The 144,179-nt window shown below is 42.6% G+C and overlaps 2 protein-coding genes across 6 annotated transcripts; one reads left to right on the top strand and one right to left on the bottom strand.

Moving 5' to 3' along the window:
• Positions 1–34,959: 34,959 nt before the first annotated feature.
• On the bottom strand, positions 34,960–109,823 carry DCAF5 (DDB1 and CUL4 associated factor 5). The gene is made up of 9 exons (XM_065839981.2): positions 109,592–109,823; positions 98,304–98,447; positions 94,074–94,110; positions 91,408–91,547; positions 87,187–87,316; positions 67,969–68,182; positions 53,976–54,042; positions 42,850–42,977; positions 34,960–37,026 (listed from the first exon to the last, which is right to left on the bottom strand). The coding sequence occupies exons 1-9, from the start codon at positions 109,803–109,805 to the stop codon at positions 35,215–35,217; spliced, it is 2,886 nt and encodes a 961-aa protein (XP_065696053.1). The 5' UTR covers positions 109,806–109,823; the 3' UTR covers positions 34,960–35,214.
• Positions 109,824–113,957: 4,134 nt separating this feature from the next.
• Positions 113,958–133,279, top strand: EXD2 (exonuclease 3'-5' domain containing 2). Of its 5 annotated transcripts, XM_065839382.2 has the most exons (11): positions 113,958–114,051; positions 116,220–116,336; positions 117,325–117,736; positions 119,062–119,472; positions 121,206–121,462; positions 122,494–122,620; positions 123,391–123,713; positions 125,950–126,056; positions 126,262–126,397; positions 127,152–127,508; positions 128,660–133,279. In XM_065839382.2, exons 4-11 carry the CDS (start codon positions 119,134–119,136, stop codon positions 128,874–128,876), a joined length of 1,863 nt encoding a protein of 620 aa, XP_065695454.1. In that variant the 5' UTR covers positions 113,958–114,051; positions 116,220–116,336; positions 117,325–117,736; positions 119,062–119,133; the 3' UTR covers positions 128,877–133,279. The 5 variants fall into 5 exon arrangements, 4 of the variants coding, with proteins under 4 accessions (XP_065695454.1, XP_071665388.1, XP_065695456.1 ...); XR_010651431.2 differs by lacking the exons at positions 113,958–114,051; positions 116,220–116,336; positions 117,325–117,736 and adding an exon at positions 117,821–118,275 and having other exon boundaries at positions 128,660–129,220; positions 131,123–133,279; XM_065839384.2 differs by lacking the exons at positions 113,958–114,051; positions 116,220–116,336; positions 117,325–117,736 and adding an exon at positions 117,821–118,275 and having other exon boundaries at positions 127,152–127,358.
• The last annotated feature ends 10,900 nt before the right edge of the window (positions 133,280–144,179 follow it).

The following is a 144,179-nucleotide window of genomic DNA, read 5'->3' as shown; positions in this document are numbered from 1 at the left end:
GTTCTGTATGGTATTCTGTCTTCATGTGTCATGTGATGCTCCTTGTGTATGCTTTCAGACATCGTAAACACAAATATAATGATCAAAGCCGCACTGCACTGTTCAGAGACTGTTGTGTTTATACTGCCATGAGTTGCTCAGGGTAAAAAGATTCTTTAAATATGTAGGAGCAGTAATATCCCTGACCTTCAAAAGCAATGCAAGAGGTTTCCCTTTCAAGAACATTTGGGAAATGGGGCCACTCAGGGAATCCTGGGTCAGGGAACCCAGATCTGAGAAATCCAGGTCTACCAGGCACTTCGGAAAACCTCCTGGATGCACTTCATGATGAAAAGTGTTGGGGAATGCAAAATAGTGTTATCACTCTGGAGATATGGCAATGGACGTGAAAGAAACTTGACTGATTGGCACTGCAGAGAGGTACAGACAATGATGGTTGGGTTTTTGAGAAGCAGAGTGGAGTAATTTACATTGGGGAAATGTAAATCATTAGCGTTTGAAGAGAAAAGCCAATTTTTATTTCTTATAACAATTTGATGAACACCCAGCAACAGAAATTGTGAATCAACAGCCTGATCACACCATAGTTTAGAGACAACATGCCTGAAGGTTTTCATACCTTCTAGTTTTTCTTATTTATCAGGACACTTCAAACTTGGGGAATCTGGAATAATGTGGGAACTGGGAAGACCTGAGTAAACATAGGGAGGAGGGAAGCAAGGACATTCCTTGTGAGAAGTCCTGAGCTTTGTATTTCAAGGCAGGAGGTCCTATTCAGCCTGCTAGTTTAAGAGCCCATTACTGAAATCTACTTTTCACACGTTCCCAAATGTGGTGAGAGCTCTCAGCTGCCATTCAGTGAGTGAGGATTTTCAACATTTTTCAGGAGATGCTCAGCACCGTGGAGATCCAAGCCCTAAAACATGCCCATGGATTTCTGTGAGGCTGAATCATCTGGATGCTACCTCTTTGGTTCTCATTTCCATTGTGGTCAATGGGGCACAGTCTAGTTGGAAGCCTGTATCTAGTGGAGTCCCTCAAGGGTCAGTACTGGGACCAGTACTATTCAATATATTAATCAACGACTTGGATGAGGGAATAGAGTGCCCTGTCAGCAGGTTTGCTGATGACACCAAGCTGGGAGGAGTGGCTGACACACCAGAAGGCTGTGCTGCCATCCAGCGAGACCTGGACAGGCTGGAGAGTTGGGCGGGGAAAAATGTAATGAAATATAACAAGGACAAATGTAGAGTTTTGCATCTGGGCAGAAACAACCCCAGGTTCCAGTGTAAGTTGGGGAATGACCTGTTGGAGAGCAGCATAGGGGAAAGGGACCTAGGGGTCCTGATGGACAGCAGGATGACCATGAGCCAGCACTGTGCCCTTGTGGCCAAGAAGGCCAAGGGCATCCTGGGGTGTATTAGAAGGGGGGTGGTTAGTAGGTCAAGAGAGGTTCTCCTCCCCCTCTACACTGCCCTGGCAAGACTGCACCTGGAATATTGTGTCCAGTTCTGGGCCCCTCAGTTCAAGAAGGACACAGAGCTGCTGGAGAGAGTCCAGTGCAGAGCCACGAAGATGATGAAGGAAGTGGAGCATCTCCCTTATGAGGAAAGGCTGAGGGAGCTGGGTCTCTTTAGCTTGGAGAAGAGGAGATGGAGGGGTGACCTCATTTATGTTTACAAATATGTAAAGGGTGAGTGTCACAAGGATGGAGCCAGGCTGTTCTCTGTGACAACCAATGATAGGACAAGGGGCAATAGGTACAAACTGGAACACAAGAGGTTCCGCTTAAATATGAGAAGAAAGTTCTTCTCAGTGAGGGTGACAGAACACTGGAACAGGCTGCCCAGGGAGGTTGTGGAGTCTCCTACTCTGGAGACATTCAAAACCCGCCTGGACATCTTCCTGTGTAACCTCATCTAGGTGTTCCTGCTCCAGTGGGGGGATTGGACTAGATGATCTTTTGAGGTCCCTTCCAATCCCTAACATTCTGTGATTCCCTGGAGTTGAGCTACAAAGCAACTATCCCCATAATCATAATGTTATTTTTAGCTGTGTAAAATACACCCAGTGATCCCACTTACAGAGGTTTGTGGTACTATACATAGAAAATGTTATTAACTGCCAATATCAGCAATCTCATTCATTTACCTGTCTCTTCAGGGGTATCTCTGCATGGTGCAGAGGGTGGATTAGGTGATTAAATATACATTATCAGTGCAGTAAATTGCAATAAAATCACCTGTGAGCTTTCTAGTGTATTAGAGCCTCTCTGCTAATTGTCCCTCCCTTTTGTATTTCTAGCTTCATGATCCTCACTTCTCAAAATTCTTGCCTGTATTTCTGGGAAATACCTTAATTTTTCACTCCACACCAGTTCTTAGCTTTTCATGGACTCCTTAACAAAAGCGAGAGAGTGTTCTCGGCCAGAGTTTTGTGAACTTACGGGCAATAGCAAGGGGGGAAAAAAAAGATTGTTTCTAAACTTGGGATAGTTCCCAGATCCACTTGACCCTGACCTTGCAAAGAATTGTACCAGCATCACGAAGGGGAAGAGATGAGCTCGCAACGGGAGAGGGAAGCACAGCAGCAACAGGAGCTACAGAAGCCTGTGCTGCTGATGAGAGATGCCTGTAACCACAGCAGTACTCTGGTTTTCCTTATTTAGCCTTCCAGCGTTCTCTTCTCCCCTGTACGAGATTGCTGCTGATTTTCTTGGGCACTATTCAAACCTCACCAGACCAAGTGGATCTCCAAGAAGATCTTTCTGATGCAATGAAGGGAAAGCGGGTTTTTTAGGGTAGCGGGTAGAGCCGCTGTGGGAATGGTTGGATCTACGTCTCACTTCTTCAGCCTGCAAAAGATAAAAAGAGGAAGGAGCCCAAGGGCATTGGAGTATTTCTGGTTACTGCTTGTTGCTCTTTCTCTTTGTGCTTAGCATATTAGCTACAGGTCACGAGCTTCCCTGGGGAGATATCTGTTTTCTTGCCAAGAACATCCACAAGCTTCTGTAATGAGGCCCAGCAGGTAAGCTCGGTCACCGTACAGCGCTAAACAGGGCTGTGTTGAAGTGGCCCTTGACTTTTGTTTTGGGAAGTCTCACAGCCAAGTTTCAGTGCTTATATTCTACAGATACACAAAAACTTTGTAGCTCTGGGATTTAGCACTTAAATTTGAACTGCCTGTTGGGCTTTTATGGTAAAGAATTCAACAAGTTAAACTCTTTTTTCATAATTTCCACTTCCCCAGTCCAGGACACATTACCAGTAAAAACTCAGCACCTCTGAAATGCAGACATTAATTTGGTGTTCAGTGGGATACACTGTGCTCCATGGGAGACTAAGGAGGCGGGTGTCTCGTGCCCAGAGACTAGTTAAAATCTGTGCTTTTAAGAAGTTCCACAGAATAAGTGCCATGGTCATTCAGGCTGGAAGTGAGGTGAAAAAAAGTACAACCAAGGCAGGGATGCTATGTTTGAAGGAGAGGGAAAAAAGGGCCTGAATAAAGCCTCCAAGTAGAAAACATCTTCTGTCTCCTTGAAGGCCTTTTCACCTGAGTTGTGTTTCTCTTTTACCCCACCTCACCATCTTAAGTCCTCTTTCTCTTTACTCCCCTTCTCATTTACCTGAACTTCCAAAATTTTCTCCCCAGCCTGGCACCCTGGAACTAATGTGAATTCTAGGAATTCACAAGTAACTCAAGAAGGTGTTGTCTTCTCCTTATGCTGACAAAGAGTCAGCTGTGCTTGTTCAGAGCACAAGTGTTAAGGCCAGAGTGACTTACAGAGCTGTCTTCACACAGTAAGCATTTGCTAATATTGTTTGACATGTGCTATTTTGAGAAAATTATTATTTCTTTTTCTTCCTGTAAAAACAGTGATTTTACTTCCCTACCAGAATATACCCTAGATTTCTCCCTGTGATTTCACAGTGTCAGTTGAACAACAAATAGGACCAAGTATTACACATCCAGTCCCATATCCCTGTTATCATGTACCCACTGTATCTACTTTCATCCTGCAAGGCAAATTGAGTACTTGACCAACATTGCCCATATAAGTCCCTTCGCTTCCTCCCTTCTTCCCTGAAGAGGAAGGTGTTTGCTGCTGGGCAGTGCACAGGAGGAGCACGCATGGATGAGGCAGGCTCAGCTCAGGCAGCTGCTGAGCTCATTCTGCAGAGGGACACAGAGGGTAACATCATCTGATGATACCTGACCTACACAGTCACATTAGATGCTCATGGAACACCCTATACAGTGGACTGGCCACTGCAGTGGGGTTAGCATCCTCAGTCTATGGTATGAGCACAGAGCCCTTCAGTCACTCATGGTTAGGGCTTCTTGTTTTCCTGTTTTACCTGCTGGTTGCCCTGTACTGAGGGGCAGGGGTTTGTGGGCTTGTTTTCTCAGCCTTTTTGGTTTTCTGTGTCAGTCTTTAAAGGACATCACATTTCACAGCCCTGGCACAGTACCTCTGTTAGGTCCAAACAATAAAGAGGTTCAGGGACCAGAGATGCTAAAGACAGCGGTATTTTTCAAGTTCCTACAAGAGATAGGGAATGGATTAAAGTGTAGAAGAGAGCACACTTCAAATTCGAGACACTAAGCACACAAATCCCTGACAACTGGTACATCTATGTACCAAAGGCTTGATCCAGCACAGTCAGTTCTGTTGGAGGCACCTGAAGGGGCAAAGGCTTCCTCGAGGCACAGGGGACCCCATGGTGCAGTAGGAGCTGCTGCAGGAACCCACTTCCATGAGCAGAGCTCTGAAAGGCAGATCCATCCTTCCACATGGCCAAGGTAGCAAGAAAGCAGGACAACCTGCTTTTACTTCTGGAGACTGTGGATTAAATCCAGGCTGGCTTGTTCCTTGTGCCGCCAAGGGGGAGACTCAAATTTGAGTCTCTTGTTCTCACTCTGGCTGAGCAGAGCTAGCCAGATGATGTGCCTGTAGCTTGTAGATGCACAATCCAGAATTTGTTGCTTCTCTTGCTTCCCAGGCACCAAAACTGGCCTTGGAGCAAGTGTGACAGGCTTTGGAGGCAAGTATTGTGAAGTCTTTCTGGAAAGTGAACAGCAGCAAGATGGTAGTGGGAAGGCAAGCACAGGATTAATCTCTTTCCAGCTCCACCCTTGCCCTCACAGAAAATCTTTTCTTATGAGAGAGTCACTGAACTCTCAGACCTATCATTATTTAGCCCCAGCTTAAAAACTTTTCTTAAAAACCCCTTCCTTCACTTTGATGTTCTCCATAATTGCAGGTCTGTGATTTTCTAACACAAAGTTTGGGAAAAATAGCCCTCTCCCATCTCCAAGTATCACTTGCACAGTGGGTATCCTCAGGCTGTTTCCAAGCAGAACCCCTTTCTGCCCATGGCTTGGAATGACTTTCCCAAGACTGAGCCAACAAACTAGTTTCTTCTGAGGAGGGCTGCTCGTCGTACTTCAGCAGCAGCACACTGCACCAGCTTCCTTCTTGCGTGGCTCTGATACTGACCAGAGCAGCTGTAGTTGTTGCTGTGCCATCTGTCCCTGCTCTGGGACACGCTGGGTCTGTCACAGTTACAGCTAGCACAGTTAGGGCATGCAATAGTAAGTTATAGTCCTTACGATAATGCATCAGCAATCCGTGCCTGACCCAAACCACCACCATGTTCAGGTATGTGTAGAGCAAACCACTTTGGAGGCGTTTGCTCAAGCTTTCACACGCTGTCTCAGTGGTCTGTAGCTGGCTGGAGACCCCATGCTCCATCCATCCATCCATCCATGGTGCAGCTTTGCATAAGAAGAAGAATCCCTCGGGTGGGATCTGCGGGGTATGTGAAGCAGTCATGGGTCTGCTCCAGCATACACTGGGCAAGTCATGGATAATGCCTTGGAAACGGATTACCAGGGAGCCCAGTGCTCTGGTCACGCGGCCTCTCCATCCCTGACAGGCTGCTTTGGCAGCAGCTGCACAGAGCTGGTGTGAGGCCTGATCATGCCTGAAGTTCATTTGCTCACAATATTTGCTCCCTGCATGATGCAGACCTGGCATGGTACCACAGGGGGAACCACAGAGGGTGATGGATGGTAAAAATCTGATACAACACAAAATCTGATACGAGCAGGCCAGGCAGCTACTGCAGGCTTTGATTCTGGGTGGAAAAGCTCACGGTGTGAGATGGCGTAACTTTGCATTGCATTGCTTTTGAGGCTATGTTAGTTATATGTGCATAGCAAACACAGAAGAACAGATACCAATAGATCTGGAGTAAGCTGTACTGTGAGCAGCCAGGGAATGCTGCACAGTGCCAGCACCATGTCAAGGTATGTGGGCTATGCAGGCAAACGCAACACCAGAGCTGCAGCTCTCTCAGGCCTTCCCCAGGAAATCCATGGCCAGAAGAGCACATATACAGCAGTGTCATTTCTAGGACACGAGAACAAAACCTTCTGTTCCCCTCAGCATGATGGAGTGCTCTGTCTGGCTCTGGGTTCCAGTTTTTAAGAAAGATACACATCAGTTGGAGAGAATCCAAAGGAGAAGTAACAAGAAGGCTCAGAGGTCTAGAAAACCTGACCTTTGAGGGGAGACTGAAAGAAGCAGGCTTGTTTAGTCTAGGGAAGAAAAAACTGAAGTGAGCAGACCTCAAATATGTAAAAGTTTACTGCAAAGCGGAAGACAGTAAACCATTTACTGAAGCTGCTGGAGAATCTGTGAATGGTCAGGATAGCAAAGCGCTTGTGTAGGCCAAAAGAAGCTGCTGAATTTCCGCTGCTGGAGGCTTCGAAGAACAGGTAGGACAGCTATAAGAAGCACTGACCTTCAAGGACAACTGATCCCACCATGGGTCTGGAGGATGAACTGTGTGTCATCTTTTGGAATCCCCTCCAGCACTGTTTCATAGCCCTACAACACAACTTCAGAGGGCAAGATAGTACTGTGAAACAATGCCACATGGTTGTAAAGAGACTAATAATGGAAGAAAAGTATTTACAGCTGCAGGGAAAATGTAAGATGTAAAATCGGACATATGGAAGCTGACGTAGACTGTCCATCAGATGCCCATGTGTAAAGCACATTGCAGCAGAACTGCAGCAGGAACTTGAGTCAGCTGAGAGATGTGACTAAGGTAAAAGGATCTGTGGGAAAAAATACAGCCATACATTTATGTACACTTACATGGAAGAAAACTTCTTTAAGTTCACTTGCAGCTCTCTCATAAAGGAAGTGGCAGTTCTCTTTTGTGTTACAGCTTCCAGCAAAATTTACCAATCGCTGCTCCAGATGCTGAGAGGAGCTGTTTTATTCCTAGTTTTGACTTTCACATGTATCTCTCATGGCCTCTCCATCTCCTCTTGCTTTTAGCATTAATTGTGTATTTCAGCAGCAAGACAGGTCACAGACATCAGACTGCAAGCTACACTCACAATCAGTGCTTGGCTATAAGCCACGACAGATAATTCATAAAAGGCTGAGAAAAGGCAGATCCATATGACTGAAGTGAGGCAGACCCTCATCATCAATGCAACAGGATATGAGTGCTCTTAAAACTGGAGAAGGTGGTTGATGGGTGTGGGTTAATTCTTACCTGTTAGCCACAGTCTTCAGGATGCTAATCAAGGCTCCTGTAATATCACCCAATTCTCCAAATGCTGCCCTGGGATATCGAAATAGCTGAGCTCTGGGGTTTTTGGTGCTTTCTATACCATGCCAAGCCACCCACCTTCACCAGCAGCAGAGGTAGCAGAGATTAGCATAGCACAGTGCAGAGGAAGAGGTCACCCCTCTTACAAAAATAATGGATACAGCTGGAAAACACACCACCAGCTTTCCAGGCATGCCAGCTTCTTCTTGGCACATAGTAGCCTGACAGTGAGTGGGGAACACGAGGTTGAGTTAGTGAGGCTGGGACCCAGATTCAGACTTGTCTCAGAAGTGGAACAGGACACATACACTGAGCCTAAAGCCACCACTCTAGTAACTTGCCTTCCCAAAGTACACTTGCTGGAGCTCGAAGTTGTCCATTGCACAAGGAGGGACAACAAAAGGCTTTGCTTGAAGCAGCTCATCATTTCACTTCTCTAGCTGGTGCAGGGAGCACCTGAGTGGTTGGCAGCCTGCCTGCCTCCCCAAAGCAGGTTAAGCTTTCATACTCTATGAGCAAAAACTGCAGCAGCAGCTATGGGTTCTGCATGCTTTTGCACAGAAAATAATTTTGTGTTCATTATGCTTTTCTCCTAACTGGTTCATTTCCCTTCTTGTTTCTTCTCTGTACAGTGGGAGCAACTGTGCACAGCTACCTCAAATCAAACTCTGCAAGTTGCCTCCTACATCAGAAAACTTCTTATTTGGGGAACAGAAGTAAACCTTATATTTGCAGAAGCTCCACTGTCGGAAAGGTGATGCTTGTGAAGCAATACATCCAGTGCTGCAAAATGGAGCTTGGAGAAGACACAAAAGTGAGGAGGTGCTGGTGAACAGCACTGACAGCACACAACAAGGGTAGTCACTCAGCAAGCAAACTAGATAAGCTGCTCTCCCCAGCTTCCTTTAATCTCTTCTCTAGTAGGATTTCCCCCTCCCCGCCATCTTCTCACATAACATACACCTGTGGTTTTGCTGGGAAGAGGAGTCTCCAAAGCAGCAGTGCTAGCCCTGGGCTTTGTCTCTGTTGTTTTTTCTGAGCAATGGTTACCTGCTCATGCCTTCCTTCAAGTTTGCCATAAAACACAGCAAGTAAAGAGGGATATGAGAAACACTGGCAGTGGCACTTTCAGACTGAGGGAAGGATGCTCTTGGGGTAGCCTGGCCTCTACCACCTTCAGGCTGGGCTGCTGAGTGTAGGCATACCAGAGCCAGGGCTCAGAAGTCATCTTCACTGTTTTGAGAGAGTTTGTCTCCTAGGCATGTCCTCCTTCTTCCCCAAGAACTCCCCCCAGGGCATCCTGCTCACCATTTACATATTCTGTTTGGTGTGTTTGTTTGTTTCCCCTGAGAAAGCCTCAGCTATTTCCTCAATAGGCAAGAGGGAGATGAAAGGGCTAAGGAATAATAAATAATTATGAAGTGGTAGAGCAGACCTGAAGTCCACCTGTCAAGACATCATTCTCTCATGTCTTTCGTTGGACCAACCAATTAACCCCTGTGGTTACATGTTCATCTCCTGAGCTTTAGAAGACCAGCAAGAAATCCAGAAAATGCTGCTTTTGCTTCTTTTTGGCATGGCAGGCATCCAGCAGACATCTTCCCTACAGCATTCCTCCTGTCACAGGACAGACAGATGTACTTCCATAAGGGGTGCCTGGGAATAAAACTGTAAGCTTTTACATGACATCATTTGAAGATTCAAATAGGGGTTTGGTGCAATTGCTGTCCAGCCCAGTGCAGTCGGCGACCTGGCCAGGTCCCCTGGGACAAGATCCACACAAGCCAGATCACTGCAGCGCTTGTGGGCTGTGCTCGCCGTTACCTGTTCCCTCTCTCCATGGCTCCAGCGGTGGCCTGGCCCTGGGGTGAGGACAAGAGCTGAGCGCTCCGCTTCATGCTGATGGGTCTCACTGCCCCCCGCCCCGAGCTTCCCCCGCCCGGGCTATGCCTGTCCCTCGGGCGCTGGCCGGGAGCCGGCAGGTTTTCGCAGCCATCTAGGGTAAGGCTGGCTCCCGGGCCGGGCCGGCTCCCCCCGCAGCGCGGCGGCGGGGAAGGACAGGCGGAAACCTTCCAGCTCCGGCCGCAGCGCGGCGGCGGCCGAGCGGCAGCGGGGGCCATGCGGGGGCCCGGGGCTGCACCGCCCGCTCGGCGCTGGCTGCCAGCGGCAGCTCCTCTCGCCCCCAAGGCCCCTCTTGCGCCCGGACTCCTTCCCGCAGAACCCATCTCCTCCGCGGCCGCTGCCGGGCTCTCTCCCCAGCCGGAGCAGGAGTCTCTTAGGACCAAAGCTGAGAATTGGAGAGCCAGACTTCAGCCGGAGGCAAGAAGAAGAAATATTAAGTGGAGAGGTTGGGTGTGGGCTGGCTGCTCCAGACATCTGTGCTGTTTAAATAACTGTCTGTGTAGAGATGCGCTACTTTTATTGCCCTCTGGCATAGAGGCAGAGAGTAGTGGTGCTTTCCTCTTGGGAAAGCTAAAGCTGCCCTTCCAGCTCCCCTGGGTCTTCCACTGCTGAAAAAGGAGAGCCACTTGTCAATATAAAGGAAGATGCCGTTTTCCTTTATGTTATGGCCAACAGCAAACTCACCATCACTATTCCTGGCCAAAAATATCATGAACATTCCTACCCCATCCTCTTCACAGGGATGGGGTTTCAGAACTTGCACTTCCAGTTGCCTGGGAGGCAGCGTGTGCAGGCTACGTGCTCTGGAAAGCACAGAGTACTTGGGCATTCAAAAAGGAGAACAACCCTGACGTGGCCACCAGCAAACTCATAGCCATTCATGCTACTAGAGATGCGAAATGCAGGTTTTTAGGCAGAAGAGCTGCTGCACCTTGGGTTTGTATCACCTGTGTGCTGAAGGCCCATGGCAGCAGGCCTCTGACCCCATGTATTCAGTGAGAGCAGTGCTGTAGGAGAGCTTGGCAGCTTTGGGGGTGTGATGGGAGGCCCATCACAGGCAGAAGGGTTCTGGCCGTGGGGCTGACCCAGTGGAACCAACTCTCCCCTCAACCAGGGCAAAGGAGAGACTTGGGAAGAGGTTGTTGCAGCCTTGGTCCATGCCTAACACAGCTCCTCTATCACTGAATCACCAGCCGCGTCTCATCTGTCCTACACAAGCCTTAGCCCAAAACACGCTGGATAGCAAACATCTGCTTTTCTTCCATTTGCAGGGATGAATTAGAACCCACCTCTACAAAAAGTGTCTGGGAAAGGCTACAGGTATGAAGCCCAGGCTCTCCAAAGCATATCCCCAGCATCGTCTCCCCATCCCCAAACAGCAATGGGCTACCTCACGGGAGTCACATCTTCCAGATGAAGGAACCTTACAAAGACAGAGAGACAGAGCAAAAAGCCCTGTTTTCCCTCAGTCCCACAGTGGCCCTGTGGCTGTTTTGTATCCTGATGCCTGACCACAGCATTTTTCCAGTCAGTTGAGGTCAGTTCTCCAGACAAGATGCTTGTTACCTTGGTCTCCTCCTCCATCTTAGCATTTTGGTAAATATGCACCCTTATATGTCTTGCTTTTAACCCATAGCTCTAAGAAGATGACCCCAACGAGGCAACACTGCCTCAAAGTTGTTGGACAAGAAGTGAGGACATCTGCATCCCAGAAGGGAAGAGAAGATGAGAATGAGCCACAAGGTCAGTGTGCTGGCCTCTTTCTCATAATCACTCGTCTCTATATATTTTTTTTTTAAATGACCTAATCTCATAGGATATTTTTACTGCAGTAATTCCTGTGATAGTGGAGCTTGCAGGTATTTAGAAACAGAGTTATAGATGGGGCCAGCAGAAGGTTTCCTATGTTTGATGGCAGTGCACAGACCTCAGGGCAGAAAAAGGCATCAAGGATTTTTCTCTCTTAGTAATCATTGTGTAGGTTATGTATGTTGTACCTGAAGTGTTATGGCTGGAGAAGCTGAGCTAATGAAGCATGAGCCTTGTAAAGGTTCCTTGTACTGTTGTGGTAAAGAGCCACAGGCACTCTCTACCCTTCCTCATAAGGGTGAGCTAAAAATAACATCTTTCAGGTACTGCATCAGCCAGGATTTTGGAAAGTAGTAATGAAAATAGAATCCTGGGAAGAAAAATAAAGTGGCCTGGTCTTATTGTAAGACTCAGCAGCTGTGGGGCTGAGGTGGGTCTGTGGCACTATCCTGTTCTTCTGAATACCCCTCTGACACCTGAGGTCTCTGGGAACGCTGTTCACAGAGCTGCAGTCTGGCAGAGAGGAATGGAAATGCCAAGATACTGAGACTTTGTGAAATATCCTGATTATTTCTTACGAGGCCCTGGTCCAGGTTCTCTGCTATCATAGCTGAACTTACATGGTTCTCCAGATATCCCACAGGCTGTAGCCCTAGATTGTAATCTGTCTTTCTCTATAGCAACACCCACATAAAAGAAAAACCCTTTTGGCATTGTCTGCCTGTCTGTTTATAAAGGCAGTTCATTCCTTTTTGAATGGTAAGTAGTTTCTGAAGGGGAAAATGTGAAAAAATTCAGAGGGCTGCCACTTTTGTAAAATGAATTGACAATATTTGTTTGTGAAATATATAATTTTCTACTGCAAATCATTACAACTATTAATAGGCACAGTTCTGTGTTTCCTAATGCTCATGGTCATCTCAGGTCCAGAGCCAGAAATATGGTCTCAGAGAAACAATTCTAGTTCTCCACTGACAGACCTCCACCAACAGCCGATGAAGCATATTTTAATCCCTCTTTCTTTCTTTCAGATCCAAGTGTACCTAAGTGCACCTAAAGTACCTCAAGTACCTGAAGAATAATGGAAATTGAAAACTAAAAAGTGCAAATATTTGACTGTGAACCTAAGGGAACTTACATGCAAATTACCCATTTGCAAACTGCTGCCAAGGTAGTGCCAAATTCTGCCCTAGCTCCTCACACATACGAACTTGGTTGACGAAGGGTTTTTGCTTGGAAGTTCTGGTTAAGTTCTGACCTGACAGCACCTCACTGGGGTGCCTAAGGATTCTTAGCAGACAAAATTGTGAAACAATTTCCATTGTAGGTCCGTGCATAGACTTTGTTCCACACACTCATAATTTCTAAAACATTCAGTTTTGGGATTAATCATGTTTCCAGGCTCTTTACTCAAGGATGATTTTCTGCTAAGGCAAAAAAGAAACCAAACATCATCCTCCCTCTCTCTGGATTCCTAAATCGCCATTCTTTGAATGACAAGCAATGCAAAAAGTACACAACTGACATGGTAGGAAATAAAAGAAAATACTTCTCTATCATTTGACTCGAGAAAAGCTCCCTTTTGGATTTTGAAAGGTACCCAGGTCTCCCTTGTGCTGAGCTCAGCTTAGCATCATTGCTTGACTTGAGTGAAAGCAGACAATATATGAGTTAAAGGTTATTGGAATATCACTTTTTAACATGCTCAAATAGCATCTGTTAATAGTAGGGCTGAGTGCAGCCCCCTGCATAGTGGCATCTACATGCACATCCCCTCCAGCCAGGGGCTTAGGCTGGGGCTGTAGAGCTGCTGGAACAGGCTGTGTGGGTCTCCCTGAAACACATAAAAAATCTCACTCCTCTCTGATCCTGTTTTCTTAAACCAGCAAACTAGCCACAAGTTACATTGCTTTACCTAAAAAGAAAATGTAAATTGTCTGCAGACGTCTGGTCTTTTTGTTCCTGACACCTGAAATCCCCACAAGTGAAAAACAGAGCGGAAGGCACAAGGCTCCCCATTTATTCCATGCTTTCAAGGGTTGTTGTCTCTGGACATTTGTCAGCACCATGCAATTGCTGAGTTTCCTCTCCAGGGCTAGTTTCCTTGTTTGTCCAGACTTTCAAATAGCTCCAGGGAGAGAAAGCCCAGCCCCTTCTGCAGGGCCACCACAGAGGAGAGGCGAGTCCCAGCCCAACTATGCAGGTTCTGCTGGGGCATGATCAAGGCTGATGGTGCTTGCCCTTTTTTTGCGGTGCAGCGGTGGCACAACATCTTTGCCGATGCCAGCTGGCCTGGAACTAGTCCACTGACCCTTCTTATTTTGCAGCAAGACCCACCTCAGCTCAGTTGCACCCCAGCCTTTGGGCGCTCTCTGGGAGTGACTCTCATCTGCATCATCGCTTTTGCACTCAAGTAATGAAAGCTTTCACAGGGGAATAAAAAACAAACAAACAAACAAACAAAAACCAAACCCTACACACAACAATAGTTGTAATTATGGAAAGAACAATTTAAAAAAAGAGAGAGGGAGAAAGAGGGTCTGGGCCCAGTCCAAATTGTGTATGCCCAATAGCAAAACCACCATTACCCTGAACAGGACTGAGTGCTGGCGTCTTCCCAATTCCCAAATAAAGCTACAGAAGAGGTGCACCTTGGATCTACAGCAGCACTTTCTCTTGTACCTGCTTATCTGCTTTTTTCATTTATCTATGACTTAGCATTTATATTTACAAAATTCAGCTCATCCAACAGGTTTCTGGGAGCATAGCCGCAGCGTACTGCATACATCTAGAACACCCTGAGAGAAGAAAGCAGATCCAAGAGCTTCTTAAACATAATCGACTTCAGCTCTGCCAGAGTGTTGGTGGGAGAAACTAGAGATGGGTGCAAACGGCTGAAAAATTCCTGCCACTGTTCTCCGGCCTTGTTCAGTAGAAGCACCAGCCTCCTTGCAACAAACTTCTCCTTCCTGACACCAAATCTGTTTCCTCTGGTCTCTGCCCACACAATCAGCCCAGAGACCCCCAGCCCACCATGGCCACTGTTGATATGGATGAATTAAAGCGTGGACTGTTGCATCCCCTGAGTACAGCCCCACACTGCATGTGGTAGCATGCTCTCACATTTGCACCATCCCTTTTATTAAGCACAAGGTAACATTCAGACCAGCTGGATCTCAGTGTGGATCTCTATTTTCAGATAAGCCTGGGATGGATGCCCTGAAGACGGAAGGTGTCTTCCACCACCTCCCCTGCAAGAGCAGAGGCAGCACTCACTCTACAGTTGGTCCTGCTGAGAAAAATTCAGGTCTTTCATTTTAATCTCTGGCTACAGACATGCCTCTCGCTCCTTCCAGCTCCAACGGGGAGGCTTGGAAAGAGCTGCCACTGCAGGGTGTTGCCCTCAGGGAGGGTGGGCACATGCCTGGACCACCGGCCGGGCGGGAGGAACTGGCTGAGCCGCGGGGCTGGAGGGTTGGCTGGTGGGCAGCTCTGCACCAGGGGAGGCCCAGGGTGCTTCCACATGCTTTGCTTAAAAACAAAACCGGAAAACCGCATGCAATCCTGGGCTTATAATGTAAAAAGGCATGAGGAGCTTGAATCTCAATCTGTTTTAATGTCTGTGAAAGTTCAGGACAATTTTTTCAGTAGGACTCTGTCATTCTTGAGTATCATGAGATAATTCAGGTTGGAAAGGACATCCATAGGACATCTGGTCTAACTGCTGGCTCAGAGCAGGGCCGGTTTTGTTCAGGTTAGTCCAAAAAAGCATGATTCTGCTAACACTTTCTTACTCATCCTATCTTTTGGCTTGAGAGACTGGATTGTGTTTTTACCACATTTTAGTCACACTAGCAATTTGGAAAGCACTGCAGCTCTGCCCAGCTAAAGAGCCAGGCTCTGTTTTTTTTCCCTCTGGTTTACATAAAAATGGCAATTGCTAAGAGCCCAAACTGTCCTCAGCTTCACAAGAACAATGGCCATTGTTCTGGAAAAAAGCAAGTCAAGCTGAGCCCGATTATGCTACTTCTAGTGGCCACTTTGATAAAAATAATCCAAGGCTATTCTTTAAAAAACATTCTCTGAGAAGGACAAGGTCTTTTGATAAAAAAACATGTCTGAAAAACAGTATCTGCAATAGCACAGCCTCATAGCACCACAACTAAAACAGTACTGATGACCTCATCTTGTGGTACCTGGGTTTTGCCTTGGAGATCTCCTAGCCAGAGTGTACTGGGTTTGTGCTGCCCGGAGACCAGGTGAGCTTATGCTCCTTCCCTCACAGCCCTCTAGTTTCAACAGAAGTCCTGTGTCTCATAACTGCATTTGCTGGAGTCCATGGACCAGGTGAGGGAAGATGTGATGTCTGGCTTTCCATCGTACAGTTCTGGGTAGGGTAAGCAGCATTTTGGCCAAGCACTGAGAACAGGCAAGAGGAAACGTGAAGAAGGAGAGGCTGTAAAGAAACAGAGAAAGAGAAGGAGGAAGAATGTACCAGAGCCATCAGGCCGTGTGCTCCTAATGGGAAACTTAGTGGTGTTCAGGTCTGTCTGGTTTTAGGAATCAAGTCCTGCCTCCTCCATGGAAACTTATGACTATGTGGGAAACATCTGCTCTCTTTGAAAGGAAGTTTCTTGCCCTCAGTGTCATAAGTAAGATCTGAATCTCTCCCTTGAACACCCAAAAAGTGAGCATCATCTCCCGCCAGTGTGTGACTGATGGCAGATCAGGCAGGGAAAGGGGCTGGTGGCAGGTGGGGCTGCCCAATGCCCCTGTCCCGCATCATGGGAGGGGGGACCCAGGATATACGCAGAAAGAGTGGCGTGAGGGGAAGATCAACCAGGGAGCACACAGAGAGACAGTGTCCAAAGTGATGTGTTGAGAGAAGCTGAGGACCACACAGGCTTCTTGCAACTGTGCAAGATGTTTCTAGCCAGACTTTGAAAAGGGTATGGAGGAAATGGCTGGAATTTAATACTTGACGTGCCTACGTTTGATACCAACAAGTAGAATTTTCTTCTTTGCTTGTGAAGGAAACAAACCACCTTAAAACAAATGTTTAAATGATTGAAAAATCTCTTCCGGGCAAAGTTTGTGGGTGTCTAGTAAGAGGCAAATGAGGCATTTTGATATTGCAGTGTCTTTCCCACTGTATTTTAAGAGGCATAGAGGCTGCTACTTCCAGGAAAAATTGCCTGAGGGAAGTGACAAGTAACTGATAGATTGGAAGGCTTATGTCAAAATCCTCCTTCACTTTCTCTCAATTCAGTCTCAAAGAGAGGTCAAAAATAGGGCTGGCACATTCAAGGGTCCCTAAAGACTTTGGTTTTTGTCACTTTGCCCTACAGCCAGCAGATTCAAGATTCCAATCAAGTGTTTCTAAAATAGATGTAGTATTGATGTCAATACAATCCTCCAAAGCACAAACTAGGACACACTCGAGCAAGCAGGCAGGTTTCCAAACTGTCTGGCCTCTTTACATCATTTCCTCCTCATAACTCATCCTGCGTGTTGTACCTCTGACTTGCACATCTCTGGCTTCCTTTAGATAACAGAGAAATTCTTCTCATGTCACGTGAACTTCTTCAGTTTTATCACCAGTCTCTCAGATAAGGGGCTCACATGAAGCCATCCTTGCCGTGCTTGCATTCCAGTCTCCTGACAGCAGGACATGGAGCTTTCCCACCTTATAAGGATGACTTTCGCTGCTCATGCAAAAGGTGCTGCAACTGCTTTAAAAGATTTCCCAGCCTGAGTATTGCAGAGGGAAATGCACCAGGTACCTGCTCTTCTGGATTAGCCAGCCCCTGTCATTCCTGGGATGCTGGTTTTTGTGCACGAGCAAAAAGCATTTGGGAGGCTATATTGTATACTTTTATTTTTTTATTGACAGAGTTTCGTTCCTTTTCTAGCCTATGCCAGTTCTGGCTGCAGTTAATGCAGCAAGTAAGAACATTTCTGCAGGGAATCAGAAATTAGTTTCATAGATGGGAATTCGCTTTCCCCAAAGTCTGCCCTCCCAACTGATGGTTGAACTCCAGGCTCTGACTGCGTGTTTGCTGCTATTGCCGCCTGAAAAACAACCAAGCTGATGTGCTTTGATCTAGAAGAACCTCAAAGCGTTCCTTTTTTTACTACGTATGAGGAAAATTGGAATGTAAATGTATTAACAAAATAAGCATTGGCATTTAAAATGAAGAAGAGAAACCAGATGCTCTGTCTCCCTCTTTATGCAAAGCAAGAAGTAAGTGTCCCAAGAAGCACCGAATGGTCCCTGTTGTCTGGAGACCAAGCTGCCTGTTCAGACTTTTATGCAATAAAATGGACACTTTAAACTGAACACACAGTTCAGCTGAGCAGCCTTTTAATTTATTTCATTTTTGCTTTGTTTCCAGTTTTCAGGTTAGAAGTCCTTGCTCCACTTGTAGAAAAAATATCTGTTCTGGAAACCAAGGACTGAGAAGGATGGGAAAGGCTCCCTTTTGGCAGCTAATTTACACATCCGGACTGCAACAATGAGTGATGCACTATAGACCATTTCATCACGGGCCATAGTGTTCTCACGAGGCTTTCTATTTCTCACAAGCGTCCCTGCGCACAGCAAGGAGAGCTCAAGGGCTGAGCCCTGGAGGGCATCAGGCTCCTCTTCCACTGCTGGGTGGACATCAGGCTGCACAGTGTGATCGTGCGAGAGCTCAGCCCGTCCCTCCTTTCCTCCTCCTCTTTGTGTCTTCCTTCCAGACACACCTGTGTGAGGTTTCTCAGTAGGGCAGGTCAGGAAGGGACAAGGACAGAGCTCAGGGGTTACACCGAGCTGCAGGGAGGCAGGAGGGTCACCTCTGGGTGGGAGCAAGGGAGGACTGGAGATGCTGGAGGCTAGCGTCCAACAGCTTCAGCCAAGACCAATGCCAAGAGACAAGTAGGTTATTTCTAATTAAATCAACAACAGAGAAGGACCCATGGTATTGTTCTTGAATGGGAACTATTTAAAGAAGTAAAGCATTTCCATGGAAACAGGGAGCTTTGCCAGAGCAAGACAGGAAATGAAGTTCAGTGAGCAATACCAAGGAATTTTCAGCCATGATAATAGCAGTAACTGCTCATTTTGTGGTTGCACCTTTGGGCCAGGGGACCTCAGGTCACCTTCCTGAGCTCATGGAACATGAGGGAGTCGATCCACCCAGCTGTTTGCGGTGGGAGGCAGCACCTCTACAAGGTTACACACCAGCACCATCTATGTCTGAGGTGGGACGTGAGGGAGAACAGAGCCTGCAACAGAGCCTGCCAAGGGTTTTGGGAAGTAAAATTAACTACAGAAGGATTAGACAAAAATCAATCCAGAGGGCTTGAAAGCCTTGAAACATGTTATCAGCCTGGCTGCTTCTCGAAGTCCTGATTATATCTGAAGGCCTGTTCTTTGTCTTGAAGTCCTAAGAGGCAAGGACAAGAGCTTTGCTGAAAGGCAACAATCCCTTCACCCCATTCAGGAGTACCTTACATCCCCCGCACTCATCCTACTGCTATAGGGAAGATATGGACACCTCACTCTTGGCTGCTGCAATTACTCATCAAAAATAAGTCTGCTACTTGCATAGGTGGGCTTATCCAGCCATCGCAAACCTATCAGCACTGAGCCTTCCTCCCTGCTTTGTTGGAAAGGCTGACTCCTAAGTAGATCTTTTCACTCAACGCAGTTTTGTCCTTTTCTGGGCCATTTCTATAATGGACAGTCCAACCTGAGCAGCTTTCATCTCCTCTACTGCCCTTGAAGCCAAGGAGTATATAGGGGCAGCTGCTCTGTCTTGTTCTTTTTTGGGGTGCTTCCTCAATGCAATTCTAACCATGATCAAGTGTGCAGGCAGAACCAAAGTTGAAAGCATAGAAAAACCAGAAAAAACATCCAATTGCATAAAACAAGCTGGATAAGTGATAGCAGCAATGATATGGTGGCAAGAAGGCTTAGGGAAGGCTGAAGGAACAGCACCACCATCGCGAGAGAAATCATTAGCCCCCATCGTCGCCTTAGACCAAGTGCATTACTTATCTGGCCTCCTTGACATTTATCTCAATATTTCATTTTGTGACAAGAAACTCCATCACTCCTGCATGAAAGCCAGTCTGCAGCGAGGGTGCTGGCGACCTCGGAAGCGATCTCTTGTGAAGCAGCAGTCATCTGCCTGCAACTCAGCCTCGGGGCTTGCTGTCATGAATATGTGTCCGTAGGCCCTTTGAAATCCACCCTGAGCAACAGCTCTTGGGTGTGATGGAAAAATGTTCTCTGTGGTCAACATTTTCAGGGGAGCCAATGCCAGCTGCAGACCCCAGGATTAGCCCTCAGTACATTAGTCCTCCAGATGGACTGAAGTGGAACTGGGGAATCTGCTGCAGCTGAGGGGCAGCCAGTGTGTTAGGTGCCTACATGCAAAGGGGGTTCTCGACTTCAGTGATTTCATCATGAATCTCCCCTCCTTTCCTGGGAGCAGCAGCTCCACCAGCTCCCTGGAGACACCGGTCCTGGGGGCAGCTGGGCTGCAGTCACCAGATCCAAGCCAAGAAGGCAGCAGACCAGACGGAGGCTAATATTACTCTTCCCAGAGGTTCAGTAGGTCACTGCTTCATCCTGTGAGCAACTCCAAATTTCAGGGCAGTGAGAGAATTGTTTATATTGGCTACTTGTACGAATGCTGGGAAAAAAAAAAAAAAAAGGGTATTATGGGACTTCTGTTCTTTAATTCCAAGAAGAAATCAAACATGTCTAGACTGTTGCATGCATGTGGCTTTCTTCCAGGCTTCTCCCACCTGGAGCAATAAGCAGGCTGGAAACTCTCCACAAAAGAGTTTTCAACACCCATTTAAAAATGCTCTCACTCTGTGCACACTAGCCAGTACCGACCAGCCAAATCCGATTCGGAGGCAACGTCAGATAGGGAAGGTGCTTTCAGGCGCAGGTTGCAGAAAGCCTTGGTGGTTTCCGTGCTCTGTTTCCACAGGGGTAGACTGAGGAACTGGCTGGCAGCTCGCCCAGGGCCGGGGCACAGGCACCGCGCAGGGACGTGGCTGCCCACTCTCCTGCAGGGAGGCTGTGAGAGCAGCACCCACAAACCCACCCCACAGCAGCACATGCTGCCCCCCAGCCACAGATCCATCCCCAGGGACTCACCCCTGCATCAGGCCACGGGAAACAGGGCTGCAGTTCAGGCCGGGGGTGGTGGGGAGGGTTTGTTGTTGTTGTTATCTGGTGAACTTGAAATTGCTGCTGACAAGAGATGTCAGAGGTAGTTGTGAAGAAGATATTTTCCCTGTATCTAGGAAATCTCCCCAGTTCAGGCTTAATTCACATCAGCTCACTGAGGAGCCGTAATGGCAGAGGTGGGGAAGGACCAGCAGCCAAGGAACTGGTGTCCTGCCTTGGCAACCTCTCCAGTCCATCCTCTTTGGTAAGAGTTTCAGACTTTGGTGAGTCTAAAAGCTGGGAGGGTTGTGGGAAACAAGTAGCAGAAGGGACAAGGGAATTGCCATGCTGATTGAAGCCTGAGGACTACATCATCTGGCAGCAGCCCCAGCAAGGCGGTTCAGAGGGAAGAGGAGAACCACGTGGTCAGGCAGACATGAGACTGTCATGTAACTTCAGTCAGTCCTGACCTTTTGTGAGGTTTCCTGCATCTCATGACAATGAAGCTCAATCTACCATGACCTATGTTGTGTTCAGTCTTCTTGCCAAGGTTACCAATCCCAGACTTTTCATTGTTCCCTCCTGTACTGAAGGCAAGATCCTTCTTAACCCAGCGCTGTAGACATTTGTCCAGCAGAGGCTGAGGTGAGACACCAAAGTACCTGCATAATCAGTCAGAGATGGAAACAGCCATAGCAGCTGGCTCTGGAAAACCCCAGGGCCCCTTTCCCTCCCTTTTCTTAGCAGATATACAGAGCTACCTTTAACTGGTTTCCCTGTATGTCCTCTCTCACAAAGCTTTGATGCTTTGCCATCATCACCATCATCCAGCCTTTCCAGAACTATCAGGGACATGGTTAGTGTGTTTAGCCTGATGTGGAGAAGAGGGCTAGGGAAAGAGGCAGTGGCCTTCCTACTTCTCTAGTCCAAAAACATCCAGATCATGTAACTTTTTGGACATGATGCCAAAGACAAATATTTGAGAGAGGTTTTGAGAGACCTGCTCCCACAATGGTGAAGAGCTTCTGAACTCAGACAGCAAGTTTGGTCCCTGTTTGAAATATTGCTTAGCGCTAATGGAATTTTACTACATAGCCGTGGGGTGTAAGTAAAGTCTAGATCATCATATGGGAATCCTTCTGAAGCTGTAAAACTTGAAATAAACAGAGAGTTGAGGTCAGACTAGGTCAGTTCCCCAGGCCTGGGGACTACAAAATAAGACCCTCCTGCTCAGGAAGGGGGTGCTGAGCCCATCTGCTGGCAGCGTGCCCTGCCTGACCCTGTGGGGAGCTGGGGTTGGTCTGCACAGCAGAGGGCCCTGGCCCTGCAGGTAGGTCGGGCAGCCCTAGTCCTGCACATACACTTTACAGAATCACAGAATCATAGAATCATTTTGGTTGGAAGAGACCCTCAAGATTATCAAGTCCAACCATTAACCTAACACTGTCACTAAAACATGTCCGTAAGAACCTCATCTACACGTAATTTAAACATCTCCAGGAATGAATTATGGACCTGCTAGCAGCTTTTCACAAGGAATGAAGGTAGATGAGATCTCTGTTTGCTGGGTTTTGGATCTCTCTTCTTGACTGCATCCACTTCAGACGGGTGAGAGAGGGGCTTGGACCATGCCCATGTTCTGTGTCCAGAGTCCACCTCCATGAGACAAGGACCACCCCTGCCTGCTTCACCACAAATCCTGTTTTAATGTCCCCAGGCTCAACCCTTGGCCAGCAAGGTTTTATTTCCGAAGAGAGTCTGTATGCTCCAGCCTGAGCGCAGAGCCCTCCACCCCTCGGCTGGCTGCGGTGGGTGCTGTGGGGTGCGGGCTGCACAGTGCCGGGGGTGAGAGGGGCTGCCGACACACAGGTCAGCAGCTGCCCAAACGCTGACATAATGGTCAGGGAACAAGAGCTGCTGCTGCCAGACTGCCAAGGGAAGGAAAGGACCATCACTGCTCACCCGGCATCGTGCAGGGGCTGGTGTAGCGCATGCTGGCTCCACTCCTCCTGCCATCGATCTGCCACGCTGCTGGTCTGCATCCTCCCACCCTTTAATTCTGGAGCTGCTTAAAAGCACAAGCAGCCACCTCTCTGCAGGCCCCAGCCAGATCCCTACAGTGGGGCAGCCAGGAGCCATCCTCCCCAGCTACCTGTGACCACAGTGGTGCAAGAGCTGCTCTGCCACAGGTCCCTGCTGCTCTGGGGGTGCCGCCTACCCCCAGGGCCGCTGTCTTCCTAAACACCAGGCAAGGCTGGCCAGGGCAGGAGGGAGGGGAGCCCTTTCTCCCCCATGGGCTGCTCATGCCTGAGCTTTTCCTTCTACAGCAGGGCCAGCTCTCTGCTGGGACAGAGACCAACCCAGTTTAGCAGCAATGGGGATCTCTGACACAGGAGGAAGACACAGGCCACAGATGGGCTGTGCGGGACCAGACGTTTTCCATCTGGTGGAGCCGACAGCTCTTAGGCGGATGGATAACACTGTGGTTATACAGACACGCTATGTCCAATCAGCTAGTCATACATAATTCAAGATGTATGTGGTGACATGCTTCAAGCCCTACAGAAGAATCCAAGACATGTATGAGATTACCAAGTATTTACTTTGACTAGTTATCCCAGCCCATTGCCTCGGGGGATCCTCGTGCTCAGCACCAGCCACATCCCTCCATCCAGCATCACCCCTCCACCACTGTGATTTTCCACAGCTAAGCAACAACCTGGACAGAACAAGGCAAGGAGCAAGTAATTATCATCATAATCTCAAAATTATTTCTTTGGGAAGCTGAGTAATTTAATCAGATACTTCTCTCTTCATCTACCAGCTACCCAGGACCAAGCACACTGCTTTCTTCACCAGCAGGACATTGTCTTGTTAACATTACATGAGTTATAAAAGGATGATGAGTGATACCTATAATTTTATTCCATTTCCTGCATGGAAAAAAAATAATTAGATTTAGTTAAGAAACAAAGAACAACTGAGATAGATATTATTCATCATTGAGTGCTCCACTGGGAAATGTTACAGAGCTAAGGAGAGAAAGTTGGGCCCCAGAGTCAGCTCTTTCAGTTTAAAGTAATAAAATTTCTCCGGGAACATTCATAGATCTCTCACTAATGCTAATTCAGCCTCTTCCTCTGTTTATGCAATGAAGAATTCTCTGACTGATTAAATCAGCTCCCCCATTATACTTTTCATGAGAAGGGAACTTAAATCAGTTCGATTTGCTGAAGGTAGTGAAGTATCACCTTAAACGCAATCCAAGTTTTTGGAGAAAAATCCTCACTTTTCACAGATGAATTGATAACAGAGGACTGTTCAGTGAATTAGGTTACTGTATCTCAAAGAGCTTGTATACTACTGTGCAAGTATAACACAGAACAGATTCTGCAGTCAAAATATCTATATATCCCATCCTTCCTCAGCCTGTCACCATATAGAACTGCATGCCTCCACGGGTTATTCTCCAAAGAGCTGAGCTGACAGATTTGAAAACACCAATTAAAGATTGGACTAACAAGGAACGGCATGGTCTCAGTACAGTGCTCCAAGGGGGCCCCCAGAGACAGGATTTGATGATAAGATCCAATTTGCAATATTACCCCTCTGTTTCCCATCTCCTCGTCTGGTCATCGTTTAGCACTGGTGAAACTCTCCTTGCCCCCCAGCAGGGTGCTGGGTGCTGCCAGCATAGCTGGCTCCAGCTGCCCGCTCTGCAGAGCAGGGGCTGAGCAGCACAAGGGGTGGGGGAACAGCGGGGAAACACTGCAAAAGAGAAGAGGCATAACCTCCCTTAGTAAGGAAATGGGCTGAGAGGGGCTGTTGTCTTTGTAATGCAAGGCAAACACGGCTTTCTTATTCACCTGGGAAGCATCCAACAGGACCAGCCAGCTGCAGTGCCTTAGGAATGGCTCATGTGGGTTTAACGTGGCTTCTGCTGGATGCATGCAGCCTTTTTACCTGAAACGACATGTGAAATGCTTTTTCAGGAGTTCCTCTCTCTGCTTGACTCACCAGCACCTCAGGCAGGTGCAGGTTCACCTCTGCAGAGCGTTATGCGTAGCACCATTAACTTTCAGCAGGAAATTGGGCTGTTTAATACAAGATTTACAGGGACGAATGTCTGTACTGCTAATGCCTCTGTGGTACAGATGCAGAAGAGTCAGCATCACACAGCCACTCAGCCACAGCGCTGCAAGGAAACTCTTCCTTTTGTGAGAAACCCCCAGGTTTGACTTGTGCCACAGCAGACAAGGTGATCAACAGCATGCCAATTAGACATACTAATTGCTGAAACTGCTCAGAGTCCAGTTTTATCTGATTATCCCAAAAGATATTAGGAAAAGGTAACATCAAGTTGCTTGTTTTGTACCCCTAAGTCATAAAAAGTCCTGCTTTTCTGGCTCTGTCCTTCCCACACCCAAGTCCCCAAGGTCTGCCTTTCCCCTTCCCATGCTTATTCCAGTCATGACTTGAGATCCGTATTTTATGTCTCCCACTTCCCACACCACCTTGTCCCCAGCCCCACACCACTTTGCTAAGGGGAGGAGACCCCTGTGGGCTGTCTGCACAGTGAGGCAGGTGCATTTGTCTCTGCAAAGTCAGAAGATGGGGTGAAGTGAGGCATAGTGTTCCCATATCCAGCTCCCAGCAGCTGGGGCTGTCTCAGGACTCGCACATTTCCTCTTGCAGACACCTGCTAAGAAGCCAGCACAAGTGGTAGGTGAGCACAAAGAGAAAAAGCCTCGTGATTTATCTTTTGTCTAACAGCTATTCTTTTGTTGAGAAATAGGCCCAGGTTTGGCCTAAATGAGCACTTATCTGGTCCATGATTAACAAGCAACATTAAGGTTCTTCAGCATCAAAGATGCTTTCTTTTGCCTGCATCAGCCCTATTTTTGCTTCATTGGTCCTGCCCAACCTACCGGGAGGCTGCTCCCATTTATGCTGCCTTGAGAGTCACCACCACATTGTACAAACCAGCTATTTAACCTTCGACAGGCCAAGTCTTCCAAATATAGGATCCTTTTATTAGGTCCAGGATGTAAAGGATCAGGTCTCCTGCACCCTGTGAGACAGCTTGCAAGCACAGTAGTAAAGCTTTTCCATATGCTTCAGTTTAGCGTGTGAGGACAGCTCTGCTCTCATTGCTGCAAACAGGCAGCAGCTTTGGGGTTTCATCAATGCTGTCAGAGCAGGCAAGTTTAAACCGCGTGTGTGCATAAATATATAGCTATATATCTTCATAAAATATAAACATATGCAGGCAAATGAAAATGAATTGAGTCACTTGAATAGGTAGAACGTTTTTTTCACTTTTTCCTTCCCTGAGGAGGGCTGAGGGCTTGTGATGTGTTCAAATCCATCACGTTAGGCACTGTTCTGGGGGTCAGCAAGGACACAACTCCTGGTGCAGAGCCTCATGCGTGGTCAGTCCCTCCACCCTGCTCTCAGCATCCAGCCCCACACCCTGGCAGTGACCTGAAACCTGGCCTGGCTGGGAGGGCGAGGGCCCCCCCTGGGCAGCCTTGTGAGTTATAATGGGATCTACGCATGGTGGTGGCCATCATCTGAGGGTCAGAACTAGCAAGAACAAACCTTTGCAAGGCTGAGCCTGGCTTCTGATGGCACCTCTGGGTCTTCAGCGCTGGTTCACCGCACCAGTGCTGTTTTCTCAGGTGATGCTCTTGGGTCGTTAAGCATCTAAGTACTATGTAGAAATTCCCAAGTATTTTGCCCAGTTCTTGTACGGACCCATGAGTATGTAGATGGCACGGGGTGCTCCAGGCAATAGAGCCTGATCCAGGGTGGGCTGCTGGGCATGACAGGCTGAAGAGCCCCATCCTTTTCACTGCATACCTTGTCTGCGGCAATACAGGCTGCAAAGGACATAGTTACGCTTGTGTGTGTTCCTAAATTATTAATAAAGATATTAATAAAGGTATCCGTAATAAAGAGACCAGAAATAAAGGTATCAGAAGCTATTTCAGGCCCTGCTGTCAACTAAAAGTGTCTCTAGTGATTCCATGCTTGGGGTTAATGTTGGAAACCTACTTCTAAGCCAACACTGAACACACTGAATGTACGTTGTTCTGGTTTAGTAGGTAATGCCTGGATGTTTCAGCACTAAAAACACCCCCCAGAGGCTCAAGCATTACGGTAACTTCTATATTTATCAACTGAACTTGAAGTCTCATAGAATACGCTTAGCTAACACAGGCCATTTTCTATGAGTTTACACTATTAATTAGCCACAATGATATTTTCTTGCTTCTGTTTTAGCTCCTGTCCCATATCAGGCCTCCCATCGTTTTGACAGCACTGAAAGCGAGCCGACAGGACTGGAATGAGGTCATCCTGCTTCCACGGCTGCTTCCCAGTCCCCTAGGTATCCCCTGAACTCCAAGCCTTATTAACAAAACCCTTACTACATCAGCAGTGCAGAGACATCACTGTGGGCTTAGTTGAAAAATCCTGATTGCAAACTATCTGCTGCTCGCCGGTGTTCCTGCGGTGGGGGCATCTCACCCAGGGATGCTGCCCACCCCCTGGCACTGCTGCCCACCCTGCATTACTGCAAACAAACTGTACTTTCAGCTAATCCTGGGCAAACAACAGGTTCCTTCTGATCTGGATTTAATGGAACACTCCTTTTGGCCCTTTATTAATTTTTTTTTTCCTTAGGACCTTTGTTTCTCTCATAACTTGGCCACATTTCCTCATTTCTAATTCATATTTACTGCAGTGAACTTCCCCTTCTCACTGTTTGCCAATTATAAACACGTACTTTATTACTGCATTTACTGTCCCTGAACCTAAGCTGATTTGCAAACCACCAACAACCAACTCTCTTGGTGTGGCTTTTGGACTTTCGAGGAAAACGTTCTACAACTGTTTGAAGTCAGGGCTGGAGGGAAGGAAGCCACAGCTACGTTATATCCTGCCACTGGCAGCAGTGAAGTGGGGTTTTCGCATCCTGAAACGAAAAGCAAGAGTGTCATTTCGAGTGGTATTGGTGAGGGAGGGAAGTGGAGTCCTAGTGACTCTCTTCCCCTCCCTCCCCAGTATATCACCCCTCAACAGGGCAACACTTCCCACTGATGGTGGGAGGCAGAGCACCCCCCTTCCAGCCTGGCTCCCGCCAAATGCTCCTGCTGCTCCTCCTGGGGTTTTCACAGAAAGGTTTGGGTTGGAGGGGCTGTTTGGAGATGATCTAGTTCCTTCTGAGCGCACAAACACGCTAACCCAGGAGAAACTTCTTGGCTTTCCACCAGCTTTGGAAGGTGAACCAGTTTCCAGGGGAAGCCCACGAGTGCAGGGCAGTGAGCCCCCATCCCAGAGAAGACGATTCCTTTCTGCAGCAGTTCCATGCTAACAGATCTCAGCTGCTCATGAAACCATTTTTTATTTCCAGCTGTCCACAGATGAAATCCTTTCTTTTAGGCAGCACAACTGTTGTATAGTAAGATCACCTGAGGATTTAATTTGTTTAAACTTCACAAATGTAATCAGCTCAGCAATACACTCACTTTGAGTTCTGTAATAATTTTAATCTGGCAAGAGTAAGGCTAAGTAGATTTGCCCTTGGGCTGGAAGCAAACACTGACTTTGGAAACTACAGGATAAAATTATAGAAACATCAAAGGTACTTTAGGTCCAGCAGCAGGAGACCTCAAGATGTGTCACTCAGACTGAAACCTTCCAATGTTTGTACAGATTTTCAACTTAAGAGCATAGTGAAGTGATTAATGAGCCATTACTCCTGCTGTCTGCTGCAATTTGTCTATCTCTAGCAAGGCGATCTTCTGTCCCAACATGTTCTTTAACTGCTGGGAAGCTGGGCCACAGAAGATCTGTATCGTTTACATCTATATCATTAGTGGAAGGAATGAGAAAATACACCCTCCCTGGCCAAATACACAGGAGATGAAAGGTGAAGAGCCCTCATGTTGGGTGACAAACTGCAAACGTTTTGACTTTAAAAGTATGCGAAAGTAGATAAAAATCTCCATCTAAGGCTTCAAATTGCTCCCACTGCTGCTCAGACAGATTATTCTAGACGGTCAGCCATTTAGGAATTCAAAACATTGCTACAGACTTTCCCAGCTTAAAAATAAGTCTTCCACATCATCAGAAACATGTATGAGCTAAAAAAAGCTTCTTAATGGAAAGACTAGAGATCTGCCCCATAGGACACGGTGAATCAATTCCCAGCTCTCGTGTTGTGTTACAAAGACACACAGGACGGCTGCTGCTGTTGCTGCAGGCAGGTAAGTGCGTTGCACGGCTCAGCCAGCATATGGGGAAGGCAAACCTGGGGAATACAGAGTGTTTAGAGAGGGCTTATAAACAGCTCGAAGCACGTACTTCCTTACTTTCTAAGCCTGTTAAAGCCCAGATCATCTTTCTTTTCTTTCCCTCCAAAGCTTAGATAGGTGGGAAGCAGAGTTTCCTTGTGCTTTGGAGGAAAATGTGTTTGAAAATATAATGCAAGTCAGGAAGTGCCAGATTGGCCGTAATATACTGGAAATGTCACTGAAGCAAAGAGCATGGTGACAGCCTGAACTGGAGGCAGTTTCATTTTTACTTTCTGGGCACCAAACAGAGCAAGTGTGTCTAGATCCCAGAGGGAATAACAAGGTATGGGGCTCCTTGAGGAGATGTAGAAACCTCAGGAAGGGAAGAGTGAGTTAGTAGAGACTCTTTCCTTGGAGTTCTCTGTTCCCCCTCCAAGGACGCATTAGTTTTCTTTAATCGTTTTAACAGGCTGCATAAAGATCACCCTGAAATGAAGCCCCAAAACTTCCTTCCAGTCTCCAAAGGCAAACATCAACTAAAAAAATGAAGTGCTTTCCTCCAGGGATCTTTCTTTATCAAGTCCCCAGTGCTCTGAAGCTAAACCAGGCAGCTGTACAACAAAAGAGACATAAGTGGCTGATCAAAAAATCAGGGACAACCTTGCTGCTAACAACCACTTGTCTCATCCTGTGCGGGCCGCAGCCCAAAGCAGTGATCCCTGCAGGGTCTCAGGCCCTGTGGTGCATCCGCAGTGTGCAGTGACGCACGGCTGGGGCTGCTCGGCAACCTCCAGTTGTCCAGGCCCAGGTGTGAGAAGTCACTTCTGTTAACGCGCTGCTTGGGCTTGCAGGAGCCAGCTGTAGAAGCAGGTGATGGACTTTTATTCAGAATCTAATCAGTATTTAGGGTGTGGATGTTTTTCTGTTTGCTTGTTTTAAATACATTTCAACTCCTTTGCCCTTCCCTGACAGAATTCAGTTCTGAAGATCATCCTGTTTCTCCTGCCATACATCCACATTTTAAAAAGTTCAAAAATGTATCTCATGAGTATTTAACATTAAATGCTGCACTAAAGCCAAAGCTCTTCGAAAACATGGATCAGGCTTTCCCTGAAGCTAGTTTTGTTCCAGAGAAGCAGAACTTGACCCTTTTAGTCTTTGTTCTAGAAGCAGGACACTTACACACAAGACTTTCCCAAAGAACATATGGTGTGAACATTTTGAAGTGACCAGAATGCAAACCCTGTAAGTACGTAGCAGCTGGTGGTTTCAGATGTTAATACTGCTAAAAGTAACCATGGTTTGTGAAGTAAAATGCTGCAGACCACTGCTCATAGTAATGTGGTCCCAGGGGTAGATTCTACCTAGAAACAAGCAACTCCCATAGCATCTGATCATGAAAGTACTAGGTATATGTCCAGAGGCATTGTCTGGTTGTGAAGGATCTGGTCCCCACCAAAAGTTCAAATTCAGGCGCTTTTTTGCCTATTTGTAGGAACATACAAAACGTTTTTGCTTATTCACACCACCTATTTCCAAAAAGTCAGTGTGTAAATGGCAGCTTCAGCAAAGGGGCGACTCTAATCAGTTCTAAAAGCAACAACAAAGCCAAGCTACATCTGTGCAGCAGCTCCTGTGCCACGTAGGTGTTGGCCAATACTCGAGACTAGAACTGAACAGAAAATATTCATGAGATAGAAAAGCTGAGCCTGCCAGCCACAGCCCAGAACAAACAGCACACTGGCATGGGCACTCATTTAGGAAGGTGGTATTAAACGTCTACAGGGAAATAATATGAAAAAATAATACACACCCTGCCTAATTTGGAAAGGACAATTCTCCCATGTTCAAGAAAAATAGGATGCATACAAGGCTGGGCCAGCATCTCCCTCTTGCTCTCTGGACCAAAGAAGATCACATGAGGTGGAGAAGGGAGAAAGAGTATCCTCTGGCCTTTTCTTAGTGAACTATAAACCAACAAAGAGGGGCTCAAGGTCTAGCTCCAATATCTGGGGAACTGGCTCCATTTCCTTTCCCCTTTCTTGCATTTCAGACAAAAGAACAAAGCCCCCTCCTGAATAATGCATTAGGCTGATGCTCAGGATGCTACAGTGAAAGGCAGGAGACCCAAGTCTTTGACCTGAGTCAGGCAGAGTACAAACATCAAATTCAGATTATTTCCTATGACAACACAACACACTGACATATCTTTTGAGATTTCACTGCTTTTGAGCTGCACAACTGCTGAAAAAAACTTTGGCAAATACAGCACCTGCCACAACCTCTTAAGTTTCTGCATTGGGTTGTAACCCCTCTAAAGAATTGCCATTTTCTCAGGCGATGTTTCAAACAGTTTTTGTTCATGCTGGTACAGCATTAGCTGGGATAATTAGGGCACCCCGACACAGCTGCAGGAGCCTGCTGTGTTTTATATATTATGTGCTAAAATAAGCTTATTTAAAAAAATTCCTGAAGACCTACGTGCATATGCACACAGTAATTCAGTTGTTGCAGCTATTTGCTTTGCTCCTTGCTACTCCACAGAGCCTGCAGCAGAGCACTGAGCTTCCCAGGTTCAGCAAAGACATTTGGAGAATCTGAGTGGGTGAAAATAAGAGAAAGTATCAGGTGTGAAGGGTTCCTCTCTCCAGAGCACTGACTGTAAAAAGAGATGAAAGCTCACTAACATGGAGCATTTTAACTCAATGAAGAAATAACAAAGATCCTGCCTTGTCCACTAACAGCTAAGTAAATTATAACTGCAAATGAAAGTATCCAAGGCCATAGTAATACCAAGCCACATCTGTTTCTGCTGGCTGCAATAAGAGATGTCTGTCAGTTCACTAGGATGTGACAACACAGGAAAGTACAAGACCTGAGAAGCAGACCTAGGTGCATTTATTTCCTTGAAATTTCACTTTACAAAGAGTGATTCCGCAGCTATCAGGTGACATGGCTTTATAAACAGAAATCAGGTCCAAGTTTCAATCACTAAAAGAGTGGTTCTATTATGACACTTACGGGTAAAAAAGTCCACTGCAATTTTTTGAGAAGATTCTGAAATAAGTTGTCCTCCTCAATTATTCCTCCAGCTGGGACAGGCTGGATTTCAGAACACATTGCAATTGACTGGTACACCCACAGTCAAAACCCTGTGCTCTTCCCAAGGCAGTTGTATCTTCCTGTATGTGCTTTGTCTGTGAGAGCCATGCAACAGCAAAGCGTCATCTCCACTGGCCAACTCACCTCACGGAAGACTCGCCAGCTTTGGTAAGAGGATCACTTGAGAGCTAAGAAACACCAGCAGGACTTTGGGTGATAGATCTCATATCCTCCTGTGTCTCTGAAAGCAGTTAGCACCCCAGCCCAGAGAAGCTTGCCTGCTTCAGAGGAAAAGACAACTTTGTCTTAGTTAAGATGCCAAACATATTGGTTTGGTGTTAATGCTTTAAACAGAGAAAGCTGAAATACTCAAATATGTAGCTTGTGAGATTATAGAACATAAAAAAGTATTTCTTTAAAGATCAATCTGTCTCTGTCCAAAGCGTTATGAAGACACATCAGGGATAGTTTTTCTTTCGTGCTGATAAGGTTTGCTGGAGATGAACTGTACAACCTGGCCCAGCAAAGGCCTGGCCAGCAATGATCCTGAACACACAGCAACACTGGGATCATGCAGCCCAGGGTGCTGCCCACACATTGTGGGGGCAGCAGCCCCATGGAGGGGAGCGCCAGTGGATGTGCGGGATTGATGACAAGCACGGCAACTCACCAAGAGCAGCTCCTGGCATTGCTGGCTGCCTGCAGCAGGTATGATGCTGCTTGCTTTTTTTTATTTTTGTCTTTTCCAGATAATGTAGCTGCCTGGTGCTGGAAACATTTACTCACATGAGAAGGTGAACCCACTTATTTAGAAGCTATGATTCTGTGCAGGGAAATTTCCTATGAACAAAAGGTTAAGATTACAGCCCACCTTCCTCCTCCTGCTTAACAGACACTAGAAATCACAAGCATACAGACAGCACGGGAGCAAACCTTTCTGCCTAGAGCCTGCAGAGAGCATTAACACCAACCCCAGGATCTTTTATTCTGCTTTTGGAAACAAACAGAAGAACCAGAAAGTGAAACCACAAGGCATTTGAGAAAATACTGAGAAAAGATGGCCATGTCAAAGGAGAGTGGATATGCTCATTCACCAGCAATCCAGGCTTTCTTCAGAGGAGGGCTGAAGAAGGCACAGCTGAGAAAATATTTACAATGTAAAGAACTCTTAAAAAATAATAAAAAAAAAAAAATAAAAAAAAAAAATAAAATAAAATAAAATAAAGTAAGTAGTTTAGACTCAGCAACCTCAAGATTTTGGCTAAAAATCAGCATTTACAATAAGATGTTTACACAACCAAGGAGAACACTCCTATAGTGATCGCGATCGCAGCGGTCTATAATCAGATCAGTACAGAACAATTTTTTCAATAAGGTAACAATGTATCAGCTTGTTCTTATGCCCCTTTCACTTGTGTTTGAAAACATCCCTTTCCATTTTAGCCATTTTACACGCTTCTGAAATACTACATCATCTTTTATTCCGTAAGTTCTCACTTAGCAAAGCTGACCAAGCGTGGGCAAACAGCGTATGGAACCAGTAATTTTAAGAAAATTTTTCAGCTTGTGTTCTTCACTCTCCCTCCCATCATCCCTTCTGCAGTGCTCCTTGCTTCTTTACTTCCATCAAGTTTTAACAGGGCATCTTGTTCCTTCCCCCAGGTACCACATTACTGTGACAGCAGTGCTCTATAGCAGCGTACTGCCAGAATCACACTGAAAGCAAAAATCTCCTACGGCTTAACATAATCTAGCCCTTCCTCAGCACAGGGCTTGAAAGCCCGTGACAATTACTGGCGTCAAAAGAAGCCTCTTTTTCCGTTGTCAGCTGCGCAAGGCACAAACACATAGCTTTCCTGTCCTTTTTGGGTGTTTCTTTTCCTTTCATAAACTGACTTCTCCCTTCTTGTTGTGAGGGAAGCCAAGTGCAATTCCGCCAATTCCAGCATGCCAGAACTGAGAGGACTCACTAGATACTCCATTAAAACCAGAGCCAGGCAAGAGAGGATGCCATCCACCTGAACAGTCGCCAGTTCGTGGCAGCCAGAGCCATGTGCCAGCTCGAGTTCCGCCTGCCAGACTCAGAGTCCCAGCATCCCCACACATGGGGACATTTCTCGGAAGCTCTCCTATGCACATGGCAACACCGGTGAATCCATCTACTCATCTGCAGTTCTAAATATTTGCAGCACTGTGGTAGAAAATCAACCCCGATCGCCAATGACAACCTATTTTGAGCTCTGGGACAAGAAAACTGCTAAAAATGCAGTTTTCAGACTTTACTAAGTGTTGCTGTTAACATGCATTAGTTACATTATCCATTCTTCTGCTATTTTCTCTTTGGCCTACTGCCTCCCGTAAGTAAGTACAAAGGGGAAGGGGAGGGCACAGTCAAGATATATCTCAACACTAAAAGCCATATTCTTCATAAATAATAATAATAATAATAATAATAATAATAATCTTTACGTTGTAAGCTCACAGAAAGACATGTTTCAATGCCCGATTTTTAATAGCCCTTGGTCAGAGTGAGGTCTACAGCATAATACCTTCCTCCTGCCAAACAATCACATTTTAGTATAGTGATAACACTGTGTTATTCAGCTATTTCCTTTAAAAAAAACCCTCAGAAACTTGAATGTCACCATGGGAACAGTCTAAAGTTGATTTTGGAAGTAGGCTCATTTCCTATAGCTTTTCTGTTGGCATAAAAATAATGTCACTGAATTGTATTAGAAGCAAATGCTTTATGAAGTATCATCTCTGAAGGTACCGTTAGTTCTGAAAATACCCTAATAGTTGCATTTCTTTAGTTTCTGAAGCAGAAGAAAGGGCCCAGAAAGGTTTTTTTCCCCTGTTTTTCTCAACAAGAAACACATCCCAAGCTACCACCAGTGTGATCTAATTCAATCATTCTTCAGCCTGAAATGTGTAATAAGTGTCAGTATGGAAAAATTCCTTCTTAGAAGAACAATTAAAACTTAAAGGAGTCATCCTGCTTGGCTGGCTGAACAAAAGACACATGTTCACACAAGAATAATTCAGTCAACCGTCTTAATAAGGATTTACTTTCAATAGAACCTTGTATGGGTACACTAGACTCAGTCTCATTAAGAAGTTGGATTTTTATACAGCATGAACCATTGGCAATCTAAAACAGACCCACTGAAGAATGGAATGGAGAATCAAACGCAATATTTCAGACCCAAGCTCTATGTGCCTTTAATACTTTACTTTTCTTTCTCTTTTTTTTTTTTTTTTTGAGAGTGCACACTATGACATACATTTGCATTTATCATGTTTTTAACTTCTTTTCTAAGGATGAACTCTCTGAATCCGCATCTTCCAATTCGGCTCTGCGTCTTTTTAGTCCTCCAAGAGATTGAGTACTCTCAGTGCCTGCACGATACAAGTCGGCAGTATCCTCCTTTGTGCTCACATCATAGCTGTTGGAGTCCACTTCCGACAGGCAGCAGTCTTTGTGCAAGCTCACACCCATCTGTACAAGGCTGCCTTTATCGGCATTCGAGTGCACCTGTAGTCCTTGTGTCACAGTCTCCTGCTCTCCAAAACTCTGTCCATTGTTGAAGCATGAAGGGCGAAGATGCAAGTGGCCATTATTGTGGTTAACGCAGGCGGTGTCAAGGCTCCTCTCCTCATTGTCATCGGCCTGGGTTTTGGAGCAGTGACCTGACGTGCTACGGATGGCAACAGTGGAGAATGGAGGGACCAGTGAGTGATGGCTTGAGGCTGGTTGACAGTTCTGACTATTTTTCTGTTCTACCAGTCCTGCAGTGTGAATGCATGGTTCTTCAGCACAACTACTTAGCCCTTTGCAGTTAGCTTTTCCATTTAGCTTTTTAGCCTCAAAGGAATGCTCTATACCTCCACTGCTAGTGTCTTCAGATGTGTTTTCTTGACCCTCCATCTGCCACTGATTGTCACATTCATGAATTTGGCCATTACTAGAATTTTCTATCAAGCCACATTCTTTCAAAGTTTCTTTGTTGTGGTTTTCGGTAGAAAGAGCTGGGGAGCCCTGAGGAACTACTGAACTCAAGCTCCTAGCGTCCTCCTTATTTAGCAAGTGTGCTGTACTGTCCCTTCCACTAGTTCCTGGTTTCCCTTCATCATTTTCCCCATCTTCTCTGGAGGACTCACCATCTTTATTAGCTGAATACGATATGTAGGAATAATGAAGCCATTTGTATGCTTTGTAAATCTTTCTCTCCACTGATTCACTGTCAGAACAAGGAGACGTCCTTTCTTTGAGAATTTCTTTGTTGGCTGAACTCCTTTCTGGTGAAGATGCTGGAGAAGAAGACAGATCATCTACTTTGATCTGGGGGTAATCATAGATATCCTCACCTATGTAGGGAGTGACACTCTCCGTGTTAGTACTAGTCCTTTCCTCCTTTTGCACCTTCTGTCGGCACCTCAGGGCATTGCGTTGCCTCATAGATGTGCGTCGTTCATTCAACTCTTCTTCATCTTCTGTACTGCTGCTGCTGCTGGAACTGCTGGATTCGTTCTCCTCTGGACTTGGGGACCGTGGCCGTGGGAACAGGTCTGTTTCTAGTTCTGCCTCGCAGGTATTGTCATCAGAATCAGACTCATTGGAAAGGGCCAGGAGACGTTTATCCTGATACTTTCTCAGTGCAGAGAGCCTCTGTTGACGGGAAGCCACGTCTTCTCTGGCTGAGGGGGATTCGGCTGATCTTAAGGCCCTTAAGTTATAGGCAGTTTCATCAGATTCTTCAGCCACATGGGGTGGTGGGGAGTGATGCAAAGAGGCAGAGGACTCGGACTCGCTGTAAGCAGAGCGTTCACTGACGCCTGCGTGGAGCTGCAGGATTGTACTCTCACTGAGGTCACTGTCCGAGTCAGAACTCCAGCCCTCAATCTCCCGGCGCACCAGGGAGTCAAAAAAGGCCATCATCCGTGGATCTTCCTGGACTGACTGGTTGGCATAATCGTGGGACAAACCACTACCACTGTTCAACACAAGACTGATGTACTCTTCATGAGTGTAGAGGCAACGTGAATCATCCTCAATCCTACCATCTAGATCTCCTGTGCAATCAGGCTGTTTGTAAGGACTCCAGATCTGTAATGAAAAAAAAATACGTATGTCTTTGAGTTCATAAATGGTTACAAGTGTTTGAAATAGAACCGTAGTACACACACCCAGCACAACTGCAAATTGCAGATTGTTTTTATTAACTGTCACCCCTCAGACCCATACTTACAAGTATTCCAGAGATGTGGGTTTTTTTCCTCCCCCTTTGCAAGTTTTTTTTTTTCCTGCATCTACTTCACCTATGCAGAAGTTAAAAGCTCTCACACTGCAGATTATCCCTCATTTCAATATTTCAGTGTGTAATAATTTCTCCCAAATTGCAGGGCTCTATTTTTATGTAATAGGGGATGCTTACTCACTAATGGTAAGAATAGTTTGTTGCCTGCAATACAGCCTTAGCACTAATGAAGGCACTTGTTTCCCAGGAAACTGGAGTTGCTTGTGCCAGCGATGAAGAGTAACATTTCATCTAGCCGCAGTCAGTCACCATTGATCAGCAGGCAGGAGCTGAAGGTATGGAGCAGCAGGCCTGCACTACTCCCTTCAGGGAACAGTCCTGAAGGAAAGAAAGCATCCAACATCCAAGACAAAGCAGCAGTTTTAGTTAGTGGGGAAAGGCAAAGAAGAGTTCTACTGAAAACTACTTTTGACGTGGAGAGAGGTAGTAACACTGCAAAGTGTAATGATATAATCAACAGCAACAGCCTTGACTGTGCTATCCATCTAGCCTTCCCTCAGCTTCCCTGGTGTGGAATGAAAAAAAAAGCCCCAAAGAAGATCCACCAATGTCCCTAAGAAACTGGCAATCCATAGCAAACATAATAGTTGGATCTCCTCACCTTTCTCAGATATACTCATAGATTCAGGGGCAATATAATTATGGCACTCATTGGACCACCACTGTCACTTTATTCTAGATTGGTGGCTAATGGAATGCACACCGCTTACTGTAAGCAGAGCCAGTATGTAGCTTATCCACAATACTGCCTTAACTTTCTGCTTATAAAATGTCTCATTTCGGTCATGCTTTGGTTTTACCATGCTAATGAACTCAGGGAAGAAAATTCTATGCCAGCTGTCTATACCAGATTGGCCTTTCGGGATAGACTTTGGCAAACACATCTAACTCTTCTCCCGATAGAATTTAGTCAAGTTTTGTTCCAAGTAGACAAAACCACTATCAAAATGCATGTTTTGCCTGGGTAAATGGGATAATCAGCACTCATCTCACAGATGTGTAGTTAACACATGCAACATAATCTGATACTACTATGACAAACACTGTAAAAAAACCCCACAAGAATGCCAGCAATTCTGTATTCACAGAGATTTTCTACAGTGTGCAGTAAAAGCTTACACCTTCAATATTGGAAGTAAACCAAAATAAATTATTTGAAGTGAAACAAAATAAATTAATTACTAGTACCTGTTCAGCACAGCCAAATTTAAGATGTACAGGTAACCTTTATTCTGGAATTCTCCCAAACCTGAAGGCCTTTACTTTGCATCCTCTGTAATTTATGGTTTGTATTTAAGGAGCACAAACCTTAGTGTAATGCTTCATACTCTACACCTGGACAGGCAGGCGGCATGCCCCCTCCTCAAGCAGTCTTAACAGTGTTAGACTGATGACTAGATTTATAATTTTTTTTAAGCAAGAGAATCAGAAAACTCTTAGATTCTGTATGAACCAATATAAATGGAGGAAAGGTAGTCTGCTCTAAAGTTCCTCCAGGAAGGTCTGTTTTATAAAGAAGAGTCATCTTAAAAGGTACAAAAAGTGTGTACAGAGAGATTTCACATCCTTGTTCGTGCTACTAGGTCCTTCTCACTCTGCAGGCATCAGAGAAAATACAGCCATGTTAAATATGGAAAAGATAGCTACAAAGAGTCGATAGTGAGGCTTTTCCCTTTCTGAGACAGACTTGTTCACAGAGAAAGAGTAAGTAATCAAGAGAAGTCAAGGGAATTCAGGATGAAAACCTGTTTGTGCAGGATCAGATGTCCCTGGAGACTGATAGCACCACTTCTTAGACATTTGCTATGAGGTAGTGTGAGCGCCTATCAGAGTCCCAGAAAGAAATCAGACTAAGAATCTATTCCTGGCAGAACTGGGAACTCTTTAAATGGGCAGCAACCGGTCCAGTGCTCTCTGTGGCATCTGAAATGGGCTTCTGTGTAAATGGAATGCCTTTGCCTTTTTCTCATCCTCTGACTGATGCCATGTCGAGGAAGAATGTGAGCAAACTGGAGAAATCATCCCACTGAAGCAACAATCTATGAAGAAGTTCTTTCTCTGTTAGAGGATTAAGGAGCTGAACATTACTCACTGATGTCCCTGGAATGATAACAGAAAAGAGGAGTACAAAATTGGTTCTCTACTTCAGCAGAGATACTTCAGAAAGCATCTTTAAATTGCTTGTATTCCATGGTGGCAAACCCCCAAATTTTAAAACAAAAAGGTACTTATGCCCATAGTGTGAGAATAATTAAAACCAGATCTATTAGATTATCTGATTAGGCAGAGGCAGCTAGCCACAATGACATTAATCTATCACCATAGCAACATGGGCAAATAGACTTTGCTATCTTTGATATGCTGATGATTTTTAAACAAATGGGCCCTACAACAGTTGTGCTCAGTTACACAGCATTCCATTTCCAATACAAAACAGTATTCATTTCTGTAAATCTTTATGCACTTTATCTATTTTATCTTTTCTGGAACTATCTTCTAACTGCATAACTGTTGGTAGCCCTCCTCTAAGCCCCACACATCAGAGGGAATGCCTCATTTTTTTTTCTGCAATATAATTAATTTTCCTGCCAGCACATCCCAATGTCTCACACACTTAACTGAGGAGAAAGTGGTATTTTTCTGTTTTATATTGCTTTAGCCCTCATGGTGAATACTTGTTGCAAATGATAATTTTAGTTCACAGCTGTGTTTTTCCATACAATTTTATTGAGGTTCAGGTTTCTGAAATGGAGGGCAATGAGCAATTCATCTGGATTGATGCATCCAGCATGCACTGTCTGGAGTCAAGGCTTCTAGTGTCCTTTATTAATGAGCTTGTTGAGTCTTATTTTAGGTTTCAGAAACCTCCTCACCTGAATATTCACACTCCCCTCCCCATCTTGGCCATTGTATTCTCAGTCCTAGCAGAAATCAAACCCTAAACCACTGAGCAACTGAAACACATTCTTGCAGGTGCTTTGCAACAAAGTAAAACAAAAGCAAAAAAAATATAAAGATGAAGGTCAAAATCATTCTTGTGAAGGCTATTCATCTCAGCAGGACTAGGTCTGAGATTAATTTGTATCTCATTTGCAATCTGCATTAAAATAGCAAGTGTGTTGGCAGAAGCACATGGAATTATTGAATGGTTTGTCTGTATCATGCCTTGATGCTGGTGCTATCAGTTCCTTACTTCTCAAGTACTAAATTTAGGCTAGCTAGTCTAAAAATTAAGAGCTCAGACAACTACTTGCATCCACATCTTTAATTCATCACAGAGTTTCTATAATCGAGGGAATGGAATAGCAGCCAACCACAGTGAAGTTATCTTCTGTGATTTAATTCCAGAAAGATTTTTGGAAGACACTTGAAGGACAGCAAAAGGAAGGACACTTTCTAAGAAACTGATTGAAACAAACAAACAAAACCCAACAAAACAAGAAAACAAAAAACACCAAGTACAATTTTTATTTATGGCTCTTCCTCTTGTAATCTCAACTTCGAACAAGTACATCAAGCATTTATATGGGGGAAAGAAAGCCATGCAAGGGAAGGACACGTATTCCCAGCTGATTTTAATTCAGTAAGCAGCCCCTCAGAACTGCTGGTGTTGTTTTTAGTGTTTTACCCTTCTGCTAGCGGCAGTTACAACCTCCAGCCTATCTGCAGAAGTAACTGGAATTAATAAGAAACCACCATTGCCTGGTTACCTGCAAACCGCTAAGACAGTACCTTTAAAGAGTGAAGTCATGTAGATCAGACAAGCTATGAGCCTTTAACCAATTTGATCGCCAAACAACGCACAAGCTGAGACAAAATGACACACAACAAAAGAGTAAGAACTTCTGGCTTGTTAATAAACTTAATACATTAAACACCTTTCCCTTAATTTGTTTCTGGCTTGCAATGTTTGGGGAATTCAGTTTCTTCAAAGCAGTGACACGAGCTCCACTGTACATACTGCGACACAACAGGTGTTCTCTTCTAAGAAAGCATTCAAGTAGAGGTGTCTTTGAAAGAGTTACACAACCTGTGACTGGGGCCTTAATCGCACTAACCTTTTAATCACTAGGAAAAAAAAAAACAATCCCAAAAACGCCCAAACCTCAGCAGAAGTACACAAAAGCAACACAGGGGATTGTTTATACTGATGCTAATCCAACAGTCTAAGTACACTCATGCAGGAAGGATTCACAGGGTGAAGGGTCAGCAGATCTAAAACCCAAAAGGGAGAATTCAAGCCGCGTGAATCAAGATCTGAAAGCAAAAATAGGCCTCTGGCAAAAGTGTTGTTAAAACAGTGGCAGTTCAACTGCTTGGAAATGGAAAAATTGGTGAGCTGCTAAGACTGCTCAGTGCATTTTTGTTCAAAGTCTGTATTTGACAGATTTGTGATCAAAACTGTTAGAAGGGCCCGCATGAAGAAAAAAAGTAGAAAAGCAAAGTAAAGTACCAGTGCAAGATGGGAGGAAAGCTGAACTACAATCAGAACTCAAATGCTGATAGTAGCTGTAATGCAAGTGATGCAGCTGGGCACTGGTCCAGTCCCTGGGTTTTGGGCCAGTTCTGGTCCGTAAGTTGCAGACCACTAAAACATGATTTTGGAGGACAAGTTAATTCAGTCAACTTGTAGCTGACCAAAGCATTTACTAATACTCAACCAACCTCATTTATAGCCACATGCATGTAAGACTTTTAAGAAGTCATTCAGCAAATAGTTAAAAGCAGCATCAGTTCTCATCATCCTACTTAAAAATCAAATTGTTCTGGTTTCTTTCTTTTTGTTGATAGACCAAAACTATAGCAAAATGTCTACGGCAGCAGAATGTGAAGTGCCTTAGTGTAGCATAATCCTCTGCCTCCCTACCCTCAACCTCCCCTATTAGAAATGACAAAAAACTTTCTGCCTTGTTCCCACAATACTAGCTATTTTTCCTTAAGGAAAGAAAGTTTCAGAACCTAACAAATTTTGTTACCTCTTTCCATGCCACACAAAAAGGCACAAACTTTCTAAAAATACTGTACATTGTTAGGGGATTCAGAAAAGACATTTGTGGAAGGTATTAAGAGTCATGTTTCCTCTGGAAGCCACAGAAAGGTATGTAGAATTGATTCAATGCGGAAATATGTACAAAAATTATAGTAGGGCTCCTGAGGCAGTATTTGGGCCAAAGTCAGCTAAGTCAGGCTATGCTAAGGCTCAGCAATACTCTTTTTTGAGAAATTTTTATTACATTTCAGCCCAAAGTATCAGAAGTCTTAAGAGATCATTTTACAGCTGTGGCCCAACTCACCCGAGAATGACTATTTGCATGATACTTTGGTTATAATACGGAATGAAACTGGGAAAAAAAAAAGCATTTTTCAAGGTACAAATCCAGGAATTTCTGATCTTGTCCCTTTTCTCCAAAACCTTAAAAACTGAAATGAAATTTAAAGTCGAAATGGTCAATTCAAAATTTGTATCAGTTTAGCCAGCAAATGAGACACATCTCTTTACAGAAGAATAAGATGAGAAGACAGGATGAGTGTGGAAAAGAATGATGCTGAGCAAAACAAAGCACTTCTTCCTGAAATACCGAAAGAATACATTTTCTGATAATTAGTCTTACCTTTATAATCTTTTCAACGCCAGAAGAACAGATCATGTAAGTGTGAGGATTAAAACGGACTTGGTTTACAATTGACCGATGACCTTTCAATACCATAAAAGCACCATTGACGACCCTGCCAATGCCACCTATGGAAAGAACAGCACATACAGAAATGAATAATTAAATCTTCACATTGCTTTGATCATAATCATTTAAAGTCACGTTATATTTGACAATGCGCTTCAGCTTTATTTTGCAATATTTTAAGGCCTATGTTGGCTAGAGAATTTCACCTTTATGAGCAATGTCCTTATGAAAAGCTGCAAGTTTGATGAAAAGCATCCTTCCTGCAAATTAAGACTTGGTAGGGTAGCTTTAGTTCAACTGTCTAAACAAACAATGAAGGTTTTTGATCTAACATGACAAATACGTGAATAAGAACAACATACATACCCAAAGAAATCACCAGTAAACCAGAGTGCTAAGGCATGACACTACTCACAGTTTGTTAACTTGAAGTAGAGACAAATAAAGAGGTCGACTTTCTAAATAGCTGTAGTATTTTTTAAATTCATTTTTTAAATCAGCAGTCCATTACTGTCAGAGTTTACTCTAATCCAATGGGTAAGAACTTAAAGGAGGCAATCTTCAAGGCTCCTAACCTGAGTTACTACATTACAGTTTGACACTATAGCCTTCCCTAGACTGGGATCTGTAACAACTCTTATTTCTGTTAATCAAGCTCAAAGAGGGACCTGAAATAACACATTTAAACAGTGGGGTTTATAATGCTTTTTCACAAGGTTGGGAACTAGCTGAAGTGGAACGCTTTTGTGCTAATGGTAAAACTCAAACCAGAATCCAGACAACTTTTCTGCATTATCGTTGACTCTTAATAGGCCTATACACCAAAGCAAGAAATTGTAACACAGTAATTTTTTTATATTTGTAGATTCACATAATTAAAACCATAAATTTGCTAAGAAGCATACCCATGTATCTGAATAAACAAGTGTCAATCAACATGCTTTGATAACATCTTCAATAAAAGAAACCAAAACTCTTGAAAGAGAGGAAGTAAAAACTGAAAACCCCGTTCAGAGGAAAACAATCTTGCTATATAAAATTTCAGAAGTCGTAAACACACCTTACAGAAAGTTAAAATAATTTCATTAGATTCTGTGCTACTTGTGTTAACACTGAACAAGTAAACTTTATGTTCTTGCTAAAGGTGTTTCATGCTCAACAGGAGCTCTTTAAGCTGAAATAGCTGCTGGTTTAAACCTTAAGCTCAATGTTGAAAAACTTGTCTTCTAAAACAGAGGGTCAGAGTTCTTCTGCAATACATGTTTCCTAAAGAAAAACTTGCATTAACACTCAGGAGCGGCAAGATAGAAGGGTCAAGGAGAAAAAAAAAAAGGCATTCCTGCATCACCTTCCATACGTTAGGTTACATGACTGATACAGGACTGCAGATAGTGAGCTTATGTTCAGCCCTTCTCTTCTTCAAAAAAGTACTCTATCCCTTTCAGTCATTATAACCGCACTCTAAAGATCAGACAGATGATGGACAAACCACGATAATGATTTAGAAATGAGGAGTCATCCAACTCCTAAAAATCTACAGACAGCTCTTTTTACTGGAAACTGTTCTTTTAGCACAAATCAATTTTTGCAGACCAAACTGCAGTCTTATGGCACTGTGGGATAGAAGATAATCTGCCTGAAGAAGGGAAAAGACGGCAAGTAACTCCAAGGACCAGAACGGATGGCCATTATAAAGACTTTGTATATAGAATGAAGGCTTGTTTAAAATCAAGAAAACTTGAAAGGGAGACTATCACTCCAGTTAACTTGTAAATATGTTCACTGAAAATGCACAGAGATTGAGCTACCTGGAATGGCTCTCTTATTTGGGTACACTTGTATTTTCTGTAAGGGTTTAGAGATAAGTTCTGCCTTCAGCCATTGAAGCAAGACTTCACCAGGGTAAGCAAAGATGACTGAGAAGTACCTGATGGAGAGCAAATAAATTAAATGCCAAATTGGGCTCTTTTTATTTCCTTTGCCATTTTATGAGATTCCTCATGCATTTTCATCCTGCTCGCCCTACTAGACATTCATGATGACATTCACGGCTGATGGCAACTTGCCCTACTCCCACAGCATTCCTTCCTGCCAAATCACACTTGTCAATCCAATTGCATATATCAAGCCAACAGTAGATGGTTACATCAAGTGCAGTTCTCAATGTATTTATCTTGACCTAGCAGACAAATGTTCCAGGAAAGAGGGCCTCAGGAATGAAGAGACAATTTGCTTAGGAAATCTTTCCAAGTCTGTAAGTAATGACTAAAACAAGCTTTAACTATCCATGGACTCTAGCTGCCTGGATTCAGTACAAACCAATAAATATGCTCTATGAAACACTTACGAAAGAGTCAGAAATTAAGAGAGACAATGACCAAAGAAAGAATTATAATGGACATGAAATACAAATTTAGGGAACCAATATCACGGGCTGCATTCCCAAGTTAGTCGTTGGCCATTTGTAGCACTGTCAGCAGTGTGAATTAACCTGTGGTTATCTTCCTAGTAAAACAGTGATAAGAGTTATTTAATGCCAGAACTGTCTTCTGACATGAAACTTTAAATGTTTATCAATACACTAAGAGCATGGGATGAAAAGTGCACAGCATGCCACGTGTGGAACATAGCTCTCCCTAGGCCATAGTCAGATCCAGACAGTGTCTGAAGCTCAGAAAGTCAACTGTACCCTGGGCTGCATCAAAAGGAGTGTGGCCAGCAGGTCAAGAGAGGTGATTCTGCCCCTCTCCTCTGCTCTGGTGAGACCCCACCTGAAGTCCTGTGTCCAGCTCTGGAGCCCTCAGTACAGGAAAGACATGGACCTGTTGGAGAGGGGCCACCAAGATGATCAGAGGGCTCAAACAGCTCTGCTGTGAGGACAGGCTGAGAGAGTTGGGGTTGTTCAGCCTGGAGAAGAGAAGGCTCCGAGGATACCTTATTGTGGCCTTTCAACTGAGTAGACTTACAAAAAAGACAGAAACATTTTACCAAGGTCTATAATGACAGGAGAAGGGGCAACAGTATTTAGCTGAAAGAGCATAGATTTTATATTGGATATAAGAAAGCTATTTTTTCAATGTGGGTGGTGAGGCACTAGAACAGGTTGGCCAGAGAAGCTGTGGATGCCCCATCCCTGGAAGTCTCCAACATCACGTTGGACAGGGCTTTGAGCAACCTGATCTAGTTGAAGATGTCCCTGCCCTTGGCAGGGGGGTTGGACTTTAAAGGGTCCCTTCCAACTCAGACCATTCTGTGATTCTATGATTCTATGTAGGAAACCCAAAGTTTTCTGCTCTAATATCGAAGTTCTCTAAATCCCTTTTAAGCTGTGAACAGTAAGATCAGAGGAAGCATAGCACTAGAACATACTTCACTCCTCTTAAAGTGAACTTCCCTACAAAGCCCCTTAAAACAACTGACTGCCCAATTAGAGGAATAGTCCCCAAGGAGCAGATTACTGCAATCACAAATCCCAGCAGTCAGCTTCTACCTCGGTAGTACCATACGTTTTAACCATTTAAACCAAAAAGTATTGACTTCAGCAACAGACTAATGTTTGGACAGCCCCTTGCTGACGCAATGTTAGTGTACCAACTCCTACGTACTTAAGCGATGCCTCTAGGTAGGTGCTTAATGCAGAGTGTTCTGCACCCTTATCTTGACAGTGGTCCCTTCATTTCATAGTGGCCCAGTAGAGTTGGTATCATATATCATGAGTATCTGTAGGTCAGACATATGTCTCTGTCCAGACTTGCCTGGAATCCCCCACGTCTCTCAGCAGAGATTCAGCTGCAGCCACGCAGCTTCCAGCCATCTCACAGTGTGAGTTAAGTTTGGTCATGTCTGCTGGCAAAATAAAGTGTATCTGTACATTAAGTGGAGGTTGGCCATAAACTGCTGAAATTCCTAAGGCCATCTTCCTTTTTTGCATGTAATAATTTCTATGTCTTTTTGCTCTCTTCACCTGAGCTTGTATTTTTATTTGTATCATTATACCAGAACCAACCACTGCTATCCCAACAAAACTCAAATTTTGATTCTGAGGTTTGAAGGTTTTTTTTCTGGGGATGGAGGTGTTGTTTATTTGCTTTTGAATGTAGTGGCATGCACAGGTCCTGCAACTGGTTTAGCATGGCAGCTTTTATATTCTTAGTTACCACATGTATAAGTAGTCTTTGTACAGAAGCCATTAGCTTACAAACATGTTATTAATTATTTATATTTATATATATATATATATATATATATAAAGAATCCTAAAGTCTTCAGAGGCTGATTATGCTGCTTTCAGAAGGTTTTTAACTTTCTAACCTCTAACTAGTAGAGGGAGAGGATGGTGATATACTAGTTGGTTTTGCAATAGTTTCCAAAAATTGCTATGCTTAATGACAGTTCTGAGCAGTGGTTTAGTGTTCTAGCTGTGCAGGTTGATGGTTTTTTGGTCTGCTTTTATTTGATACACAAAGTGAAATGTCAAGAAAACCTTTCTTCCTCTACAGTCTGCAAATAAGTGATTCAAACAGGAGCAATACAAAGCCTCATAAAATTCTTTAAATAATATCCTACTGCAATTATCTGACCAGCTAGAAGAAATGAACTTATAAAAAGCTAAATCTGAAGTGTACATTTTAAAACAAATTTCCTCTACAAATGTTTGACAAGAATATCATGGCAGCACAAGGCACATCTACAGGCTCTGATACAGACGGAAGGAATGACGCAATGCTTTGAAGTAGTAGATGTCTCCTAAGTTGCCAAAGTAATTACTTCTTGGTTTGCTTTATTATTTTGTGTTTTAAACATTATGCTAATGAAATCCCTGTTAATTGTGGAGTTTTGTAAATATTTATGCAAACGACTTGACATTTTACATATTGAGAAGCTGCTGAATGGTACACACCAACACATTTAAAATAATGGAGAGTGAGATATTTGGACAGCAATCTGACTTCCTATGTAAAAGTTTCACAACACATAGCAGTGTTTAAAAAACAAACAAACACACAAACAAACAAACAAACAAAAAAACCCAAGAAGAATGAATTATTCGAAGGATAAAGAAAAAAAGGGAAGTGACAGATTATTAGGAAAAGTGCCATAGTGCAGAAATCCTGTAAGAATGTAGAATGGTCTCCAAACTAATGGAAGCTGCACTGTTCTAAACATTTAAAGAATTGTTGAAGCACTAGAGAACTTGCTGGGATAAGGAACAATCCTCTACTGGCTCTGTAACAGAGGAATTAGATGACCTCATTAAGAAGAAGTCTCTTCTATCTAGGACACTGAAAAAGAAGTCCTGCTGGTTGTTCATATAAGGTAGAAAGACGTTCCACAGACTAAAGCATAACTTCATACAAGCCTTGTGAATTACTCAAAGTGCTGAAAACTCCTGAGAAGAACCAGATATTTGCAGCCGCTGCCAGTGTGCCATAGCATACCATTCCACCGGAGAACTTGGCACTACAGCAGAATGCTACTTTAAAATTAATTTAGTTTTCATTAATAATAATCCCGGACACATTTAAACCACAGGCCACCACCCCGCATTTGAATCCTATGAGGTCATGATGCGCAAAAGGAAGAGAGATAGCACAGTTTGAAAAGAAAATGCACACCACAATGAAAGCAAATATGCATAGCGTATAGGGCCTCTGCCTTCAGTGCAGCAGATTATATTTAGACTGCTTAAAAAGTCTCTCTCTGGTCACTCACACACCTGTATTTGTTTCATACAGTGCATGTCAGCAGATGGCTTTGCTCCTCAGAGACACCTCTCGAGATTCAAACACAAGCGCTCTTGCCCTGAGGGCACAAGGCTACGCAGCATCCCTCCCAGTGGGATCAGGAAACTGATCAGCTTCGAGGTTTCTCAGCAGCACAGGCAAAACTGTCTTGGGTCACATCAAATATGGGATGAGAACAGCAAGGCCAAGATCCTTTCTCTTCCTGGTGTGGTCAAGAGAACACAGTTTGGAGGAAGCACCAGGAGACTCTGGCTTAGCACTTCTGCCACTACAAGAGAAAGCAAAAGGCAGTGTCTTCCCCTGAGAAAGCAGCTCTAACTCCATCTGCAGTCTGCTTACTTCATCATTTTCAAACCCTCCCTCTACCTCCCTGGCCAGGTGAAAGGATCAGTGTGGCCTTACAGAGCTTTAGGTGAGCACAGGGAGCAGTGGACTGGTGTCAGCACCTCCCTCAGGCAACCTGCTCATCCAGGCCCATCACCCACTTTGCAGAGCTTATGTCTAGAACTGGCCCCATGGTGGTCTTATACTTCTGCAGAGGTTCCAAAACCTGAAGTAAAATTCGTATTTAAACACCTGAAGAAAATGTAGAAAGTTGTAGTGGTAATGGCTATTTTTGGATGTCTGTTTTCTTCCTTCTTTTGTTGGTGCTAAATATCCGCCACATCTATCTATGCCTTAACTATACCAACCCTCCCACTGCTTAACAACAATATGAAAGCTAAGAAAAAATTACTATAGAAATAAACTTTGGCACACCTTTTCTATTCTGTCTCCTCTCCCAGTTTGAGAGGGATTGCTGCTTCAATATGTTTAACGGCATAGGTCCAATGGTGTTTACAACATTATTGGAACCATGCGAATTACCACCACCAACTATGCTTTCTGAACATCAAGGGCATAAAATAAGTTAAATGATCACGCAACTGATAGCTTTTTAATTTTTTTTTAAATGGAGGTGTGAAAACTGTTTGACTGTGCATTTTTTTTCTACACTGGTAGCCGCAAATATGTTCAACACAATAAAGAGGAGGGAGCTTTAGTACAATTAGATCTTGCTGGGGGCTAAGGCTTTTCCAGCCTCTCCTAGTGCTCAGTGTTATCTGCAGTTTTCTAGTGCTAAATGAGATATTAGACATGCTAAGGGCAGTGAGAGGAACACTCATCTTTTTCCGCCTGGATGCTGCACTACAAACCACCCAACATTGCCTTGTTTTCTGATAGATGCCATCTACCCAGGACCTTTCAATGGGTTTCTCGTATTACAATCCACATGACATGGACACCAATCTAAATTGCACTCAATACAAGAACCTCTTCTACACTGCCCCACCACTTACTTGCTCTGATAAACACACAACTGTTCTATAGCACACTATGATCAACACCAAAGGAAGAGACAAACTGAAGTGCTAAAAGTAAAACAGTTTAGATCCCAAGAACCCGACCTCAGAAAAAAAAAAAAAATAAAAAAAAGTACAAACCTTCCAGAGCATGCTCCCCATTCGGCCAGATAACTTCCCCTCCCTGCCCACCCGCCTCAATTGGTATGTATATATTAGTATGTGCATGTATACAAAAATCTCAAAAAATAGCTAAAGACATAAAGAAACACTTAATTTTCTATTATTCATCTTCAGCTCAAACCACAAGCTGTCTCCAATGAGATAACCCTGTTTGAGTGTTGTGAAAAGATCTGTTGCTGAACTCTTTGAGCCTAAAGAGATGTCTACATTTACAACGACCAATGAGGAGAAAAAAGGGGAATAAAAATTGCAACAGTTCCACTGGAAATTGGTGCAATTCGTTTAGTAACTGGACCACAGTGACAGGGCTTTCTCGCTAGCAGTTACGAAGATGGAATTAAACATATTTTGAAATGCAGTTTGCTGTTCTGATTTAGTGAAATTTTTCAGAAGTCTGGTGACAGCCTGCTCACACAAACTGAAGGACCCCCAACTGTCTTCTCAATTGCAAATAAAGATGCCATGTGAGGGATATGATATTTGAGCAGTATTTCAAGAGACAAGCTCCGAGTTGCAAAGATGATTCAGAGTAGTGGGTGAGGAATGTAAACTCCTTTTTCCAAAGCATTTGGTCTGCTAAGCCCTTTATTACCCCACAAGACATGTCCAGTTCTGTCTTGAACAGGAATTCTTTACCAGCTAAGAGACCATGTTTATAGGAGTTAGGTTTAAATACTGCCTGCAGTGCTTATATGTTAACAGTCTTGCTGGGCAGGTCATGTAGGGCTGATGTCTCTTCTCACTTCTAGCTTGCCTTGAAGTAAAGGCTGTGGAAACTGGGGACTGCTTTTCTTCTGCCAGGCTAATGTTCTAATTTTGCCAGAAACTCTGTCTCTGAAGAAAACTGGGATATATACTTTAAAGAGGAAATCGGTTAACAAATTTGCCAAACAATTGGCAATTACTTCTCAAGCACAGTGGAAAGCTGGGTAGTACTTGGATGGAGAAGTAGAAAAGCAAGAAAACTATTCCAGCTTCAAGAAAGGACAAAAGGTGGCAAAAAAGCAACCAACCTTCTGGCATAGGAAATCCTGGCCTATTCAGAATAATCTAAGATTGTGGAGGGAGACAGCCAATAAAACTCTTCAACAGAATAGCTTCCTAAGCAATTTAGGAAATAGCTTTTTTCACAGACCTCCCCACCCTGAAGTAAATACTGTCTAATAGCTGGACTGAACAAAACAGTATCCAGCTGAGAGGGGATGACTCAATGCAGCCTACTGGGAGGATACCTCTAAATTATCATTATTTGCAAAAGACAGCAGAATTTGTTCCATTTCCCTGGCAAAATACCAACACAGGTAACCACAATCCTCCAACTTGAAAAATGTTTGCAACTGTCTGACTGGTGTATTCCTGCTCACTTTTCTTCATCTTTTGTGTAGTAATGTTGCTAACCATTCAACAGCTAGTACTTGCTGCACCTGTACTTGAATAAAAATAATCTATTTCAGAGCTATTGTTAAGGATGCAGCTCTGTAAAAAGATCTATGCTTACAAAAAAGTTGCTATTTACAAATAGCTGATACAATTGAAGAGAGTAGTATCATAAATATTTATAGCAATACGATGTCTGAATTCGACTAGAAGGTAGAAATTGGTTAGAGGGACATTTTTATTTAAAATACCAACGAACAGTACAGGACATTACATCATCCTGTCCACTTCATACAACATTCCACCCCCTCAGATCACAGACCCAGACATTTCTATTTTAAGCTAGGACATGAGAACAAGTTTTCCATTGAAGCTGAAGCTTTCCGAGATCGCCACATCCCTGCACCAAGACCTTCCCTGAGAAGGACGCACAGGAACCTCTCTAGCAGAACAATTATTCTGAATCACACAATCAGATTTAAGAAAGGATGTTTCATCACATTCAAAACAGGCACCACCCTTCATGAAGAGCTGAATGATGAAGAGTTTCAATAAGCCCATTACCACAGGTGATTTGGATGGCCAATGAGTCATTAGCGCAGAAGCTGAATCTTTAGGTCTAACAAAACAAAGCTGGTGAGTTCCATTACAATGTTTCAGTAAGGGAACTGCTCAAGTTACAAGAGACTAAGACATACACAGTCCTACTACAGGATCTTCTGATGTCATTAAGCAATCCCTGAGGGCAATTGACATGAAGCAACTGGTTTTGTAACTGAAATGTTGCAAGTTTACCGACACCCTTCCTCAAGTTACAAGAACCAGAAACAAGCAAGCTGACCAAAACATGGATGACATTGTTTAGCGGTAATTCTAGCTATCACTCTTTGTGTAAAGGTCTCAGATAAAAGGTTTGTTATCTGCAGCTGCCTGGGAAAAAAAGCTGTCAAGAGCATCATGGCCAGATAAACACAAAATCCCAAATCCAGAATTTATAAATGGAGTCAGGACAAGTACCGTGACATGCACAAAATGTAATTCTACAGTCCACATGTAAAAACTTACAGATGAATAACTAATTTAAATGTATGCAACCTGTGTTTTAAGTAAGAGGAAATTCCATAAGTAGTGGTAAACCAGTGTCAGATGTAAAAGGAAATCATACAAATTAAAAGGAAAGCAGGCAGAAGTTGCTATAAACCCTACACAAGGATAGAAGGCTGAGGTACTGGTATATTTAGCAGGACCATCTTCAGGACTTCTGGACTGCAGCATCGAATGTGCGCTAAATATTCCAAAATTAGAATGGCAAGTTCCTCAAAACCCTGCCATTAACCAAATCATCCTCTCAGCTGTGGATTACAGAGCTGTGATTAACAGCCTCTGAAAATGAAACAAAATATTTTCATTTTACCTCTAACACAGCTTGTAATTTGCTCTCACTACTGCTAGAGCACCTGAGACCACAGGATAGCACTCAGTTGTACTTATTACCACTAAAATGTATAGTTTAAACTGTCAGAGCCATTAAAAACACAAACAGTAGTACACTCCCTGAAATCTTGAGTCTTTCAATCAAGATTCAACACCCTTCTATAGCAGCACAGCCATTTGTTTCAACAGAAGAGATATGCTGATGGTGTGTGGCTTAGTGTCCTCTTGCCAAACCCTACACAGTACTAGATGATCAAATTAGGCACTGACCAACTGTGGCATCCACGCCACTACTGTTAGATCCCACGCACATTGCTGCTTTTCTTTAACATCCCTCTCCTATACTTCCACACAGAGTTGAGCTTGTGCTACTTGCTTAGCATGCCTTCCCCACCATGGGAAAGGGTCAGAAGTGAGCTAAAAGTGGTCATTTCCACCAGCTGATAGTGCTCCTCCACCCAGAAATGAGAGAGAGTAACTGTTCTACATTAGAAACCAGCAGGAGGGTTTTGGTCTAAAAGGAAACAAAGAGGGGAAGAGAGGCAAATGCACTGGAGCTGTAAGGAGCAGCCTGTGAACCCAGCACCATTTTATGCTGCAAGCTTCATTATGAGATGAAATTTCTTAGTAACAGATCCTAAGTTCTTCAGTGAATTTAGAAGCAGCAGAGCTGGTAGACAAGAGCCAGGAAAGACACACCCTGCTCTAGCCGCTGCTCTTCATCAGCTCATCTAGAATATATAAATGACCATTATATGAGAAGAGAAAGACAATCAGTATGATAAAATATTCAAATGGCCTTGTCCACTATTATCCAGGGACAGTATTAGGAATTTGTACACTCTCCCCAGCTTTCATCAGATTTACTCTAGATTCAAAGGCTGAACGAGAAGAGCAATTTTTCAAAAAACACAGATGAGCATTTGTCAGAGACCTACCTTCCCCCTCCCCCAGATTCCAAAACAACAAAACTTACCTGCTTCTGGATCTGGAGGAATCCTCCACATATACAAATTGAAGTCATCAGAGCCCGAAAGGATATACTGTTAGAAATAAAAAGAAAAGCAGTTTACCACAAAGTATCACCTGAATTATCTTATTTTGATCTATTTTCTCCAAACCAAAATTGAGAAAAAAAAATAAATTGTATTCATTCTTTCCACCTTGCTAATCAACTTGCCCTTAAATGGGCGTGAGGTATGAGCACAAAAATGTTGCACGCCTATAAACGGACCAAAATTCAAAAGTACGCTTCATGTACCTAAAATTTTCTGACCAAAGGGTATGTTTGCTTTGCTAAATACAGCTATGGATTTTGGTTGGCTCTAATACAAGCATGTCTAGATCAAACTCTCGTATCTTGCAGATTGCAACTCTGGTCTTTTTTTTAATGGCAAAGTCTCTCATCCTTTTTTCTCATCTCCTGAACTACTAAGGAAAACTCCATCAAACACATACCTAAGAAGAGAGCTAGCATGTCCATTAACACAAGCACCACATGCCTGGCTCATCAGTCTACTAAAACCATCAAAGGTCAGTCACTGAGGATAATCTCAAACACTGAACAAAACCAAAGCTGGACAGTCACTGTCAGCAAGTCTCAAGCGGTTTAAAAAACCACATTTATCACACTGTTCATTTTTTTCCTGGTTATAGTTACTCTGAAGAGATGGAAGGCTGCCCTTTTTCAACAGTGCATAAACAATAAGCAATCTCTTTATTGCACAGAAGTTTAGGCAATATGCAATTCAAAGTAGCTTAATACACTACAAACATGCACTGAAATGACAGGTGACATTTGACATGGTAAAAAGCTATGAGAGGCCACAAACTCTGCCTTGTCTCCAAATATCTCTTCTCCAATAAACTGTACTCCCTGTCATTTACTCTCTCCCATATTAGAGATGAGATGGCACAAAGTGGAACCAAGGGCAGATACCAATTCCAGTTATACTGCTGTAGACAGTGTAAATCTCTAGCCCTCAAGTGACTTAAGGCTTGTTCTTCATCAATACAGTCCAGAAGTTAGGGTTTGCATTTTAGTGTAGAGAGAAGGGAGAAAAGGAAATAAATTGAGCGAGTTTGTCCCTTTTATAACCTTTGATAGGAGACAAATTCTGTTTTGTTTGGCTCAAATATAACTGGTTGCTGTCTTTCATTCTCCAAGGATACATAAACTCATCAGGCAAAGTAACATCAACCAATGAGGAGACAAGTACTGGAAAAACACAGGACTGAGAAGCAAATAAACAAAAAATATACCCTAACAAAGAGAAAACTGCCATAAATTTGCATACGTTCTGTTTGCAATACTAATTACATCCGTGCAGTGTTTGGATGTTTCCAGCCACAAAAATGCAATAACCAACCACTAAAATCCCTTCTCTGGTTTCCTACCATGACAATCCAACCATTCTTTTTTCTCTTATTTTTAAGGATGCAGGATGTGAGTAAGCACTTATGAATGCAATTCTGCTCATTTTGACAGATAAGCAGCACTGATCAAACAAGAGTTCCTTTAAAAACTTGTGTATGCTAGTTCTGCAGCACTCACAGACCCATTCTTTCCAAGCCAGAAAGTTATTTCTACAAGCCAACGTGTTCCAGCACTTAGGCAGCTCACCTCTGCCAAAGTGACCTGTCAGTGCCAGAATATGTACTTCCCTTTCATCTGGCTGCTCATAAATGTGAGCCCACAGCAGGCAGAGCCACTGTGCCAAAACTGCACAAATTAGGGCTCACATAGGCAACCTCCCAGCAATCAGAAAGAAAACACCTCTAATGCGTTTTTTTACACAAGAAATGCTACATGGAGAAAAAAAAAGTCTTGTTTAAAGTTATAAAGATGTTGCCAAGTATTAGTATTTATTACCAAATTGTGCAGCTGAAGCAGCAGCTAGTTTGCCTAGGACATGGGGAAAAATGGAGACTTCTGAAACAGGTAAAAAGCTCAGTATCTTTAATTTATTACAATAAAGCGACCCCTTCTTCCCCCGCCCCCTTTTTTTTTAAACCAAACAAGTTCTAATGACTCCTCAATATGAGAGTCATTTACCACTTTACGTCATAAATCAAACAAACCTACCAACAATGACAGGCCCAAAGTGGCAGACTTCAGATATCCTGCACTAGACACACAAAACAGAAAAAACACATTACGTACGTGCACAGAATGAAGTGCCTATGAGACTCTTCAAACCAGTAAACTGATTTGCAGAGGAACATGCTTTCCTGTAAGACTCAATGGCCAGCTGTTGAGGAAATCTGACGTATCATTGCCCACCAAACGAGAACGTACTACCCGCCAAGAGTGCTGATCTAAGTACGCTCCGCCTTGCTTTGGTGACAGCAAAATTTAGAGTGCCCTTGCAGTGACATGGACTAATGGCAATCTGACTGCGCTTTCAAAAGCATAACCAGGAGATCAAGGCAAGTGATTATTTTCCTTACGTGGCACTTTTGAGGCCACATCTGGAGTATTGTTTCTGGTTTGGGTCCCCCGATGCAAGAGTGACACCAATGGATCAGGCAGAGAGTGGAGGAGGGCTGGTGAGGCTGAAGGGACGTGACCTGAGAGGAAAAGGAAGGGAACTGGCCTTGTTTAGCCAGAAGAAGAGAAAGTGAAGGGACAGAGTGGACTTCAACAGTCTCCCACAGTCTGAAGGTGCTCACAATTTAGGGAATTTGAAGAAAAAAATTGGCAAAGTATCTTAAAGATGTTCACCGAATCATAGAATGCCTGAGGCTGGAAGGGACCTCCGGAGATGATCAGATCCAACCACCCTGCTCAAGTAGGGTCACTTAGGGCCGACTACCAAGGACCATGTCCCAGTGGCTTTTAAATATCTCCAATGGCAGAGATATTGAGTCCAGCTACCTCCAGCTGAGATAGTTCTAACCTGCTTAAAAGCACCAAGAAGTCATTTGTGTCATTACTGTTTTCTAGCCCAATGACATTTGCACCAATCAAAGACACTTGGCCAAAGTATCCTGGAGAAAATTAAGACAAAATAGGCAGGAACGAATAAAATATCTGCATTACAATTTATGTCTACTCACAGAGCAAAGCTCAGCTCAGGATCTGAGCTGTTCTGAAGAAGTACTTATGAGTTTAATCCTGCAACTGAGGCAGCCATCAGTAAGTGCCAAAAGCATTAATTGATATGGTCACATACACAAGTTTGATGTTTTAAGCAATGGGCTACGAGTTGTGAACTTTTAATATACATTTAAATCTTATTTTGATCACTAGCTCTGCCAGTAATCATCAGCAATAGATCGCATTCCACAAAATATCCAACTGTTTGGTATCTCTGCCATTCCATTGCCACCACTGTACCAGCCAGTATTGTTTTCCAGTGTCTTTTCCTGTTCAGATACCTCTGGGCTGCATGCTTCCCTGCTGTTCTCACAATATAGGATTAAATCCCCAAATGCATTCCTTTTGTCCTTTTCTGTAAGACCAGGTGATAGAGGTCTGAGAAGTAGAATGTGGTTTTTCAGACAGAGACCAAGAGACTGTCAGAAGCACTTCATGACTGAAGTTATTGCAAGAAAGAGATGCCAGCTGAAACTTCAAGAGCAGACAGTCAAGCTGCTAAAGCCAGAAACACGCCTCTTCCATGACATTTGAAAAAGAAACTCAATTCCAACTAGTACCCTCTGCACCAGACAGTGGGAACCCAAGGTCTCCGGAGAGCACAGCTGAACTGACGTTACTAGGACATTTACACGACCATCTGTGAAAATCTCTCTTTGGTATGTTCATTATTAGTATAGCAATAAGCCAGTACTTTTCCACACAAGTTGAATAAGTTGGAGAATAAGGATTGAGAAAACACAAAAGTCAGTCCATATTACCAGAAAACTAAAATAAATAATTGCTATGAAGTGCGCCAAGCCCTAGTCAATAAGGCTGAAATCCTGAGGGAATGGAGTAGACTTTTTAAAAGGAAGGAACATAAAGGAAAGAAAAATAAGGAGTTGGGGTGCGGTAGATGAAAGAATGTCATGCTGCATATGCTTAGACTCTAACTGTGGCCAAGGATTTTTGGTCATGAGGGGATGTGCAAAACCCAGTAATTCCTAGCAGAGTACCTCGTAGTCACTTACTTCAAGAAGAAAAGCCCAGATAATCGAATCACAGAGGCAAGCCAGTGAGAGGCAAAACCATTCACAGAAACAAGTAAATGTCTCAGACACTGACAGTGTCCACTCTCCCTCCTCTCCCACCTCCCCTGAAAGTCGAACTCCAAGCAGAGCACAGCCCCAAGAACCAGTGTGGTGCTGCATTCTGAATCAGACCAGACACTGCACGAGGAGCTTGGATGCTCAGATGTCTGGGGGGAAGAGACCAATATTAAAACCACCTGTTTCATTGTCTGCATTTTTGCTGCTGTATCTGACCAGAACTTCGGAAATCAACATTCATAATATTCACATGAACATGAGATTACACAGAAAAACAGTTGCTAATAATTAATATTGGACTTTTTTTAGAAGGGAGGAATCAGCTTCTATGTCTAGCTGTTAGCAACAATGACAGGAAAAGGCTTCCAGATGACTACAAGCTGCTGATTAAGAAGTTTGCCTTAGAAGGAAGAAAACTCTCAGGCGTGGTTAGAGTCTGCTGCTGGAGAAAACACAAATTCAGTCTGAGCTTTGAGTATGCATAAAATGCTTAAAATGAACTACCATCAGGAATCTGGCAGAATCATTTTGGACTAGTGCTCCCCACTCGTTCCACTGTAACTCTTCTCATTTTCTCTCTCCCCAAGGAAATTACAGCAGTTGATATAAATAAATGGAGATCTAATCTGCTGCTGCTATGGTCTTGTAACAGTAGCATTAGCATTGCATTTTGCAGAGTACTACCACTCCAGGGAATTTATTTTTCTTCTTACCACTGCCAGTTTGAAAGCTTTCAAAATCCCACAAGCTACATAACCCTCAGGTGCTACTGAATACAGAGTATTTCAATACAATTGTATCTAAATCAAACCTTATTTTATAGTTTCCAACATCCAAATTTCCTGTTTCCATAAAATTCGCTCTGACTACATTTTTAAGCTTTTGGCCCTAGAAAAGGGACCAGCAGACATGGATCATATTTCAAAAAGGATCAGGAAGTCTTTTGAAAGGCCTTACTAATGTAGTGGAGAACAAGAGAATGTACAAGAATTTGTCTTAAAAGCACAAACCAAAAAGTGCCATAAACATGTAATTGTACATGGACAAATGAGAGCATGGGTAATTGTACAGAGATGAGAACCATTTGAAAAGTGATTGCTGTGAAGTTATTAACAGGAAAATGCTTTTCAGAGGCTCAAGTTCCATGCTGTTGCTTACAGCTTTACAAACAAGTCAGCTCTGAAGGAGATTAAACTTCCTAAATCTCAGTTCCCGCTCAAGCATGTCTGTCCTTTCCTCAGAAGGGTCAATGAAACTTGAAGCAGAAAAGATCAGAGTAGACGGAATTTTTCTCAGGCTTTTAGCTAGCTGTCCCTTAGCTTCTTGAAGTAATGCGAAATCCACATGCTGGGGAAGAAGCACAGAGGTATCCAAATTTGAAACAGCTCTGCTGCTTCCTTGCACAGCTCCTTTAAGAGGTAGGATGTACAGTCCCTCCGTATATTGCCTGTAACATAATATAACTCATGGGTGGGGAGTAGGCTTTTGCTTTTCTCCTACAACAACAGATAAAGAATCTGGACTGGTAGCTGTGTGCTAGGCTCAAGTTTGAACTCCTCGTGGGGATATGATAACAGCTGCCTTGCACATCTTCTCTGTGGTGGGACACGCATGACGAAACCACAGTCTGACATGAAACATCACTGAAGTCTGAAAAACATTGATTATTTGTCTGAAAGAGATCGAAATTCACAGCAATCAGCACTTCGGAGAAGGAATTCACTTACATGAAGAATAGAAAAACTGTGTATTTTTCCAAGGAGGAAAGGTTTCCTAAGGAAACAGGGCTTATGCTATTTCGTTCTTCACGGCATCTCTTCCTCTCCAAGAACTTTAAAGCACAGTGGCCAATTTCAACTTTGATAGAGGACCTACACGTTCCAGAATTATGAGCTGCCTAGAAACATTCTTTTACCAACAGGCAGCCAGAGAGAGAGACCCTGTAAGTAGTCACTGAGAGCAAAGCAGTACCTTAATTACAACTCCCTACTAAATATGAGGAAACCCATTTGGGAACTCAACCTTGAACCCAACAAAATCCCAGTGATATCACCACAATCTGCTTCTCATGGAACTATTTCAAAGGGTCTAAGAGAGCAAGTTATAAATACAGGCAAAAAGAAAGGTTACTTTATATACACATATACATTCGTGTGTGTTTTTGTAGGTGTGTATGTATATATATATGTGTGTGTATATATATATATATATATAATATCACAACCATGAACACAGGTCTTGCTGTACATTACATATTTTGTGTGAAAAATGTTTGACAGAATACAACAAGAATTTTTTTATAGCTGCTTCCAGGTCTTTTGTGATGCCAAGGCTGCTCTACACATCTTCCTTATAAGGCTTCCCTTGCTATTTTCTCCATTTTAAAAATATGACTGACGCTTAATTTACCATTGGAACAGAATTTAGTGTTAATTCTGCATTCCTCACAGGTAGAAAACCCATAGATTCGTTTTCAAATCATCTATTGTTAGAGTAGCAATTGACCAGAGGGGAAACAAGGTAAGGACACATCTAGGGAGGAGCAAAAGGCTAATTACTATTCAAAAGCAGCAAGAAGCAAGCAAACAAGGAATCAGCAAGATAATACAGCTTTTTTGAGATGGACAACACCAGTGGAATAAAAGAAAAAAACAGGATCTCCCACAGGGCAGAGCACTCCTTTCCTTTCCCTAAAAAATTAAGAAATAAACAACAGTCAGTCAATTGGTGGAGTAATTCCATCTCTGCAATTCCTGACCTTTCTGTCGGCTTTTACCTTTCTGCTGCTGAATCTAGGCTTTTAATGTAAAGTTCCCACTGAGTACAGCTTGAAAAGCTGCTCTAATGAACATCTGCTGACCTCCTCAGCAGGTATGTTCCCACCTACATCCCTTGTGCCAACATCAATGCTCCTGACACAGCAGTGGCTGGGTTCAGTAAAATCCCATACAAATTGTAACCAGTCATTCAATACATTTCTCTTCATTTATGTATTTCAACCAGTTTCTACAGGGGTCAGGTGGGTGCCAGTAGAGCCCAAGTAAAGCCCAGGACCTTCCCTCTCAAAGGTATACTGTCTTGTTTTTACTCTCAGACTGCAACCCTGGTGGCTGCCTCCTCTTTTAGAAGCTCTCACTGTTACCAGTCAAGAAGTTGCTCTCCCCAAGGTAGCTACCCAGGGTGTAGGGTCAAGAAGACGTGAAGAGTAGTCACCTGTGCAGGTTGTTAACCTCTTGTTGCTGTCTCTCAATGACAAAGCCTAAAGAAGAGACATACCTGGGAAAGCTATTTCTGAAATGCGTTTTGGAAAACTTGTAGTTAAGAAAATAATTTACCTATAAGAAAGGACACCTATAAATTCTTTAATCTTCTGCTTTTTAATAAATTCTGGGATGCAAACAATATCTTTTGTGCAATATTTAAAAAATTTAAAGAGCAATCTCCAACTAGGGTTCACAGCACTGTGGTATTAAGAAACACGTTTGTTTTGGAAACATCATTTTTTTATATTAGCAGTCACAGCAGTTTGCAACCTGCGCTATGAGACTGTTTTTCAGGAAGGCTGAAACTGGCACAAAAAAGAGCTTTAAAGTTTTCCATCTTGGCCTGAGAATCAAGCAGGTACATCCAAAAGGTTTTTTTACAACAGAAACTTTGGTCCTCAGTTAAGAAGCATGCCTATCTCATGAACTGGAAAAAGAAAAGCTTTGACATGGCAGACTAGAGAAGCACAAATTGCTCCTAGTACATTAAATTCAAAGCCAAAAATTTGTATTTCCATTCCTTAAATCCTGAATCTTGTAAGCAGCCAACTCTGTGTGGGGCAGTTTTAAATGCTTACAGAAGCACCATCAGGAACAATCCATCAACATTTTTACAGCTGCCTTTCTGCCATGCAGAAAGGCCATAACAGTAATTTTATTCACGAACAAATGCAACTTAGAAACCCTTACTGCACATTTCCATAGCAGGGAAAATATTCCTATTACATTCCAAAGAAAGCAACCACCAGTTTATCTGAGCATATGAAGGGCACTCTTCTGTACATGGCTGAAACTGCATGTATCCCAATTGCTCTCTTCTGTTTTCTTCAGCCATCTGTTACTTTACTTTTTCAAATACACACTAAATCAAATATTGTATTCGTCAACATCCTCCAGAATTCATAGTCGCTTTTTCAGTATCTAGACAAGGCCTAGTTTGAACAGCTTAACTGAAACACTGAAGCACCCACTGCATGTCATTTTTTGCAGCACATTCCTGTTTGCTCTCCCTTCCCTCTCCCTAGATGTGCAAGGGATGCAGCTGAACCACAGGTCTCCTGTCATGCACCTATGAAGAGCACGAAACCTGCAAACCTCAGTCTCCTGAGTCAGGGCTCCACTCCACCAGCATTTAGCTTCAGGATGGGTTGCTCTGGGTTAATGCACCACTGTCCCAGGGGCTTACAGAATGTGGGTGAAAAGGGAGATGGGAAACAGAGCAGGCAGAACACCTCAGGGATCAAGGAAGAGAATAAGAAGGGTTAAAGAAAACTCCCAGTTCCCTCTGCCAAGAGCCTGACTCTGAAGAGTCATTTTCAGTACGACCTTCCCACATCAATTATCAAAAGAGATGGGGAGTAAATAAATAAAAAAAACATTTAATAGCCAGATAAATTACTCATGTGTTTTATATGTGTGTAAAGCTATGCACACAGCTAGGATTTAAACTGTCATTTAGATAAAATAAAAAACAAACTACAATCCCATCAGTAATTCTTGGAAGAGGCCAATTTAAGACAGAGGAAGATTTTTTGTTTTAGTCCAAGCACAACATATTTGCACACTGAGTGCTTTTCATATATTAAGAGATACTGACTGCAGTACGCTACTATTCATTAAGAAATCTTCTATGCACAGGAAACTCTCCATATATTCTTTAGAAGAATAAATCCCTTTCTTCTTTTTAGTTTTTAAAGCTAGGCACTGATAAGTACTACTTCCCGAGATAAATGTCCTTTACATTAGATGACACAAAGAAGAACAGTTCTGCTTCTTTATAAAGGCAATGTACAACCACATCAGACTCCTGGCACCTATACAGCTAATCCTGTTCTTGGAAGGGTTACATTCATGTAATAAGTCTGTCCTGCTAAAAACTGGGCTACCCCTAACCAGGGCTATTTAGCACACAGACTCCAACACTAGGAAGGCTGTAACTTTATAGGGAGTTGGAGTAGTTGGTGGTACCGTGAGTGGTGCATTCCTGAAACTCTCCTATACCAGTGTAATGTCAACAGAAAAGGCTGAGCGGTGATGTAATGTCTGAGGGCATGCCAGAGTCAAGACACTTTTTGTTCGATTCACAGGGTACAAGTTATTTCTCCCTACCCCCACCTTTTTTAAAGCAGGCAATAAGCAGTTGATTTTATAGCTACAAGCATCACAGAACTGCACATTATCTGCACAGTGAAAAAAAAGGAATGAGCTGATAGCATTCATCATTGTGACACAGGCAACAATTTTTAAACAAGAAAAGCTTTTGATCTATTTTAGTTTGAGGGGTTTTTTGTGTTCAGCGTTTTTTGTGGGGCTTTTTTTGCTGTTGCTCATCACCATGGCCTCTGAGGCTCCTACACTTAAAAATGCATTTAGTTACCTGAAGCCCTTTAATAGTTCCCATATCCTCAGATCCAAGAAGATACTTTCCATATTAGTCCAGCAACTAAAAATCTTTATATTTAAACAACATTTCCCAAATTCTAATGCTGACAAGAAGAATAGAAACTCCTCCGGTACCATGACACAACTTGAGATTCTCACATATTTTAAGATTTGTATGTAAACAAACACTTGTGCACAATAGAGCCAGCGAGAGTTAGGTGCATATATAAAATGCCTTTAAAATTCTGGACCTGGATGTCTATACCATAAGAATAGGTGGATTATGCTCTCACATAAATATAGGCAACAGAGGGTCACGCTTGATCCATCTTGCCTGTCTTATCCTTCCTCCCTTCCACAGCTGTATGACTCAAGCGAGCTCCTGGATAATGCAAATGACATAGGATTTTGAAAGTGTTTATCTACCAACATCAGTGTTCTCCTACAAAGAAAAGAAAAATCGGTGGCTTGTGAATGAGGTCATTACACTCATGACACGGAGAAAAGACAGAGTTCTGAGAGGAGCAAATAAAGGCAATTATAAATGGGTGCAAATAAAACACCAGCTAAACACTGCCTCTCAAGCTTTGGTAGACGTAAGAAACATGAAGAGTCTGACTGCGGCATTTCTAGGAAAAATGCCTGCATATACCATTCAATGATTTTCAAATCAGGTTCCCAAGGACCACGGCAATAATGCTTTTGTAGAAAAACAACAGTTTGCAAGGACACAAAAAGAAGCAAAGCTGTTCATCCTCTAAGATCCCTGTCACTTAGCATGTGCTACAACCCACATGCCCAAAATACCTGCAGCAACTCAAAACCATCCAAGCACTTCAGAATGTTTTCTTTTAAACTTAAGGAAAAAAAATCATTTGGGTTAACAGGTAAATTTTTCTGAGTTTTGTTCCTTAAAGCATTAATTGTATTTCATTCTTTGTTAAGAGGTTTCAATCTACTTGTACCACAGATGGTCCAATAAAAGGAGCTGATGTGCAGATCACTGCACACCAGCCGGTAGCAGGCTCCCCTCTAGAGTGACAACTCAGGAGCTGTAGATTCAAGACATGATGAGTACCTGTCACAATCTATGGGCACTGAAAAGACGATACTGAGACAAGATTAGTACATACAGCCTAACTGCCATCAACAGACAAACCAATAAAACTGTTCCCCAACTAGTAGTCCGTATTTTATTTGTACAAAGAAGTTGTATTAATTTAACACACACACCTTGTCAAAGTAAGAATAACACATCTGATCATTATGGGAACTTAATTATTTGATTTCTTAAAACATAAGCGTGATCTCTAAGAGGATTAAGCTGTGTGCCTGCAGCTTGGTATCTGTTCATTTTTGTTATGTTAAAATCCAACAGCTCCATACAGAACATGGGTTTATTTACCTTCTTTGTAAATTTTCCTGACTGCATTACAGAAAACTTCCAAAGGCAAGTACTAAGGTAGTAACAGTAAGGGGTTTTTTAACCCTGATGGCCATGATTTATAGGAAAACTTCCTGCGAGCAAACCATTTTCCATGTGCAAACTTCATAGAAAGATCAGCAAAGGCTGTAGTTTTTTCTGTGAAGAGCTGAGTGTCACAGTGCTGAAAGGCCACCTCTCCATCTCCCACCTACCCTCTCTGATCCCTTCCTTATATTGCATTCAAACACTTGCCAGAGCCCTCTGAGAGTCAATATAAGTCATTAATTGGGAAAAAGAAGTAAATGCTTCTGCCAGGTTAGGAAGCTGGATCAGTGAAAGGTCTTGGCATCACATCCGCTGGATAAGAAAGGCCTTCCCCTTTCAACAGTTCACTTTTTTCCAATGCAACTGTATTCTAAGCACTGATGAGATAAAGATATCCCTTTCTTGTTAGGGTTAAAATACAGAATTGAAATGCAACTTTATCAGATGAACTAACTGTGCAGACATCACATAATAGTTTTTGAAGACAGGAAAGTCACATATTTGAATTACAAGGCTCTGTCTGTATGAAGTATTAAAACCTAACTATTTAAGACAGCTTAAAAGAGAAAAAAAAAATTGAGTCAGTTTAATAACGATGAAAGGAAAAAAACTGAAGACAGAGAAAATCAGAAGTGCAATGAGAGAAATTTTCTGAAGAAGCCTTCCTACCACAAGCTCCACTCATAATTTGAACACAACTTTCTCATCCATATATCCCTTCAAATGAGCTGTAGCCCACAAAAAGTTTTGATCCTACAAGGAAATACAAGCAAGGAATTCTATGAAGCTAACTTTGCATGGATCTCAGATGAAAGATGTTCTTTATTAAGGCAAAGGACAGCAGTATTAAATGGGAGAAGGGCTTGAAACCAGATTAATTGGAAACAGATTAATCTCTTTTTTTGGCAAATTCTGATTTGTGGGTGGAGTTTTGTATACATTATTTCATACTCAGAAAACTCACCAAAAAGCAACAGCATACTGGCTGTATAAAAGGGCAAAATTTGAAAAACACTGAATTTTTTTATTCATCTTGTGTATCTTACAATAGGTTCCAACTCTAATCTTCCTTTCTAGGTATACTTGGAACTGGAATTTGGTTCTCTGTAAAAGGCAGTCCCTAAGGACTACCCATAGCAATAACAGTCAGCTGAATTTGAGCATTACTGGGTAGTTTCAGACATATACAGTTGGACCACATATTGGCATTTTCTGTGACTCGGTTATCTTTTTTCCTTCCAGTTAGAGGATGGGTATGAGCAGCTATCTAAATGTCAAATTCCACATTTCTCTAATATTCTGTATTAAACGTCATCTTCCCTATTAGCTCCTTATAGTATTTATGAGGGAATAAAAATGTCTTTTGTTCTGATTTCCAACTGGTTAGTAGCATTAAGTGCTGCTACTTATCTGAACAGAAAGTCCATCGAGCCAAAAGAATATAAAGTTTTTAAAAAGTGCAGACTTCTGAAGAACCGCATCAACCTGAGACAAAACAGCCATGTTCTTCCCACTAGAATAACACCACACCCATAAGAAGATGGCTTAAAAAGCAAAACAACTAACACTAAGGCTTTTATCTGTATCTATAGCAACAGATAAGAAGCTAAACTATTTGTCAGAATGTACACAGGTCTGCTCTGACTTCCAGAGAAGAGTGTCCTCTTTAGGCTAAATAACAGACCAAAAATTATCAGCAGTTTTCTTCTTGAAGAATATGTTTGCTCATTCTTTATAGTAAACCACTCTATTGTTTTAAGATTATTTCATTACTGCATTTTCACACTCCTTCTGTCAAAAACTACATAAAACTCAGAAACACTGCTCAAGTTCAGTGACACAAATCTATTTCCTACTTGCACTCTGAAAGAAGCTCAACTCTGCCTCCTGCGGCAGCAGCAATAGAATTAATGACCGAAGTCTGACTGCAGGACTTTTAAGATGACAGCAAAGAAATGTTCACACCTTAGTTCTATACTATCATGGTTTGAAAACAACTTTTTTTGTCCTTAAACACTACTAGCAGTTATCAAATACAGGTGTCTAAAGAGAATATCCAGATCTAGAAAGATACAAACTGCTGTTAGTCACTAAATGTGTGTCCTATTGCTTTGTGATTAGCAGTAGGGTCAAAGTCCTACCTCAGTCAAGTAACAAACTATTCCTTCCTAACCATTCAACATCATAACTTACAGAACACTGTAAAGACCTATAATCTGATCCAGTAGTATACTATTAAAGGAGAAACACTAGAATTTGAAATAAGAATCAATGACTATAAATCCACAATATTTACATTTTGTGGGATTACCTCTACTGCACTCAGGGGCAATACTGAAAGGAAAGGAAGATGCTTCCTTACCATATGTAGATAACCTAGTCTACTCATGGTTCTAAAATCATTTAAATTTGACCCAGAAAGCCTCTGCAAATATTCTTCTTGTGAATATCACCTCCTAGGTAAGTATTATACCACATCAAAAAAGAGGTAAAATTTATCATGTGCTTTGGTACACATTTTTCTTCTTTCAGAGCCTATGCTGCAAAACAGTTCTGAGGTAAGCCTACATGTCTCCTGTCTCCTGTTATATCTCCTGAATCAGAAAAAAAAACAACTTTAGAGAGGTGTTTTCAAACTCAAGACAGTATTGCTTGCTTATTACCTGATCACGATCACCTGCAAAACAGCAGCTCTTCATAGTACATGAGTTGAAGTACCCTTGGTTGTCAAACTGGAAGACGGGCAGCCGGCAGTGGATGTCATAGAGGACGGGGGGAAGGCGCCGACGCAGTGCCAGCAGCTGGGTTCCATTGCTGTTGAACCGGACACTCATGGCACTCTGAAGGGAGAGGTTTCCACCATAGCGGAGCAGCGAACTGGGAAAAGACAGAGGAAACAAGTGAGATGGGCCACACACTTGAACGAAACTGCTTGAAGATGGAACTCTCTCTTTAATCTTACTGAGTCATTTCCAACAAATTAGCCCAGTAAAGTATAATCTTATTTAGTTTCTGCTTCAAAGCATCAATTCCTCAGCAAACTTGATTCAAAACCCGAATGACAAACTATCAAAATGCTAAGACTACAAAGTCCTCAGAAGAGTGAAGACTGTGAGTAGTTTTGCTAGCAACAAATACATTTCCTGCATAGGAACAAAGTCTCACAGAGTGGTCTTAACCTTAAAAAGGCTGTTCTTGTATTTCTGGGATATCTACGTGTTACAGACTGACGCTACCACCACTCAGCTCTTTTTTTTTTTTTCTTCCCAGTTGGTGATTACATTCAGGTAGCCCAAATTTTATTTTTGCTCTGCCCTGGCACCAGATGGCATTTTTTCCAATTGTGGATATTTTGACCATTATCTCACTTCCGCTTCTATTTACATTTCCATATGGCATCAGAGGATGTTTGAACTCTACAATCAGTTTCAGCAGTCTCAAATAAAAAGCCACTTCACTAACAAGTTATTGCAAGAAATGCTAAAATAAGTCATTTAGCTGATCTCAAACTTGCTTCATCTGAAAATATTGCCAAGTAGGCAAGAATATTAGATAATTATGCTACCACACGACACTATTACTCTCATGTGGTTGAATCAGCCAGCTTCCTTGGCCCTTATAAGGCTGTATGATCAGAGCTGGAGTACTTGTATCAGTTCTTATTGACATGTACAAGACAAAAACAAGGCATCACAAGTTTCCAGGTTCTATCGTCAAAAGAAAAACAGAATATGGAATTTGTTCTATACAGCAACTTAAAGATAATCAAAGCATACCTGAAATTCAACTTGCATTGTATGGCTTTTCTGTTGTGTTTTTTTTTTTTTTTTCCAAAGACTTAATTCAATCCCTGTACTTGAGATGATTGTGTGCAAGGAAAGGGAGGTAAAGATGGATGACATTTTATCCCTTTTTTGTTCAGCGATCACTGAAACCTCTTTAAGCAGTATCAGAGCTCAACTTTTTTGTTAACAGGTTTTGAGCAATCCCCAGACCAAACAAGGCATGCCAGCACAGAATTTGCAGATGCTAGATGGAAGTTTATTCACAGATTTTAATGTATTATACTTTCTGATGTAGCCCTATGCCTCAACATTTGTGAAAAATTAGTCATTCTGTATGGATAAGAAGCCGCATTCCATGCAGGTTGAAGCACGCATCATTACATGAGATATTGTAAAGTAAAAAGTCTATTGTTCCTAAGCCAGAGTTAAACAAAACAAAAAGAAGACTCCACATAATAAATGCACTAGAAATACACTGCTCTTACACACATGCACTTCGTGAACTGAACGGTCAAAGCCACGGTTCCACAAAGGAACCCAAAGCCACATCTTCAAAGCCAACCAGTAGAGCTTCAAGCTGGGCACCAAGACTCCTGAACATCTGTATCACCATGAAGAGTCCTGCTCTCTCACGTGTGCACGTTCTCCTCCTCTCACACAAAGCTGCTGAGCTCCTCTGAATAGTGTTTATGGATTTTAATAAAAACATGAAAAAGTTTAATATTAGAAACTATAACCTTAGAGACAAGGATTTAGGATCCCTCATCAGCCTTAGTTTCTCTTCAAGATCAATAAAATACTCAGGTAACTAAAAATACTTGGGCATGAACCAAACAAACCAACATAAACATAAAACAACAAACATAAACCAACCAAACAAAAAAACTTCCAAAACCACCACACCAACAATAAAAAACCATAACCCCAAGCATACGTAACATTTTTTCCCCTCCCTCTCTAGCAATAGGTTTGCATAAGCCAATAATTTTTTCTGCAGAAGTTCCCGCTTCCTTAAAAAAAAAATCCACAAAAATTAAAACTAACCAAACAAACCCCCGACAACCCAAAAAACACATAAAAGAAACAAACCCAGATTTTTTTGGCTAAGAAATTTCAATTTTTCCATAAAAATACAGGAGTTCTCCACCATGCAGCAACTAGACTTAATGTTAAGGTGTGGCGACTGCTGCACCAAGACTATGCCTCACTCTACAGTAAGAGTTTTCCTTCCTACTCTAAACCACAACCCAGAATTCCCTCCTGCCTACAGGTGAGCAAGCCCAACAGATGCCCCATCCTTTCAAATCTTCAAGTAAAGTTTCCATGGTTACTATTATTATGCCCTGTCTGAAATATTTTGAGATTATATTTTGTCACACTAAACTAGCCTCCATTCTGCTTACAGATGTGTTCATTAAGGTCCTATAGCAGTTAAAGCTATCGAAGAAAACACCCCTCAGAGTTGAATTCTGTATTGTGTTTCAGTAACTTTAGTGTAACAAAGCTCTAGAAGAATATTCACTTCAGACACTAAATGAAGTAAGAAAGACTAGAATTTCAGAAATTATCATCATATACACACATAAGAAGTCTAGAATTAAGGAGCTGCACAGTTAAGAGCCCTCAAAAGATCAATGGCTTTTCCTGCCTCACACCCTCACTCCACACAATTCAGCCCCATGTCTAACGGAAATACAGTTTGTGTTGCACTTCCTTGAACATGACATTTGGCTCAAGGGAAAAACAAAATTAAAAGAACAAAAACCAAAACAACAACAACAAAAACACAACAAACCAATAAAACCAAACTCCACACTAATAAAAAAGGTAGTGGATTAAGTTTGGCTGAATCAAGAAATAAATGCTAAAATACCCATTTTCCATCCACATAAGAGCGATGTGCCAATGACTTTCCCCACTCGCCTCAATGTTCTCCCCAAAAATCAGATTCTATAGTTCCAAGTGCAGCATTTTGCTACACTAATCACAGAACAGTGGTTTTCCGATTTCCCCACCCACGTGCATCCTGCTTGCTTCTATCTGCCTCTTGGAAATGCTGCACAGTGCTTTCCTTTAACAAGCTATGAACAGAGACAGCAGGTAGTCAGGTGGGGATGACAAAGTGACACCAAAAGCCCTCAACCATCCAACTCCTGATCCAAACAGAGTAGAAACATTTGCTCTCTTTCTACTCCTAAGATAGAACATCTGAAAGATATGGTCAGAAATATGATGGAAGGGGCAGGTGGACAGAGGGGGTACAGCTCATAGCTCCATGTTGGTGGCAAAGCTAGGAACCAAGCTAACAAACAGGACATAAAGGATCTGACAAATCTCTCCTCCTCTGCCTCCTCCTGCAGGCAGTGCATGTTAGCAGTGTTTAGAACTGAGGAACTGCAGGACTTCAGTATCTTCCTTTATAAAAGTTAGCTGATTACAGAACAACTATGCTGGCTTTAGGGAAAAAATAATTGCCCAAGATGGCTTTTAGAGTATTCCATCTCCATCAAAATTGCAGGAAAAAAAAAAGTCAGCCATCTCCAAGAAAGGAGCTGGAGGAAGTTATGTTACAGTACTAAACCACTACTAATACTCGGTACTAAAGAGGATGCCTGAATCAAGAAGCTTAAAAAAAAAAATCTTCAAACTAATCAGACCCAGAGCTTTTGCTCTTCTTTTTTTTTGGGAGTAGGGAGGGAAGAGAAAGGGGAGAGCTGTGTTTAAGCATGTTCAGTGTTCAAATGACTGTGTCCACTTTCCCAGTTGCATCACGGTGCTGCCCTGTACCTTTTGTCAGTGCTACTTTTGTATTTTTTCACACAGAATTATGTGGGGCAGTGGAGACATGTTTGGATATGTTGCTCATGTTAGAACTGCCACTTCTGCCTACTCCTTATTTCATGCTGTAGCAAAGGAATTCAGAAGGAACACCTTCTTGCAGTTACTAAAAACATTTACTAATGCATCAGACTAAAAGCAATACCCCGTCTCAAAGACCCAGACCACGACAGCTAGTGAGAAATCTGAAGACAACCCCAAAAGGGCACCTCAGATCAAGATGGGGGACCCTTCTGCCAGAGGCACTGTCTTTCTGAACCCAGACCCAGACTACTGTGGGATTTAGTGTGCTTCCAAATTTGGCTCAACCAGCCAGCCACAGAATGCTGGTGTTGCCTACCAGCTCTGGAAGCAATACAGAGAGAGACACATGCACTTCTGAGTTATTTAAAAAGTCATCTTGTATGATTAAGAGAAATATTTAGTCCACAGATGGAACATTACAAGCCAAAAACACATGCTGGAGCTGGAGGGAATCTGAGGAGGGGGAGAAGGGGCAGCTATGTGCAATATGGTCATTTCCGTAGCTGGATACGCTGCACACAGGCAGCACACAAGTGTTAACTAAATACCAGCTCAGCCAAACAATAGAAGGCTTTCAATCCAAGAGCAGCACCACTAACATAAATAAATCCGTTTCTACTGGCAGCTAGTGGGGTGATGGAACAAGCAGTCTCATTGCGCTCAGAATTTGCAGCAAAAGCCTATACGTGAAACAAGGATTTCTCTCTCCTTCTCTCCCCTTTTCTAAACACAGAAGTTGTTTCATCTTTTTTTGAAGAGTCGACTGCCTGAGCAATAACATAACCTTAACCCAGGCTATTAAAAAGTTAGCTTGGCAACAGACAGTGGACATTAAAACTGAGATAAGAACAGTGCCTTGGCAGAAATCAAATAAAAAAAATAAAAGCAGCATGCATGACAGCATGAAATAGAATCATTAAATAAAATAATTGAATACCTTGTCTTGATAAGCTACAATAAACTGCAATATAGACACTGTCCTTGGGATATGAGTGTCATTTAAGAGGGACAAGGAAGGAAGGAAGGAAGGGAGAAAGCGTTGATATCATAAACAGCAGTGAGTGAAACTAACTTGATGGAAGAATGACCTTAAAAGGAAAAAATTAATTGAATGCTTGTAACCAATACACACCATTGCATACAACTGTGTTTGTCAGCATTTCTGTAACCACAAAACTGAGGAACTTCTAACTGTGCAAAAAGAACTGGAATGAAATCTGGCAAACAGAATTTCGGCCTGGAAAACTGCAGAAAAGTTTGGGTTTTTATTTGGAAGAAAGTTATTCTGTGTGTGCAAAAACACACACAAATCTTATTTAGACTGGAGCAAACACTCAGCAAGAGCCAAATTAACCACCAATAGAAAATCAAGCATAAGATCAATTAACATGCATACTTTATTTTTTGAAGTGGATTACAAAGTTCACAGACATCTCAATATAGTTTCTTTGAAAAACAGATAAGTCACGTCAAAGTGTATGGATCTTCAGAAGTGTTAACAAGTATGAAGGAAGTCCCTCAGTGCCTTAAGATTTTAGAAGTACACAGGCCATACTCAGGATTTTATTATTTCTCAGTAACATGCTCATTTTTCTAGATTCCATCATCACTATTTCTGATTATCTCACTACCTCTATAAGAGCTATCTTCAAGAACTACACCCCCCCGAATCTTTAATAGGAAGGAAGGGGGATTTGCTTGGACTTCAAAGAATAACCAAATAAAATAAAGGCTGTGTGTTGTTAGCAAAACTAAATAGCTTTGCTTTCCTTCTAAAAGAACACGCAAGTAAAATCAACCGCATGCACCAAGACTGGAAAAGCAAGGAATTTAGGGTGAAGATTCCGCATATTCAAGAACACATCATCCCTTCTGCTCTTTACAGTTTGGGTCAGGAACATGTAAATTAGTATAAAAATGAACACGCCATCATTAATAAACTTCCATGCATGGCAAGCTCTAAGGTGAACAGAAGCATCACCTTTCCATTCAAAACAAGAGGGCAACAATGTTGTGGTTTTGTTGTTTTGTTTTGTTTTGTTTTTAAAAGAGAGATTCTTATCAGATAAGTGTCTTCAGAATCTGAAGCCTTAAGAACATCAAACATCACCAGATTTACATACCCAGAGGAGCCACACCTCCTAACAGCAAAGGCTTGGGTCGTTTGGCCCTTATGATCTAATTGAGTCATTGAATGCTAAAGGTGCTTCGCCAGTGATCTCAGGCAGTTCTCCAGAAAGCATTATGTCTTCCTTTACTCTGCCTTTGTTCACAGGAAAAACGTACAGAATTTCAGTATTTTCAGGAAGATGACAAGAGCAGACGTATAACATATACTAAACTTTCCCCCTCATCTGTATTACTTTTATCCTTTTAGGCCTTACGGTTTACCTTTGCCATTACAGTTATTAAACAGTAGCAAATGACAACAACGAAACTCTATTTGTTTGAATGTTTCACATCCTTCTCCAGCTTTATTCAAGATTTGTTTCAGTTCACAAACATTCTCCCTCTCCTAGGCCCGCCCTCTCTACAGATCAGCGGTCAGCAGGCACAAGTCCTATTCTCAATCTCTGCTTCAATCATCTAGGTGTTACTGTAATGTAAGTAATAAATGAGTTCTAGTAGTCAGTAAAATAGAACAAAACAAAAAACCCCAAACATTTAGCCAAATTAAAAAAAGAAAGTAGACAATAAAAAGTAAAGAGCAACTATCCAACAACCAGAAGCAAACTAGCTAAATCACTTGATCATTTTCCTCCTTTTCTACTCCCTAAATTTTGCAGTCAGAGTCCATTATTCAGCCTGTTCAGAAATAATATCTTGTAGGATGGAGTACAAACTGTGAGAAAGAGAACTGCTCAGCTGAATCCAGCCAAACACAAACGAGCAGGTTCCACCAGATAACCAGACAGAGAAGATGCAAATGAAGCCAGACATGGCATGGGAAGATGACCTTTAGGCCAAAGGAAAGAACAGGAGTTGTTTCCAAAACAAAGCGCACACCAAAGTCAGTCTAACACAAAGAACACAGATACCAGAGAATGCTGCCTCAGAAAAATAATCTGAGTGTAAAAGCTGGTAATTCCTCCTGAAAAGTACAACCATTTTCACACCTTGGTGTCTACGCAAAAGGAGACATATATCAATATTGCAAGTCCTACAAAGCGTTTTTTCCTACATGTTTCTGTGCTGTGATTCTTGTATTTCATTAGGGAAGCTGAGTAACATCAGCCACAGATTTGTTCTTGCATCTAGTAATGTAGAGATATAGAGATACAGAGATACAGAGATATAGAGATAGATATATAGATATAGATATATGCACACACACTCAACTCCCCCTTCTTTTCTCTAGCAAATTTGCATGAATTTTTAATTTACCCAATCTACAAAAGCTGAAATTAAAGAGCAGCAACAAGAAAAGAGGCCTTTCTTTTGGAAAAGCAGCAAGATCCAAGATGCTCCTGTAGGAGCACAGTCCAGTCTTCAATAACTAAAGCTTTTGCCTCTAATAGGTACAAGATGAATAAAAATTACCATGTAAAGCTAACTGATCACAACTGCATACATACTTTCGGTCTCACCAAATTGGTTCCACCACAGTTTCCCATGGATTGATGTTTCAAAGACTAATTCCTTTGTCTTAAAAAGGGTTGAACTAACATTTCAGATGTTCTCCCAGTAAATTCATTAAGACTACTTCTCCCTTGTATTCAGTCACCTTTAAAAAAAAAAAAAAAAAAAAAAAAAAATCCTTGTTTTAGAAAAAAAAAAATTGTATCTCTTTGAATTCCTTTCTCCATTTTAATTCCTACTTCATTGAAATGAGGCATAAAGGTGATAAGGGCAAAGCTTATATGATCACAGACCCATTTCCTTAAGAAAGCAAACTACAAAACCACATTAAATCAGAGCTTCTTTTGAACAACTGATTACAATTTTATACTTTCAAAATTTGTATTGCAAGGACAATACTTTGCACTTCAAATTTTTGCTTTAGAAAGATCTGTCTCTTAGAAAATTCCAAAGCTAACAGAAAGATTAAGCATCATGAGGCTCTTAAAATAAGCAGTATTCCCATTCCTTGATCCAGGAAAAACTGAGGGCAAGAGAGGTCAACCAACAGACCTGCCCAACACTGTGAAACAAACCCAGGTTTCCTGACTTCTTGTTTACTGCATGAAGCTACATATATTCTAGAAAATTATAAACCTGAATACCATCATTGCTTCTGGGAGCAGGCTGGATCCCACAGAGCAGAGCGACAGTACCGAGCTTAAAGTGTCTGGCCAGAAACCAGGCCTAGTGTGGGCATGCTGGTAAGTGTGAAAAAACTCCATCTTCGAATCAGAAATTCCTCACGAATATGATAGAGGGCTAACTGTCTGCAACAGATAGTGTGATTTTAACTAATGAAGGTTTGAGAAAACTACTAAATCAAGACAGGAAAACTGAACAGAAAAAGAGTCACTGTAGCCCTATCTGAGAACAATAAAGAATTCAGAGCTGAACTACTAACAATACACATTCTTATGATACAATTTGAACCTCAGTACTTCAAAACTCAGTTATGTGTCTGATCAACAAACCTAGGGATGCCAGAGGAAAGTAAGAAAATCTTTCCTTCTGTCATTGAAAAAAAAAAAACCTTAAAAGATCTTCAGTTTGCACATCAGTACACTAACCTGGATATACTCCACTACAGGAAGGATACCAGCCTAAACACAGAGAAAGCTAAGGTAAGCCCTCTATCCCAAGAGAGGCTGACAAGGCCAGGCATAAAGCAGAACTGCAGATGAGATAAGGAATGTGTACATATAAAACAGAAGCTAAGTGAGACAGCCCTTCCTATGGTATTGTTCTAGTTTACTCTGCAATAAGGACAAGACATAAAGGTGGGGAAAGAGACACTATAGCACCTGCTTCACACACTTGAATACCAGGCAGTATTAACCAGACTCGCATGCACACTTACTGAAGTATTTCTAGCCTATTAGTTGGTGCCCACACCAGCAACAGAAAAGACTGCTTGCTTCAGAGTAAAAATATCTAGCAATAAATTCACTGATTTACATCTTTCGCAACTTTAGCACAGCACTTCTGTCATCAAAAAAAGGGAAAAAGAAAAAAAAAAATCATCAACCGGCTGAAAGTGGCAGCCACAAAAAAGGAGTCCATATTCAGGACAGTGCTCTTTCCAGCAGAAATACCACTTAAGCCATCAGCATGACTAAAGCCTTAATGATTGTCACCATCTCTCTTTGCCCAGTCAAAAAGGCCTATTTGCAAGTACTCCGTTTTTTCGTCAGTGGTCCCCTACTAGAAAGGCAGAGGAAACTACCTTAGATATTTCTAACACTAAAGAACTCCTTCGATTTTGGCTAAAACTGTGGCAAGCAGTTTGGAGATTTATGGTTACAATGAGAAAAGTAAGCCCAAAGAACATCTCAAAAAATACCACCCCCAGATGCCATTATCATTCAAAAGCTCCTTCAACACATCCCAGAGATTGCCAGAAAAGCATAATTCAATCCCTGTGAACTCTAGCAACTACCATCATACCTTCTATGACATTAAAATGAGCTTTTAAGAAATAATGGAAAATAAAAGGAGGTGGGGGGTGGGAATAGGGGTGGGGAGAAAAAAAAAAATCTAAGTTTAGGTTCTGTGTTAATTGAGGCAACTATGCCAAGTTGGACCTGGTCAGGAGAGCTTCTAATTCTAAGTTGAGACAAACAGAGCAGCTGAGCTGCCTCAGTAGTAAACAAGCAAAACAGATGAGGATGGTACATGTGTGGGATGAGTTGTACTTCCTGAACCGCAGGAGAGGACAAATAGTTATTTGAACGACTTGAGGTAGTGTGGTTGACCCACACTGGTGTGCACCTAAATAGCACTTCAAATTTGTTATACTGTAACCTACCAAAATAAATCATTTTAAGCAGCATAAAGTTAGTCAAAATTCACAACAAATGGTTCAACTGAGAAGGGAAAGAAAACTGATAAGCTTGACAATGAAAAAGCGGTTGCCAAGATACACACATTTTTCCTGTACTCATTAATATAGTGCTCTGCTCAGAGCAGGACTGACAAAGGTCTCCAAACAGAAACATGCAGTACACTTTCATTGTACTGAAATAATTTAAACATGCAGTTGTTTCAGTGATGTGGATGGACTCCTCTAGGGTCAAAATACAAAACAGTCAAAGAAAAAACTTATAACTCCACATGCTATTCCTGCAATGCCACTCCTGTAGCCATCATGTACCATTTTATTGAAGACCTGTAAGGAAAAAACAATTAAAACCAAAGATACTGATCTGAAAGAAAATTCCCAAACTACCAGTTTCAGCCTCTAAAGAGCCCTGAACCTCACTAAATTCACTGTCAGACGCAAACCCTGTGGTTATCCCCAAAATTAATATTCCCTGCAACACAACTATCAACAATACTGATCCCACACTTGCACTTTCAGAAGCTCAGTATATTTCAGCCAACATACCAGACTCTTTGGTAACACACAGATAAAATGAAGCAACAGCTACTTTTTGGAGTGAGGTCAGAAAGGTAAGCTAAAAAGGATAACACTCAGCATGCGTATGGATGTTTCACAGAAAATAACTGCTTTATCTGTTCCTCTGGTATGATTTTAAGGATCAAATTCCTTGAAGGTATGAGCCTAGAAACTAAAATTGGCAACCACTGGAGACCTATATCTATGTACTTGGACTCTGTTACAATGCTGGTTTTATGACCTTAGAATACCTTCTGCATCACCACACAGGTTTTTTAAAGCCATCCTGTGCAATAGACTATAAGTATGAGCCGTGGTACAGAGCTGCAAATACTCATCATCTCCCTTTCCTCCCCTCTCCTTGTACTCCCACCCATCAACAAAAAACTCTCAACAAAACAAACCATGCTTCTATTAGAGGTAATACCTAGCCTTTTCTTGCAAAGATGGTCTATTTGACATGCGTCAAACTAAACTCTGAAGAACTGTTCTCAAACTGATTGTAGTTCTGGCAGCTACCACGTGTATTTCAGAACTGACAAAGGACTTGTGAACCTGAAACCTAGCTCTTTCAACTACATGTCAGCATGTCAATCTAACATAAACCACCTGCAAGACTTCTGTGTCCTCAGATTATAAGGAGTACAGATATATTCCATACTCCTCCATAGAAAGAACTCACATAGCGCATACAGTGTTTTCCTCTTGTCATCAGACCATTACACTGATCCAGAAAGAAGAAGGTAATACTCATCAGGTCTTTGAATTTGGATCCGAAGTTATGCAATCAGTACATAGTTTTAAGAGTTGGATTGTGTTTTCTTGCACCTAGTAATTAGCACTTGGCAGAAAAAGCTCTGTTCAAGACAAAGACTTCAGAGAACACACTGTCAGTTGGAGACAAGGAGCACAGTACAGTCACATCCTTCAAAGTCCTCCATACACTGGCAAGATCAACATACCCTGGCATTCATAAACATGAACATAAACTCAGGAAGAGTCCTTCCTCAAGATCCTCCTGAACCTAAGTAGTCTATTACGTTTACATTTAGTTACCTAATCACTAGGTGATACACTGATACCTAAAAAAAGGTATTCTTCGTCCACAGTTGGGGAGTTTGCTTCCTCTGAATTCTCAGCACAGGAGGCAAATTTGATGTTAGTCTGAAGTGCATTAAGAGAGTCCTCTTGACTGGTGTTTAAGACACAAATATTCAGTTAATGCGAGCTAAAATTAAAAAGACTCTGAACTGCAGTTTCTGCTCAGCCAAGACAAAGAAAGAAATCAAGGTTGAATTAATGTTCCTGTTTGGCTTTGTGTGTAAATCATTGATGGAAAACACCAAAATTGACACTTCTTTAACTTGGGCTTGATATGACCTGTATGATCCAAGTTAGCTTTTAAAATATGCCATAAAGTTTATAGTCACCAAGGGATATCAGGTTTGCCCTGATGGTCAAGGATTGTTTTTAACTCACCATCAGGCCACTTGAGTACACTGACTTGTAACTACCTTCCAGCACAGGACTCCTGAACTTTCAGAAGAATCTTTAAAAGGTTTATCCCATATAAGCATTTCTACCTCACTCAGAGTTTGAAACCAGCACTTGAGTTCTGGGAACTCAACACTCAAGACCAGTGTCCTGGAACACTATGTTGTATTGCAGGGATATAAACAGACAAGTGTCAAGCAGAAACAACCTCTCTCTGCTTATAGTTTATTCTTACGAAACAGGCAGCCTTGGAAGGTAAATCACCCCCAACTTTGGTTATTTTTCACCTCTTCTGCTACCTAAAAAGCCACCAGGAATGCTTGTGAGGAACATGCTGATGAGACAAGAAAGGGGAAGGTTAGTAAAAGAAAATCAGTAACGCCACAAATAGCTCAATAAATCTAACAGTTCACTGCTCCTCAAATGAGGAAGGTCTTGCTTCCTTCTTATTTCCTGTTCTCAGCCCTACAGGGTTTCCTCTGTCTTCTCTATCACCTGTGCTGTTTACTGGGCCCTCCCTGAACGCAGTTCAACTTGCTAGGCCATAAGAAACCAAAAAAACTTCTCCAGAAGTTTTCTGACTTCTGAGCATAACGATTTGGCTCAAAAAATATCAAATGCAGAACTAGTGCACTGGACATAGCAGGAATAAGGGCCTAGGAGCTTTTGGATAAGCCCTCCCAGGCTGACAAAAATGCCCTGAGACATACATTTCTGACAGTGACCCAAGGTTTACCATTTCAACCCTTGAACTGGACACACAAATTGATCCCACTGTGTAAAAAGCACAGGCTCAACACTCCCATCACAAGCAGAACACACTCCTGTGAACAGCCTTTTTGTAGTATGAAAATCAGTTTAAAAGTATGAGATGCTCATTAATAGGACAAGCCAATAACCATTTTAATCTCAAAAACTTCCAGATTAGTTGACAGAAGGGGGGATCATAGGAAAATAAAGAAGTAAGGGGATAACTATAATATTTTCTTAGGGGGAAAAAAGCAGCCTTTTGCTTCCCGTAAAAAGAAGGAAATAGGCAGGGGGCTGCATGGAAAAAGCAAAGAAGGGAGAACATGAATACTTAAAAATAGCTGGACTTACATGCTTGAAATATATGTGCAAATTGACTTGCTGAGTTGCCCCCAGCAATTCAGCAACAAGACATACTTGGAATACGGATTTAAGTTGCACAGACTTGACTTTCTCGATTTTCTTAAAAAAGGCACAGCTTCCAGACCCCATCTAGTGGTGGGAGTGCCTTACAACAGCCTCATTAAACAAGTCCACATTTAAGATTTCCAGTGCACTGGAACAATACAGTTCATTTCAGTTTAACACTCACCTGAAAGAACGGCAATTCTCACACGTTCTAAAAATAGAAAAATAAGATTTCCATAATCACTAGTCAACTTGTAATCATGCTGGACTTATATTGGTTCTGTTTCAACAGTAATTCATTTGCTATTTTGAGGAGCCAGCCCATCACATTCAGTTCTTATTAGTATACTGGGGGAGAAGGGGGAATCTCAATTGCTGCACTAAATGTGAGACAGAAGAGGTATCAAGCTGCAAAAGAACTTTGGGAAAAAGCAAAATGAATCTGCCTCTGCATCCTGAGTCAGCAAGACTAATCAAATTATGACTATGTGAAGTGAGCTAAACTTTTCACAATTCAGAGCTGTGCAACTGTCTCTAAATTTCGCTACGCACACCAAGAAATTTTGGCCTTTCAATTACTTTTTTCACTGTAATAGTCAAGCATTAAGCACTCCCAGCTTCCCATCAGAAAGTTAACCAATTTCACAATATATGAATGAACTCTACTCATAATCAGATTTTTTTTTCTAAGCCTAAATATATTTTATTTTTAATTTGTACAGGTGTTTAGTGTTGCCTGATTAAGAAGCAGATAAAACCAACTCTCCTGGTTGAAAGTATGTAACAGCACGCTAGAAGACAGATTTTCCTATAACCCAATTGGAGAAGAGCCGTATATTTTGGAGAAAAATACTCTAGTGTAAAATCATCAGCTTTTCCAGATAAATAAGTAGATGCAGCTCATTTGTTTCTGACCAACAGAGGAATCTACGTATGAATTCTCTAATCTATTAATCATTCAAGATTTTTAAAATTTAGAGCTATTAGTTTAAAACTGCACAATTAGCCATATTCCACTGACTGCCGCACAAGTTTAGACATTAAAAGCAAATCACCCCTTCTCTGACAGTGCATCATTAAGCTGAACAAAGTTAAAGAAAAAAAATATACCTCACCTGAGGAGCCTCTGCTGATTAAAACCAGAAATTCAGCATTAAGCCTGTTCCCCTTCAAATGAGTGAAGGCCAGCTGAATCCTGTGGGCTTATCAAACCTCACCTATATCTGTAAGGAGAATTAGTACAGCACTGCTGTTGGCCATAACATGTTATGTGAAGGTATTGCTATAGCTACAGTACTGCCGGTGACCACAAACAGCTAGTCTTCGGAATTCCAAGGTTTTCATTTGCTTTCTGGATTTCGCAGGGGAGCAGCAGCAGGATTCCCAAGAACAGTCTCCAGTTATGAAGCAAACCATGTAGTGGCTGCATCAGTTTAACTCTGCTTCCATCTGAGAACTGACAGAGAACAGGACAGTAGTTGGGGCAATGAGTTTTACATGAAGTGTTATATTAGAAGCAAGTTATTAACTACATATAACCATTTCACCTTTCCTGTATTGGAGGAGCGCTCCAGCCCTGCTTAACCCACTGGAAGTTGCTATTTTGGCAATCCACAGCAAACATCTGAAAGTATCTATACTTCTTCCCCTTCTTTCTACTCATTCAATGCCTAATCAAAACCCCGCTACCACACATTGTGACAAAACAGCTAAAGCTTACCTCATCTAGTAATTTCTGCTAGCAGCACAGGTGGAATTATAGGGCTGAATAACACCCATGATGGCCACAGCATTGTGAAGGATAACATCAATACTGAAGGAAAGGAGGAATTTCCCTTGACAGCTTAGGCCATAAAATAAAGTCCCTCTCAAGTAAATCTCATGTGAAACAATGGAAATAAAAAGGTAGGCTAGGGAAGGAGTAGACAGATCTAGTAATTTCTGCCACAATTATATATTCTGCTATTCAACAATCCCAGCAAGTTAATACTTTTACACCATGTTCCCCAACAACCTCTACTCCCTCATCCTTCCTACACCTCAGGCAGTGTTATATTTTCTTGGATACTGATGACAATATATATAAGAGAGCTATAACCTGTAGGGAAGCAAGGATTTCCACCATTAGCAGACTTTTTTGACAATGAGAAAAGCAGCTGATGGAGTAGCCCTTCTTTGCAGTGCTAGTGTTCTGGCACACAAGTTACACAGGCAGCTTCCTGTTTATCCCTAGATTACAGCGAGCTTCCTGGCTATTTAACCCATCCTGCCTATAAAATTCATCATCCAAAACACTTCTGGTACACATCTTACCTGAAACTACACTTTGTGTCCTTTATTATTAATAAGAATATGGAAAATATACACAAACTGCCTTACATACCAACTTCAGTTCTATATGAAGTCTACCGCAAGTACTTACAGCATTATGTGGATTACTTTATCCTTAACAAAAAAAGGGGTTTTTTCCTGATAAGTAAGTTCACAGTGTATTTTCCCTGGAAGAGACTAACAAACATTCCGCAGATTAAAGTCTAAATTCTGGCTTCCATTTCCACACGGAAGCGAGGATTACATTTTAACTGACCTACAAATCAATAAAATTGTTTCCTCGTAAGGCAAAGTGATTTGGCCCCAAGTATGCGTCCTAGTTTCAGCTCAGACAGAGTTAATTTTCTGCCTAGCAGCTGATATAATGCTGTGTTTTGGACTTATTATGAGAATACTGTTGATAAAACACTGATGTTTTGGTTGTTGTTAAGTAGTCAAGGCCCTTCCAGCTTCTTATCCTGGCCTGCCAACAAGAAGGCTGGGGATGTACAACAGGCTGGAAGGAGACACAGCCAGGAGAGCTGACCTGAAGTGACCAAAGCGATACCAAAGCTGAGGGGAGAAGAAGGAAGGGGGGATGTTTGCAGTGATGGTGTTTCTCTTCCCAAGTAACCATTAGGTGTGATGAAGCCCAACTTTCTTGAAGATGGCTGAACACCTGCCTGCTGATGGGAAGTAGGGAATGAATTCCTCATTTTGCTTTGCTTGTGTGCGTGGCTTTTGGTTTACTTATTAAACTGTCTTTATCTCAGCCCACAAGTTGTTTCACTTTTACTTTTCTGATTCTCCGATTCCAGCAGGAAGGAGTGAGCGAGCAGCCGGGTCATGCTTAGCTGCTGGCTAGTGTTAGACAACACGTTATAAATCAAGTTCCGTATTTCCAGATTAGCAAAACAGATCTGCAGAGACCAGTGGGAGTTTTGGCAAATGCTCTGTTAATTTAATAAAACCTAAAAATCCACTTTAATTCATTTAAATATGAGGGACTCTGGCTTTGGCAACTCACTAGCAGGACAGAGCTCACTCTGAAGAGTCTCCTCCCCTGAGAGCTTCCTGGGAACAAACTGCAATGGCAGTCAAATGCTTTAGGCCATTTTCTTTCCTTCAGCCAAACACACCCTTCTCACCATGTTTTGGGCCCGTCGCTGATCAAGCAAAAGAGCAACCTGATGGCTGTCCCAGAAAAATGGCAGCTGAAAGTAGACTTATCACCTGCATTCATGTAAGTTACAGTTTGTTGTCCAAGTCCAAGTCTGAGGCTCTAATATCAGCCAGCAGCATTTACTCTGTGAGGAGCAGCCTGTCTCTTACTATTCACTTTCCTGGTTCCAAGTCCTCTGGGAGGAGTAGGCTGTATGTAGGAAACATGCATATTTTACACAATGCACCACACCGAGTAGGTGCAAATAGTTTGAATTCAGTGTTTAAGGGAACAGCTGCACAGTATATACAATGTATGTCCAGTTGTACAAAAAGGATGTTGCACAGGTTCCCCTACGCAGGAAAAAGTGGTGACTTACCCACCTCATTTCAGCACTGTAGTTGCAAGGTATGATGTTTAACCATCACCATTTAGCTTTTTAATTGGAAACATTTACTTTGTTCAGATTATCACTAGAAAAGGGTAGCTTTTGTCCACCATATGTAAGCATACAAGCTTTTCTACCAATTTAATTTATTCAAGCCCTTCAGGGCAACCCAGAGGTTATAACATAAGGCACCCTTTCCCCACGCATCATTCAAAAAAAGACTGTAGAATTCAGCTTTGTCACACTGGTGCTAAACCTGGAGAAATACAATTACTTGCCAAGAAGCATTAACAATTAAATTCCATTACAGCTATTTTATATTTGGCATTATAAAGTACAACGCCACAACACAGCCAAAACTGCGTGTCCTTAAATGTGTGAGCACAGACTGTTATCCCGTAAACACAAAGCAGTCTCCAATAAGTACTTTGCCTTGTGGTTAAGACTGAGGAAGAAGGCAGGAGAGCATCTACATGGTAGATCTTCTGAGCTGCCGTGACTTGATAGCTGCTACCACCCTGAGCAATAGCTCATCAACACTTGTGTATGTAGACTGAGAAACTATCAGAGATCAAAGTCTTAATAATTGAGGTAGAAGCTGAAAAAACAAAGAATCCTGCAAAACCAAAGTCAGGCCAGCTGGCTTGGCTAGAGGAAGCCAAATTTGTCCATATTAGTTCACAAGGAAAAACTAGGCATGAACTGAAGTTAAAAAGACAGAAATACTTGGGAGGGGTGAGGGAAACAAAACAAAACAAAAAGGTAAAAAAACAAAACAAAAAAACCCACAAAAAAACCAACAAGAAACATTATGTGTAAGAACAAAATAACTCTAAAGTCTTGTGTTTCTCTCTATCCAGCAAATGCTTAGACAGAAAGAGCTTGACAAGGATAAGAGAAGATAGCTTAGGCAACTTCCTAACCCCCCTTCCAGTTAAATTTTATCAAACCTAAACTTAATAGCAAATTGTACAACAGCTGCCAGCAAGGGGTCTGGCAAACTATACAAGTGTGAGCAAGCTCTAGAGCCACCAGCATGCAAATATGGCTTCAAGCTTAAAAAAAAAAAGATATATATATATATTCAAGTCATTAATGTTTACAATTTAAGAATAATAAACGCTCCTGAAACCATGACTTTGCTGCTATTGTAACAGATCTCTAAACATTTTAGATTTTTTTAAAGCCAGTTATAACTAACTTCATATGAAGTTGCTTCTTCTCTCTGTATAGTACAAACCCAAGAAGAATTTTTAGTGATATGCACTTCTAGATATTCCCAAAATTTCACCAATAAGGGGAGAGTCAAGTGTATGCTATGGAAGATTTTAAATAGCTGAGGCTACTGCACCGTAAAACAAGTACCACTTATTTCCCCCTCTTTTCAGCTTTTTTGACATTATCCTTTCCACATTTACACTTGTAACTGGAAACATGTAAACATAAAAGTAGGGGGGGGATGGGAGAAGCATTTACTTGAGGTGCTCAAATTGTTTTTCTGATTATAATGATAAAAAAAGAATTACTTTCAAAGTCTGAAAGATTTAAAAATACTTCAACAGAAGCTTAATCTCTCATGCATGTTAAACTCCGGTATCAGACACTGCATGCGTCCACTTTAGAACCCAGTCTAACCACACTTCATACTGCAAACTTATTCCCTTCATTTGTTTTAAATCCTCTGCAAATCTGGAAACACATTATGCAACCAAACTGATTATCCAGTTATCTAGGAAGTCATAAAAAAACCTCTTTAGCATTGAGTAAGAAGCTGCCTTGACCCCAATTTTTAGTCAACTGCTGGAAACTGAGCTGGGCAGAAAAAACAAACTGTAAACCAGCTAGTTCCTACCATGGCTTCTTCCAGTATTAGCAAGCCAGCAATAAATATAATGATGTGAACTTTACACAACAATCTGAGTTAATCTGCAGGAGGGTCAGGCAGGCTTCCAAAAAATCACTTACCTTAACACTGAAGATATAGCCCCATTTTAAATTAAATTGGATCATACGTATAAAGAAGAATGGAAATTATGCAAAATAATTTAATTCAGCATTACCAACATTGCTCTTAACTTTGTTCTGCATCTTTTCTTACCACGGTATATTCTGACTTAAAAAAGAGGAGAAAAAAAAGAGTAGTATGCCAACACCTCTCAAGGGAAAGAAATAGCACAGCGTAAACCAAGGACAGCCAGATCTTACCTCTGAGGTTTACGAATATCCCAGAGTCCTACACCTTCCTTAGAGTTGGCAGTGGCCAGTAATCTGGGTTCTACTGGATTAAACATCACACTGTGAAAGGCTGATGGGTAGTGTGCCAAGCAGAAGGGCTCTGTTGAAAAAGTTGAGATTTCAGACATAAGAACAAACAATGCATACAACTGTTCGATGCAATGAGTTTGGCAGCTTAATACGGAAACAGTATGACAAGATCTGAAGATATGGAGACATGTTCAAACCATTTCTCAAACTGACACATCCAAAGCAATATAAAAACTGAGGTTTTAAAATCCACGCACGTATACATTAACTTTGTCTAAAGATGGAAAAGGACACATACTAGATTTCAAGACACCATTTTGCTTACAGAATGTTATCAGAGTTTAAAACCAGCCACTTAAAGTTTTTGAATCTTCTTAAGGTTCATGACGAAATGGTCATCTAATAAGCACTACACATTGCAGGCTTCAGAAAGTTTCCTAGCAATATGTACCCGGAAGCTTCCACAGCCATTAATGATCACCCAAACTGTAAATGTAGCAGCAATTGCTTATATCGGAGAATGATATTACAAAGAGCAAAATAACTCTGCATGGAACTCAGCTCAAAGAAAGCTGCCAACCCTGGGGGAAAGAGGCCTGTCACCTCTTAGAGCGCTGCACAAGTAGACAAGAAGGGTGTTCCTCTTTCACACACAGAGTTAAAAACAGGCTCATCCAGACCGTCTCCCTCTCATCTTGATCGGTGTAACAAGACTGTGTTTGGCCTGTTACTCTGCCCTATTCATGCCATCAAAATGCTACCTCCATGAAGAATTGGAAAAAGTGTTGACTCTGTCATCCTTCTCTGTATTCTTTTGCTAGCTTTATGGCTTTAAGCACAGTCTACTTCTATTCGCCATGTACACCTTTTGTGGCATGCTGCCACTCTTTCACTCAACTATGAAACCAGAATCAATGCCTATTTTGAGCCAGGGATTATGGTAGACTTTTCGATTAGCTGTTTGATTCGATGCAAACACTATGTTGCTCATGTGCTTGGGAGACTCTCTTGCTGCCCTTATTAAGAGCCACTGTGTGCAGGCACCTTCAGCCCCATGAGCATCTCCAAAAGTATTTCACTTTCTTTCCTCTTATCCCTCATTAAAGACATAAAACATAGTCAAACAGTTAACCCTCTCAAATTCCCAATATCTTCTGAAACTACTGCCCATCAAGCAATTGAGAGAGAATTAATGTTTACTTGCCTTGCCCCATCTGTATCCTCCTCTTATTACAAGCTTTGTGACCTAGGGACTTTCCTTTGTTAGCATTCATTTAGCAGTGATAAAAACAAAGGTCTCTGACCATGGCTGAAACTTCCTGGTGCTATTAATTGTCACAGGAGGCAGAGGTAAAGGGAAGAACAGGAGCAAAGTTTTGTTCTGTCAGCGGCCCCCAAGGCTTTAGAGATTATTGGGCTGCCAGCAGCTTCAAATAAGGTTTAACACCAAAACTGACCTTTTACATTTGCATCATCACATCAGATCCCTGCTGGGACAGAAAAGCCTGTGTTTCTAAAATGCCAGCCCCCCACTGAGAAGCAATGGTCCGCATTAGCTGAGTGGACAGACAACATTAGATTGCCAAACAAAGGAGCTGTTTGTTTTAAAAAAATGTAATTTCTGTAGATTTATTTAGTCAAATCATTGTCTCTAAATACTGGCTTTTACTGCACTCCTCTATTATAAATAGCCTGGCCTGGTACCACAGTTTTCTTCTAAAATATCAAAAATTCACTTTCAGTCTGTCAAATTAAAGAAAGATTGCAGGAGCTAAACTAATGAGGCACTAGGTCACTTTAATGAAAAGTATGAGGATTACTTTTTTACTGTTCTTTATGCTCATTCACAATTGAGCTCTTACACATTGGAACATGAACATGTTTCTCAAGACAGTAGCTCAACACCATCTCTAACAAAAACTAAAAGTGGGTTTATAAAAATTACTGCGTAAATCACTCAGCAGTAAAAGAAATAGAAGGGGAATGAAACCCCTTTTCCAGCTTCCTCTAATGCACTCTTTTAAACTAGGAGGGTAATTGCAAGATTTTAATGAGCTGGCCACTCAGGGTAACTAACTATACTTGGCGCTGGCAGGCATAGCACCTATCCCCCTGACAATACAATTGCAGACAAAGGGATTATCCCAGTGAAAAGTATTATATTGTAGTAATCATTGGCAGGGTTCACATAGAAATGTTGACTCAGGACTCCTATACAAGCATGCAAAAGCCCTTCATTAAAAATTCAGAGAACCTAAGACACTACTCAAAAAAGCCACAAACGTATCACAGACAACATTCCTTCATTCCATTTTCCCTGGTATAGCCTTCTCATTCAGACTTGCAGCAACAGTAAAAGCAGTAGCAAGGTTCAACTACACCAAAGGAGGACAAACTTCATTTCATACCATTTCAGAAACTCCAATCAGATTGGACTTTATTTTATGATACTAAGCAGCGTCATACGGATGCATTTAAGCATCCAGTCCCACCCACTGCTGACATCCACTGTCAGCAACAGGTAGTTCTCCTAACAGAGACAGATCTTTATGGTGTAGAGTTCAGGAGAAGGGAATAAGGAGCATTTCAGCATTTCTAATTTGGAAGCCATATTCAGTGTCTGTCCATCTTGCTCAGATATTATGAAAACAGAAAAACAGGAATAGTAAGGGACTTCTGAGCAAAAGGAAGGTTGTTAATGAGTTTCCCAAAGACTGATTCAGAGAAGAGACATTATTTTTATTGAAGTCTGTGACATACATATACTAAGTGTGTGCATTGATTTTCAGAATGTTTTAATAAAATTACCAGATGGGAAAGAGATAAGGGGTATCAGGGTTGCGTAAGAGAATCAGAATTCACAGTAAGAATCAGACTACTGAAAACAAAATGCAGTGCTAGTATATTTAATTTTTATTTATAAAAAAGCAATATGCCTGGGGCAGTGAGGGCACCAATGAGCAATCTACTCTGAGTATTCTGGTCAGGCTTATCAAGAAAGACCTAATTGTGGTTACTCATGTTCAACAAAGCCCTCATGATACTAATGACTCTAGGAGATTCCCACATGAGATTATAAAGTATGTCTTGTTTCAGATTTCATTTCCTAGTCAAAAGAGGAAAGTAATTTCCTAGTCAAAAGTCTAGAAAAATCATCAAATTCACTAGGTGTGGAAAAAGCTAATTCAGTTAAACAGCAACTTTGACCCAACAACCTGTACAAATTGCCACAAAATACATAAGCTGGATTTCAGTGGCATAAACAATTTTACTGGGAGACCAGTAGAAATTATGTCTTGAGGCAATTGCACTTAATCAGCTTACAAAAGAAGACAAAAGTTTATTTAACTATGAAGGGAACCAAATTCTGTATTCCTGCAGATTGCCAAGTTTTAAATTCTTAGCTTTGTGTTCTTTAAGATGGGGAAAACTCACAACTTCATTTATTTAAGTACTACTTAGGTATTCGTATATTGAAGTATCCCTCTTAAAATTTATATAACTACCATTCTAAAATGAGATTCTTCAGCCTTACAAATGCATCTGTAAAAATACAGATTGCAGTGTTTTGAGAAGCTGCAGGTTTGTTACATTAATCAACGGTATTCAATTCTGTTTTAGAAAACAAAGACTGAAGTAATAATTCAGCTTTCCTCTTATCACATAAGGGCGCTAAGTTTCCCTACAAACAGAAAACATGCATAAGAACAATTTCAGTGTCACAGGAAAGTATATAAATAGCTTTGGAAAACTATTCAAATCAAAATAACAGCTTTCTAAATATCCAAAATTTTTTTATCCCAGGCTACGGACAGAAACAGAAAAAAAAAATCCACATTCCTAATTGATTTCAAGTTTAGCAAGACATTTTTATCGAAGAAACATGTCCTTCACTGCTGCTTTATTCAAATTAAAACCTATTCATACCAAGTTCCATGCCAGGCTGCACTATTCGTTGGTACTTTATGAAGTCATTTAAGACAATAACACTCAACAACAGAGATCAGGGCTTGCCCATCACCAGCCGCAAGAATTATGCCTCACTTTCACCATTCTCCAACACTCCCTGTTCCGACTGTCACAGAAAAACATAACTTTCCCCTTCCCTGCCTTGCCCAAATTCTTCCTAAATCAACAATCTTTTCCATCTAGAGATCTCACCTCCATGGGAAGACTCTCGGATGTCCCAGATAAGAACCCGGCCATCATCTGACGAACTGGCAAAGATGTTGTCATTTACTGGGCTCACTGAAAGGCCGTACACTGCATCCTCATGGGCGAACACATCCAAGGTCTCAGTGCTGGGAAAAAGAGACACCATATTATCACTCTTTCTTCTTTTGCCATTGTTTTAAAAAGCAAAGTATTTACAGCTTTATCTATCTTGTAATACTTAGCAACAAGGTTTATACAACTTCATAAGAAGATACCTGTGTTTAATTAGAGTAAAAAAAAAAAAAAAAAAAGAAAAAGCCCACATAGAGTGACCAAGATGTCTTGCTATGAGAGAAAAAAACCTGCAGACCAAAACCCACATATTAAAAACTTCAGAAACTGCAAGATGCTATGGAAATCACATTGTATTAGATTATGCTTGGGAGGAGGTAATGTGAAAGGGAAAGAGGTCTTGGGACCTGTGGACAAAATTTTTCTTACTTAATGTAAAAAGAAAACAAGATGTAAGCTCATTCTTTAATACAGGCTTCTGTATCATCTAGAAGTTCAGTTGAAGCTCACAGAAGAGTAACTTTCCAGCTGGTTTTTAAAATAAGCTTTCTTAGATCTCCAGGGTAGAACCAGACCTATATTTTTTCCATCTAGAAAAAGCAGTGAAAATAACAAAATAGAAGTAAGTATCCTGAAAGTACCTAGATTTCAACCATTCTGCAGCTATTTAAAAAAAAAAAAAAAAAAAAAGAAAAAGCCCATGCTCCGTTCTTTTCCCAACTTTTTTAATCATTTAAAAAGGAGGAAACAGTGGCATGGAGAGGCCAAAAGCTAAAATACTAAAACAGAAGATCCTGGGGCTGTTCTATGTCTTTGGCGAAACCCCTTTATTGCTGTACACACTTTGTATATAATCCCTATACCTCATGGAAACTCCATCAAAGCGTTCCCATGTAAAATCGGTGTTTTGCTCACATGGCAAATGATGTTCTTAGCAATTGATCTCCTAATTCTGTGTCACGGACCATTAACAGAAAGGCCAAAAAAGAGTAACAGAAAAAGCCATTTAGAATTATGAAAAAGCAGTTGATAGATCAAGCATTATCATTCAAGAAGACACAGCAACTTTCTATAGAAGTCAGTTAGAACACAGTATGTCAGACTAGTAAGGTTTCTTTCAGAAGATCACACAAATAGCCTTAGAGGAATGAATTCTATACACATTACAACTGGACTTGGCATACCTAAAAAAAAAAACCCCAATAACAAAAGCATATTAAAAATACATACATACCAAAAAGACCTTTTAAAACATCTAAGCAAGACATAGCAGGAAAAAGATGTTTTATATAGAAAATTGTCAAGAACAAAGATCTTGCCTTGCATGAAAAGTCAAAACACAACACCAGCATCTAAAATTGTGACATTTCCACACTTAACTAAAAAGAATCCAACAAAAATCAAAACACCAAACAAAAAACAACCCTCCCAAAAACAGACACCCTCCCAAACCAAATAAAAATGCACAAAAACCACACAGTAAAAAAAAAAAAAAAAGGGGGCGAAACAAACAAACAAAAAAAACCCACAGCAAAACACTCAAACAACATAATATTCCTGAGAAGGCATTTGAAGAGCAAGAGAAAGTTACTTCTGCCCAGCTCTCATGCAAGATCTACACAAGAAACAGATATACAGTATGATGGCAGGCAGACGTACACTGATCAGTTCAATGTAAATGGTTTTGGACAAACTCAGCAAGAAATATGTCCATATTAGTTTAACCAGGATTCAGGCAACTCAAAAAGATTTAAAGTTTTATATTTCTCTGTCCTAACATAGATCTGTTTCTGCTTTTTCTTTATACTTGATTTTTTGAGTTCATGTTATTTAAATGGTCATTGTTTAAATCTGTAGAAGTTATTAGTACAGATCAAAATTTTAATTTTATAGTTCTTCTACTTTAAGAGCAGTAAGCTCAAAAGATACTATATGTTATCTAGAGAAGCCAAATTTTATATATTACCACTACTGTATTAATTATATTTTTACTAACAGCCTAGCATTGATGCAGTACAACAAAGCCTAATTCCCAACTTCTTTGTGGTTTTGGTATAAACTATCAAAATAAATATTCTTCACATTAGCGTGAAGAATCAGGCAGCTGCAGCTGAAGTTTTAAAAGGCAGTTAGGTAGGCCAAGTATTAGCTATCTTAAATACAAATCAGGTGAGCATTTTAGGAAAACAAACAAACAAACAAAAAACAAAAACAAAAACAAACAAAAACACACAAAAAACCAAACAAAGAAAAACAAAACACACCAAAAAGCCCATATGTGCCACAATACTTGTATACGTGCCAGAATAATCTGGCCATGAACCTGCTCAGAACCTACTATGCTTCCTGTAGGAGAACATATGTATCTAATAACCAGTCTCTTTCCCAAGGTTGAAACAATGCAGAACCCAAGTGCTTAAAAAAATGCAGTGATAGGGAATACTTCATTCCAGATTTGAATTTAGATAAATAAAAAGCATGTCTCACGATTAAAACACTGTGCTCTTCTTCCAGATCATTAATTTAAAACAAAAAGTGTATCCAGTTAGTTGACAGTAAGGGAGCGCTTGAAGCAGAGGAAACATAAACTGTGTATTTACCTTTCAACATCATGGAGTATAACTTGCTCATCATTGCCTATAAAGAGAAATATAAACACTTAACATCAGGTTCCAGTGGTTAAAAAGCACAAAACCCAATAATTTTTAAAAATTTATTTTCTATTTTGAAAACTAAACTGAAGCAGAGAGATCAGTTCAGTTGCCAAGTGGTCAGCTCTGTTATGTGAAAGGCTCCACGTGACATTTCCAGTCATGATCAAATGCACCAATCCATTCCATCTGCTACTGCTCAACAAATAATTCTACTTAGCTGTGTTACTGATCATTCTTCATTCAGTTCGAGTTTTAGGACACTGGCAGTAAGAGAAGTGCATTATACTAAGCTGCAGAACACTTTTAACTCTCATGCGAACACACCTTTCTTCCTGCTCAGAGGATTTCAATAAAAAGATAATGGAAGACAAAGAGATACCAGGAGCAAAACACACTGGGCACTCAGCTCAAATGCCACCAGTTCACACTGTCAGCATTCAGGGTTTTGCAACCATTGAAAAGGCATGAATGTGACAGCCAGTGTAATTTCTTTTGTATTAACAAAAACCAAACCAAGTAATGAGACAATCATGTCACTTTTCTTTGATCACATCCATTGAATACAATGGAAACTAACCACATGTATGCAGACAAAGAGGGTCACAGCTACAAAGTAATTCCACTGGCTCATGCAGTGTTGTTCAAGCTATAGCAACAGAGTATTTTTTAGTCTCTGCACAGTTTATCTAATTGGACACCTCCACTTTAGAAATATTTAAGGAGACACATTTATATTACACAAACAAACCCCAACAAAGAAAAAAAAAAAAACAAACCAAAAACAAACAACAAAGAGAAGGTCCAAAAAGCCATATTTTTATGCCCAGTGTGTCTTTGTAGTTGCAATTATCAAGTTGTGAAGCTTTCCTAATATACACCAAAGCCAAGGGTTCAGAAGGAGCAAGATTTCATGTTATGATTCTGAAGTGTTCAAATCTCTCAGTTTTCATTTATCCCATGCACATTCTGTCCCAAAAGAAGAAAGATAAGAAAGTTTATCTTTGACTAATGAGGTGTGAGATTTTTCTACATCCACTTACTCTTTGCACAGATTTCTAGTTCAATCATGCCTACCTTAGATTATTGGAGTAGCTCATTGTTTCCACACTACAATAAACAAGCCACTTACGTCTAAGTGTCCTTTGATCATTAATTGCAATGGCAACATTACAGGTAAGGTTTACACCTAGTAAAACTGCTCTAGTGCCTATGTATTTCACCAGTGATAAATGCAGCCTGTTTTCTCCAGTGGCAAAATTTCCTCCAGCAGACACTGCTGCTCCTCACTCTCCATACAGTATGAACACAAGAAGAATTCCAGATGCCTGGCTTCAGGCCTCTAATCATCATGGGATCAACCTTCCCTTCCATCGCAAGCTTCAAAATGGGAAAGAATGAACAAAAGAAGGTGTGTGGAAAAAACATGGCTTCTCTCTGATTTGTGTGTAGGAGGAGAAGGTGGTGAGAAAAATCTAACCACAAACTGCTTGGTTGCTTCTGGTAGGGATTCATCCCTGCCCAAAACGTCACTGTTCAGCCCAGTAGGGTTCTCACTTAACAGTGTTTAACACAGGAGAGTTCATTTTTCATTGAGAATAACTGGGTTGTAATTGTATACGCAACTCTCCCATTTCCCAATCTCACTTGTGTTGACAACTGCAGTTACAACAATCAGAAAGACAGTAAGTCTTTGCCGTTCTCTTCAATTATACTTGTGAGGATGAAATGCTGCAGAGCACATACACGGCACCACAGTTAAGGTGGCCTAAACCCCTATCTGTCACATCAGGCCTCTACAGAAACAAATTCAGCTCCCTGCAGGTTTATTTTAGCTTTCAACTACATAACATACAATGCAAAAAAAAAAAAAAAAAGGGGACCTTTCAGTTCAAATGCTGCTCCACTCTCAGTGTGTGGACAAAGAATGGCAACAGTATTCTTCAGGGATCAGAACTGCTTTGGTATCTTGAGACAAGTTTTGTCCAGAGATTACATATAAAACACTGTCCACTCAGTTCCTTCCTTCTGTGTCTGTAATGGCTACATGTGGTGCATGCTGCACATGTGCCCCTTCAAAGCAAAGAGCTTTGAAATTCCTTGGATGCAATTCAGTTTCTACTGACGTGGAAAATCCTTTTTTCCTCTGCTATCAAGAGCTGCTTTAGGGAAAGGTCATCAGATCCTAAGTTATCAGTTACTGGCAGTTTTATTTACAGAATGAATTGAGTTCTGTGCGGCCTGTGTTTGTTTCCATACTCTAATTTTTAGGGGGTTTTTGAGCATTCTGACTTCAGTGATTTGAATACAACTCCAACTTCAGTAGTGAGGGGGATGATGACCAATAGATCTCAGGACCCACAATTCTTTCAGACCTTTTAAGAATCTCCCAGAACATTGTTGAGTGAATAAATACAGTTAGTCCCATTTTACCAACGGAGATAAAACAGATGATACATCTAGGCCATGCAGCAAAATGACTCTTTACAAGGGATCCAAGAGTCAGACTCACAGCCCTTGCAGACAAGCTCTGTGAATCTTGGTGAAGCAGCTGAAAGAGTTCCTGACTCCTCCAATGGAAATACTTTCTGGCAGAGGCATAGCATGTTTACGCAAACTGGAGGAGGAAAAAGAGATGAGAACGGCCAGTTTGTCTGTGCATCAGCTGTCACAGTGCATCTAACCTGGCATCTTTGCAGAAGTCCACCATAACCAATGGCGTAAATCTTTAACTGCAGGTGTTAAATGGGGTGGCAAGGTACAGTCAAACCACTCGGCTGCCCTTCCTGTGAAATCTGCGCCTCTGACAGCAGCGCCCAATGGGCAGAGGGTTGAGTTGGAAATGTGAAAATCCCATTACAGCTGCTCCGGCAAGATTTGGCACAGTTCATTCCTTGAATATTCATGTAAGGCTCCATTTGTCGGAATTCAAACTAAAGTAAAACAGACTCCAGTTGAAAATTTCATTGGACTCACTCATGCAGATACATTCATTTGGAGACAGTGTGGACTTCCGTCTTTCTCACAAAACAAATAGCAGTCCCCAGAATCAGAAGACAGGCATCACTATTTGACATTTTCAGGATTTTCTCCACCTAAGAAGTACCTGTGAATCCTTTCATCCTTAAAATTTGACACCATCTTAAGCTTTGTCATGCCTTTTATTCTAAGGGTTGTTATAGTTTTTGACACAAGAGTTGAAGGACGGGAAGCTTCTACCATTCACATGCACTTAGAATCAATTTATAGCATTGATTTGCAGTTCACAAATCTTGGTTCAAAAAGGTAATGAAGGCTCTGACCAAGTAGCATCATAATATCCTAAAGTAAGTCTAACTGTATGTTAATGGACATACTGATGAAAGACACAAATTCCTGCCCATTCCATTATCACATCAGAGAGGAAATAAAATACAGCAGAAAATGACACTGACTGCATTTTGACAGTCTTGTGCCTTTTTCTTCTCAATTCCCTGCTTCAACACTTCAAAAATCAAGTGGTGAAATGAACCTAAATACTAGGGATTATTATTGTTATCCCATAACAAGTATATGTCCACTTGCCTTATATTAGTTTTAAGACTGAATTAAACTTTGTTAGAAAGTGGATTTATATTAGAAAAAGATGAATAATATCACGGCCAGTTAGAGTCCAATGTGCCACTGGTTCTATAAGTCAGATACTTATCTAGTGAGAACTGAAGTGAGGTCTGAGAAGAAGTGATCTTTCAATATATGGCACAGCCCTTCATTAGCCACCTAAGGGTGCATTAAAATCAGCCAGTAGCAGCAGAGATTTTCAATCATCAGGCTTGAGCACCAGAGAGGATGCAGGGTTTGCTCTCACTATAGGTAAGAGTGAATAACAAAACCCATGTTCCACAGTCTGTAGCAGAAGTAGCTTCAGACTGGATCCAGGATTCTCATGATAGCTCAGGACACAATGCACTTACACCAGGGTTTGGGAAAAGGAGAAGCATGACAAAACTGAAAATGCTGTTCTACCTAAAGAATTTCCTCTCCCCAAAGAACCTTCAGCTTCTGATTAATGACACCTTTCAGATCCTTAGGGGACTATGGAAAAGAGTTTTCATGTGGGGCAGGATCTTACTCATGGCTTCTACTCTAGGACATTTACAGTTCAAACTCCTGTGAAATCAGGGTGCTCTTCTTCCTTACCTCCAGAGAACACTTTTGTGTTGCCACTGTTGAAAGCAAGGCAGAAGATATTAGAGTGATGCTCCCCTTTCAGCTGAACTGGTTTGACTCTTGAGTGGATGGCTTCTTCCATATGCCAAAGTAAGACACGGCGGTCATCCCCTCCTGGAAGAAAAAAAGGAAATGTGCATTACTGCCTCAGCCATGTACAAACTCATGACAGACAAGTTATTCAACTCTGTGGTAATTCATAAAAGGCTCTGCTGAAACCCTAATTAGCATTAAAAAAATTATACCTCACAAGGGTTTGGATATATAGACATGCATTTACATTAAGATGCCATGTAGTCAGGTATTCAATTAATATTAATGGAAACAGAGTAATCAGCAGGAAAAGTGTGGATTAAACAGTTGCCATCCTGCTAACTCACAGTGACAACCTACAGCAACCTGGAGACTCAGAATTTTACCAGTATGTAAAATACTGTAGCAAGCTGTAGATGAATTATATGCCAAATTAACATAAGCATGTTGGCAAAAAGCTTCTATATCAGGTCCTTGTTGCTAGCATCACTTATGTTATTCATGAAACAGGAACTCTTTTTCCCCTTCCACTGACAACTGTATCTTCTCTAGCAGTCTTTGCAAACCCTTCATAGCACTGGTTTGCTATAGGACTGACACGTGGCCATAAAAAGATTTTACTGAAGCATTCAAAAGTCTTCAGCTTGTACAGTTATGGAATGCTTCTACATTTGTAAAGGTTAAGACAGACATTTCTGAGGTGAACTCCTGACAAACAGAGTAACTGGGGAAAAGAAGTTCAACTCTTTCTTGCTTTACAGCTTTCTGTATTTCCTCTAATAGTTTGCCTAGGTGTAGTTCTCAGTTCAGAGCTCTATGCACAAATATACTGAAGTGCCTTCCTTCTCTGTCTGGTAAACAGATACAAAATATTAGACTCTGTTCATGCTTTAATTGCATTAAACTATTGTTTATTAGGAAGAAGAAAAAAAAATCAAGATACTACTGTGTTGCACAGCACTCTCAACACCAATTTTGGATGCCTATAAAAATCAGAATAAAGCTTCTTGAAGTCAGACTCAAAATACTTTTGGGATCTGTCTTTAATAACAAACAAAAGACAATGGCATCACAAGTCAAAAGTACCACTAGAAACATGCTGATTTCAGTTAAAACATTTTACTGCTTCTTTGCACAATCAAAAGTATGAACTCAGCACCTTTTGAGCTGCTATCCAGAAGAAAAAAGGCATGAAACAGAGACAAAAGGAAACCAAAATTAATTGGTCTGTGGTTTACTTCAAGAAGAGGTAAATGCATAAATAGAATGCATGACTACTGTTAATCAGATTTCTTAAAAATTCTCACATCATATGATGCTATTAAAAAGTTTTCCCATGGAACTAAGTTATGTCAAACATGCTTAACAGTCTCTCAGCCTTTAAGTCTCCTAACAGATTTTATGACAATCACTTTGATAGACAGTACAGCTGCATGTTATGCTTAACCATGCTCCATGAAACTAATTTTGCATTCCTCCTCCTGATTTTATACTTTACAGAGCAAACAAGAATACATGATAAAAAGATTTGTGATGCATTTGTTAACTTCTGGGAATAAGAGTCAAATGTGATGAGTCCAGAAAAACCCGCAGTAATGTATGGTCAACTAAACTGATAGGAGCTTAGATTCCTTTTTGTCTAGAAATAGGAGAGAAAGTTGTATTGAGATGTATTTGCACCCTAGTGATTGCTGATGAGCTAGTAATAAGGAGACGTAGAAATAAAACGGCTGAAGCATATGACCACGTTAGTCTAAAATCAAGAAGCTACTGTGACACTTAAAGTGGTTACTTTCCAAAGCTGCCAACAGCCAGGTCTTAATGTTATCACTACCTAACAAACAATTTAATTAACACTTAAGTCTGGTGAACACCAGCATTGCTCCTATCAGACCACATCTATTGTCTTTCAAAACTGTAAAGACATTTCAGGGCAAAACATTATAACATGCTATTGTTAATTGTTACCACAGCAAACCAATTTGCAAAACCACTGCAGTAAGTATACACATCCTCCTATCTGATAGCACTAGCATCTAGGTGTCTCACTTTTAACGTCAAACTCATATTCATTTCCACTACCCATCTAGTCCAGATACAAACAAAAATAATGAAGACATCCCAAGACAACAAACATGACTGTGGTTTCCAGCACACATACAGTACGGTAGGAGCAGGATAAACTGCAACCTGTGCAGAAAGGTCTGTGACAGTGTTAGAAGTTGCCACTACCTTCTTTTTTTTATAAGTTCCTATATCTTAATGCCTGTTTCTTCTGTCTTCAGCTTAGAAACAATTCTTCCTACTGAATCCACAGGTCTCTCTTTTCTAGACACTGAGATCTCCATAAGACTTTAGTACAAAGGGCCTCACTATTGAGTATCCAACACTACAGCAATCTGAGAACTACGTTTGCCTTTGTGCTGGCACATGTTCCACAGCTGAGGATGCTCTCCACACTCATACAATTCTGTCCTTTCTCCATCTATGTATTGTCTTGCACATACTTGGCTTTGAGAACTTCTACACCTGTTTCATGCCTCAGTTTCCTTCCTCTTACACCCCACTGAGACAGAAATGTTTTATAAAACGTTAATGTTAACTGGTTTGGAAGTGTGTTCCCTTCTAACTCCAATTCAGCTATTCCAGACATACTTCTGATTGAAGGCCAGTTCCACCAGAAAGAAAAAGCCTTACCAATGCGTCCAGTCACAGAGGAGGATTTCTGGCAGAAAGACACTTTACCAGTCTCTACACCCTCACACAAGAAAATTAGAAGTGTTAAGTCACAGGCAAATATATGCAAGAAAAGGTAAGTGTTATATGACTGAAACCAGCAGAGGTGCAGACCAGCAAATGTTATCTCCGCCACCAAAACGTGATTCTTAGAAGTTAGAGGGAAGAAAGGAGGGAGGCACACGTGTATGGACAGGTATACAGGGAGAGAGCAAGAAAATGTGAACATACAGAGCTTTTACACTCTGTAGGAAGGAACAATGATTCATCAGACACAAATTGCATACACATTATGCAACATAAGTTACAAGTCTGAGAATTATAGGAAACTCCAGACCCGTAGTGTTTTTTCTGTAGGGTTGATGAGTGAATACAGATTAATTAAGATGCTTTCAAATTACAGTGGATCTATTGTGCACAAACACCAATTCTACATCATGTGAAGCAGAAGCCACTCAACACTTCTCAAAAAGCACTGGACCCACTGCACAAACTTAGTGATAACTCCACAATGTTCCCCAAAAGACAACTGTGTATGGCAAGGGAATGTTCCTGACATGATACAGAGCATATATCAACAGCACCACACATCTGGGAAACCTGGATATATGGCCTCATTTGAAAATACCTTAGCCACGAAGGCTCCACATGTGGATTTTCTAGAAATTAAAGCCCCATATAAAGTCTTTAATCTGCAACTTTTCAGATAGTGTGTCAGAAATAAGAAGTTTAACATCTACAAAGTGAAGATAGCTTCAGTTTCATCTTATTTTGTTGATTCTGTTTAGGACTGCATGACTGACAATTTGAACAGCAAAAGTTTGTGTGACCCAGCCAAGAATTGTACAGTGCCATTCTACACTTTCTTTTCAGAAAGGAACCACGTTTTTAAAGATTTAGATAGTGTCCTGGTTTGGCTGGGACAGACTTAATTTTCTCCCTAAGACCTGGTATAGTGCTGTGTTTTGGATTTAGTATGAGAAGAATGTTGATAATACACTGATAGTTTGGTTGTCGCCAAGCAATGTTTATACCAAGTCAAGGGCTTCTCCGCAATAAGGCTGCAGGTGCACAAGAAGCCATGAGGGAGCACAACCAGGACAGCTGATCCAGACTGGCCAAGCGGATATTTCATACCATATGACATCATGCCCAGTACATAAAATTGGGGGAAGAAGACAGAAGGAGGGGATGCTTGGAGTGATGATGTATGTCTTCCCAAGTAACCATTAGGTGTGATGGAGCTCAGCTTTCCTGGAGGTGGCTGAACACCCACCTGCCAATGGGAAGTAGGGAATTAATTCCTTGATTTGCTTCACTTGTGTGCATGGCTTTTGCTTGACCTATTAAACTTCCTTTATCTCAGCCCATGAATTTCCTCACTTTTATTTTTCTGATCCTCTCCCCCACCCCACCAGGGGGGCGAGTGAGCAAGCTGTGTGGTGCTTAGTTGCTGGCTGGGGTTAAACCACAACAATTAGTCAAGTACTTCAGGGCTCATTATGGGTCCAACCTGCTTCTACATTCAAAATCAAAGCGAGAGGGGAAAAGAGGTCAGACCAAAGAAGTATTTGTGGTCAGAGATGCTGGAATTTTATTGCCTTCCCATGTTACTCTTGATGTAGAGAAGAGCAGTGTTCCTTTTTTTTTTTTTTTTTTTTTGTTAACAAGCACACGTGAACAGAAAATACATAAGACACACATTTCTTTCCTGCTCTAATTTACTGGAATACTTCGTTAATGCTTTGGGCCTTATGACTAATGTTGATGAGAGATACAGGCAGGATTAAGGAATCCTACTCAGAAGATACACAGGAGAAGCTTGCATTTAAACTCCTGCGATAGTTATCCTGAAATAGATTCTTAAGTAGACAAACATTTTGTGTTCACCCTTGACAGTCTTCTAGCTCATGCAGAACCAAAGTGGACCTCCCAGAAGAATTAAAAGTGCCTTGTCGTCTTCACAGTTTGCCTGCTTCAGAATGGTTTGTGCATGCTGCTTACCCCATCATTTAGAGTGGGGGTGGGCAGAGCAGAAAGGGCTCCCACAAAAAAGTTATTTGTTTTGGCTTTTTTTTTTTTTTCCCCAAGTAGCGTAGACAAACACTATAGGTTGAATATGCCTATTCTAGGTAACTGAACATGTCCCAAATGACTCAGCATAGCATATATTTCAGCACAAAGAGTTCACTGCCTCCACAGTTCCTAAACCAAAGCATTCTAGTTTTGCCCTGCTTTTGGATTAGTTCTTCCAAAAAACCTTTCCTAATCTAGTTATCTTCTAAACAGGTAATCACGACATTTCTGCACAATTAAATTTGTAAGAAGAGTATACCTCACAGTAACAGTAGTCTATCTGTAGTCCAGGGCTGCTCTTCTTAGTCCTAAAATGGTTCAAAGGGGGCCAGAACACAGCCTTGCCAAAAGCAAATCTAGTCTCAACAGTATCTGCAAAGCTCATGAAACACACTTGAACTCTTGTGTACTAAAAGAAACACTTCAACACCATAGCAGCCAGGACTTAAAAACTGTAGTTTTAAAATGCATTTACCTTGCTGATTGTGGACAAAGCTCAAGAGCACTACTCCTCTTTGTCTCCCATATACCAGGGCAACACTTCTAAATCATACCATAAAATATTAATCTTATTGCTTGTATCTACTCAAGAAGTTTCATAAATCACAGAATGTGAGATTGGACGGTATTTCAAGAATTTGATAACTTAGTTAACCCCAGCCATGGGCAAAAGAGCAGACTGTGCCAGAATTACTCCCAACAGATGTGTGTCTAGTTTGTTCTCAAAAAAACCCACCACCGAGGTAGATTTCATACCCTCTTTTAGGCAGCATATTTCAGTGCTTCATTATCCCTGTCATTAGGCAGATTATCCTAATATCTAGCCCGAGGGTGCAGTTTGACACATAATCCCACTCCCCCTTGCCATGTGCTCCTGCTATTTTCCCTCCCATTGAATTCAGCGGTGGTGCAGCCAGAGGGTGACTAGGTTAAAGAAGCTGACCTCTCAGAAAATCAGCTGTCAGACAAACAACCTCTCCCTCCCTATTCCTTCCCCCGTTCACATGCTTCCATCATACCAGTTTATGACTTTAAGCTATAGAAGTGCCATATGATAATCAATGGACAAGAAAAGCGAATGAACTACAGGATGAAAGATCAAATAACATCTTAAAATATTTCTTCCTATAATTTAAGACCATTTCTTTATTCTATACCCAGTGTACAGAGAAGACTTCACAACTTCATGTAATAATAATTAAAAACACTTCCATGCATCTTAAGACTTGCACCTCTACTCAGCTGATAATTCTTCATACCCTCTTCTGAACTTTCTCTAGTTTGGCCACGACTTTCTTGAATTACAGAGCCCAAAACCGAGCACAGAGCTCCATCCGATGCCCCAACAGCACCAAATAAAGCAGGATTACTTCACATGCTTTATCAAGTCTGATTATACTTATGTTGTGATCTACTATCACATTTGGATCCTCTTCTACATTACTATGGTCTAGTCTTCATAATGTATCTGTAGATTTTTGTATTTGTAGATTTTTACTCAAATGCTGTAGTTTGCACTTGTCCCTATCAAAGCACATGACATTTTTTTCCAGGTAATGTCTCTTAATTAACTTTAAATTCAACTGGCCTCTCAAATTATTGCTGTCTTTCCTGGTATCATGTTTAAATTCCATAATTTCTTAGCCATTAATGAAAACATAATGTAGTAACTGGACCTAAGATACCTCCTCACACAGAATTCTGCTTCATACAAGGAGACTAAGATCGAGACTGTCCCTCTTTAAAACATACTTGATACACAATCCCCTTTCTTCAGATATAATATTCCACCACCTCTCCTAAAGTCACCTCATTCTCCTGTATTAGGCTCATACTCCTTCAGATTTACACGGCAATCAAATGACAGATGACTTTCCAGTACTTTCTTGCATCCCTACAAATTTACAATCATAGAAGAGCTACTAATTTTTGCATTATCTGGTAAAGGAAAAAGAAGCTGAGAAAAAAGGAACATATGTATGGATTAAGTAAGCCTGAGATCGTAGTACTTCCCAGAAGTTATCTTGAAAGTGCAGTTTGAAGTGGGGGAAAAAAGTGGGAGGTTCTGATAATGATACTCCTGTTTGTAAGAGATAGCAGACATGAAAAATGACAGTCAGATAAACAAACAGGAAAACATATCCACCAAACTTGAGGATGGGAGAAAGAAAGTCTATTACATAGACTAAATAAAGATGATTTTTAAAAAGTTAAATTGCAGAAGGAGATGGTTGGCATATCTGAGGGAAGAAGTTAGTTGCATATCATTGCCTAGTTAATTTCCATAAACAGTCATGTGTTCAAGTGTTAACAGAAAATTACCACCATCTAGAATAAAAAGTGTTGCAAAGACATTATTTTGTCCAATGAAATCTTTCAACTCCACCCAGCAACTAGTTTTAACACATTTCAACCCACTTACACATTTCTTACATGTTAAGCTTTCCTCTTTCCCTGTGTTGTTCTACAGACGGGTCTTTTCTACTTGTCACATTGCATCTTCTCCTACATATCTACCTCCTCCTTGCATTTCTCTCAATTTCCTTTAATTCTTGTCCTGATGTCTGTCCGTTCTTCTAGTACTCCTGCCTCAAAACATCAGTGTCTCTCTCTGCACCTTGCTAAAGTGACACTGTTGAGTTCTACACAGGTACAGCAAAATACTACAGACTGGCCCCCAATCCAACTTGTTGACCTCAACTTTTTTTACTTGAAAACATGGTTAGGAACAAAATTAATCACTATTAAATGTGTAATCTCCAATGCAAAGTTTAAAGAATTTAAGACACCAAAATGATTCAAACATGCTTTAAAAATGCCTGCTGAGGCTTGTCTACACTGAAGTTCTCTTCAAAATCCTAACAGGAAAACTATCTGGAACTGTAATATAAAGCAGTTTGAAATGTTTACTGAAACAGTAATCATTAGCCTTACAGACATGCTTCTGGAAGAGACATTCCCCCCCCTCCAAAAAAAAAAAAAAAAAAAAAAAAAAGTGGGACACATAGCCCAGAAAAACATTCCAGCCAATACTGATGTGAACAGCACTAATTTGGATGCAGGTTACCATTTGATTGGCATCAGTAGAGCCACTACAAATGTACTGTCTCAGTTGTACTTAAAACAGCTTTAGCAATGTTTAAGTTATTAACAAGTCAATTAGCTGAAGCAGAGTTCTCTTGGTTAAGAATATACATACTACTTAGAACTGAACAACTGAGAAGACTGCTTTGCACTCTCCCTTTTCACACACTCCAATGTCACCGTTAACTTTCTTAGCTGCTATAAGCGCAGATGGAAGCATCTAACATCTCATCCTTACCTCAGCACACTGACTATTTTGAGAGAGACCCACATGCCATCTATTCTAAGGCTTTATCTGCATTTTGATGTCTTCTGAAGCAACTCTTCTAGAAAACTTCAGAATAGAGGCAGCTTGTACCCTTCCTTTATCTTTCGTCTGAGCTCTCCTTCTTGCTGTTGTTTCCTGCTTTTGCTATTTCTCAGAGTTTCAACATTAGTATGACCTTAAAAAAGGTGTGTTCTGAGTGTAATTTTAATGAAGCCTGGGCTTATAATGGCAGGAAATTAAACAGCGTATCCATAAACGTTTTGCCTTTTAATTTCTTATTCTTGACTGAAGAACAAAGCATCTGCTTGCTATTACTGTGACACATAAAGCATTCTGGAGCTTATGGTCACAGATAACACAAAACTTTGTTAAAAACAGTTACCATAATTAAAGCTCTTCATTTTCTGAGGGCATCAATACAAGGTCAGACTTAAGGAAACCTGCTCCTAATTACCCCAAATTTATGCACCGCTAACATATGTAACTTTGGCATCCTCTTGCCACCACCGCCTCTTTTTTTCTTAATGATACTTGCTTCCTAGTCATTTCATGACATTTAGGCGAGTAGAAATCTAGTACCATTTATCTCCTACATACAGAGCACAAATTTACCCCCTTTAAATATTCTGTAGCTTTTTGACAAGTTAGGAAAATGAAAACTGGACACGGTTTGAAAGTGTTCCTTTTATCTATGTTTCTTTAGACATCCACTTGACAGGAAATCTGCCTCCATTCTCTCACTGCATCTACCTTGACTTAGGCAGTCTGGACAAAATTCTTAAAAAGTCCCTTCCAACCCTCAGCTTTTCATGCTTCTACCTAAAGAAGGGATGGCAACATCGGTAAGTGCCGTCGACGATATGACAAGACCTAAAGTGTGTCCTGAGGCTTTCTTGAGCAAAAAGAACAGAAAATACTGAGGGTGTTTCCATCACTTGCTATGGAAAATAAAAAAGCAACAACAGATGCACTTGAGCTCTCTGTAGCATTTTATAAGTACATAGTTCTCCTTACTGGACAAGGACCAGTACAAATGAGTATGCTGATTCTAGCACATTTGGAAGCTTCAGAATAGATGAATCAGCACTTCCTCCCAACACATATACATGTATATACATACATGTGTGTGCATAAATACATATATATTCAGAAGATAAATGGGTGCATACCTTAACTGCATATGCATATAGATAAGAGACAGCAACTCTAGGATCCTTCATGGACACTTATTTCAGAGATCGCTGGACTTACGCTTGTAAGTTTCTTCCAATAAGAACGATAGATTTAGATAGGTCTCAGTGTATCAGCTTCTATTTTATGTTTATGAGGTGTTTTTATTCTGCCCTTGCTTAAAGGTAACCAAGGAGCCATAACTTTCTACTGAATCCCTGTGTTATGCCTGGAGTTATTACTGATACTTCTGTGTGACAGAGCCCACCTCTGCCCAGCCAACCAGCACACCAAGGCAGCAAGCTGCCCGCTCAGCCATGCCCCGCTATCACCTTCCTCAATAGCCCCTGTCGCTACTTTAAGCCCACCAGAGGGCAGCCAGGCAAACCCGAGACCCTCTCGCCCCTCCTCCACCCTGGGCTGGTAACCAGGCCGTTACCCCCCAGACACCGCTCAACAAAGCTGCTACGGCCTTATGCCAAGGAGCTCTACAATACCCCCGAGGGCCGTTGCCCCACATGACAGGGAACGGGCCCTCCCCGCTGCAGCGCGGCCCCAGCCCGCGGGAGGGCAGGGGAAGGAAAGAGGAGTCGTTCCTCCCTGCCCGCGTCCCCCGGGGGCGTGGGGCGGCCGGGACACGACACCCCTCGCCCGTGGCCTGCAATGGGCACCGCGCTCAGCGTCCAGGCTGTCCCCGGGGCGGCGCGGCAGGGGCAGCCCCTCCCGGGCTGGCAGTCCCCTCTCTCCGTCGCCCCGAAGGGCTCATGCCCCCTTGCAGCGGGGCGCAAGGTCCCCCGGCTCGGCGGGAGAGAAGCGTCGCGGCCCGTCAAGGCCTGAGCCCTCGGGGCGCCGCGCCGTGCCCCCGCGGGCGGGATAGGCCCTCGATTTCCCGGCCTGTCGCTAAGAGCCGCCCGAGGAGAGCGCGGCCTGCAGCGCCCGGTCAGGCCCCGGCCTGAAGTCGCCTCCTTCCCCCGCCGCCCCTCCGAGCCCGGAGGCGGGGAAGGAGGAAGAGGCACCTGCGCCAAGCGCTGCTGGGGTGTGGGGAGGTGGGCAGGCGGCCGCCGAGCCCCGCAGCCCCTCCTCGCTGGGGAGAAAGGGGTGCAGAGCCTTTCCCCGCACTCGGTGTCGCAGCTAATATCAAGCCCGCGCCTCCCTCCTACCTGACAGCGTCCCCCCACCCGCATGGTTCCCCCAGCCCCGGGCAAGCAACAGGGGGTGCGTGAGCCCAAAAAACATCTAATCCCCCGCTCCCCAAACGTGCCCTGCAAGGGGAGGAAGGAGGAGCGAAACAAAACCCTACTTCGGTCCCCCAAAAGAAGATGGGAGGGGGTGGTCCCAAAGTGACCAGTCCCTAAATTAAACCCATCCAGTTCCCCGACCGACACCGAGCAGGACATCAGTCCCCCCACCCCTCCCAACTCCGGCCCGCCGCTCGCCCCGGCAGCGACCACTGACCCCCGCCCGTCCCCTGGGGGGCCGGGACACGGCGCTGATAAATGTCACCCGGCGCCCACAATGCACGCCGCGGGCTTGTTTCCCCTCCCTCGTCGCCCCCCCGCCCCGAAATACTAAAATCCCCTTTCAAAGGGCAAAACAGGCGAGCCAACAAATAAAGGGGCACCCCCAGCTTCCACCCCCGGGGCCCCGCAAACACTCTGCTAAAAACTTTTGTCGAGGGTTCTCCCGCCCCTTCCCATAATAGTAGAATTTAAAACCTGTCAACCATTTTAGATCTCTACTTGGGAAACATTATTCCCGGGCACCAGTAGGTTTGAGAAATGACTCTGAGCGCCGCCGCAGCTCCCCTCCCCCCGGGCCGGGGGGGAGGCGGCTGAGGAGGAGGAAGATGCTTTTTGGGAAGGGGGCGAGGGACGGGGAGCGTTCGCTTTACCTGAGACCAGCCACTGGCCTCCATTGTTGGAGAATTCGATAGCATTGACACAGCCGAAGTGGCCCAGGAGGTCCTTCTTGTAGAGGTTCCTGCAGCCCCGCAGGCGTCTCCGCTGGAAGTCCTGGGTGAGCAGGGGGTCCCCCTCCAAGCCCCGCTGGGACAGGAACCCCACCACCGACCGCATGCTGTCCCCCCGGCCGCCTCTCCTCTTCATGCTGCCGCCTGCGCCGCTCCCCGCCGCTCCTTCCCCCGCCGCCGCCGCCTCCCCTCCCCCGCTTCCCCCCTTGTTATGGTTATGATGATTTTTCTTTAGCCAGCCATGGCAGAGAGGTGTTAGACACTCCGCCGCTTCCTGATCCCGCTGGCTCCTCCCCGCTCTCCTCAGCAGCTGATCCTCAGCTGCAGCCCGCGCCTCCCCGCCGCTCCCGGCCCGGCTCTAACGTCGCGCCGCCGCTTTTTAACTCGCGCCTGTAACGGCGCGGCGGGGACGGGTGAGTGTCCAACTCCGAGGACCTGCGGGAGGACGTTTCCCGCCGCTGCTCGCGGCCGCGGTGCGTCGCTTGCAGGACCGCCCGGCCCGCCTGAGGGGCTCGCTGCCGCCAACGGCCCGGAGCCGCCGGTGGGCGGGCAGGTGCTGCCGCGGGCGGGCGTCACCCCCGATCGAGGGGAAGGGAAGGGAAGGGGATGTGACCTCTCTGGAGCCGCGGGCGGCCCGCTGTGGGATCCTGCGGACAGCTCAGCGGCGGGAGGATGAGGAAAAAAAATAGTGCTCGCTGTTCACAGCGGGGACTGATGAGCGGTCTTTGTGGGATTTCCAAGTGTTTAGAATATTGGTTTTTTTTTTTTTTTTTTCTTTAAGGCAGTGTTTACAGGGCTCTCTGAGGTTTTATTGTTTGCTCTCTCCTGCTCCTACCTGAGCAGCACAGCAAATAGGAGGGTTGCCTTCTCCACATGGAGTAAGTAAACTGTTCTGCACTTAGCCCCAGAAGATCATCATACTGTTGGATTTTCTCTGTTTACCCTTCAATACCAACAAAACATCAAAAGCCAGTTGGCTAAACAGGTGCAACTGATCTGTGTTGTACTTCACTGTTTTGTGACATCCTAACCTGCGTGCTTGTGGAGAAAAATATTTTTCATGTTCCATGGGACCCTGTCCCTCATATGTAAAGCCTGATACTGTGTAAGACACAGAAGTGTCGTTCAAAGAGCAATAGCCCTGAGCTGCAGCATGTAGCCCCCAGTCCCACCTCGCAGAGCCTGACCACGTACCCCCAGTGCACAAGGTGAGTGGTCCCGGACCTGCAGCTTGAATCTTCCAGGTGTGTATTTCCCCAGGGGTGCAGATGAACTGGCACCAGTGCCTAGGGCAGATGTAGTTTACAGAAGGTGAGGATTAGCCTGACAGTCCTGGCCTTCTCTGTGCAGAACTGCACCTGCTGGGAATTAGGAGTCTCTAAACTTTAAAACAAGCGAACAAAAAAAGTCCTTCCTGACATAAACCATGGTGTGGCAGTATTACTGGGTAATCTTAGACTGCTGCTATGTTCCAGTGACAGCTTTTCAGTAGAAACTGAAATTATTTTATTATAGAAAGTCAGTTAATTGCTTCAGGATTCTTCTTGGCTAAGATTATAGAAAGAATATGAAATCTCATGCTTTTTAGCTGACAACACCATAGCCTTACTTTTAACATATAACAAACTTTTCACTTCAATTAGAATAAAAAGAATGTAAAAAAAAATGTAAAAAAAAAAGGTAAGAACGTGTCTTACATTTGAACTTATATATAATTTTTTTTCCAGATGTGTTGTCAACAGGTAAATATATCAGAACTTAATTAAAGGTATAATAATAATAATTTGAAACGAATATCCAGACACAGTCTGTTAACTGTTTTCTGTTAGAATTATAATTAACAGTGTTAATATTGACATGAAAACCAAGAATGCTTAATCTCTCCTGCATCTGAGCTATATGAAGGTTTTGTTCTACTTACGGCTGTCAATGGCCAGCTATTGCTACGTTGCATGTCCAGCAAACCTCAGGATAGAGATGCAAAGGCCCTTTCAGTCGTAATTTGTGTTTATTACATTAGCTTCAGAGACAGGTAAGTTGCACTGGTATAAATCATATTTTATAGCTCTTTTGCTTGCATGCCAAGAAATTCTGTGCCATTACAATTATATCAGAAACTGTTGCTCATATCTGAATTCTCAACATAGGCAGTGGCATTACATTTTTCTACCTATAGACTCTACGCTGATTCCATCAGTTTGTATCCCATTCTCTCCTCTATAATTTTCATACAGGTTACATCATTGTATTATCTGAGAGCCTTCCAGAAATACATTATGGAATCATAGAATGGTTTGGGTTGGAAGGAACCTTAAAGATCCTCTAGTTCCAACTCCCCTGCCATGGGCAGGGACATATTCCACTAGATGAGGTTACTCAAAGCCTCATCCAACCTGGCCTTGAACACTGCAGATGTCACTTTTGGCACATGTGGTTCATTTTCTCCTTTTTCTAAAGTATTGTTCAGGTTGCATATCTCTGGTTTCTGTATTGAAATAAATAGGTGTAGGATCCTTCCATTTGAAATGCAACACAATAAAATCTCCAGTGCTTTTTCGCCGTGTTCTGGATCCAGTCTCTAGGAAAGCTATGTCCTTACATGGACAAATGGAAATAAAATTATTTCCTAAACACAGGTTTTCAGGAAGGATTTAACTGATTTTCTTTTAAAATCACATTTGTAAGCAGTCAGGAAGAAGATATGTTGTTAAAATTTGAAAGAAGAATAATAGGAGACTGCCAGCCTTTTCTGCTAAATGCAATACTCTCTCACATTAACATATAGGTTAAAAAGTGTTAGTAAGCATTCTTTTCACTTTCTGAGTCCTTTGAATTAATTTTGAAATAGATAACACCTAAGGAAAATATCATGACCTATACCAGTAACATTTTCATTTGAAAATAATGTGTTGCTGTGTTAATAATGCCAGAGTGCTGTAATCTCTTCAAAACACAAACACTAGTGGCCTGAGTCATGCTGAAGTACCATCAAAGAAACATCTTTTTCTACTTCAATGAGAGCCTTCAGCAGTTTGGAATGAAAGTGAAGTATGGACGGTACTTAGTCAAACCAATTGGACTTCATTGAGCTACTGTTTTGTTGGCCGCGTTGGCATGCAAGGTGCTGGGCTGAGACTGAATGGCACAGACTGAGCTGGAATGAGCTTGATCAGACTCATGGGCAGCTTAAGTCAGGGTCCGTATGCACTGCCTGAGCAACTTTATTCTGTTAATGGCTGTTTATCGTCACCACCATGTCTCAAAAGCAGCGTGAAATAAGGCACAAAATGTTTTTATTGGAATTTCAACAAGTGGGCAATAGAGGGGAGGAGTCAACTGGAAAGGAAACGGGAGATAATGAACAGGGTGGTGACTTTCTGTGAGGGCTCTTGGGAATTAAGATCAGTAAATAATGTTTGATGCAGTACAGAAGAGGGAACTAGCAGAATGCTTCAAACAGAAGTGATGTGGTCAGAGTAATGATCTACATAAACGGTGTTGGGTTGTGGTTTCAGAGCTGCTAACTCCAGGGCTGTGCAGAGCCCACTCTCCCAGCCTGGATCAGTTGTGGCCATGCTGTCGCACCACTCTCACATTAGCTTCTGCCCATGCTACAGAATTTTTGTGCTGCCTCTGGAAAGACTGACAATACCTGATCTGGTTTTAAGGTCTGCTGGTACAAAATTAACCCTTCAACATTTTTTATGAACAAATTTGAATTGGCAGAATGAGTGAAATTGCATTAGTGGTTTCCACTTGATGGCTGTGGCATATTTGATCATTAATAGGAGGACTGAAGTCAGCTTTAATGTGTTGTCAGATCATGGTGTTTATACCTGTCATGGCTGTTGTGTTACAAGAAAGTGGTTAATGCTGGAGGGAGAGGTATTTGGGCAGTCTCAGTATGGAGGCAAGAGAACTAAACAAGGGTCATCTTTGCATGGATAGATCAAAGGGCTGTCTGAGAGATGCCATATAGAGGAACTCTAAAATTTGGATGGACCCTGGATGCTAGGATCTACAAAGAGCTTTCAGTCAGATCTGACAGTTGATGTACAAGCTCGAGTGGCAGTAGACTGGTGATGTTATCCATAGATATGCACCAAGTTAATAAGAGGCCTTTCAGAGACGAGAAAGAACCATGTTCTAGCTCTTTGTACGTACAAGAGCAATGAAAGAGTTGGCAATTAATAAAGAAATATGTTGTTGATGATGAATATTAACATAACTCATCCTCGTGGGATCAGTCTGGCAGCTCACACCCCTGACAGCAGTTTTTTTCAGGTTCTTTGCAAAACCTGCACACTCTGGCAGATCCTACAGTGAATTACTGCTGATTCATATTTTGACTTGGATGTAGTTTCACTGAGATCTGGCTCATGGTAAGTTAGTTCAAGGTATTTGGTTTTTGCTGTACTACCTTTCTGCTTGCTTAAATCCTTGAATCAAACAGACACTAGTGTTTGCAGAAGTGAAGTAGAATAATGCCTACAGGTAGAATGGGAAAGGAGAATTGCCTTTTCAACAGGAGTTAAACCTTCTATCTGCCTTGTTACAGTGTGAAACTCCACCTCTAGGATGTGGCTTCACAGTTGATTGAAACTGATCTTATTCTGAGTTTTTGATGGAAGAAGCGCTCCTACTGGCTCCCTGGTATCAGCCCTGTTAAAACAAACCCTGCTCAAAATGACTTGTTTGAATATGTAGTCATGGGGTTACTAGCATGGACATGAGGAAGATAAAACACATTAGGAGTTGAAACGAGAGTTTGGCTTTCTCCTGTATCTTGAGATGGGGCCCAAATAGTGTTAGTAATGAGCTAGTGGGGACTACATGCAGCTCTCTCCTCATTGTCTGCTAACAGCAATTTAAGTCTTGGCTAGAGCCTCTTTCCTTTGATATTCCACTATCATTGATTTTCCTTTGAACACTGAATCATTTACCCTAGTCTTCTCCCTGTTAAAGGATGAGCTAATGTGATTTTATATATATATATATATATATATATATATATATATATATTTTTTTTTTTTTTTTTTTTTTTTTTTTTTTTTTCTGTGATCAGCAGAACAAGTGAAGCCTGGTTTCTTATGGACTTGTCCTGATATGGCACTGCTGTGTGGATTCTCTTTATGTATATTAAGCAGTGTCTGCACATGCTTGCCATTTTATCAGAGACAGCTTTATTAGGATTTGTTTCATCAATTTGGCTTTGCATTTCACAGAAGTTACCTTTGTACAAATTTAGATGGAATGGGGCAATGGCTTAAACATGTTTTTCTGGCAAAGAAAGGGGACCCACAGGCAGAAACACCAACAGACAGTGTAATTGCATAAGGCTTCTTTTCTTAGGAAATCAGGCTAAAAAATGAGTCTTTTGACAGAGACCTCTGCAGAAATCTCAGATCATGGTACAGAGACAGGAAGAAAACTGAATCTTGCTGCTTACTGTGTAAAGGCTTCCAGATATGTGCTGCAACAGATTTCCCATAAGTAAGGCTAAGCCAGCAGTTGGTGTTTACTCACTTGGTTACCTATCTTCAGCAATGTCCACATCAGGCTTTAGGAACTTTTTTTTTTTTTTGCTAAAGTGCACTCATGCATCAGTTGCTTTCATTTATTTTTAATTTAACCTTTATACTTGAATAAATGGCTATGTAGGTAGTAAGACAAGCTGTTAAAGACATAGGATTTACAGGACTCTGTTTATGTCAGTGATGCCATGAAAAATAACGGCTTTGAATGCAGCCAAGGATACAATCCTGTTATTGTAGAAAAGCTAGACTTGGGGGGTTCCATTACATAGCATCTTCTCTGTGAGACTTTTACTGTGTAATAAATGCTTGGGTATCTTATTGTTTCCCCCTCTCTTTTGTAACTTTACACTTAAGCTTCCATTACCTTAGAAACTAAAATAAACAATTTGTGAAAGGAAGAACTGGCATATTTCAGTTTTCTTGGTGGATGCCAGTTTATTATGAATGGGTCCAGTTACAATCAAACTTAGCAGATTTTTTCAGATTTGGTCACTATCCTGAGCTCATCTTGAGCTCTGAGAAAGTTCTCTTAAAAATGTCTTGCCTACCCCATAAAAGGGGAGCAGGATCCTGGAGCCCAGCCACATCGGCTTCTTGGGTCTCCTTCCAGTCACTTGGGCCTTGAAATAAGTCTGTGGTGCCCCTAGATAGTAACTTTTTGCCTTGAACTAGTTTACAGCTGGATCAGTTCCGTGATACTCTGACACTGTCATTACAGAAATGCTGGAGCAAGGGAGCAGGGAGGGAGCAGTCAGTCAGGTTGAACAGGAAACATGGGGCTACCCTTCCAAGGGACCGTCCAGGTTTATACAAGATGACTGTGACCCTGTAGAAAGCATTATATATTGAGGGGTGTGAAGGGAAGAGGAAGGGAAAGAAGGAGGGAGAACATGTCTGTCTGACTGTGGGAACTCAGTTACAGCCAGACCCCCATCCAGCTTTTTCTCCTGAGCATGAGTCTCATGATGAGCTTCTGAGTAGTGCTGGCTCCTGCCCTGTGATCTCCATTTCAGCTGGTCACTGTGTTTGGTGCATCGGATTGCAGGGGATGGACAGAGAAGCCGTGGCGGGATCATGACTGTAAGGAAGATGCAGACCTCCCCTGTGGAAGAGAATGATCCAGAGACAAGGTGTGTGCGTTACTGCAGTGTGTGAGATGGAACTGCTTTGTAACCCCCTGTGGAGAAACATAAAAATGGATAAAAATTTCTTCACTGTAGTGCAACTGAGGGTCTTTGCAGAAAGACTGATTATCCAGAAGCTGTAACTATCGGGCATAAAGCACTTGTAAATTCAAAATACAAGTCAATGAAAAATAAACTTTCCTGATGTGACCCCACCACCTGTGAGACCTGACAGGATCGCACCATCCTGGGCTTAGAGCAGGTCCTTGGAATAACCAGCTGTTTAAGCTTTAATGGCCTGGGCATCTTATTTCTGACAGAGAGGACCTCATTTGCTCAGAGAAGTGTTCTTCTGGAAACCAACTGTGATCCTTGTTTCCTATCAATCCATCTCTACCTCATTAGTGGGTTTAAAACAAAAACAAAATCAAAAAAGTGAGCTTTCATCTCCAGACAGAAAAAAAATTTGCTTCTATAGAGATTTTCCCTGACAACAGCAATTAGCTGCCTTATTGCACCCCTCCAACAACTTGTTTGCCAAATACCAAGTCTCTGGTAAGGAGATCCTCCTATCCTGATGATTATATCACAAGTGTCAAAGTAAAACCAAAATGGAATTTGACACAGACTGTCAAATTGTCAAAGCAATTTCACATGGTTTCAGTGCCCCCTTCAAACAGATGCAACTAGCTGGGTTTCTAACAGCACAAGAATTGGTAAATAATATTAATACCAAAGGAATTGGAAGAAATAGGATGCTCAGATCCCTTTCAGTTGCAGTGGAATTTGGGCTAGGGACTTCTTTGTTTTTTTGACAATCGTGGTCTCAAGACTCGATGCACACAGCAGCTGGCTGTATAGTCGTTGTCCACGTGTTGTGGGGTCACAGTTCTGATGTCCACACTTGTTCCCCACACGTGAGCTTTGCCATAAGAACTCCTCTGTTAAGCTTTTCATCCCTTCCGCTTGATTTTTCCCTTTTGTTTTCTTCTAGTTTGCCACTCTAGATATGGCCACGGTTCGCTTTTGGTTTCCCCCGTCTTGGGGCCGCCACCCCAAGCACAGCGTCGGACCCCTAAGCCGGGTCCTGCCGCCCCGGCAGCGGCGAGACAACCACACAGCCGCTCCACGGGTACGGGGCCCGAAGTGATCGAGCCCCCTCTCCTCTGTGCGGAGGATCCGGGCACGGCAGGCCGGTGCTGCACGCCGGGCCGGTACCGACAGACGCCGCGCGCCCCGCCTCAGCTGCCCGGCCAGAAGCTGCCGTACAACATGGCGGCGCCCACCGTCCGCTCGCACGGCCGGGAAAGAGGAAGCGTCCGCCACTCTAAGCCTCCCGGTGTCCGTGACGACTATCCCGCAGGGGGGTTCCTGCAGCTCGAGACGAGCGTTTCGCGGATGCGCAGGTAGCGGGCGGGCCGGTGCGCAACCCGACGGGGCGTCTGTGGGCCGGGCGGCGGGGGCTGGGAGGGGAGAGGTTGGTGCGTGCACCGCGGGGGCGGGCCGCGCCGGCAGGTGTCCCGCCTGCGCAGGCTGGTGGGCTCGCGGTTTCTCTGGCCGGGCCCTCGGCGCCTCCTACCTACTTGCTTCCCGCGGGACGGCACCCCCCGGGAGAACTACGGCCAAGCCTAAAACGGGCAGCGCCTTCGCCGTGCTGCTAAGGGGTGCTGAGGCCCGTCCCCAGCTGCCGCCATCCCGCCGGGCCTGCGAGGAGGCCCAGAGGAGCGCTCGCTGCAGTTTCCGAGGGGGCCAGGCCCACCCCCGGTCCGCGGCCTGACCCCGGGCCGCTGCCGGCCGCACACGTCCCCATGGCGGGCAGCCTGGGCCTCCTCGGCTCGGCCCGCGGCCCCGCGCTGCTGCTGGGCTGGGGGCGGTTTGTCTCATCGGAGCGTCTCCTGCCGGGGCGGGGTGTGCCTGCGTCCCCCGGTTCCCGAAGAGGTTGGCGGTAGGTAGCAGCTGTTGGGCCTCATCACTTTCAGTCTTCTCGTTCAGTTTAAGAAGCGAGAGTAAATTACCTGTCGGTTCACGAGCTTTCGGGCAGGTGCCCGTGTCCCCTCCCCGAATGCTGTTAGCGGTTGTGCTGGGCTGTAGCAGCACCCACACCACAGCTTCTGCCTATGTTGAAGAGTGGGTAAGGGCAGACCTTTAAAGAATATGGTGCGCTGTGGAGATGGGGGTGCAGGGACAGGACTGATTTCAGTCAGGGAGCTCAGCTCTTTTGTGGTAGAGGCAAAGCTGTGTTATAAATAGGGCTTTTCAATGTCTGAAGAGCCATTTGACCTTAATATGGATGTGAATGTAATGGACAATGCCTGTTTTTCACTAATGCGTTAGTAGATGTGCTTATTCTGCAGTAATATAATCTTGTTTAGGTTGATATAGTTTCAAACTGAGCTAAAAGATGTTGATGATATCCCTGACTATTTTATTTTTTTTTTTTAAATACAAGAGTTTTTGGAAGCATCTAATTGCAGCAGTATAAATCAGTGGATTGCCTTTAAGTTTTCTGATGGTGTGATGAACAGTGGCATTCGGTCTCCTGTTACTGCCCTGTCCATTGCTGCAGCAGTCTATCTGCTGAATCCCAGTCTTCCAAAGTGACACTCGGTCCTTCTTCCATCAGGATTGTGAGTTGTGGCTAGAACCTTGATATGATACCAGTGGGTGTGTTTAATACCTCTAAACATGTGTAATTAAGTTGTATTTAATTTCTACCTCCTTTTCTTTGCAGACCATGATAAAATCTTACAATACCATTTTCAGCGGATGAAGGTGAAGGGAGGAAAAGTGGGATAAAAAAAAAATGCCCAAGCAAACAGCAGTGACAATTACTTTGGCAACCCTGCTTGGTGTTGCAGTGGGAGGCCTGGTTTTGTGGAAAGCAACCCAGCGTCGGAAAGGAAAATCATGCTCTAGTAGTCAGCAAGAGGAAGCAGCTATAAACTCAGGAGAAGAGAAACCGATTAAGACAGAGGATAAGGAGGTGTTTCCCTTCTTCAAATCTCCCACCTTTTCCTGGGTAGCGAGGACCCTTGGTGCAGACATAGCAATAGTTTCAGAGCAGGAGGAGTGGGATCATGTTGAACCTTTGCTGAAGAAGGAGCTGGAGCAGTGGCCAGTGCTTGGAATTGATTGTGAGTGGGTGAGTGATGAAGCAATGTCTCTCCTTTAGGTTCCAAATTGCAATGGGAAGTCACCTGGGGAGGAGTGATTCCTTTACTTGAATGGATACGACAGGACTGACTATGGAAAATTGTATTCATTTGCTGAGCTCCTGTGATTAATCAACTATACTGTGGTGCTTTAATCCCAGCAGGCAACTAGGACCATGGCAAATGCTCCCTCACTCTCACCTCCTCTCTTGCAAGCGGAATGAGGGAGAGAATTGAGAGGGAAGGGAGAAACACTTGGGCTGAGATAAAAACAGTTTAATGAGACAGATTAATGATAATAATAATAATATATATAGAATAAGTGATGCACAAGGCAGTTGCTCACGTACACTGGTCACATGCAGCTGATCCCAGAAAAGCAGAGATTCAGACAGCAGTTTGTGCTCAAACATGATCACAGTTAACAGCCAGTCCCAGAAAAGAGAGCGCCCTGGTCACAAACAGCTGATCCTGAAAAGAGGGCAAAAAGGCAAAAGGACAAAATGGCAAAGACTGAATGGCAAAAGGCTGAACTAACAAACTAACACAGAATTAATGAGCCGGAAAAGCTGGCTCCAGCTATATATAGAGCATGCTGCTAATGACAGGGAATAATCTCATTGGCCAGCCTGGATGTCAATCTAGGTGCTGTCCTGTCTATGCCCCCTCCCAGCTTCCATGTGCATCTGCAGCTGTAAAGTTGAAAAAGTCCTTGGTCTCCTTGGCAACAGCCAAAACATCAGTGAGTCCTCGCCTTCTCTCCATACCAACTCCAAAACACAACCTGGCTACTGGAAAGAAGAGCATGGGAAGTTCCATGTGTTGTCACATTCTTTTCATATTAAATCCAAAACGAAAGACTGTGCTAGCTACTATAAAGAAAAGATTCTAACTATTTTGAAGAAAAATTAACTTGATCCCAGCACAACCAGCACATATACTAAACATAGTGATTTTGTTTATAGCCGTAGTGATAGTATGGCTAAGTATAGCATTATGTGATTTGTATAATATCTCTTTAAAGGTGATTTACTAGAAGTAGCTTGGGTTTATACTGTTTTAAATCCAGCTACATACTTAAAGAAAAAAGTTCTTAAGAATAATAAACCCAAAAAGGATAACACTGATAGGTGGAAATACATGGTGTTTCAAAAAGATGGACCCAGTTTCAAAAACTGGTGATTTCAAATTTGGTCCATCTTTTTGAAATACCCCATAACTCACTGGGACTACTGGAAAGCAAAGGTTGTCTCCGACTTGTACATTTGCCTGTGTGGACTCTGAAAACAGGCTTTGAGTAATTTATAGATCCTGGCTTTGCCATTATTTTAGCTGGAAATTTATTACTTCACAGTCATTAGTATAAGCCCCAGTTAAACAATGTGTTTGCCTTAAACATTTATTTAGTGGGTGGCTTTATGCCACTTTGTGTGGATTAAGAAATGTGTCTGATTTCTTCCACCAGCACAGCTATGAGGGGGAAGGGTGAAGGGGGAAAGGTTTCTATTGTGGGAGTGTGGCAAGAGGTAGCTGGGGGACAGTAACACTGTGAAACAGATGATGTAATTTGCTGTACAAATTAGTACAAAGACATGTAACAATACTTGACTGTATGAATTGATAGGTATTTACTGTCTTCAGTGGTCTCTTTTGCAATTTGTTTCAGCTCCAGTATTGCTGATAACACTGTAAACCAGACTCTGATTTTTTGTCTTTATTTTAGGTATCTGTGGAGGGAAAAGCAAATCCTGTATCCCTCCTACAGATGGCTTCTTCCAGTGGCTTCTGCGTTCTTGTTCGGTTGTCTAGGCTTGTTGCCAGTGGACAGACTATCCCAAAGACCCTGTTGGACATCATGGCAGATAGTGCCGTGTTGAAAGTTGGGGTAGGATGTTGGGAAGATGCTTGCAAGCTACTTCATGATTATGGTCTTCCAGTCAAAGGGAGCGTGGATCTTCGGTATTTAGCCATGAGACAGCGGTGAGTGTCTGAAAACAGAGGCAGCTCTGTTTGAGACATCATTTGAGTGGAAATATTTTAGAAGTAATTTGCATATGCTGAATGATACCTAGCAGGTGCATCTGGAGTTCTCAGGGTGGTTTTAGAGCATCAGTATTGATAGCTGCAGCCCAAGAACATGTCATGGTTCTGTTCTATGGTCTTAACAGAAATGAAATCTTCATGAAGATTTCATGTGCTAATTGTGTGTGTTAGTCTTCTCATGCAATATCCATCTGGATTCTGCTGAGTATGATGCTTCAGCTTGTAGGAAGCCCAGGCACAGTGATGTAATGCAGTGAGAGTGATCACCATGTCAACAGATGTTTAAATACACTGCCTAGAAATGTGGGGTAAATGTGCCAGGGCACATAAGTGAAACTGTTGAATTACAGAATTTCTTGAAAAAATGACTAAAATAAATCAGCTCTAATTTTTTCTTTTAATAGTAATACTTCCATTAAAAGGTTACAATTATGAAGCCTTTTTCTCATCATTATTCCTAAAATGAAATTATTTACTTGGGAATATTCTTCACATACAGTATATGTGTGCCTGGATGTAGTGTTAGTGGTCTGGGCATGGATTTGCTGACCTGATGGTGCCTTTTTAGCAGTGAGGATGGACTTGTTGTCTCTAGTGGCCAGGATTCTTTTGAGTCATTCCTGGCTCTCATGCTTGTGATGAACCCCTGGGGCAGACGGTCCGCCACACTATGATAAACCTCTGTATTTCAGAAATGGGTAGCTCAGAGCCAAACACTTAAGCTTTGAATGTTACCAACTCCCAGCCTTGCTTGTTTTGCATATTGCAAGCACTAGATAATTACTAAATCTAAAAAGGACATTTTAGCAGAGGGGAGGGAAAGGGCCTGTAAAGCTGGCAGGCTGCTGTGTGATGTTTGAGTTGCATTGTGTTCTGGCAGGTTCAAGGTGTATGAGACCATTTGAACTTGCATGGTCATATAGTTTTGTTTTTAATATGTTTGTTTCACTTTCTTTGTTAAACTGAAGGAAGGATCTACTTCACAACTGCCTTAGCCTGAAGTCTTTAGCTGAAAAAGTCCTGAACTGCCCGCTTGACAAGTCTCCTCATGTGCGTTGCAGCAACTGGGAAGCAGAAGAACTGACACCAGATCAGGTGTGTCTTCCATTTCAACTTCATGTTTGGGGAGGAAAAGCAACCGTTTTAGTAGAGAAGAGGCATTAACACAGGGAGATCTGAGCCTGCTTTGAATTCTGCCTCAAAACCTTATGTGTGACTCTGTACTGCATTTCTCTCATTTTCCATGAAGATCATTATCAGCTGTTCTCACTGCATTCTTGATGCTTGTTTTCCTTTAGTCCTGAAAGACCTACAAGGCAAGATCACTTGAAGAAGTGTTTGTGCACCCAAAACCTCACCTTTTTATTATTTTTCCCTCCAATCTATAGAAGTCAGTACAATTTTAGAGAGAGGCCCTGGAAACCTTCATTTTTAGACCTTTATGATTTCCTTGATTGCTCACTTTCTTTAGTCATGCTGCAGATGTCTACAAAATCAGTGACCAGTAGAGGGAGTGACAGGATAAATAACCACACTGAATATTTGTAGACTGTGTCAAAAGGCAGCTTTTATTAGTTAAGGGAGAGCTTCATGGGCCTGGAGGGCATTTAAGGCCTGGCTGACCTGAATTTTTTTTCAGTTCTTTGAGGTTCTTGGGGTCACCCGTGAGTATTTAAATCTGACTGACCCTAAAAATGTGGGTTGTGGTAATGTTATGAAGGTGTCACTCAACTGCCAGAACTTTGTGTGATCTTCAAAAGGAAATAAATCCAGCTTCTGGATTTACTGTACCAAGTGTGTAAGACTGATAATGGTTGGGAGGGTTTGCTGTTTTTCAGTATCTTGATGTCTATGCTTTTCTGCAGGTTCTCTATGCTGCCAGGGATGCCCAGGTCTCAGTGGCTCTGTTCCTTCATTTGCTGGGATTTGCTAGCCTCCCTGCTACATCCGGAATTGAAAACTCTGCCGCTTCGTGGGAGAAAGCACTGGGTAAATGCCGGGGCTTGGTGGATATCCCATTTAGAGGAAGGAAGAGTAGCAGCACCGGAGAGAAGAGCGGAGAGGGACGCTCCCCTCACAAAACAAAGAATCGGAAATCTTCCGTGAGCGGCCAGCCCTCTGGCAGTCAGCAAGTGAGAGATCCCCGAAGGCAGAAGCGAAAACCTCTGGGTGTGGGATATTCTGCACGGTAAGTCTATGAGCACATTTTACTCTTTGTAGCGCGAAAAGAAATCTTTGAATGATGCCTCGTTCTCTGTTCGTTAAACAAGGTGGATAACATGAGCTGGGAAAGGAAACACGGGCCCAAACAGTCATGGGAGCCTGATCCTCTTTCTATTTTCCCATTTACCTCTAGGTGGTATTGAAAATGGGGGCAGCACTTGGATCTGTACTAGCTCATGAGCAGTTTGAGGGGTTGTCTGTTGGCATTTACTGCCCACACAGCTGTGCCCTGTCTCCTCCAGGGTGAAGGTGGCAACTTCATGGGGCTTGTTCTGTGAGCAGGATCTGCGTAGTGGGCTACTGTTTGTACGGTGCTGCCCCAGGTCACTGCAGCCACAGAGATGCCAGGGCACTTAGCAGAGGTGACAGTTAAGGTTAGGAGAGGTGAGGCACAGCAGGTGAGGTGCCAGAGGCAGCCAACAGGGTGTGGCAGCATCAAAGCACTGCACTTCTGTGTTGGCCAAGAAGAGGGAGGAGTGAGCAGTACTGCTTTGGCCTTGCAGAGGCACCTGTTGCTGCATTCAGGATCTCTGTCCCACAGGCAATTTTGTGGAGCAAATCCTGAATTCTTACAGCCTTTTGCTAATGAGAGTTCAGTTGTTTTTAAACTAAAACAAGTTGGAGAAGTCTCTTTAGCCAAATTGCAATGGAAGGTGTGGAGAGCTAGGATGTTTGGTTTTGTTTGGATACAATCTAATAACATTTATCACATGGATGTAGGAAATAAAACTGTCTGTAATTACCATTTGTAAAGAAAACCGGTTATTTTAGTACTTGTTTTCTCATTTCGAAGTTTATTGGCTTAGTGATGGAGGCATTTTAATGTAGTCAATAATAATTTATTTCATTAGCAGTCATTAATGGTATTGTGTTGTACACAGCAAATCCCTCCAAATTTATCTTTTTTGTTTTAATTGGAGCCTGTGTCATACAAAACAGAAGGACTGCCTCTCAGGGGCAGATTAATATTTAAACAAAATTGCATTCCAAACTAAATTGAGATCTCCTCATGTTTGTTTGTTTATTTATTGTTTTTAACTGCACTTGACTTCATGAGAAATCCGTAGACTCTCTTTTTTTTACAGTATCTCAGCAGTGTGTCTCTGTTCTGTAATAAGACTGAATGTGATTTCAGGAGTCCTTTTGCACTCTTGCTTTCTATAAGCCTGCTTAGTTCTAAGTTTATTCATTTAGAGTTTGGAAGTACTCAAATTATCATGGTGATTGAACCAAACTGGTGATGCTCAATGGAAGGAGACCTTTGATATTGTTATTGTTTTATTGTTTTTTTTTTTTTTCCTGCATGGACCTCAGAAGAAATCGTTTTGTCAAATTACATAGACTGTGAATCAGCCTTTTTAGCTGATAGAGTTCTGCTGAGTCCTTACTTATATGAACACAGGAAACTTTTCCACAGTGTATTGTGATATGTTTGTATCCCTGGCTAGTTCCTCCCAGGTACTCCCCAAGCCCAGCCTTCTCTGCTCTCCAGTTTTGTTTGAAGGAGGTTGGCAGAGTAAGGAAATGTTTTATGTAAAACAGAGCCCTTCCACGCTCTGCTACAAACCCCCAGAGATGTCTCAAGCAGGACTCTTGGCCACTGACTGAGTTGAGGTGCCTATGTTTCAGAGGGCCTCAGTCCAGCTTCATTATTTCCATGGACTCATGTTGTTTGGGTTCCCAGAGCTGCAAGAGCTTTTTTGTTGCATTTCTCTTGGATGAATAAAGTAATAGCTGTTCACAATAAGTTTTAGAAAAGTCGTCTTAATAAAACATTAAAATACAGACTTTGGCAGCTGATCCTTGAAACTGCCTTGTCTGTAAGTTCACACTGCCTTTTAACTTACTCTTAGTTCATCATCCTTCTTGACTTCACTTCTTTTATTTTCTAATTTTTTTTTTTTTAAAAACTGTCATCATTGATGGCATCTCTTGGAAACTGTGATTCAGAGTTAATTTCTGTTGGCATTGGGAGAGCAAAAATACTTTACAGTCAGTTGGTGAACCCCAGGTAAGTTTTTAGATGTTCTGCTTCTGTTAACAGCAGCCTGTGCAGTGCTGAGCACCCTTAAGTGTGTGTTCAGGGGCACTCCTGTGGTTTGGAGGAGGCTGCATGTATTTCGCTGTGGAACACATGGCTATAGAGAGCTGTTTTTTTGGCATGCTGTTATAGTTGCTGTGGTGCTGCCCTTGTTTCATAGAAAATCTCCACTGTATGACAACTGCTTCCTGCATGCACCAGATGGACAGCCTCTGTGCACTTGTGATCGGAAGAAGGCTCAGTGGTATGTTGACAAGGGGATTGGAGGTGAGCATACCAATTTTCCTGTTGGTATTTGAAATATAACTTTTTTTTCCCTGTTTCTTAGATAATTGGGCATGAATTTTTTGTTTCCTTTCTTATTGGAAACACTTGGGAATTCACTAGGATGACTGCTGTGTTTTAGCATCTTTATTTTAACTTTCAAATACTTTTTTTTTTCCTTGAATATTCTTTTCTTTTACCTTTTCAGAGCTAGTTAGCACAGACCCATTTGTTGTGAAGCTGCGGTTTGAGCCTTCAGGACGTCCTGAGTCTCAAGTTGATTATTATCTGACAGTCAAAGAGAACTTGTGTGTTGTATGTGGCAAGCGAGAATCCTATATCCGGTGAGTTGTTCAGTGGTTTAGGAGAAAAATGCGTCTTTTGAAACAGGACTGAGGTCTGCATCTAGTTTGGCATCCAGAAACTTGGTTAGTGGCCTGAAACATCATGCTTGTTCACATCCCGGATGGGTTATCACTGTTTGAATACTCTGTAGTCGTAGGTGTCTGGGTGAGTTTGACACTGAACAGGCCAGCCTTTCCTCTTCTTACAGAGACAGGAGGTATCAGTCCTTGGAGAGAACAAAGCATATGTAAGCTGTATGTGCTGCAGTTTGAATTACAGGGTGCAGCAGTATGCCAACACACTGTTCTAATGGCATCTCCTTCTGAAAATAGCTGTGCTGTTCCTTCCACTACTTAGTCCTTATAGTTTCTTAAGGTTTAGGTGAGTCTGAAGCTCATGAGGTCACAAAGGGTGAGATTCTTGACTTTGCAGCTGCTGCTGTTTAGCTGAGAGGTTGCGTCTCTTAGTGCATTGCTTTTTTTTTTTTTTAATGGTATTAATTACATTTTTTTAATTGAAAGCAACGAAATTTTGGAAGGCAAAATAAAGAAATGCAGAAAGCTTGTGAAGTACAAATAGATATTTTATAAAAAAAGCTGCAGGACCTATTGCTACACTGAGGGTCTGATCATGGGGATCTTTGTTTTTCTGAACTTTTAGTACTAGTTGACCCTTTGTGAGCCAGGAAGAGGAGAAACAGGGAAGCAGCAGTTCCAGGCAAATGGAATGAGCTGGCTGGTTTGTCTTCCCTAGGAAGAACATTGTTCCTCATGAATACCGAAGACACTTCCCCATCCAGATGAAGGACCACAACTCTCATGATGTGCTGCTACTCTGCACATCCTGCCATGCCATCTCTAATTACTATGACAACCATCTCAAGCAGCAGCTGGCTGAGGAGTTTGGTGCTCCCATCGGCTCCGAGGAGGGCGTGCGCCTGCTGGAGGACCCTCTGCGCAGGCAAGTGCGCTCAGGGGCCCGAGCCCTGCTGCATGCAGACAGCCTGCCTGACCCCCGAAGGGCAGAGCTGCTGCAAAGCATCAGGAACTTCTTTAACACAGAGGCAGTCACCCCAGAGATGCTCCAGGAAGCAGCTGGTCTGGAAACCAGGTATAACGAGCCCATCCACAAATGTAACATTTTAGTCATTTATGTTAGCACATAAGTTCAACAAAAAGCTGTCTACACACAGAGCATTGGGCAAATTCTTCTGCAGCAAAATAAAAGAAAATCCAGCAGGATTTGCAGAGCTGAGGATCACCCATGCTGACTTCCCTCCCCACCCTCCCCACAGCTTTTTACTGAAAATAAGACAAACCCCATTGCTGGTCTCTTTGGGATATTGATGTATCTTCCCTAAAGTAATGGTGTGTCTGAATTTGAGACTATTAGGAGTTGGTCTGCATAGGAAAAAAGATCCTTCAAAAGCATAACCCTTTCACTTGTATAAGGCTCAAGAGTCTGTATTTATAGTATTTTGATGCATTTAACTAGAAAGCAAGGATAGGAAGAAGGTAGTTGTATGTGCTGTAGCCTAAGGCTCTAAGTAAACAACCACACTGCATTTCTTACTGTGTTTTTGTTTTTCCCCTTCTCCCCTCAACCCAGTAGTGGTCTGTGAACTGCAGCTCTTGTTGCTTCTCCTTTCCTTTTTTCTTCCAGCAATTTCCTTCAGATCTTACTCTCCATCTTCTTCTCTACTATTTTATACCTCTTTTGAAGGACAGATCAGGAAGGGAGACTGAAAGACAATATCAAAACTCTCCTCTCTTCCTCTTTCTCAAAGTCTTTCCAAATATCTTTTCTTAACTAATATGTGATCCCTGCATGAAGTCAGTGTTTTCTCATTGTTAAGCTCACTGTTGTTTTTAATGTGCCAATGTCATAACTCTCAGCCTACCTAGGCAAGGAATCCAGTGGCAGGATCAGGGCTCTGGAGTGTCATGTGGGCCTTGGCTTGAGAAATTTGCAGTCTGTCTCCTGAAGAGTTTGTAATGGACCTTGAGAGCCTTGTTAGTGTTACTCTAAAAGAATAACACTTTCTCAGTTGAAGTAAACCAGGTTCCCAGTGTAGCTGTGTTGCAGAAAGCAGTCTGTCATTGAAGCAAAGCTTAAAACTCTCCCTCCTGGTTAACTTACTGTGTGTCTGTAATTAAATTCCACAGCTGAAATTATCTTCAGTGTCTTAATGTTCATTGTAGGCAAGCCTAGAGTCTGACAGTGGGCTTATGTGAAAATAAACTCTCTTTGTGTCCTGGCAGGATCTGCAATGAGAGCTACATGCCACATGGACTGAAGGTGGTGCAGTGTTTTGCTAAAGGAGGCCTGCGCTCACTTATGCAGTTGGAGAGACGCTGGCGGCAGCATTTCTTGGACAGCATGCAGCCCAAGCACCTCCCAGAGCAATGGTCAGTGGACCATAACCACATGAAGCTGATCCGAAAGTATGGGGAAGATCTTCAGATTGAGCTGTCATGAAACCAACTTCTTGGACTCTAGATCATAGAATCATAGAGTTGTTTTGATTGGAAAAGACCTTTAACTAAGATATGTCCAACCATTAACCTGACACTGTCAAGTTCACCTCTAAACCATGTCCCTAAGAACCTCATCTGCGTGTTTTTTAAACACCTCCAGGGATGGCGACTCAGCTACTTTCCTGGGCAGTCTGTTCCAATGCCTGACAAGCCTTTCCTTGAAGAAATTTTTCCTAGTATCCAGCCTAAACTTCCCTGGCGCAATTTGAAGTCATCTCCTCTCATCCTGTTGCTTGCTACTTGGGAGAAGGGACCGACACCCTCCATGCTACAACCTCCTTTCAGGTAGTTGTAGACAGCAATAAGGTCTCCCCTCAGCCTCCTTTTCTCCAGGCTAAACAACCAATTTCCTCAGCTGCTCCACATGAGACTTGTGCTCTAGACCCTTTACCAGCCTTGTCACCCTCCTCTGAACTCACTCCAGCACCTCAGTGTCTTTCCTGTAGTGAGGGGCCCAAAACTGAACACAGTATTGAAGGTGGGGCCTCACCAGTGCTGAGTACAGTGGCACAATCACTTCCTTAGTCCTGCTGGCCACACTATTCCTGATACAAGCCAGGATGCTGTTGGCCTTTTTGGCCACCTGGGCACACTGCTGGCTCATGTTCAGCCAGCTGTCAACCAACACCCCCAGATCCTTTTCTGCCAGGCAGCTTTCCAGCTACTCTTCCCTGAGCCTGTAGCACTGCCTGGGGTTGCTGTGACCCAAGTGCAGGACCTGGCACTTGGCCTTGTTGAACCTCATACAGTTGGCCTCAGCCCAACGATCCAGCTGGTCCAGATCCCTCTATATGGCCTTCCTACCTTTCAGCAGATCAATACTCCAACCCAACGTGGTGTCGCCTGCAAACACAGAGTGTGCACTCAATCCCCTCATCCAGATCACTGATAGAGATATTAAACAGAACTGGCCCCAACACTGAGTCCTGGAGACTACCACTCGTGACCGGCCGCCAACTGGATTTGGCTCTGTTCACCGCAACTCTTTGTGCCTGGCCATCCAGCCAGTTCTTTATCCATTGCAGAGTACACCCATCCAGCCATGAGCTGCCAGCTTCTCCAGAAGAATTCTGTGGGATACGGCGTCAAAGGCTTTACTGAAGTGTAGGTAGACAACATCCACAGCCTTTCCCTCGTCCACTGGGCAGGTCACCCCATCAGAGAAGGAGAACAGGTTGGTCAGGCAGGAACTGCATTTCATAAACCCATGCTGACTGCACCTGATCGCTTCGTTGTCCTGTATATGCTGTGATGGCACTCGAGATGATCTATTCCATGACATTCCACAGCACTGAGGTCAGACTGACAGGCCTGTAATTCCGCACATCCTCCTTCTGGTCCTTTTGTGGATGGCCATCACATTTACCATCTTCCAGTCAACTGGGACCTTCACAGTTTGCCAGGATTGCTCGTAAATATTTGAAAGTGGCTTGGTGATCACCTCCACCAGCTCCCTCTGCACCCTTGTTTGTATCCCATCTGGGCCCATAGATCTGTGTGTGTCGAAGTGGTGCAGCAGGTCGTCAGCGATTTTCACTTGGATTGTTGGGGCTTCATTCTGCTCTCCATCCCTGTCTTCTGGCTCAGGGACTGGGTACCTGGAGAGCAACTGGTCTTGCTATTAAAGACTGAGGCAGAGAAGGCATTTAGTACCTCAGCCTTTCCCTCATCCTGTGTTGAGGACAGTGTGTAGTGGACAAATGTAACTGAAGGTGGAAGGACTTCTCATTTCTGTTTCTTCACTAATATGTGGGCCTGGGTTTGTGAACAGGCAGCAATGGATTTGCCAGATTTGATATTTGATTGAGTTAAATCTGTGGACTTGAATTTTCAGGTGGTTTGGAATTTTTAATCCTAGTCTGTCACTGACTAGTTCAATGCAAGTGACATGCTAAGGGAACTTGTCTTCTCAAAGCAACAATGGAGAGTTATTTTCAACCCCCAGGAATGGCTGGTGCCTCCAGACCATCTGTCTTAACACAAAGCACAATATATGGACATTAGCAGGTTTTCTAACAGATATATGTGCACCCTTAGCTGCACCTTGAGAATCTCCTGATAAAAGTCTTTGCTCTCAGTGCAGTTGTACTCATATGAGTTCTTCTCAGAGAAGACTCCCTGCCAGAGAGAAATTCCTTGTTTGGAAGTGGCAAAGAAACCTTACCTTTTTTTTTTTTTTTTTCTCAGATTCGGAGCTGTATCAGCATTGCATATAGGCTTCAGTGAGTTTCTTGGTGGCAGATGCCTGATGAGAAGCAACACTCTGTGACTCTGGCAGTATGGAAGCTCCCGTGTCAAGCCCTTCCTTATACAGTTTCCAGCAACACACAGTCTATAAAAACTGTTACTTCCTGCTTCCATGTGTTTATCCTGAATAGCTCTTGTTGGGTACCTTTTTATATCCAACTCAAATGGGGTCAGGCATCTTAAAAGGGGTGAGAGGAAACAAATTTTATTTAAAGACTACCATCTTTTAAGATGTCAGACCATGTGTGGCAGAAGACTGGAAAATCTGGTGTTCTGTTCCTGGATTTGACATGTGTGGTGGTGAGCAGGTCATACTTTCTCCATACCTGTTTCCCAGTCTCTAAAACGGGACTAATAATACTTACCTATCTCACAAGGGTGTTGTGAGGCATAATTAATTCATGTGGTTTTTTCTAAATGCTTTGAAAATATAAGCTAGTGTGTGCAAATTATTACTGTTGTTTTTTAAAATGTGCTGCTGTCTGACTTTGTTAAATATTCATGTTTTTTGCCTGGTGCTAGACTTTAGTTAAATATAACTTTTTAAAAATACATAACCCTTCCTGTGAAATCACTTCTGATTATTTTGATTGCATGGGATGAGTGTTCTTGTCCTCAATGAGGAAGCTATGCTCAACTTCTGTAGGTCTCTGTAAAGAAGTTTCAGTAAAACCAGGAATTCATACCTCATGCTGCTGCATATAGCACATTTGACCCATATTTTATTATAACATTTGGGCACAATTGTGGACCTGCTGTGATCGTGGCTGAAACTCTCCCTTATCAGATAATTCAAGAAATTTCACAGGTCAGGGGTAGAAATCCAGTTTGTAGCAGAGACTGAGTTAAGTAGGAGCTGTGAAGAAATGGTACGTTAATGCCATCCCAGAGGAGCTGCAGTAGCAGCCCAAGGACAAGGAATCAGAGATTAATGACAAATACTACTTAGCACAGAGCTGCAAATAAGACCATTTTCATTATAAGGGCAATTTCTTTCCTTTCCTGTATCACTGACAGGTCTTAACAAAAACTGATCTAGCCAAATGTGTTACGTCTCTATGCTAATTCGCACAGCTGATTGCAATCTCGGCAAGAACCTCCCATCTGCAACAGCAGTTTAAATGTAACTATTTCTCTCCAAAGCATTTTAAGCATGTGTTCAGATAGTGCTATTTCCTGTCTTCAGTGTCATCTGATCAGGGTGGCAGACCTCTTTATATGGCTCAGAAACTCCTTTTCAATAATGAGGAGTACAAGGTGCCCGTCTTTACTTCTTCATCTTTGTTTTTTCTCCTTTTGTTCTGATACAGGAATTCCTGATAAAGCTGTCCTTGTTTAATGAAACCCGGGTGCTGACCACAAGGCTGCTTTTTTTTCTGTTTGTAAAGTCAATAAAATGATGTTGAGACAAGAACCGGACTACAGGTCCTCTAAATTTAAGGAGTCAGTGGTACCACTGAAGAGGGTTTTTTTCCCAAATAATTTGTTCAGAAATAGAAATTTGCAAGCAAACTTCCTTCTTAAATATATGCTTAACTAAGATTCTTTGTTTGTAAGATATCCTTAACCTGCATCATTTTAAATCAACCTGAAAGAGGAGGGGAAATGGTATATTTATTGTGCAGAAAGATTATTCTTATATGATTATGATTTAAAATTTTCTGACAGTCTATAGATAAAACTTTCATGTATATCTTTGTCACTAATTGTTAAATTCAAGTAAAAATCTGCTCTTTTACAAGACTTACCACTACTGAAGCTCTTTTTCCCTTCTTTGCATGCGTGCTTTTTATCTTCTTTTCTTGTGTCTCACCCTGTCCTTGCAAGTCTGTCATTCTGTACAGTAACACCTGAACCTGGACCTCTGAGTTTCCCTTTGCAGTGCCTTCCCTGACCCATCTGCCAGAGATCGGCCGTGGAAGAGCCCATGCTGGCAGCAGCACTGGACTTTGAAGCGATGCGATAGCAAGTTTGCTCAGGTAGACTTGAATTTGTTGTTCTGAGGCTTTCGGTGGATTCAGGTGCTGTCCTGTCATGTTGGTCAGTCATGATGGCTAGAGATCCACCTTTTTAAAATAAAAACTTTGATTTGCTCAACCTGAGCATTCATCTAGGTTGCCTCAAGTACTGTACTGTACTAGGATCCTCCTACACCAAACCATGCACATCCATTTTGTCTGTGGAGGGAGAGAATTGCCTCTTTGTGTGGGCAGGTTTTCACAACATGGGATTTTTCTTTCCATCACTTGTCACTTTACATTTCTAAGTTTACCCAAGGTACGTTGCCAGAGATGGGGTAGAAAAATTTTCGTTTTACCTGGCGCTTGATGTTACCTGCCTCAAACTACTTCTTGCAGGTTTGTTGGGGAGCACACTCCATCTGATGAGGTTCCCAAACCTGTCATAGTTTGTGAATTCCCCACAGAACTTGCCTCCATCCTTTTTGTTTCAGGCATTTCACCCATGTGAAATTGATGTGCTTTTCTAAAAATATGATCGGATACATGTTTCCAGATGCACTCCTCTGGAGCAGGAGCTGCCAACAGCCCCTGTGGTAGGTTAGCTTGCCTTTCCCCATGGGCTACAAACTGATTTCTGTCTTCCCAAACACTATAGGTGACCTTTTTCTTGGCTTTGCAGTAACTTAGACATTATCGCAAGGTGCAGGAATTACCGGGTGAGCAGCATTTTTGATAGCCTGGCAATTGGAGGTACAGTGAGTGCTGCATTTCTGAGTAGACATGTTAATTATGCTGCTGACAGGCTTGGCATTTGGACTGCCTTGGTTTCCCTCCTTGACAGTCTTTAAAGGTCCCAGCTGTCACATCCATGACTGACAGGATTGAAGACAACATATGTCCATGGGCTTCTTGCACTTTTCTCTGGAATTCACTAATGGCAGGGGTGGGAAGCTATCCTCCTGTTGCATTTCTATTGCTCTGGCTCCCTAAGGGGTATTGGAACCTCACACTATCTGTAACATGGTTTTGGCAGGTTTGGTTTTTTTTTTTCAGTCAAGGCAACATGGTTAGACTTGAAGTACCGCATTGTGCTGACCCTGTGCCTAAATGCCTTCGAGGAACTGCGTCCTTTTCATGTGTGGAAGGAGCTTTGGTAATAAGCCGTCACCAGGAGTGCAGTGTCCTGTGCTGATTTAGAGGCACCTCCAGTCTGAAACAGTAGGTCAGTTCCCATCACTGGTCCTTCATCTCCTTCCTTCAGGCCTCCACAGTAGTCTAGACCTGCACTGTGTTCTTCATTTTCACAGCTTGACACAAACTGTTATCCCCTTGATGTACTTCGGAAATAAGGGCCATTTTAAAGCCCTTTCTCTCATTTCTATGTAGTGCTATGTTATTGATGTAAGAGCTTTCCCCCCACCTCAGGGGCACATTATTCTGGAGAAGGGAGAGGTAGTTGGAGGTAAGCGCAAGGAAGACACATCCAGTTTTCTCTACGGGTTATTCAGGGAGCCACAGTGTCCCCTCTTGTGGCAGCCCCACATCAAGGGAGTTCTGTTGAAGGCTTTTACAGGAAGAAGGGGTAATGCAAGAAAGACAAGATGGTTAAGCTTAGTAGTGGGGAAAAAAGCGCAAAAAGCCAAATAAACATGCACAGAACATAGTTTCCCATATTCAAAAGAGATTCCTCTCACTGTGAATTCCACCCTGAACAGCAGACAGCTGTGTCAAGGATCATCTGCACCAAGCTTAGAGGTGAATCCTCTCCTCCCACTTAACCATGACAGTGCTTGTTTCTGTCCTGAATTAGCCAGTGTGATACTACCTGAGGTCTCAGTGGTGTTGGTCACCAGGAAACAGAGCAAACCTATCTTTTATTATTTTTCTTTGCAAGCGATTGGGTAAGTTCAGTTTCAGAGATGGGGGAAGTGCAGAGAACTGGGGAAAAAAAAAAAGGATAAAAAGAGGATGGAGGCTTTTATTGTAAAATACAGAAGTCATCTTCAGATAACAAGAAATCATTTCCTTGTACAGGAAAAACTCTAGTTTCAGCTATAGATGATGTAAAATATGGCTTCTGTCTTTCTTTGCTTAAAAAATGGAAAGATTGTGCAGTGGTTAAGGAGCAGAAAAGGGAAGACATTGATATATCTCAGCACAAATGTGACAAGTCTGGGAAGAATATACTAGGCAGCTGTCAGAAATGCAGGCTTAAGAGGAAAACTGCCTGTTGAAACTCCCTCCACAAAAAACTGCTGCTCTAAGAGGCTCTTTCACATGGTAGTGTGCTCCATGGGGATCTGACATGTATCTGTTTCACACTGATTAACAGCAAGTCCTTTCCAATTGATTGTCCTTTGAAAAATGCCAAAAAGTACTTTGCATCAGCTGAGATCTGCCAATCGCTCTCCCCGTTTTCCTCTGTGGCCTGACTCTGACCAGAACATTCAGTCAAAAATAAAAGCAGAGGCTGGCTGCTGGTGGCAAGTTATGCAGATCAGAGTGGCACCTCCTTTCAATGCACTGTGAGTAAAAAATCATTATGCCTCCTTGTCTAGCAAGGGTTATGGAGAGCCTGCGAGGGCGAAAACTCATGGACTCCACACAATTCAATATGAATTCAAGCTAAGCCATTTATTACAGAAACAAGCCTCCTTCTACATGCAGTTATTTCCTGATCACGCGTCCACGCTCCAAGCATGCGTTAGCTGATTGGATATTGTCCATGTTCACGAGCTGTCTACGCGCTGAAGTCTCACTACTGATAGGTCTATTGATTTACACCACGTTGGGGCCTTGTTATTTCGGAGTTGCTTCTCTCCCATGGCAGGTCCTGTTTCCAGCCTTGAAATTCCTGGCTGGTTCAGTAACAAATCTCCATCTAACAGCAACCCCTCCACAACTCAGCCTCAAGAAAATCCCTCAAATCTCCCACAAGAGCCCAAATCTATGCTATGTGTATATAGTTTTATGTCATATTTTTGCTATTCAGATAATGATTTCCATATGATTTTGAAGTGTTACACCCTCTTCTTTCCCCTTCTATTTCTCCTGTGATACATATTGGTAGCAATACTAGATGCGGGTCAGCTGCACATCTTAAAGCACTGTGCTGATGTCTGAAAGACCAGTTCCATTTTACACATATTTTCCCCGCACTAGATAAAGAATCAGTACAAGCTGTAAGATTAGAACTTGAGAAATCCTTACAGAGTCCTGGAAAACATCGGACTAGACTGCCTGTCTCTTGACGAATTGGTTACGGGGCAGAAAACTGCCTTCAAGTGCATGTTCTGTGCATGACAGCCATAGGTGACAACTGCCAGTTGATGCTGATTGTTAGACCCTCAGAAATACCCAAGTATCTTTTTTTTTTTTCCCCCCTCTGCTTTGTAAATGTGCATTAGGACTTTTAATGCCTCTGGGCTCTGGCCCCATTAGCTCCATGTGACTCCTGTTCTGCTCCACTGCTTTCAAGGTTTCCAGTGTGTAGTGAAATATTGGAGGGTGCTTTTGCTACCTGCAGCTTGGAAGTCCTGCTGCAACTTCGGACAAAGAAATCAGTAGGTGGGGTAAGTACAGGTGGAAGTAAGAGCTAAAGAAGTGAATTAGCCTGGTTTCACTCAATTGGAATAATCACCAGTTAAAACCAGAAAGACGTGCTGCTAGCCATCGTCCTTTAGCTGGATGTGTTTCACTGCTGGCTGTGGCTAGTCAGTGGGTCGATATCAAAAGCTTATTTCTCATTACAGGCTGCAGTAGGGGATGAGGAAGAGAAATTGCCATAGCTAGCAGGTTTGTACTTGGGTAATCACCCCAGCCGTCTCAGCCTGCCTTGTCCTAACCTTGGAAGGAAAGAAGCTGAGTGAAGCCTGGATGGGTCCTTGTCCTCCTCACTGCCTCTTTTGCTGAGGACCTGCCACTCTGGAAGGTGCGTCCTTTGCTCTGCAGGGGACACCAGGATGCGAATGTGGCTCGTGAGCAAAGCCCAGAAGAACTGAGTTTGTCTAGCTTGGGGGAAAAAAAAAACTGAGGACAAGGAGGTAAAAATGTTGTGGTGCAGAGGAAGGGGATTTTTGAGGTCTGCTTTCTAGTCTAACTAGAGCAGAAGGTTATGGACTTAAACATCAACAATGGAGATTTGGGCTAGTCACAAAGAAAAGTTTCCTTATGGTATGCATTGCTTCATGACATGGATCACATCGCTTCCTCACAAGCACACTGACTGGCTCCCCAGCTGCAAACCATCTGTGCTGCCCACCGACAAACCTGGAGGTGATAAAAACTAAAATATTTTAGCTAACTCTGTCTGTGGCTGTTCTGCTCCCATACGCGCTATGTGCCCTTCAGCCACCCGCTGCCACGACTGACACGCAGCGCTTCTCTCTGAACTGCTTTAATTAATGTGTGCCTGCTCAGGATTTTTATAGCTCTTAAAAACTAGCTGTGAGTGGTATCTTGTATCAGAGAGAGGTTTTATATGACTGCTGTGAAGCATGCCATTGCTACCGCTGAGGAGGTGACCTTGGCACATGTTCCCTCCCTTCGCTCCTCGCACTGTGTTAGCACCACGCTTTGCTCTGCTGGTCAAATGCTTCTTAAAAAGGATGGGAGCCAAATGGGGCTTTTTTTTTTTTTTAATGCAACTTCATAGCTTTCCAAAAATCCCTGCTCCCTTAGAGGAGAAATACAAAACACAGATTTCCAGACCTAAACAAACTTTCTCTTGCCAAATAAGCACTCCTTTTTTAAGTCTCAGAACTTCATTTTAAAGAAGATGATGAAGTCAGTCACCTCACCAGCATTATTTTTCTGTAACTGTGAGGAGGTTTTTGGAGGGAGTGTGTTTTTTGGTTTTGGGGTTGGTTTTTTATGTTTGTTTGGGTGGGGGTTTTATTTGGTTGGTTGATTGGTTGGTTGTTTTTTTGTTGTTGTTTGGTGGGTTTTTTTTTTCCCTCTTGGGAAGTTGGATGGACAAGGAAACAAATCGTACTGGAATCAAGATGGGAAAATCATGCCAGTAAAAACAGCACGATTTTCTCACTTCTGACTTTACAGGGCTATACTTATATCCCAAACAAAGATGAAGGGGGAAGCCTGGAAAATGCAATCAACTTGAAGGGGATTCCAAAAGCCATGAGGTGCTGTGTTTTAGGCACACACTGCCAAAAAATACCCAAATGATCCACAAGGGCAGCAATGGATGAGGATATAGGAGTTGCTGTGCTGGACTGAAGCAAAAATCTAGTTAGTTCAGGATAATTTCTCTGAACTTAGTGGTCAGTCATGAGAGCTTGGTTCTCCCTTAATAGTTTGTTTTTCACTCTTCATATTTTCAAGGTGAAAGCCAATTGATATTTCTTATGCTAGTTTGAGGAGAGCTAGACAGAATTTTTCTAGCAAGTCTCCTATCACCAAGACATGTGGCAGCACCTGCCATGCTGGGGATGAGATGTATGGTCAGCAGGATTTAATTTCACCTTCCCCTCTCTAAACACCAGACAGTCTGTAGACTCTCAATGAATCAGCTGTCTGAGAAATGTCAGCTAAAGTGGCTGCACATGTTCCTACCAACACGAATTCCCAAACTGCATTTAGGATTTAAAGACAGTGGAGAAAGATACTGATTGATATGACACTGCTTCAGTTTGCGTGGCTGAAAGGCTCCTGCACAGAGGGACTGTCGGTTAGTTAACAGGGCATTTTATTGGGAAGAACTTCAAAGTCTTCACATGGATTGATCTTTGAAGTACTCTGTTCTCTAGCTGGCTCTCCACTTCTTTTAAGGATGGGAAATGCAGGGAGTAATGGTAAACGTAGTAAGGGTGTCTGTGGAATGAAGTGTGTGTGTGTGTTCAGGCAGATCCTGTGGTAAGCTACACAAACTATTTTGCACATTTTAACTGTAAAGACTTCAATGCTCTTGGTGTGCTTGTTTGATAAGACAAAAAAGGCTTTTCTGTCATCCTTCCTATGTTTGTCGGTGGATTGTGGTGATAGTGACATGAAAATATGTAGAGGAACAGTGTCAGAGACACCTAATCTGGCTTCCTGATTACAGTGTGTGGCAGAAGAATATCTGCTGCCCTGCAGACTTGACGTGGAGGGGACAAAGAAGGAATTCAAGTTGCCTTTATTGTCCTTATTGCCTCTGCTGAAGCTGCTTGACCATCAACAGCTGCACTGTGCTAACCAAGCCCTTGTAAGGTAACTTGAGGATGAGCCACTGGGGAGAGGGACCATAGTGGCAAGGAGACAAATGAGCAGATATCATCTGTTCAGGCTTGAGGAACACTATGGCTGTGTCTTGAGCAGTGAAGTACTGAAATGCCAGTGGTCCTTACTAGCTATGCCTACTAATGCCCACTGAGATGCATCAAGTCACCTATTTTCCGAGCTACCACAGATAGCCTGAAAAGAACCCTCTGGATGCATCTGTCTCTGTCATGAGAGCAGAAAATCAGCTCTGGCTTGCATGCCGTTAATTATTATTTTGATTGGGGGTGGATTTTTGGATGGTCTTTTTTGTTTATATAACCAAATCTGATCTGATGCTGTCGAGGGGGGTGCGAAGGTCTGTTATGTGGTTATAGCTAATTCCCCTGGCAATGCAATGCTATAAACATCTTGAATCCTGCAGCTGTGTCCATCCTGAGGGAGCTGCACTGGTTTAACACTGTCAGTATATTAAAGCAGCATTGTTCATGTACCAACAAGCTCCTCTGTCCTTAACAGTGAAAACATGCAGTAATAAACCAACATTTTTTTCTGACAACAGAGAATAAGAGGTGTTAAATCTGTGTGTCCCCACCTCAGGCTCCTGGTGAGGTATATTTATGCGCTGCTGGCAGCGTGGACCCCTGCTGCAACCCAACAGACTTGTAGAAAGGAGCCTGCTGAGGAACTGGGCACTGAGGTGCGAGGTTGTCACAGCAGTGGGGCCAGCCTGTCTCGGGAGCAAAGGAGGAAGAGCCAGTCCTGGGGAACGGAGCTCCTGCAGTTCTCACTTCAGTCATTGCAGACCTCATGATTTCACCTTTGGCTCCTGTTCCCTGTTAAATTCACATCAAGAAGACCCAAAACACACAGGACAAATGTAGGAAATATGTCACTGCTCCTTCAGAAAGCTCCTGTGGGCAAGTCTGCTCTTGTCATTTTTATAATCTCAAATGCCTAGAAAGGGCTGATGGTGCCCCAGTAGCTGAGCTCAAGTTCAGCAGGTGCAGTGATGGTAGGGTATCGCACCTCAAGTGCAGCTAGCTGGAAATGGTGTAGTAGTGCTGAAAAAAATGGTTCCCAAATGCAGCAAAATAGCTTTAGGGGGAAAAAAAACAAAACCAAACAACACCAATATAAAAAGAGAGTGAGACTGGGGCTTTTTAAGGAGACCAAGCTTCTGAACAGGGTTTCAGAGCTGCAGCTGATTGCTTTTCAGAGAGCAAAGTACTTTCCTTAAGGTGTGTCTATCTGCCCCACTTCATTTCTGACCTCCCTGGCATCCATAATCTACCTTCTGAATCTCACTGTCAAAGCTGTGAACTCCTGACTTCAACAAATCCACAACAAAGCATGACACATGGGCTGAGGTCAAGAAGTGACAAAATCAGCTGAGGCACAAAATCAAAAGTACCTGCAAACTCTTCTAAATCTTGATCTGCTGGCTGTGGGACATTTATTGACTTCTGCTCGGTCCAGGGGCAAAAAGTGGGCATCTGAGTGAATGTGCAGAGTCTGCCTCAGTTCAGTCCATGGAAGACAGTGCCAAGTGACTGGTTCTAGTGTTTTATCAGTGAAAGAGCTGCATCTGAGCCAAAGATGAATTGCGAGTTTTGTTATTTATACTATAGTGGCTAGTGGTCTAACTATGCATGGAAACTTGTGTGAGCCCCAGTTCATGATGAATGGTCAATGACCTAGTGGTCTGATGCCAGCACAAATAATTTCTGCTCCAGATGATTTAAAACAACTTCATTTTTAGCTGGATATGGTGCTAATGGCACCCTGGATAATAGCCAGATCTTCTATCATCCTTATTCCTCTCCTGCAGCACCCCAGGTTCAGCAACCCTCAGTTTTGTCCTGCCTCATTTGCAGTATGAGCAATCCACCTTCTGTTTTCCTTCTTCTTCCTTACCATACACCTGATTTCACTCACCCTGGTAATTGTGCTGTTTTCTTTTTCCCGCAGGCTTGTCCCGAAGCATCCAGTGCAGTGCTGAGTGTGCCCATGAGAGGAACAGCCTCCTGGCTTTTCCTTGCGATGCATGGGACACACAGCAAAGGAATACCTGGCATTCCCCAAAATCACTCCTCTGGTGAGCAGTTTCTTCTTGTGGCTCCCTCTGAGACTCTGGGAGATTTGACTTTAATTTCCAGATCCCTCAGACATTTTTCATTGTGATTCCCATTTGTCAGTCTCAGCTTTACTGGCTCGGACCTTTAATTTCCCACTTCCTCACATCACAGAAGGCTGTCATTCTCTGTTATTTAATGACACGGCTAGTTTTCTGCTAGTAGGCAGAAAGCACTTCTCTTCCTCCACTATTGCACTATTGGTTACACTCTCACATTGCTTATTCTTGTGTCTCTCTCTTTTTTTTTTTTTTTTTTCTGGATCCAGGTGCTGCGAAGAACCTGAAGGATGAGAAGGCAGGAGGAGGGAGATGGGAAGAAGTGGAGCGTTTGCTTCTCCTTGCCCATTAAGGACTGGGGATTTTCCTTCCCTGAGTGCGGTTGTCATCATCCGTCCTGTTCTGCAAATCTCCTGCTTTCTCCGTTAGTTTTTAACTCGGTCCGTCTTCCCGTGTCATGTTGCAGTCCTTCCTCTCTGCTCTCCCATGCCTTGTGCACATACGACTTGCTGAAGAAAACCCACGTGTTTCTGACAGTGTCTCACCTCTGCTCTGCAGGGGGATGCACAAGACGGATTTGTCACATATAATTTTGTGTTTTTTCACTGTGTGAGCTCATCACAGATCAGCGAAGGCCACCTCCAGGTTCAGGTGAATGCTAAGGCTGCAAGGGCAGTGGTGAGATTGTGGCCGCACAAATCTGTACTCTTTTCAGTCATGGGGCAGCCTTTTGATGCTTTCAAATAAGTTTTAGACATAGCTTAAAGCAAGAGGCTTGAGCTCACTTAAACTATCCTTTAAGCTGCTGTGGGGAAAATGGCATTCAGGCCAGGTCCAGAGAAACAAAGTAAGCTGCACAGAAGCTGACACGGCCACACTGGAGAATGTCACTGGCCGCGTGTAAAGGGTGCCGAACAGCTGCCACCAACATGCCTGTGCTGTCCCTCTAGCTCCAGCTTTCTACCTGGTGGACCATTTGCAGTGAGGTGTGCTCAGAGACAGGCAGCTGCAGCCAGGGCAATTCTTGGTGCACCATGCAGGGTCCATCTCCTGAAGTGCCACTGGAACAGGCAAAAAATATTTGGGGATGTTCCTGCCAGAGGATCTGGCTGAGAGCTGCTGAGAAGGGATCCTGGCCTAGGCCTGGCTGAGAACTGCTGCCCCTGTCCTTCAGGGTGATCCTCTGCCCCATGCTGTGGGGTCACCCTGCTCCACTCTGGGGTTGTGGGCTTCCCCTCTTCCTGGGCTGCTGCTGAGGGCCTACCTGTGTTAATGAGATAGCCTTCATCTGTACATGGCTGGCAGCACCCTTTCAAATAAATCCTTTTTATTTATTTACACATTTTTAAAGGGAATGTTTGCCTATTTGAGGGCTGATCTCTCTCAGCAAGAAGAGGGACTGAGGAAGAGAGTCTGAGACTGAGAAGAGAGTCTGAGGCTGGCCAGGGGCGAAGCCCAATGTTGCAAGCTGTCTCTCATGTGTTATGTTGCAGTAATGCACAGTGCCCTGATTCGTCACCCCTTTGGATATGTAAAGCACCATGCCAGGCAGGATTTACAATAAACTTGTGCATGGGATGTGATGACTGGACTAAAATATAGGGATATGTCTGCCTTGGATGAAATGTAACCCATCCTGGATACAGTTGACTGATCTATTCTTCTCCAGCAAGTTAATGTCCATGGAAAAGGTGCAGGTATGTTCCCAAGCCAGAGGGACTCATGGGTGCTGAGACCTCAGGTTTAATCATCTCTCCACATCCCTAACATGGAGGAAAGTTTCACAATTCTACCTTTGTATCTAATCCCTGACTGTACTGAGTGAAACCGTACCCTCTTCAATCCCAGATCCAAGTCCCTGCGATGCTCTGGTAAATTTATACCTGGCAGGCCCAGCTTTAGTGTATTAGTTCCTCTGCAAGAAAAAGAAGAGCTGGCAAAGTAGGGGAGAGCAACTGGTTTTCTGATTTACAGATGTTTCTTTCATAAAGCATCTCAAAAATGACAATTTACAAGGGTAGCTTCTGAGAAACAGAACAAACCTCCTTTCCCATTCATTGGAAATGTCCATTTGTTTCTCCATCTCTTCCTGTGTTTCATTTTATTTTTATTTTTTTTTTAATTTAGATGCTCTAAGAATGACAAGCACATTTTTCCTTGGCAATACCAGAAAGATTTAATCTCAGGCCAATATCTCAGGAAAATAATTACCTGCAGCATGCTCTGCCTCAGCAGAGAGGTATGAAATGTGGCTCTTCTCTTTGGCACCTCTGCTCAGAGCAGAGTCTGATGACATTGGATCCTTGCTCTTGAACAACAAGCCATCTTAAATCTGGACCTTCCTCTCACTGCAAACACTTGGAAGAGAAAGAAATGCCCGGGAGGTGCCATAAAGCCTAGACATGGGAACTGGATTTTTAAGTTAGGCCTCAAAGCTGACTTTCAGGAGGTGGTGAGAGTGGCCGCTGGTGTGCCAGAGCTTGGAGGGCACGGCTGTCACCACTGAGGTTGAAGTGGCAACCCATCTTTGGACAGAGCAAATCCCAGACACAGTGAGGCTTCTCATGATGTTTGGAGAGCAAAAGAGAGAAAATAATTTAAAAAAAAATAGATAAAATCTAGTTAAAATCTATTTTATCCTGAGTGATCCTGGAGGAGTTGCAGAAGTCCCTGAGGGCTGGAAACC

Source organism: Patagioenas fasciata, chromosome 5 (genome assembly GCF_037038585.1).
Source record: "Patagioenas fasciata isolate bPatFas1 chromosome 5, bPatFas1.hap1, whole genome shotgun sequence".
NCBI classification, from domain to species: domain Eukaryota; kingdom Metazoa; phylum Chordata; class Aves; order Columbiformes; family Columbidae; genus Patagioenas; species Patagioenas fasciata.
This window is presented reverse-complemented; position numbering and strand designations above follow the sequence as displayed.

Excerpts from the sequence above, each read along its gene's own strand:
- DCAF5 (XM_065839981.2), bottom strand. The coding sequence starts at position 109,805 with ATGAAGAGGAGAGGCGGCCGGGGGGACAGCATGCGGTCGGTGGTGGGG. Across the intron at positions 98,448-109,591 it reads AGGCCAGTGGCTGGTCTCAG|GAGGGGATGACCGCCGTGTC; the intron begins GTAAAGCGAACG and ends TTTTTCTTCCAG. Across the intron at positions 87,317-91,407 it reads CCGAGAGTCTTCCCATGGAG|AGCCCTTCTGCTTGGCACAC; the intron begins GTGAGATCTCTA and ends CTTTTTCAACAG.
- EXD2 (XM_065839382.2), top strand. The coding sequence starts at position 119,134 with ATGCCCAAGCAAACAGCAGTGACAATTACTTTGGCAACCCTGCTTGGT. Across the intron at positions 121,463-122,493 it reads TATTTAGCCATGAGACAGCG|GAAGGATCTACTTCACAACT; the intron begins GTGAGTGTCTGA and ends GTTAAACTGAAG. Across the intron at positions 122,621-123,390 it reads AAGAACTGACACCAGATCAG|GTTCTCTATGCTGCCAGGGA; the intron begins GTGTGTCTTCCA and ends GCTTTTCTGCAG.